The 139,577-nt window shown below is 51.6% G+C and overlaps 7 protein-coding genes across 13 annotated transcripts in view; 1 reads left to right on the top strand and 6 right to left on the bottom strand.

Annotated features, from left to right (window-relative positions):
• The window catches only part of AKT2 (AKT serine/threonine kinase 2), a 51,768-nt gene extending 9,872 nt beyond the window's left edge, over positions 1 to 41,896 (bottom strand). The window contains exons 1-4 of one of the 2 annotated variants that reach the window (XM_036408239.2): positions 41,721 to 41,896; positions 23,504 to 23,623; positions 12,166 to 12,294; positions 10,461 to 10,572 (exon numbers count right to left, since the gene is read on the bottom strand). In XM_036408239.2, coding sequence (XP_036264132.1) covers positions 10,461 to 10,572; positions 12,166 to 12,294; positions 23,504 to 23,549 — 287 coding nt within the window. In that variant the 5' untranslated portion in view covers positions 23,550 to 23,623; positions 41,721 to 41,896. Of the gene's footprint in view, positions 1 to 10,460; positions 10,573 to 12,165; positions 12,295 to 23,503; positions 23,624 to 26,746; positions 26,770 to 41,720 lie in introns of those variants that run through there. The other variant, XM_045570867.1, reaches the window with a different exon arrangement.
• Positions 41,897 to 63,158: 21,262 nt separating this feature from the next.
• On the bottom strand, positions 63,159 to 81,727 carry CUNH19orf47 (chromosome unknown C19orf47 homolog). 4 transcript variants are annotated; one of them, XM_036408242.1, is made up of 10 exons: positions 81,611 to 81,727; positions 79,816 to 79,917; positions 77,056 to 77,107; positions 74,035 to 74,122; positions 73,807 to 73,921; positions 72,139 to 72,220; positions 69,268 to 69,405; positions 67,675 to 67,827; positions 65,904 to 65,974; positions 63,159 to 64,428 (listed from the first exon to the last, which is right to left on the bottom strand). In XM_036408242.1, exons 3-10 carry the CDS (start codon positions 77,072 to 77,074, stop codon positions 63,955 to 63,957), a joined length of 1,140 nt encoding a protein of 379 aa, XP_036264135.1. In that variant the 5' UTR covers positions 77,075 to 77,107; positions 79,816 to 79,917; positions 81,611 to 81,727; the 3' UTR covers positions 63,159 to 63,954. The 4 variants fall into 4 exon arrangements, with proteins under 4 accessions (XP_036264135.1, XP_036264134.1, XP_036264133.1 ...); XM_036408241.2 differs by lacking the exon at positions 79,816 to 79,917 and having other exon boundaries at positions 63,159 to 63,441; positions 64,098 to 64,428; positions 81,611 to 81,684; XM_036408240.2 differs by lacking the exon at positions 79,816 to 79,917 and having other exon boundaries at positions 81,611 to 81,684.
• Positions 81,728 to 81,882: 155 nt separating this feature from the next.
• PLD3 (phospholipase D family member 3) lies at positions 81,883 to 102,105 on the top strand. Of its 3 annotated transcripts, XM_045570865.1 has the most exons (13): positions 81,883 to 81,996; positions 86,963 to 87,066; positions 92,854 to 92,942; positions 93,035 to 93,109; positions 93,192 to 93,331; positions 93,757 to 93,940; positions 95,723 to 95,843; positions 95,933 to 96,060; positions 97,781 to 97,981; positions 99,895 to 100,034; positions 100,610 to 100,775; positions 101,445 to 101,544; positions 101,626 to 102,105. In XM_045570865.1, exons 3-13 carry the CDS (start codon positions 92,916 to 92,918, stop codon positions 101,805 to 101,807), a joined length of 1,464 nt encoding a protein of 487 aa, XP_045426821.1. In that variant the 5' UTR covers positions 81,883 to 81,996; positions 86,963 to 87,066; positions 92,854 to 92,915; the 3' UTR covers positions 101,808 to 102,105. The 3 variants fall into 3 exon arrangements, with proteins under 3 accessions (XP_045426821.1, XP_045426822.1, XP_045426820.1); XM_045570866.1 differs by lacking the exons at positions 81,883 to 81,996; positions 86,963 to 87,066 and adding an exon at positions 82,040 to 82,057; XM_045570864.1 differs by lacking the exons at positions 81,883 to 81,996; positions 86,963 to 87,066 and adding an exon at positions 92,202 to 92,353.
• Positions 102,106 to 102,309: 204 nt separating this feature from the next.
• On the bottom strand, positions 102,310 to 109,229 carry HIPK4 (homeodomain interacting protein kinase 4). The gene is made up of 4 exons (XM_036408237.2): positions 108,137 to 109,229; positions 106,042 to 106,398; positions 103,937 to 104,752; positions 102,310 to 103,428 (listed from the first exon to the last, which is right to left on the bottom strand). Exons 1-4 carry the CDS (start codon positions 108,599 to 108,601, stop codon positions 103,249 to 103,251), a joined length of 1,818 nt encoding a protein of 605 aa, XP_036264130.1. The 5' UTR covers positions 108,602 to 109,229; the 3' UTR covers positions 102,310 to 103,248.
• Positions 109,230 to 111,116: 1,887 nt separating this feature from the next.
• Positions 111,117 to 115,382, bottom strand: LOC118702379 (periaxin-like). The gene is made up of 4 exons (XM_045570862.1): positions 114,115 to 115,382; positions 113,644 to 114,084; positions 113,506 to 113,574; positions 111,117 to 113,442 (listed from the first exon to the last, which is right to left on the bottom strand). The coding sequence occupies exons 1-4, from the start codon at positions 115,093 to 115,095 to the stop codon at positions 111,265 to 111,267; spliced, it is 3,669 nt and encodes a 1,222-aa protein (XP_045426818.1). The 5' UTR covers positions 115,096 to 115,382; the 3' UTR covers positions 111,117 to 111,264.
• Positions 115,383 to 115,609: 227 nt separating this feature from the next.
• LOC118702387 (periaxin) lies at positions 115,610 to 123,112 on the bottom strand. The gene is made up of 3 exons (XM_036408245.2): positions 122,987 to 123,112; positions 120,482 to 120,638; positions 115,610 to 115,945 (listed from the first exon to the last, which is right to left on the bottom strand). The coding sequence occupies exons 1-3, from the start codon at positions 123,011 to 123,013 to the stop codon at positions 115,686 to 115,688; spliced, it is 444 nt and encodes a 147-aa protein (XP_036264138.1). The 5' UTR covers positions 123,014 to 123,112; the 3' UTR covers positions 115,610 to 115,685.
• A 13,167-nt stretch (positions 123,113 to 136,279) lies between these two features.
• On the bottom strand, positions 136,280 to 139,331 carry SERTAD1 (SERTA domain containing 1). Its single transcript, XM_036408231.2, has 2 exons — positions 139,169 to 139,331; positions 136,280 to 137,322 (listed from the first exon to the last, which is right to left on the bottom strand). Exon 2 carries the CDS (start codon positions 137,317 to 137,319, stop codon positions 136,603 to 136,605), a length of 717 nt encoding a protein of 238 aa, XP_036264124.1. The 5' UTR covers positions 137,320 to 137,322; positions 139,169 to 139,331; the 3' UTR covers positions 136,280 to 136,602.
• Positions 139,332 to 139,577: the final 246 nt, after the last annotated feature.

The following is a 139,577-nucleotide window of genomic DNA, read 5'->3' as shown; positions in this document are numbered from 1 at the left end:
TGCAAAATCCTCAAATTATCCAACAAGAGCTTGCGACAACTTTAAATTGTTCACAAAAAACAATTTCCAATCAATTGCGTGCACTTGGCAAAGTCCAAAAGTTTGGAAAATGGGTTCCTCAAGAGTTGACCGACAACAACCGTAATCAAAGAGTCACAATTTGCAGTTCGCTCTTCTCTCGTCAAAACCGTTTGCCGTTTTTAGAGCAAATTGTTACCGGAGATGAAAAATGGGTGCTGTATGTTAATTTGAAAAGGCGGCCTCAATGGTTGGACAAAAATGAGGCTCCGCAGCCCACGCCAAAACCTGACTTGCATGCGAAAAAAGTGATGTTGTGTGTTTGGTGGAATTTTAAAGGAATTCTTCATTATGAACTTTTACCATCTAACCAAACCATTACAAGTGCAGTGTATAGTGCCCAGTTGGAAAGGTTAGCCCAAGCTTTAAGAGAAAAAGAACCCGCGCTGATTAATCGGAAGGGCGTAATTCTTCACCACGATAACGCACGTCCGCATACTGCAAGAATCACTGCTGAAAAACTGTGCCAGTTGGAATGGGAAGTTCTCCCTCAACCTGCATATTCTCCTGATATTGCCCCTTCCGATTACCATTTGTTTCGTTCTTTGCAAAACTTTCTTCTTGGAAAAAATTTAATAATGAAGAATGCCTCAAAAATGCATTGACCGGACTGAAAGGTCCCAGGTTCGATTCCGGTCAAGGGCATGTACATTGGTTGCGGGCGCATCCCCGGTGGGGGGTGTGCAAGAGGCAGCTAGTCGATGCTTCTCTCTCATCGACGTTTCTAGCTCTCTATCTCTCTCCCTTCCTCCTCTCTGTGAAATATCAATAAAATATATCAAAAAAAAAAAAAAAAAATGCATTGACCGAGTTTTTTGCATCAAAATCACAAGAATTTTACAACAGAGGGATTAAAATGCTTCCTGAGCGTTGGGCACAAGTAGTAGAAAACAACGGCAACTATATTTTTGATTAAATTTTGTTGTATTGTTTAAATAAATTCGATTTTAAAAAGTATTAGAAAACGACATTAATTATTACTAGACCTAATATATGTAGTAATCATTATATTCTTACAATATAGTAAACTAGAGAGAAGAAAATCATAGAGAATCTTGGCAACAGTACTGAGCTCACAGGGCTCTGTAAGGTGGAGAGGGAACATCCTGCAGCTGAAGGAATGAGGCAGATCTATTTGTAGACTTGGAATGACCTAAGATATCTTAAGTGAAAAAAGGGAAGGTGTGGACAGAGCACAGTATCATGCTATTGGAGTTAGAAACAAAACAAAAGGAATTTATGCACACATGCTCACATAAGCGCAAGCACTTCATAAGCACTAACACCTCTGAAAATAATGGTCTTCATACAGAGCCCTGGCTGCCTCTGGGGAGAGTACTCACCCTTTCTCCTGCATTACACATGGGAAGCACACCAAGGCCCAGCACACAATCAGAGGGAGTACACTGAGGCCCGTGCACATCCCTATGAAGCTCACTGAGGCCCGTGCACATCCCGATGGAGCTCACTGAGGCCCGTGCACATCCCGATGGAGCACACCGAGGCCCATGCGCATCCCGATGGAGCACACCGAGGCCCATGCACATCCCTATGGAGCACACCGAGGCCCAGTACACAATCAGAGGGAGGGCACTGAGGCCCGTGCACATCCCGATGGAGCTCCCTGAGGCCCATGCACATCCCTATGGAGCTCACTGAGGCCCATGCACATCCCTATGGAGCACACTGAAGCCCGTGCACATCCCTATGGAGCACACTAAGGTCCATGCACATCCCTATGGAGCACACCGAGGCCCATGCACATCCCGATGGAGCACACCGAGGCCCATGCGCATCCTGATGGAGCACACGGAGGCCCAGGGCACAATGCCTCAGGCAGGCATTTCTCAACTTGTTTCACCCTGGGCCTCTTTGGAACCAATTACAACATAAATTCCCGTGCCTACATTAATATTTTTGTATTTTGAAAAATAATTTACTTTATCAGATAATAACTGTTTTCTTGGAAAATTAACAATGGGTTTTAAAAAAATCACCAATCTCCTAAGAGAGATGTTAATACATATTTTTTAAATGTATATATCTCATACTCAGAGACTGTCACATGAAGAGCAGCAAGTTGCCAACCAAGATGCATAGCTCACGCCTGTCTTTGTTTATAAGGGAGAACACTGACGGCCCTCAACAGCAGCCTGAGCAAACACACCCCTGCTCCGCAGGAGCTCTGGGCTGCCGAGTTGCTGATCAGGAGAATGGGATCCGGGGCCACTCAGGTTGGGCTCAAATGGTAACTGCCACCAGGCAAGCTCATGCCTCCCAGTCCGCCCCTCTGTGCAGTAGGCTGGGGACACTGCGATACTGGTGAGCTGTGTGTGCAAAGCACCACATACACAGAAAGTGCTCAGCTCAAGAAATGTTAACTACCGTATTTTTCGGACCATAAGACGCTCCGGACCATAAGACGCACCAGATTTTAGAGAAGGGAAATGAAGAAAAAAAGATTCTGAAACAAATAGTGTCCTAAAATATTTTATGTGCATTAAAACCCAACATCACAGTCATAAACACATGTAATCAACCCTGTAAAGTAAATAGCAGCATTTAGAACCATTTTAGAGCCGGGCAAGCACACAGAGACCACACAGAGCCGGGCAAGTAAAAAAACTTTTTTTTTTTAAGTATATGTGTAGGCTATATTTGGACCATAAGACGCAGGGACTTTCCCCCCCCACTTCTGGGGGGGAAAAGAGCGTCTTATGGTCCGAAAAATACGGTACCTCCACCTTGACTCAGCTGCCCAGCCCACAGGGATCCTAGGAACCCTCAGGGATAAGGAAGGTTGGACGAGGGTAACTAGGGCTCTCCCAACGCCTGACAAGCTCCCCATCCTGTTCCAAGTGGACTGAGGTTGCAAGGTTGCAGCACTCAGAATTCAGAGAAAAAGCAAGGGCCTTGGTTCAGGATATTCCTCAAGGGTTTGCAACATGGTGTCTGGGGCAGAGGGGAGCTCCCACCCAGAGTTGGAGCTGATGTGCCTTCTACGCCTCCAAAGCTCCCAGGGGAACCAACCTCCTTCCCGCCAAGAGACATGAGAACAGGAATATTAATAGCTCCACAGAAACCACCTCGTTCCGTCTCTCTTAAGAGCAGTGAGGAATGGGCATGTTTCTGATGTGAAAACTGAGGTGCACGGTCCTATCAGAGGGCACACGGCCAGGCTGTGTAGAGCCACCTGGCACCACACCACTGCTCCCTGATGAAAGCTGCGCTCCCAGGAGAGGCCCAGGGAATGAAGCGGGCTCTCTCCCACCGCAGGCGCAGGGACTGAGAACACTGTGTAACAGAACTCAGGAGCCAAGGGGAGGGAGCCACGCCTTGGGACTTGACCTTTTCGAGAGGGACTCGCCCCCTTGGCAGCAACACAAAGGCCTTCCACGCACACAGGTGCATTCTATTTCTTTAATCCATTCTCTAAGATACATGGGTTTGTTTTTTTCTGGCCTGAAATTCACCAAGCCATGTGTTTTTTTGTTTGTTGTTGTTGTTTTTTAGAGAGAGTAAGGGAGAAGGAGAGAAACATCAATGTGAGAGCACAACATCGAATGGCTGCCTCCTGCATGCCCCTGACGGGGATCAAACCAGCACAGTGCAATGTTCAACCAACTGGCCACACCGGCCAGGGCAAGATATGCTTTTATTTATTTTATTTTATCCCAGAGAGACAGAAAGGGGAAGGGAGAAGGAGAGGGAGAGAGACAGTGAGAGGGAGAGAGAGAAACATCATCAGCTGCCTCCCTTACACACCTAAACCAGAGGTCAAATCCACAATCTGAGTGTGTGCCCTAACTGGGAATCGAACCTGCCAACTTTCAATGTACAAGCCAATCAACTGGGGCTTCACTGTTTCTTTAATCCATGGGCATACACATATAGTGAGCACTTTAAAATTTGTAAAAGGACACTTTACCGGAGGTAACCCCGTGAGTCCTCCTGACACCCCTCTGAAATAGGAATGACGAACCTCCTTCTATGACTGAGGAGCCGAGACACACACGGGCTGACATGCCCAGTAGACAGCCAGCAAGCAGAGGCCCAGGGACCCAGGGGGCCCTACCACCCCAAAAGCACTTCTCCCCTCAGATGCACTATCAGGAGCCTGCCTATCCCTCACTTGAGCTCTGAGGCCAGGAAGACACCTTTGGTGGATCCAAGCTCCCCCAGGCAGCACCGGCTGTGTGCAGCACAGACTCAGAAGCCGGCAGCCAGAGCCTGAAGCTCAGCTCTGCTGCGAACCAGCGTGAAGGGGGCTGAGAAGCCTACCTTCTCCAGCCTCTGTCTGCCTCCCACATATACTGGGCACCACACAGCGGCTGAGCACGCGAACTCTGGAGCCCCCAGAGACGGGAAGCATGGCATGATCTTAGCTCTGTCCCTCCCAGGGGCAACACTGGGTAGGTGCTTTAACTTTCCTGTGCCTCAGCTGCTGCCCCGTACAGCAGGGACCAGAGGGCTGTGTAAAGGTGCAATGCCACTAGACAGAAAGCATTAGGGCAGTGCCTAGCACAGCAAGTACCTCAAGGAGTGGTTGTAAGAATTGGCCCAGCCAGCCAGCAATACTTCCTGCCTTCTGGGCGCCAGCCTGGTTCTGGGCACTGAGGCTGCAGCCCCATGGAGCTCCGAGCCTGATGGAGGAGATAAGTGTATCAGGTTTCCAAGACAGCGGCTAGAACAGGAAGCTCCTTCTGAGAGGGTGGTCTGGGAAGGCCTCTCTGAGGTGGTGTGTCTAAGCCAGGGCTTGGAAGAAGTTCCTGGAACATGGGCAATCCCAGCACCAAGAAGAGGCACTGGGCACCTGGCTATGAAATGAAACGGAGGGAAGGAGGCAGCCATGCAAAGTGAAGGAGGGAAAGAAGCCGCCTGCCGTGTGGCCCTGTGCAGGAGGAAGCCTGGGTGTGTGCAGGAGCCCAGCAGGCGTACCAGAGCTGACAGAGAGGGGATGGAGCAGATGAGCATAGGAGGGAGGACAGGCCCAGATCCTAATGGGCTGCATGTGCCACTGTTAAGATTTACATCTTGCCTAAACTGGTTTGGCTCAGGGATAGAGCGTTAGTCTGAGGTTTGAAAGGTCCCAGGTTCGATTCCAGTCAAGGGCATGTACCTTGGTTGCAGGAGGCAGCTGATTGATGTTTCTCTCTCATTGATGTTTCTAGCTCTCTATCTCCCTCCCTTCCTCTCTGTAAAAAATCAGTACAATATATTTAAAAAAAAAAAAAAAGATTTACATCTTACTATCATGAGAAGTCACTGAAGGTTTACTAGGGATGACAGAACCCGATTTCTGTTTTAAACAGCAGCTGCTGTGTGGGGTAAGATTGGAGGCAGTGAGAGGGCATGAGTAGACTACAGCAGTTCTCCGGGCAGAGACGGAGGAGAGAATAAGTGCCAACAAGCAGGATTCCATGGGGCAGCCCCAGGCAGGCGCTTTCACATTTACTTCCTTTGTTCTTCATGACAGTCAGGGAACTGAGCCCCACTGAGAAAGCAGCACAGTGCTGGTCTGACTCCAGAGCCTGGGCCCCAACCCGGAGATACCCAGCTGAGCACGATTAAGTGCACACCAGAGGGAAGCCCAGTAAACCGGAAGTGGCAGGTCTATACTCAGCACACAGGCCTGTCCTCTTCACAGCTTCAGGAGTTAACAACTCACTGCTGGTCTGATGATGGATGGGGGCCTCTCTCCCTGGTCTTTACAGCTGGAGGATATCTGAAGTCCTCTGTTCACAGACACCCCCAGATGGCTGAGTTGGTTGATCCAGACCCAGCTATGCCTGGTGAGGAAAACCCAGGGCCTTCAGATCTTTAGCTTATTCTATAATTCCCTGTGCCTCCATTTCACTATCATTATCCCTGTTTAACAGGTGAGCAACTGCCTCCTAGTAATGTCCTGAGGATGAGTTAATATGTATAAAGATCTTAAAACAGGGTGTGGGCCAACAGAGAATTAGTTTTAGTTATCCTCATTCATTCCACAAGCATTTACTGAACACCTCTTCATGCTCCCCGCACATATAAATATACAGGTGCGATGGAGGAGGAAGAGCAGGGTAAAGGGAACAGAGACATGGGGCCAAGGCAGAACTCTGAGACAGTGACATTTGAGCAGAGACCTCATGGAGTCAAGAAGAGAAGCATAATGATACCTGGGAGAAGAAGACTCCAAGCAAAGGGAACAAGTGCAAAGGTCCTTAGGCGGAAAGTGCGTTTGGCCTACTCAAGGAACAGTGAGGAGACTGGTGTGGCTAGTGAGAACATGAGTGGTAGGAAATGATTCTGGAGAGGGGGCCAGACCATGAAGGACTTTGTAGAATATAGTACTGACTTTATAGCTTATTCCAAGTGGAACTAAAAGCCACTCAGCTTTCTAAGAAGAGAAATTACATGATTAAATTTACATTTTAAAGATCACACTAATGTAATACACTATTAAGCATAGCTGCCAAGACCAGGGGTCTACGAACTTCTGTAAATCGCCAGAGAGTAAATATTTTAGGCTTTGCAGACCACATGGTCTCTATCACAACTATTCAATTATACCACAGTAGGGAAAAAGCAGCCATGGGCATGGTCATGTTCCAATAAAACTTTATTTACAAAACAGGAGGCTAAGCTATAGTTTAGCTTACCCTGCTCCAGACTTTAATTCCTGGTACAGAAGGCCAAAGTAAACAGTGCCAAAAGTCAGTAAGAGACCATGTCCATAGTGTGGCATTCTATAAGACAACTAGCCTGGTTTACCTAAAAATAAAATAAAATAAAATAAAATAATAAAATAAAATAAAATAAAATAATAAATAAAATAAAATAATAAAATAAAATAAATAAAATAAAATAAAACAAAATAAATCAATATCATGTGGGGGATTGCCCAGGACCAAACCAGAGAGGGTCAGGCTTGTGTTACCACCATTTGTCCACCATCCAGAACTGAAATATCATTGCTGACATGTACACATAAGGAACTGTTTGACATTGAAATTGGGTCTCAAAAGAACTGTTGGCCCAGAAAGAAACTCACTACAGACTGATTCATTTGCCTTTCAGCATAGCCATTATTGCTTGTCTCATTTTCGGTTCTTATAAGTGTATTTCCAGTAGGACATGATCTCACTCATCTAGGGGAAATGATGAACAACACAGACTGATGAACAAGAACAGACCCAGAGACAAGGAGGCATGGATCAGACTGTCAGACCTCAGAGGGAGGGTGGGAATAAAGGGGAGAGATCATCCAAAGGACTTGTGTGCATACATAAGAGACTAACCAGTGGTCAAGGACAACAGGGGGGTGGGAGCATACGTGGGGAGGGGGTGGGATGGGAACGGGGGGATGCGGATAAATATGTGATACCTTAATAAAGAAATTAAAAAATATATATCATGTGGGGGGAAAGAGAAAAATTTGAACTACATTAAAATAGGCCAACGAGAGAGCATGTACCTTGAATAAATCCTGGTTTACAAAACATTTTGAGGACAACTGGGGAAATCCAAGTATGGCACGGCTATGGGGAGGATGTTACTAGATGTCCTATAAAATAAAAGGCTAATATGCCCATCAACTGAATGGCAGAACGAACAGTCGCTATGATGTGCACTGACCAACAGGAGGGCAGACGCTCAAAGCAGGAGTGCCGCTCAGCCAGAGCCCGCCTCCACAACAGTCAGACACCCCCGAGGGCTCCTGGATTGTGAGAGGGCACAAGCCGGGCTGAGGGACGCCCCCCACCTCCCAGGAGTGAATGACTTTTGTGCACCTGGCTACTAGTATATTATAAAGAACCACCTCAGGCATGATAATGGTACCATGATTCTGTAGGAGAATGTCCTTATTCTTAGAAGATGCCTACTGATGTATTAAGGAGGTAAGTGTCATAATATGAACAGAAGTTCAAGATTCAGCATGAGGCAAACATGGCAAATGCTGAGTTGCTGATTCAGGGCACAGGAATCTGAACATTCTTTTTTTTTTTTTTTTAATCTTCATTGTTGAAAATATTACATATGTCCCCCTTTTTCTCCCTGGACCTTCATTTATTATACTAAATGTGCACTAGAATCCCTCAGGGAATCCCTCTAGCTGACCAGGAGAGCCAACTGGAGAGCAGGAGAGGCTACCCGGAGTCAACAGGCCACTGCAGCATCTAGCAAGGACCAGCCACCAGTGTGACCCCTGTCGGCTCTCTGCCGCCACCCCCACCTCTCTCCAGGCTCGGGCCTACGTGGCTGGGGCAGAGGACAGCCCATAGCAGAGCAGGCTCCTTTCACTGGGTTTCTGGCTCACGCCTCCCTGGGATGAAGGTCAGGAAGCTGTGGTCTGTTTTCAGAGCAGCCCCAGCCCCACACCCTATCCCCCCATCTTAAGAAAGGGACTTCCCCACACTGAAGAGCATGGTATCTTATTAAAATAAAACCAGAGCAGGTCTCTTGCCTAAGAAAACACTTCGCCAGCTCCCACTGCCCCTTTCCATACTGTGTGCCAGGTACCGCTGAACCAAGGGCTTCCTGTTTGTCAGCCCCTTTTAGCGACCTGTGACAAACCCCAACTACGTCACCACCTGCCAAGCCCCCTGGGGATCTCCACCTGGAGTCCAGGCCCTGGCTGAACTCACCAGCTTCAGGATTCTCCCCTCCTCCCCTCGAAACCTCTGGTGCTTGATTCTTTGGTGACACAAAACCCCCGATGTCCCTGGAATGACAAGGTGTCCCTCCTCCGGCCTCTACACGTGCTGGTTCCTCTTCCTGGAGCCACCTCCTCCTTCCTATCTCTATGGCCAACGCCTTCATTCCTATCTATACTCCAAAACTCAGCCAACCCTCAGGTCCCATGTATTTATTGGTCTTTATCAGCTTTACTGACAGTCTGTTTTGGTTCCCAGTTTTCAGCTGAGTAACCTCAGCTGGCCTAAGATGGATATTCTGTTCCCCTTGAAGGGGCGAATATATTTTTGATCTTGGGAAGGTATGCAACAATAATTACAGTATAGCTTGTGGTATATGTCTTGTGATATTATTTGGTGTATGCTCCAGAAATGCAGTCTAAGCGTATAGCCACTAATCATATGTGGCTATTTTAAAAATTTTAAACTTAAATTAATTAAATAAAATAAAGAATTTTATTCCTCAGTTGCACCAACCATGTTTCAAATGCACCATAGGCATCCACTTGGGCACTGCAAGTACAGAACATTTCTATCATGCAGAAAGTCCTCTTGGATGGCACTGTTTTAGGGTTCTCCGGAGGGTCAGCTGAATGCTCACCCCAGAGACAAGTTAAGAGAGTATTTCTCAAAGAGAGGCTCAAAGGGACAGAGTGGCAGGAATATTTGCCACTCATTACAAAGGGGTAAGCTTCCTAAAGCATAAAGAGCTTTCAGAAATAAATAAGAAAAAGACTACCCAACAGAAAAATAGGCGAAGGATATGAACAGGAAGTTCAGAAAGAGGAATTCACAGGGCCCTTGAATATATGAAAGGAACTCTAATCCAAAAGCAAAGGCCAATGAAAACCACCCTCAGCTGCCATTTCCCACTGATCAGATTGGTGAAAATCCAAACATCTGAAAAACACAAAGCTGTGGATTCTTAGACATAGCCTAATAGAGTCATTTCTCAACATTACAAATACATATCCCCTATAACCCAGCAAGCCTCCATCTAAGAAGTCATCTTACAAATTTAGCAGCACATATGCAAACAAGACAAACACAGGTACTGCACCGTGGCGTTGCTTGTAATGAGCCAAAGGTTGGAAACAAGCCCAGTCACCACCCATAAAGAATTGCTCTACAAACCTGGGAGCACACAAGTGCAGCTGTTTAAGAAAACAAAAATGTAGCAGCAGCTCACTATAGACTGAAGCAGGAACATTCCCCAAGACAAATTAAGTAAAAGAGCTCAAGTGCGTGTACAATGCTACCTTTTGTGTAACAAGGCGAAACCAGGGACTTGGCATGAAAAGCCCTATCGGAGTGAGCGAGCCCGTGCCCCTGGAAGAAGCTCTCGGAGGGCACGTAAGAAGAGCAGTTAACCTGGGGGTGGGGTGGGGGTGGGGGTGGGGGTGGGGCGGGACAAAAGGGAGAGGGAAGCTGGACAGATTCCTTATACTGTGTGATTTTTAAACTAGGTAAACCGGTATCATCTCTTCTGATTGAGTCTCTGACCGCCTGCCTCAAAAGCACGGGAGATGCGCATTAGCAATGTAGCTCCCTGACCCTCCACCCATCTCCAGATAATCAGAGGCCCTGATGTGGCCCGAGCTCCACCTGTTAAAAACCGGGGTACAAGGGAGTCTGTCCACCTGTACCCCTTCCCCTCATCAGGCCTGCCACTCTCAATGGGCAGCCACAGAGGCTCAGACTCGCCTCTCATCTGGAGAGTCTACATGGAAGGTCCTCTCGATGACTGTGGTCCACTGCAAGCAGCGTATGACAAACGTGTTGGGCCGCGGTCTCTCAGTCTTCATCAGCTGGCATTCTGTAGGCAGAGGAAGGACAAAGACAGGAGGGTAAGGGGACAGCCCTGCTGGCCTGCAGCCCACATCCCCGAAGCCACCTTCTGTGTGCTTAGATGGTGTTAAGGACACCTTAGTGACAGAGATAGCTCTGGACTTGCCCCCATGGGGCACAAGACGGTGTGTGTGTGTGTGTGTGTGTGGCTACTAGACAATGACGGCTCAGTGGTCAGAACTGTGATGGGGGCATATTCTGGAGGAAGGGGCATTCCTACACTGAACCTGGAAGGAAGAGGGAACATGGTCAGTCAGACAGAAGGGTACGTCATGCAGAGACCGGAGGTGCCGAGGGCCCAGCATACTTAGGGAATAGCGAATTCTGCTCATGGTGTGAGGAGCAGGCAAGTGAGACTGGCTGGAGAGGTGGGGTAGGGGCCCGCCTGCAGGGCTCAGGAGAATGGTGAGAATCTGGACTTTGTCCTGAGAGCAATAGGGGCTATGGAAGGCTTAAATAGGGAATGGGCACAGATAGATTTAAACAGATCCCTCTAGCTGCCACGTAGGGGATGAGAGAGGATGGAGGCTGGGAGCCCAGGGAGAAGGCTGGGGCTACAGAGTGGAGCCATGGAGAGGGGAGGAAAAGGCAGATAGACAGGCTAGAGGGAGGCAGAGACAGGCACCTAGGATGAGGCCAAGGCCTGTGGCCTGAGGACTAGGAGACAATAGGGCCCTCCCTGAAAGGAGATAGGGAGTGGGAGGAAGGGAAGACTAGATGGCCAATGTGGGACATGGTGGAGCATGTCCACCCAGGGACACCCAGGAAGAAATGAGGAGGAAGCTGCTCAAGACAGGCTGGCAGTTCAGGTGAGAAGCCAGGCCTGGCAGTAGCCATGTCAGAGTCACCAGCATACGGGGAAAGCACCCAGGACAAGGCTTAAGCAGGACAGAGGGGACCAGGACTGGGTTCCAGAGACAGAGGGTAGGGTGAGACTTGACAAGAGGCTGGAGCAGGACTAGGTGGGGAAGAGTGGTGGACTGTGCTAAGGAGTGACAGTGGAGGGGGGTGTCTTTGAAAAGTGCTTAGGATGTGGTAACCAATCAGGTCAACAGGGAATGAAGGAAGCGGGGGGAGGCTGAGAGATGGAGGCAGGACTGTGGTTCTGCAAGATCCAGGCAAGGGCTTTGGGCCTGCCAAGCTTCCACTGGCCAGGGTCCAGCTGGCAGGCATCACTTCAGATACCACAGAGGAGATGGAGGATGCGGGGTTAGCCCTGCGATCAGCTGAAAGGGCGGCCATGAATGCCTCTAGTTTAGAGGGACAGAGAAACAGGCTGTTACCAGAATGCAGAGGCTCATGATACCAGCCAGACCTCAGGGCCTGGCCAGCAGCAGCTAGAACCACAGAGGCAGTGCTGCCTAGGGAGAGGCTGGGGAAAATGTCTGCCTTCTTCCCTCTTCCCACTTTACCTCACCCAACTGACACATAGGTGGAGCAGGGGAAGGGTAAGAAATAGGGCAAACAGTCCAAGAAGAGCCGATCCCCATGTGCCTGCAAGACCAGCCAGTCATCCTTGGAGCACTCAAACTTTGGCCCACCCACCTGCCCTAAGACGTACCCGCAACGGAGAAGTTGTTTAAAGGGGGCAGGGTCTGGTCAGGGGCCTCAGGCCGCTCCTTATAGCCAATGAAGGAGCCATCACTCTTCAGCAGGAAGTACCGGGGCCTCCACGTCTTGATGTATTCACCTGAACAAAGGTAGAGGAGAGGGAGAGGTCAGGCAGAGTGCCTCACCAGGGGCACCTGGGTGGGAGGAGGGTGGAGGAGGGTAGGCAGGAGAGTACCTCTCCAAGAGAAACCCTTGGGGTACCCCTGCTGATGAAGGCTGGGGCCGGGCTGGGCCCAGTGATTAAGAGGTCATGCCTGGCAGGCAGGGGCCTGCTGCAATGGCCCAGGGCACCAGCTGTCTCAGCATGTGGCCAGCAGCAAGCCATCCTTGCCAGCACGTGGCCCAATCCCAGGAGAGGCCCAAACTTCCAAACACACATGCCCTGTGACCCTGTAAGGCCAAATCCCATGGGCTGGTATTCATCAGTACAGCATGCAGATGGATCAAATGTCAAAACACTGTGCCAGGCCGGGTATAACTGTCGCTGTGCCCTCCAAGTGTCCCTTGGCCTCTTCTATTTGTTCTAACTGTGAATATCCAAGCACCCTGTGTACATATGTGTCCACGTGTGTGATCAAGAACCCACTCCTCACAAGTCTGCAGAAGAAAACGAGATGGGCTGCGAAATGGATGAAGGAAATTAAGAGGCACAAACTTCCAGTTATAAAATAAATAAATCATGGGGATATAAAGTATAGCATAGGAGATACAGTCAATAAATATTATAATTACTTTGTAAGGTGACAGATGGTAACTAAACTTATCATGGGGATCATTTCATAATGTAAATATCAAATCCCTGATGTACAACTGAAATAGGACAGTGTAAGTCAATTATATGTCAATAAAATAAATAAAAAGTTTTCAATAAAATAAAATGTTATTTAAGTCCTCAAAAGATAAGAGATGGTGAAACAAAACTTGTACATAAATGTTCATAACAACATTATTCACAATAGTAAAAAGTGAAAACAACCCAAAAGTCCATCAACTAATGAATGGATAAACAAAACAAGGCATACCAACATACTATAATACTGTTCAATCATAAAAAGAAACAAAATATGAACACATGCTACAACACAGATGAACATGAACCGAACTAAAAGAACAGATTAGATCAGTATATTTACATAAAATGTCCAGATTAGGCAAATCCACAGACATGAACAGCAGGGTGTGACAGTACCTCACAAGAGGCATGTGGGTGGGAGGAGGGAGGACAGGAAAGCAGGCAGGAGCACAGTAATAAAATGTGTTAATATTAATTGTGGAGATGGCTGCACACTCTGAATACTAAAAGCCACTGAACTGTACAGTTTAAAAGGCTGAATTGCACCCAGCTGGCGTGGCTCAGTGGTTGAACATCAACCTACGTATGAACCAGGAGGTCACGGTTCAATTCCTGGGCAGAGCACGTTCCCAGGTTGTGGGCTAGATCCCCAGTGTGCAGAAGGCAGCAGATCAATGATTCTCTCTCATTACTGATGTTTCTCTCTCTCTTACTTTCTGAAATCAATGCAAACATATTTTTAAATAAAAGGCTGAATTGTATAGTATGTAAATTATATCTGAAACTGTTAAAAACTATGCAGTCATCAGCATAAAACCCCAGCTTAGGGCTCAGCACACACCGCAGGCACTCAATCAATGCTCTGATCATCAGCCCACTTTGCAAAGAGTGCCAAGCCCTCAACGCACATGGCACATGTAAATAGGATGGCAGGGTGGGGGTCTGGGCTATATTTGCTGTGTGGCTGCCAGTTAAGTCACTTCACTTCTGAATCGTTGTTTCCTCTTAAGGAGCTATCCAGTAAATGATACTGATGATGATGATGATGATGATGATGATATAAACATTATAGTGGTACTTCGTGCCACATACTGTCCTAAGTATATCTTACAGGTTTTAACTTACTAAATTCTTTCAAATTTAGATACTAAGTTATTTTATATATATAAAGTTCAAAAACTAGCAAAACCCCAAGTTTAACAATAAATTAAAAGGATTACACACCACGACTAAGTGAGTTTTATCCTAGATATCAAGGGTGGTTCAATATATGAAAATCAATCAATTTAATACACATTAATAGAATGAAGGAAAACAATACATGATCATTTCAATTGAGGCAGAGATAGCATTTAACAAAATCCTACAACCTTTCATGATAAAAATACTCAGCAAACTAGGAATGGAAGGGAAGTTCCTCCACATGACAGAGGGGATCTGTGAAACACCCACAGCTAACATCATACTCAGTGATGAAAGCTTCCCCTAAGAACAGGAGCAAGACAAGGATGTCCACTTTCACCAAATGTTATTGGACGTTTTAGTCAAGAGAAGAATAAAAACAATGAAGGGCATCCAATGTGAAAGAACAAATATAACTATCTTTATTTGAAGACTAGAGGCCTGGTGCACCAGTGGGGTCCCTCAGTCTGGCATGTGGGATCGAGCTCTCCAACATCCCCTGAGGGGTCCTGGATTGCAAGAGGGTGCAGGCCAGGCCTAGGGACACCACCAGAGCATGATTGGGGCCAAGGAGGGATGCAGAACATTGGCCTGCTGGGGAGGGACTGCAGGAGGGCCCCAGGGCATGTCTGTCCTGTCTCACTCAGTCCTGATCAGCCAGACCCCAGCAGCAAGCTAACCTAACAATCAGAGCATCTGCCCCCTGGCGGTCAATGCACGACATAGCAACTGGTAGATTGGTCCACTGTCTGCCCCCTGGTGGTCAGGGCATGTCAATTTGGTCAACCAGTTAACCAAATACTTAGCATAATAGGCTTTTATTATATAGGATTAGTGGCCTGGTGTGCAAAATTCATGCACGGGGATGGGGGGAGGGGGGGAGAGTGTCCCTCAGCCTGGCCTGTATCCTCTCCAATCTGGGACCCCTAGGGGGATGTCCAACTGCTGGTTTAGGCCCAATCCCACCCTCTCACAATCTGAGACCACTGGCTCCTAACCGCTCATGTGCCTGCCTGCCTGATCGCCCCTAACCACTTTGCCTTGCCAGCCTGTTTGCCCCCAACTTCCTCCCTGCACTGGCCCGCTAGTCCCCCAACTGGCCCCCCACCGGCCTGTTCACCCCCAACTGCCCGCGCCCTCCCCCCACCCGCCTGATCACCCCCAACTGCCATCTGCTCCTGGCCTGATCGCCCCTAACTGCCTCTGCCCCACCACCATGGCTTTGTCTGAAAGGCCATCCGGAAGGTCTCCTGGTCTAATTAGCAATATCCTTTTATTAGTATAGATGACATGATCCTATATATTTAGAAAATCGCAAAGAATCCACAAAACAATTACTAGAGCTAATAAACAAATTCAGCAAAAGAACAGGCTAATCAATTGTGGTTCTATACACCAGCTGTAAACAACCCAAAAGATTAAGAAAACAATCCCATTTATAATAGCATAAGAAGGTAAAAGATTGATGCATTAAAAACTATAAAACATTGCTGAAAAAAATGATATACATAAATAATTCAAACACATCGTGTTCACAGATTGAAAGATTTTATATATTTAAAATGAAAACACTACCAAAGTGATCTAGAGTCAGCACATTCCCTAAAAAAATTCCAACATCCTTTGTTGCAGAAATTGAAAGGCCAATCCTCAAATTTACAGGGAATTCAAATTCACATGGCAAAGGACCCCAAACAGCCAAACAATACTGAAAAAGAACAACAAAGTAAAAGTACTCATACTTCCTGATTTCACTACAAAGCCACAGTAATTGAATCAATGTAATATAAAGATTGACATATAGACCAATGGAATAGAATTGTCAAAAATAAACAACAATAAAAAACAAGTATGGTCAATTGATTTTTAACAAGAGTCTTAAGACCACTGAATAAATGGTACTGGGACAACTGAATATTCACATGCAAAAAAATAAAAAACAAAACTAGAGTTGGATGCTTACCTCACACGATATCACAGATACAAAAATTAACTCAAAAGGATCTACTTAAATATAAGAACTAAAACTATAAATTCTTAGAAGAATACATTGGGGTAGATCTTTGTGACCTTGGACCTGGCTGGGTAGCTATGTGGGTAAGAGCGTTGTCCTGATACGCCAAAGTTGAGGGTTTGTTTTCCAGTCAGGGCACATACAAGAATCAACCAATGAAGGCATCAGTAAATGGAACAAGTCAATGTTTCTCTCTCCCTTCAATCTCTCTCTCTCTTTGGTTCTTCCTTAAAAAAAAAAAAAAAAAAAAAATCATTTTTTTTTTTTAATTTTCACCTGAGGATATGTTCTTCATTGATTCTAGAGAGGAAGGGAGAGCGGGAAAGGGCAGGGGAAGGAGAAACATCAATGTGAAAAGATCCATCAGTTGTCTAGTTGCCTCCCCTACCAGGGATGAACCCACCCCACCCACAAGCTGGGTATCAAATCTGTGACCCTTTGCTTCATGGGACAACTCTACAAACTGAGCCACACTTGCAGAGCTATAAAAAAAAATTTTTTTTTTCTCTTCTTGACCTAGGATTTGACAATCGATTTTTAGATATGACACCCAAAATGCAAGCAACCACAGAAAAAATAAAGTAGACTCACTGAAATTAAAAACTTTTATGCAAAGAACAATATCAAGAAACTAAAAGAACAAAAAATGGGCAAAAATATTTGCAAATCATACATCTGATAAGAGTTTAGTATCTATAATACAGAATTGTTATAACTCAACAACAAAAAAGACAAATAGCCTGATTATACAATTGGCAAAGAACTTGACTAGACAGTTCTCCAGAGATAAAAATGAGCAACAAGCACATGAAAAGATGCTCAACATCATTAGTCATTAGGGAAATGCAAATTAAAACCATGAGCTAACACTTCACACCCACTAGAATGGCTGCAATTAAAAAAAGAAAAGAAAAAGAACAATGTTGGTGAAGATGTGGAGAAACTCAAACCTGGTGGAAATGTAAAATGGTGCAGCCATATGGAAAAGTTTGGCACTTCTTCTAAAAGTTAAGTATAGAATACACTGAAGATTATAAATATACTAGTGGCCCAGTGCATGAAATTAATGCAAGGGGGAGGGGGAGGGAAGGTGTCCCTCACCTCAGCCTACACCTTCTCCAATCTTGGACCCCTCGGTGGACATCCTCACAATCTGAGTCTGCTGACTCCTAACCGCTCACTCGCCTGATTGTTCCTAACCACTCTGTCTACTGTCCTGCTCACCTCCAACTGCCCACCCTTGCTGGGCTGATTGTCGCCAACTGCACCCCCTGCTGGTCTGGTCACCCCCAACTACCCCCCCCATGCCAGCTTGATTGCCCCCCACTGCCCCCCACTGCTGGCCTGCTCAACCCCAACTGCCTTCTCCTGCCAGCCTGCTTGCCCCAACTACCTGTCCCTGCTGGCCTGATCACACCCAGCTGCTCTCCCATCCTGGCCTGATCACCCCTAACCGCCTCTGCCTCGGCTCTGCCACCATGGCTTTGTCTGGAAGAACATCCAGGTCTCCCAGGTGGTCTCCTGGTCTAATTAGCATATTACCCTTTTGTTAGCTAGCGTATTACCCTTTATTACCCTTTTATTAGTGTAGATAAAGGCCTGGTGCACAGGTGGGGCCAGCTGGTCTGCCCTGAAGGGAGACCTGGATTAGGGTGGAGGTCCCTTTGTGAAGTGGGGGTGAAGGGCCTAGAGCGGTTTTTAGGCTGGCCAGCCCCCATCAGGGTAGGGGGTTCCTACTGGGGGGCGTGGCCAGGATGGGTAAGGAGCTGAGGGCTTTTTTTCAGGCTGGCCACACCCCCTTTGGGGGGGGGTTCCCACTGGGGGGCGTGGCCAACCTGGGCGAGGGGCTGATGGCCGTTTATAGGTTGGCCATAACCCATTGGGTGGAGTGGGCTTTGGCAAAGGGCAGATGACCCTTTGCAGGCTAGGGTGAGGGTCCCTGCTAGGGGCGGGGTGGGCCTGGGCAAAGGCTGAGGGCCATTTGGGGTGGTTTGTTGGCTGGCCAACCCCCCTGGCTTTGTCCTGAAGGACGTCTGGAAGGTCTCCAGGCGGCCTCTGGTCTGACTACTCTTTTCTTAGTATAGATAATATATAACCCAGATTATTTACATCTACATGTTATCTAATTATGTAGACTTTTAGTATATAAATATAGGATATTTTATCTAATTTGTGTAATTTGCATAAATATGGATTATAAATATAGAATATATGACCCAGCAATTCCACTCCTAGGTGTATACCCCAAAGTACTCAAATACTTAAAACAAGTACTCAAATACTTATACACAAATATTCACTGCAGTACTATAGCCAAAAGATAGAAATAACTCAAATGTCCATCAACAGACATATGGATAAACAAAATGTTGTATATTTGTACAATAGAATATTATTTGGACATAAAAAGGAATGAAATACTGATCCATGCTACAGAATGGATGAACCTCAAAAACAAAACGCCAGACAAAAAAGGCCACCAATTGTATGATTCATTTATATGAAATATCCAGAATAAGTAAATCCATAAAGACAGAAAACAAACTGGTGGCTGCCAGGGGTAGGAGGGGGGATGGGACTGAGTGCTTAATGAGTACAGGGCTTTCTTTTAGGGTGATGAAAATGTTTTGGAACTAGACAGAGGTAGCTGTTACACAACACTGCGAATGTACTAAAGGCCACTGAATTGTACACTTTAAAATAGTTAATTTTGTGTTATGTAAATTTCACCTCAATTTAAAAAAATAAAACGAAACTCGAAAACCTCACTTATGCTATTGGAAATTAGCAGAGTTACTGCTTGGGAGTGGCAGGGGGCTTCTGGAGACTGTCTTGTCTATTTCTTGATCTGAAACTATTAGATCTAGTAATAATTAATGTCGTTTTCTAATACTTTTTAAAATCGAATTTATTTAAACAATACAACAAAATTTAATCAAAAATATAGTTGCCGTTGTTTTCTACTACTTGTGCCCAACGCTCAGGAAGCATTTTAATCCCTCTGTTGTAAAATTCTTGTGATTTTGATGCAAAAAACTCGGTCAATGCATTTTTGAGGCATTCTTCATTATTAAATTTTTTTCCAAGAAGAAAGTTTTGCAAAGAACGAAACAAATGGTAATCGGAAGGGGCAATATCAGGAGAATATGCAGGTTCAGGGAGAACTTCCCATTCCAACTGGCACAGTTTTTCAGCAGTGATTCTTGCAGTATGCGGACGTGCGTTATCGTGGTGAAGAATTACGCCCTTCCGATTAATCAGCGCGGGTTCTTTTTCTCTTAAAGCTTGGGCTAACCTTTCCAATTGGGCACTATACACTGCACTTGTAATGGTTTGGTTAGATGGTAAAAGTTCATAATGAAGAATTCCTTTAAAATTCCACCAAACACACAACATCACTTTTTTCGCATGCAAGTCAGGTTTTGGCGTGGGCTGCGGAGCCTCATTTTTGTCCAACCATTGAGGCCGCCTTTTCAAATTAACATACAGCACCCATTTTTCATCTCCGGTAACAATTTGCTCTAAAAACGGCAAACGGTTTTGACGAGAAAAGAGCGAACTGCAAATTGTGACTCTTTGATTACGGTTGTTGTCGGTCAACTCATGAGGAACCCATTTTCCAAACTTTTGGACTTTGCCAAGTGCACGCAATTGATTGGAAATTGTTTTTTGTGAACAATTTAAAGTTGTCGCAAGCTCTTGTTGGATAATTTGAGGATTTTGCACCAAAAGAGCTTGAAGAGCTTCTTGATCAAAATTGGACACACAGCCTCGACCACTCTTGTCATCTAACGAAAAATTTCCCTCGCGAAATTTCTCAAACCAACGCTGGCATTTTCTGGCGCTAACTGCATCTTGACCAAGAGCACTACAGATGTTTTTTGCAGCCTCACTTGCTTTTCTTCCTAATTGGAACTCGTAAAGCATGCAGTGCCGAATATGCTCTTCATCCGCCATCTTCTTAGCCCTAGTTTTGCAACAAAAACCAAACCAAACACAAACTTTTTCAAGCAAAACTTGTTAATTGCACTTCACACGTTCTGTAGATACCACGTGTTTGAAGGTTATGTCAATACAAGTCAAGCCAAGCAAGATTTTAAACGAATGTTTAAAAACGACATTAATTATTACTAGACCCGATAGTTTGGGGGTGAGCTTATGATCCAGGCACTTACCTATAGTGTTTTATGCTAAGAACAAGCTAAAAAGACAAAAGAAACCTAGAAGGAAAGAAAAAAACATTCCCACAACAATCCCAGTTTACAAATGAGGAAACTGAGGCACAGAGAGGTTCCATTACTTGCCCAAGGCTCATAGCCGCTGACCAGAATAGCTAGGATGGAGCAGGGTTTGCTTTGTCCATGCTCTTAACCACCACACTGTCTGCCTCTACACAGGCAGACAGGACCAGGTCCGGTGGAAAGGGGACCAGCACAAAGCATGAGTCACTCCAGTAACAGTGCTCACTTCACCCGTTCCTTGAACAGACCTTGCTAGGCAAGAAGCAGCCTGTGGGCCAGGCCTTGAAAGCACCGGTTCGAAGGCAGAGGACGCAGCACTGCCACCTTCTCAATGGAACCTCCAGTCAGTCTTCCTGCTTAGCCTCAGCGTCCTGGTAAGACACCTGCCTCACAAGGCAGCTAAGAAAATGCAACAAATCAAGCTTGCCCACAGCACAGCCCATGCCTGGCACAGAATGGGCACAAATTAAACTGGGACTGCTATTATTGTAACCACCAGGGGTGCGATGGTACAGGTGCCAAAACAGTTGCAGTTAGCAAAAGCCACCTTGCCTTGCACATCTCTGCCAGCTGCTGCTCAGAACAATGGGCACTGAGAAGCACAGGAGTGAAACAATCATATGAGTGTGGTGCAAACCCTCAAGGCAAGTGTGTCCCAGGGAGGCCATCTCAACAGCTCATCTGGCCGCTCTGCAGCACAAACGAAGACAGTGAAGGCCTGAGAGGAGCTGAGGTCCACTTACTGCTACCAGCAGACCTCGACTAGAGACAACCCTTACCCCCGCCACAGTCCTCCAGCCACCACAAGGGCGCCCACACTCCAGCCCACACCCCAGCCCACACCCATGGGCCTCGGGAAAATCAGGAGCCTGAGACTGTGGCCCACAGACCACCCTCAGTAACTGATTGTTGAGATTGTGTGAGACCACACCCCAACCCACCCCCAACCCCCCACACACAATCTCAACAATCAGTTACTGAGCACCTACTTTTCTAGGCACTGGGGCTACCGCAGCAAACAAGCTGGATCAAACCCCTGCCCTCAAGGAGCTCGCAGCGTCAGAGGCCTGCATTGTTAACCCATCTTACAAATGTGCAGCCAAGGCTCAGAGAGGTGACAGCTTACTCACAGTCACACCAAGAGGAAGTGGCAGGGCCAGCGTTAGAATCTTGACATCTGCCCAGGTTCAGAAAGTTCCATCGATGGCCCCAAACACAAGGCCCAATCTGAGAGGTAGATTGACATGTCCTGAATGACACCCCTGTCTTTTGAGGGCAACAGGAATAGCTCTCCCCCGCTCAGTCTGCTGGGGAAGGCTGGCCCTGGGGAACTGCCTCTGCCCCTCATCACTGTGTCTGCAGCCTGGGATAGGGCGGGATGGGTGGGCATTACTCCCTAGTCACTAAAGGCCAGCCCCATCAGCCTCCCTGCCCTCTTCAAACATGCCGGTCCACTCCCCTCTCCAGACTCATGGGCTCATGCTCTTGCCTCAGTCAGCCATGGGATTCACTCCCTTGCCTCCCTTAGAGCGTTATTCAAAGGCCCACTCTCAGCGAGGCTCTCTGAGAGCCTATTTATGACAGTGTTCACAGCTCCTCCTTTACATGTTGCTTGGTTTTTCTCCATAGCACTTACCACCAGTGGACACAGATGCCTACACCAGTGCCACTGCCCTCGCCATTAAATGTAAGGCGTGAACATGAAGACGGGATTTGCCTGTTTGGTTCACTGTTATATACCCAGTGCCTAAGCATGGCAGCTGCTCAGTAACTGTCTGCTGAATGAATGAAAGTACACACAGAACAGCATCAGCAGGCCTGAAACCCTCCCTCCCTAGAGGAAGATCCAGGAAGGGAGGACAGCCTGCCTTCTTCCTCCTCAGTCTGGACAAGCCAGCTCTCAGCACAAGCTTCTTCCCAGCTGCACGCAGTAGCAGAGCTGATAAGTGCCACAGCTTAGTGGCCAGACAGCCTGGGATCGAGGGGTCTCTTAGTCTTTACCCAGTAAACAACTTCAGTTCTCTGGCTGCTCACTGGTACAACCAGATTAGGTCACACCACGATTCACAACCTCCTCGGCTTCCAATCACCTAGAGTTCCATTGTGCCATTTCCTCCTGCTCTCCCTCCCTCACTCTCTGCTCCACCTTTGTCCTTGCTGTCACCCTTACCCCGCTCCCTTACCTGCTCCAGCCTCTGTTCATCTCAGAACGACTTCCCCAGACCACCCATCTCTCTCCAGCCCCTTCCCTCTCAGAGTTCCTATTTTCACAACAGTACTTATCACTACTACTATCACATGTCTGCATATTTGTTTGTCTCCACCTCCCAATGGAATGGAAACTCCCTAAGGCCACCACACTGTCCCCAGAGCCTGGAACACCTGGCATACCCACATTCAATGAGTATTTGCTGAATGAGTGTGCTACTTCAATTAAGTGACTTCCCTTCTCTGAGCCTCAGTTTCTTTGCCTATAAAATGGGGCTACGAATGAAGTCACTAGTGCAGAAGCAGAGCTCAAGGCTTGGCCTGTGGCCTCATGCAGAGTATCTAGGTAGGCCTGGAGACTTGGCCCAGGCAGAGCCACAGCTCCCCTGCCCAGACTGCTGCTGAAGGATTTCATGAAATGGATGGTAAAGAGCTACTGGCTGTGCCGAAACCGGTTTGGCTCAGTGGATAGAGCGTTGGCCTGTGGACTAAAGGGTCCCAGGCTCGATTCCTATCAAGGGCATGTACCTTGGTTGCGGGCACATCCCCAGTAGGGGGTGTGCAAGAGGCAGCTGATCAATGATTCTCCCTCATCGATGTTTCTAGCTCTCTATCCCTCTCTCTTCCTCTCTGTAAAAAATCAATAAAATATATTTAAAAAAAAAAAAAAAAAGAGCTACTGGCTGGGATGCTGGCTCTGGGGGGCTGTGAAGACCCTGCATCTCTGCTTCTCGCAACATCAGCTGCCAGGAAGAGAGGGAGATGGAGAGGAAGAGGGAGATGGAGATTGGAGGGGGGGAAGAGGGGAGGGGGGAGATGCACAATCCCACAGGAATAGGCAACCCCTTACCACGCTTGTGGAGCCAGCCTTCTTTGATGACAGACACCTCGTTCATGGTGGCAGCGTGACACGCTGTCACCGAGCTCAGGACAGTTCAGGGCAGCAGGACATGCAGGAACAGAGCACAATCTGCAAGACAAGAGAGGAACTCATCAGAGTTGGGGGGAGACTGGGCCCCAGCCCCTTCCCTGGGGACCTCCAGGCTCTGAGGCCCCTGTGGAAGCTGTTTGTTCTGCACGTGGTGAAGCCAGTGAGAGCAGCAGAGCCCTGCTCCTGGGACCCAGTGGATGGGAGTGGGGGGATATGGCTGTGTCCCCAGGGAACCCCAATGGGGGGTGGGGGGGCAGGAAGGACGCAACCCTGGCCACAGAGAGCTCCCTGCCCATGAGCAGGCCAGACCCTGTGCTCAACACCCACACTGAGCAGAGGCAGCCCATCCACCCACCCTCACTCCAGGCTGGGATGGTGGTAAGGGAGCTATGGCCCCGCCCCCAGCACCCCTCCCATGCCTCAACAGTGAGGTAAGCTGGATGAATCAGACAGCCCTGGGCACCTGAAGGAGTGCTCAAAACCAGAAGCATCTGCCTGCCACCCCCAGCACACACACACAGTCTCACTCTCTCTCCTTTCCAAACCAGGCCAACAACCTGCCATCTTTAGCAAACCAAGTACTCCCACTCTCCTGCGACAGGCCACCCCATGTCTCACTCAGCCTCAGGTCCCTCCTTGTCCCTATTTAAAAAAAAAAAAAAAAGAGGGCCTCAGGTATTCCAGGAAAGCAACCTACTGTGCAGACACTTGTCTGGGGCCCAGAAGCCAGTCCTGGGGTCTTGATCAAGGCCCTGGTCCCTTCCCCAAGACCTCCCTTTCTGTCCTCAGGGACCAGCAGCTGATAGACTGACAGACGCCAAGGCTGCTGGTTCTGTCTCAGGTTCCCAGGCGGGCGGGTGGAGGGGAGAGGGGCGGGAGGCAACCACCAGCTGGGCCCCTACCTGGAGCCGCAGGCCTGGATAGGAGCCATGAGCCCAAGGCGCCTTTTCGCCTTTCCTGGCCTAGGGTTATTTGCGGACAGCAGGTCAGGAGCTCTGGTGGCCCCCAGAGAAGTGGCAGCTGGCTCTAGGGACACTGCGGGCATCAGCTTTCTCCCGTGCCCCAGGGGAGCTGGTGGGCGGGACACACTACTGCCTGGCATGTGACCGTGGCAGCCTGCCGGGCCGGCAGAGGGAAGACGGTAAGCGGCAGGAAGCGGGGGAAAGACAAGATGAACAGTGACGGGGAAGTAAACAGCGGGCTGAGAAATCATGTTCTGAACTCCAACCTGCAAAGGCAGGGCCAGAAACAGCAACACGGGCTCCCCTCAGCAGCAGGCATGATAGGCACCCCAAAGGACTCACACCCCATGAGCCCAATACCCAGGACTGTCAGACCTTCAATCCTAAACATCCCACCAGTTTGTTTCAATCACGAATGTGACCAGTTTCTCCATCCAGCCCTCCCGGAGTCTGGCTCAGGTCCAGCGCCATCCTTTCCCAGCATGGTCCCGCTATACCTGCTCCCTAGACTCCCCTGCTTCTACCTGTCCCCCATTCCACAACTAGGACCACCCTCAATCTAGTACTCAAAACCCTCCCACTGGCCTTGGGAAAGAGACAAGTTCCTAAGCTTGGGATTCAGGACCCTTCAGGACCCGGCCTCTACCAGCCTGTAATCCACTGTCTCCTACGCTGCTGACCAGGGCGGTCCCCACTGCTCAGCCCCCAGCTTCCTAACCACGTCTCCCACTGGGCCCCACCTTCCCCCCCTCCCCCTTCCTTCACCTCCCCTCCCCTTCTCTCCTTTCCTCTCCTCTCTCCTCCCCTCCTCTCCCCTACCAGCCTTCTCCCTGGCTTCTCAACCCCTGCACTCAGCCCCTTCATTCCGTCTAATCTACCCTGTGAGCCTAGAAAGCCTTCATAAAGGCTAATGACCATGACAATGAATACAGCTGGCAACACCTCTCCAATCCCTCTTCCCCATCCTACTCCCTGCCTGCTTGTCACTTAGGCCCTTCCCTCTGGCTTCCATCCCCCACACCTTGGTGAGTTCTCCCTCCTCGAGGTCTCAGCTGAACCAATTCCTCCTCCAAAAAGCCTTCCTGACCCCAGAAGCTTCACTGGGTGCTCTCTGTGCACTTCCTCAACCAATCTCCCCACGCCTATTCGCCTAACCGTGCTCACACAGCGAGCCAGCACAACACCTGGCAACCACTGAGTACACAACGAATAAATCCAGTCTCCCCAGGAGACCCCCTCCCCCAGCCCCGACCAGACACAGCCACAGTAATACTTCCCCAGTCTAACCTGCCACCAATTTTTGTGAGGGTGTCCTAAGCTCTACGGACTATCCTGGGTGCCAGACAGAGCATCACTAAGACAGAGCCCCTGCCTCCATAAAGCTCACACTGCAGTGGGGGATGCAGACACATGTCAATGACAGGTGGTGGGGACCCCGCAGAGAATAAAAATAAAGCAGGAGAGAGGATGCAGGGAAAGGTGCTATGTTAGCCACATGCTGTGGGGGACATTTGAGCAGGATGGGAGTCCTGATACGCAGGGAAAAGAATGTCGGGCAGGGGAACAGCAAGTGCAAAGCCCCTGATGCAGGGAGGAGCTTGGTGTGCATGGAGAACTGCCAAGGGGTCCACGTGGCCACGGGGTCGGAAGCCGGAGAGGTGCGTGGGAGGAGACTTAGGGCCTGGCTGTGTGGTGGGAACTTAGGGACTTCTTCCCCAACACAGGGGCCAGTACTGCACTTTCGCAGGAAGGAGTTCAGTTTGGAAGAGTTCCCAAAGGGCTGGGGCTGGGATGGACCCAGAGTCCAAAGGAAGGGTGATGTGGAAGGAAAGGACAGGGCCTGGTGTCCAATCTCAGCACTCCTCTCCCCTCCCCTTCCCAGCCCAGCAACTGCACCTCAAGGAGCCTCCATGATTCAGCATGGACGCACCCAGTATACACAAAGGTTCAGCCCGCACGCAGCCTAGCCCCCAAGAACCCCGAACCCATGGCTGCCATGATCGGAAAGAGAGAAGTGAAGGCAGCCACGTGTGACCTAGAGTGGTCAGGGTTGCAGAGTCCGGGAGTCACTGCCAGCTGCGTGGCTGTGAGCAGGGTGACAGCGTTCCCCTTTAGTCTCTTAAATGCTCCCAACCACCCCCCAGAGCCGCAGCGACCACACCTCGGGTAGGCAGAGGCACAGAGAGGGAAAGCCGGTTACCTGGGGTCTCCCAGCTAAGCAGTGGTGGAGGCCCTGGCCCATGCTCGGCACACCAGAGTCACTTTTTACTTTCTCATTTCAGCGTCTAAGAGCCAGCAGTAGCTTGGGCTAGGGCAGGGGGAGGAACTGGAAGATCCCTAGTCGTCCCGCCTGGATCCTGCCCTGTCCTCCCACTGAGGGTGGCGCCTCGCTGAGGTGTTTGTGACGCAGTCCTGTGATGGTGAAACACCAGGCACCTCAGCCAAGAGGATGGCCTGCTCCCCGGGGAGCTGCGATGGAGGTCAGCGACCAGCCTCCGGAGGCCAAGTGTCCGCACACAGGGGCCTGCCCTGGCCAATGGCTTGAAAGCAGCCTGCCCCCCCCCCGGGGGGGGGGAGTACCTGCACGGCCCCATCCCCACTCCCTGCTGCTCCCCAGGCTGTCCGGATCCGAGTCTGCTGACGCGTGGGCCAGAGCAGAGCTGTCAGCTGAGAACCACCTGGGTGAGGAGAACAAGGGCACCCCACAGGAAAGGACACAGTCGAGGAACGCTCCCTCTCATTAGTTACAGGGAAATGCAAGTTAAGCCCACTCACCAGGAGGGCTGGCAGGCCAGTGCTGGCAACCATGTTAAGGAATAGCTGCTGGTCTGAGTATCAAATCGTCAGCCACTATGGAAAACTGCTTTGCAGTAAGAACTAAAACTCAACATATGCCTACACCTTAACCCAGCAATTCTCAGCCCCCAATAGAGAAGAGTGTATTTGTTTACCAAAAACCTGCACTAGAATGTTCCTAGCAGCATACAGTGACCCCAAAACTGGGAACAGATTGGGTGTCCACCACAAAAGAATGGATAAACAAACCGAAGTAAATTCTTAAAACAATAAAAAGGACCAAACTACTGACACATACAACAAGGATGAAGTGTAAGACTGATGCTGAATGACAGAAGCCAGACATAAAATAACACAGCAAGTAAGGGTTCATTCATGCAAGTGCAGAACAGGCAACGTGACACTTTATTTAGGGATGCTTTTCCAGCTTGTAAACTAGGCAGGAAGAAAATCAAGAACGAATATCCAGAAGTCAGGAGAGCAGTGAGACTTGGGAGTAACTGAGAGGGGGCGCTATTTCTGGGAGCTGACAATGTTTTGTGGTGATCACACCAGGCTCTGCTTTGCAGTTACTTGTTATATCATACTGGATAAAATGCATTTAACATAAAACTATATTTCCTTGGGGATCCAGAAGATACAGGGGAGCCAGAAGTGGGCCTCCTGGCTTCCAGGACTCCCCTGACTCCAAGGCTGGTCTGCCTGGATTTTCCCCTCAAGAAGGCTGGATCAGAGGAGGAATCTGGAGTTAGGGTCTTGCGTTGAGCCTCTGCCTCCTGGTGGTCAGTGTGTGTCACAGCGACCAGTCATTCAGCTGATTTGCATATTAGCCTTTTATTATATCAGTTTATTGTCGACCTCTCCCCACTGTGATGTCAGCATGGTAAGGGCAGGAGCTCCGGTTATCTTGGGCAGCACTGGCTCTCAAAGCCTTGCTCAGTACAGTGCAGGGTACACAGTGACCACTTAATATATATTTGTGGAATGAATGTGTACCAAGTAAAGCTCTGTGCCCAGAACAGGCTCAAAATAAGTTAAATTCATTTCTTTTCCATTTGTCAGATCCTATTTCTCTCGCCTCCTCTTCCTGACCTGTTTTCTACACCAGACAGGACAGATGGGATGAGGGAGGCAGAAGAGGAGGCTGAGGCTCTGTCTCCAGGCACTTACGAGTGTAGGGTGAGAGCTCCTTCCTGGCGCTGGGATACCCTCCGGGAGCTCTTTCACCTGCCTCTAATCTGCGCCTCACCTGCAGCTTCCAGAGGACTTGCTCAGGAAATAAGTTGAGGACCAGCATCTGCTTGAGGGAAGGGGGAGGAAAGGCACAAGGTGGGCAGAGGGAACGACTCCCTCACTCTCCATCCGCAGCTCTGCAAACTGCTACTGTGTTTATAAGAGCACTTTAGCAAAACTGATCATGTGAAAACACACATGTCCTTGGAGAAACTTCTGCAGAAAATGTTTATGACAGAGCACAGAGGTGTTTCTCAACCCCAGCAATAATACTGTTTGGAACGGAGTAATTCTGGCTGCGGGACTGCTCTGTGCACAGCAGGAGGTTTAGCAGCATCCTGGGTCTCTGCTTGCTAAAGACAACAACACACCCTCCCGTGAATTGGGACCATCAAAAACGTCTTCAGACAATACCCCCCGGGTCAAGCCACCTCCCCCCACCCCCCACCACCCCCCACCACCCCCACCCCCACCCCCCACCCCCACCCCCGGGCCAAGCCACCCCTTTGGAGAACTGCTCTTCTAAGAGTATTCTTGCTGGACTTGTAAAACCCTGGAAGCAACCTAATGTCCACAACAGGGGTCTAGTATTGTCATAATGGTTCATGTGATGTTACTATTATACTAAAAGAGGGAATGCCTATATAGCATTTACCACAAGCCTCCTCCAAAGGCTCATTCATGGAAATTGCTCAGCACAGTACCAGCCCTCAATGAGGGGCCAACTGACAGAACACAACATAGCATCTCACACACAAGAACCACTTGATGGGCTGACACTGACCGTCAGCATTCAGTGTGCTCACAAAGCAACAGAATATCCAACCTGACCCCTTTTCTGAAACAAATGTCGCCTCAACTCTGACGCACTTAATTTTTCACCTGCTGACATTACTGAGATTGACATGCATCTGACAATTCATGTATTAATTTCACCTAAAACATCCTTTTCGGAAAAGCAGTTATATGATCAACAATGGAACTTATGGGAAACAGTATCACAGACTGGGGGGCAAGAACTGTCACATGCATAGAAGGAATTGTGCCAGAGCCAATAGAGGAAGAGTAATAGTGCAGCAGTCAGGGTGGCCTCGGGAACCAAATGCATTTCAACCTCAGTTATGAGGTTGGGCTGTGTGACTTTGGACAAAATCACTTCCCCTTTCTCTGCCTTAGTTTCCTCATCTGTATATTAGATGTAATAATAGTACACACTGCCAAGGCTGTTGTGAGGATTAAATGAGTTAATTCACATAAGTTCTTCAAACAGAAGCCAATACAGCAACTGCTCAACACCTTTCCAGTATATCTATTTCCTCTGATGGGTGGGAACCTAGGGACCTTCACTTCCTATATTACACATTTCGGTAATATGTGAATTTTTTACCTATTCCATCTTGGTAAGAAGGCAGCATTAAAGATACTTTTTTTCCTCTTGTTAAACACCACACACTCCCCCCAGCTGCCCATCTGTTTACTTGGAGCAGGTAGGCCTGGAGGCAGACTGAAGATGTGGGTGGGTGGCAAATGATACCGGGACAAGAATAAGCACCAGAGCAGATTTCTTCCCTTCCCTGCCACCCGCCCCGACACCTACCCCCTCACCCTGCCACCCGAGAAATTGTGTCCATTATTTGAGTCTAAACATGCTGAGAGCACCACAACACAGCCAGAGGGGCCCTCCGGACTCTGACCCTGCCCTCCCCTGCTCAGGGGTCACATCCCAGGCGTCTCTGGAGGCCACAAAAGTCCATCTGCAAGTGGCCCTGCCTGTTCTCCAGCCTCATGCACCATTGTGCTTCCCACACACACACTTTACCCTCCCAGTCCCTTGAACACTCCTTGCTCTTGCCCACCTGAGGGCCTTTACACATACTAGTCCATCCTCTCCGACACACTGCTCACTCATCTTCACCTGCCAAACCCTCCTTTCCTCAGGGAAGCTTCCCAACAGCCCCCTGGCCTACAGCGATTCAGCCTTCCTGTCCCTCACAGCACTCACCTCTACTGTGCTGTCACATGTATGAGCTTCTGAGGATCGGTTCCCCTGCCCCCTATCCCCCTCAATGGAGTGAGAGCTCCACAAAGTAGGGACAAGGTCTGTCTTGGTCCCCACTGGGTCCCTAGTCACACCTAGCACAGGGCCAGACCCAGAGCGTTCATTCATGCAAGGTAAGGGTGGCAAACAGAACCACAGCTTTTGAGCTCAGTGAAGGTGAAACAAAAAAGCCTGCATTCATTTATTTTACAAATAGGGCGCCCATGCTGTGTCAACACTGCGCTGGTCACCAGGGAGGCAGCAGTGACCAAAAAACAGAACTCTGCCTGGGGGAGCTTACAGTACAGGGGTGGCGATGGGGATGGGGACGGAGGGTGGACAGGCATTAAAATAAATAAGTAGGCTAATTATACAGCATATAAGAAGTTGACAAATGCTGTGGAGAAAAGCAGCATATGGAGGAATAGGGGTTGGGAAGGGGATGAGGGTTTCTGATTTGTACACAGTTATCAGGGAAGTCTCATGGAGGCGGTGAAATCTGAGCAGAAACCTGAAAGAGACTGGGCCATGTGGAGATCTGGGGAAGAGTGTGCCAGGCCCAGGAAGAGCAGTGCCAAGGTGCGGCCGGCGTGAGACGGGCAGGCGGTGGTGTAGGGTAGTGAGGCACATATGGCTACAGAGGAAGCTGGGGCCCTGGCGGGGCAGGAACTGGGAAGCCACCATAAGGGCTGTGGCTATTTCTGGTAGAGGGATGGGGAACTGTTGGCTTGAGGAGGAGCAGCAATGGAATCCCCTGACCCCAAGGAGGCAGGGGCTGTACCACAGCCTTCTTCTTAGGAGTTGACCCCAAAAGAAGCCCTGTGCACTGGCCTGACACTCCCACCACCTGGCTCACCTGGGGACCATGAGGCCGTACTCTCTATAGAGGGGGAAACTGAGGCTGGGAAGGATTCAGTGAGTACCCAAGGCCAGGCAGCCAGGACACAACCAAGAAGATTGGATCACACTGTCCTAGCTGAGACTCCTCTGCCTCCCTCTGCTCTCACTCCCAATACACCAAGCCCTCCCACCTCCTAGCCAGCCCGCCCTTACCATGCCTGCAGACCTGGGCTGTCCCTGACAAACACATGTACATACGTACTTACACATGTGTACACACACACACACACACACACACACACACAGCGCCCCCAGCCTGGCTGAGGGGTTCCTCCCTCACAGGCACTGTGCCACAGCGTCACCTGCTGCCTCCCTGGCCAGGAGCTCTGAGGCAGGGTCTGGTGGCCTGCATCCCATCCATCAGCAGGACACCCGGAAGCAAACAAGCAGGGTTCCATCCACAGCTGGCCTTTCCTGAGTACTCACAACATGCCTGGTCTGGACTAATACCAACCTCAGAGCAACCCTGAGAGGGAGATGCTATTACTATCCCCATTCTTGAGAAAAGGAAACTGAGACCCAAATCACATGCCCAAGATCACAGACGAGTGCAGGAGATGGCTGATTTAGCCAACAGAACTTCCTGTAATAATGAAAATGTGGCTGCTTTGGAGATTTTTGTGGATGACCCGCTGCTCTCCCATACTGCCATTGGAATGAACACACACACACACACACACACACACACATATATTTTAATGTGGGTGCTATGGCTAGTACAAAGAAAGAACTGAATTTTCACTTTTTAAAAAAAATATATTTTATTGCCAAAGCCAGTTTGGCTCAATGGATAGAGCGTCGGTCTATGGACTGAAAGGTCCCAGGTTCGATTCTGGTCAAGGGCATGTACCTTGGTTGCAGGCACATCCCCAGTGGGGGCGTGCAGGAGGCAGCTGGTTGAAGTTTCTCTCTCATTGACGTTTCTAGCTCTCTATCCCTCTCCCTTCCTCTCTGCGGAAAATCAATAAAATAAAATAAAAAAGGGTATAAAAAAATAAAAATAAAAATATATTTATTGATTTTTTACAGAGAGGAAGGGAGAGGGATAGAGAGCTAGAAACATCGATGAGAGAAAAACATCGACCAGCTGCCTCCTGCACATGCCCCACTGGGTATGTGCCCGCAACCAATGTATATGCCCTTGACCGGAATCGAACCTGGGACCCAATGAGTCATGCTTCACCCACAGCTGGGGAGGAGGGCAGCACTTTGGAAAACAGACAGCAATTACACAAAGGCAACTCCAAAGTCAAGGGACCACCTAAGCCTCAGTTAGTTAGAGCTTTGAAGTGGCAGCTCTGTGAATACTGTCACTAGCTGACTAAAAGAAGTTATCCAGATGATTTACAACATGCCTATATTGCCAACATCAACAAATCAACAAACGACAAGTATTGGCGAGGTTTCAGAGAAAAAGGAACCCTCGTGCACTGCTGGTAGGAATGCAGACTGGTGCAACCACTGTGAAGAACAGTATGGAGCTTCCTCAAAAAACTGAAAATGGAACTCCCATTTGACCCAGTAATCCCACTCCTAGGATTATATCCAAAAAAACTAGAAACACCAATCAGAAAGGATATGTGCACCCCTATGTTCATAGCAGCACAATCTACAATAGCTAGGATTTGGAAACAGCCTAGGTGCCCATCAGCAGATGACTGATCCAAAAACTATGGTATATCTACACAATGGAATACTATGCTGCCATTAAAAAGAAGGAATTCTCATCATTTGCAGCAACCTGGATGGAATTGGATAACATCATGCTGAGTGAAATAAGCCAGTCAATGAAAGAGAAACACCACATGACCTCACTCATTTATGGATAATAAAGAACATTATAAACTGATGAACCAAAGATAGATATAGAGACAGTAAAGCAACAAGCAGACTGTCAAATTACAGTGGGGAGGGGAGGGAGATCTGGGGGAGATAATAGATAAACCCAAGGACTTGTATACATGTATATAAGTACAACCAATGGACACAAAACTCTGGGGAGGGAGGGTATGTATGGTGGGGGGGGGGCAATGGTAAGATATGTACACAGATAATTTAATTAAAAAAAATAAGGGAAATAAATAAATAAACAAAAAAATGCTTATATTAACTTTTTGAAAATATCCTCTAAATGAAAATACAGTTTAAAAAGTACACAACCTGCAAACACATGCTCAGCACCTGCGCGGCCACCCCCGGGTCTTTAGAAACCAGTTTGAGAAGCATGGGCCTAGGGCCCCCAGACTGCACGCAGGACGGGGCCCTGCCGCCTCCTCTCCCCTGCCCCAGCCACAGGAGCCCATCCAAGTGTTACGGCCGCCTCCAGGCCCCTTTCCCATGCTGTGGCCTTGCCTGGCCCACCCTCTGTGCTTTCGTGTTCAGGCCTGATGCCTCCCCTCAGGAGCTTTCTCCAAGCTCCCCTCCTGCCACCTAGGCCACCTAGATGGCTCTCTGTCCCCTTCCTCAGCCACACCCACACTGAGCACTCCAAAGGCAAATGCTACTTCTCTGCCTCTTCCACTAGACTGTGTGCCACTCCCTGGCATCCAAAACTACACCGGGCACATAACAGGGACTCAACTATTTGGTGAGGAAATGGAATATACATATGACCAAAAACAGCCAAGGGCTGACACCAGAGGCCATTCAGGAACCAGACACCAAGGGCAGAAGGTGGAGAGTGCCTCCCACCCTCACTCTTTCCGCCTGGCTCTAGGGAAGGAAGAGGCTGGCCAAGGCCAGGGCTCCATGAGGGGGGAGTGGAGAGAGGCAGCCGCATCCATTAAGCAAGCATCAAATGGAGCAAATTCAGTCATTTCTGGGACAACTGAGGCCTACTTTGTGCCAGCTCTACCTAGGAGAAAAGAAAGCAAAACGATCACTAAAAATGACAGAAACAACCCCAGAAACAGTGATCATGACATTGGCAAGAGGCAGAAAAGAGTCCATCTGACCCCAGACAGACAGAGTTGGGTTCAAATTTTATGTCTGTCACCTCTGAGCACTTAGGGCAAATTCAACCACCTCCTGGGCCTTCATGTCCTTGCGGGTGAAATGCAGAGAACAGTCGTGCTGGGTGAAACACCACATAAAACCTCGGAGCAGTGCCTGGCCTAGAGTATGGAGTTTTCTGTGCCACAGATTCCTATCTACAAAATGGAAGTGACTACTACCCACCTCACAGGCTACTGTGCGTCTGAGCTAACATGCACAAAGTGCTTGGAGCCATGTCTGGCTGAGCAGGGCTCAGCAATGACTAATTTTTCTGAATGGAGTCCTCCCCAGCAGGGAACCTCAGCTAACTGGCCTGCCATCCCCGCCCAAGGCTCTAAGCACAAACCCGCTCTGCCCACCAGCAAGCCCAGGCTGGTGCATCCCCAGCCCCTTCCTCTCACAGGCGCCCAGCCTACAACCTCCACCAGCAGAGGCAGCAGCAGCTCGGCTCCCTCGCACGCGCACGTCTCAGGAGGCCCACGCCGCACTAACACCTTAGCTCCGATTCCTCCCTACAGCCCTGGCAGGAAGGGTCCCATTTCAGCTGAGCAAAATACACCTTAGAGCAGTGGTTCCCAACCTTTTGTTGGCCATGCCCCATCTAAGCATCTCTAAAGTCCTGATGCCTACTGTGGCACACAATTCTTATTCAAAAAGTGAACTCCTAATCATGTGGAGGAAGCCTAAAAGGCCATTAACTAGGTCTAAACAAGCTTCCAAAGAACATGGCATCCATGAGAGAGAAAAATAAAAATAAAAAAAGGATTGTTAAAGTACTGAGGAAGAAATCACTAAGAAATTGTTTAAAAAAAAAAAAAAAAAAAAAAAAAAAGAGCCAAAACCGGTTTGGCTCAGCGGTAGAGCGTCGGCCTGCGGACTGGAGGGTCCCAGGTTCGATTCCGGTCAAGGGCATGTACATTGGTTGCGGGCACATCCCCGGTGGGGGGTGTGCAGGAGGCGGCTGGTCGATGTTTCTCTCTCATCGACGTTTCTAGCTCTCTATCTCTCTCCCTTCCTCTCTGTAGGAAATCAATAAAATGTATTTTTACTAAAAAAAAAAAAAAAAGAATATGAAGTGATATGAAAAATAGCAAGTAAAGTTTCAAAACATATAATAGAAAACTGAAATGCATAAATATGCCACAATATATATTTATATACTGTATATGAAGCCTCTAGAACCATAAGAAATGCAAAAAGTTCAGTTAATAACTCATTCTCCAATTGCCCCCCTTAAAAGTCAAATTGCCACCCTGGGGGGTATCCCACGTTGGGAACTACTGCCTCAGAGATGAAATAATGTCCCCAGGGATCCCCGTCAACCAAGGAGGAGCCAGGAGTAGAGTGCACACCCAGGCTGGCTGCCCCCAGCCCAGACCACTGCACAAGGAGCCACCAGATGCAGACGACCTGAAACCAGGCTGGCAGGGGTTGAGGAGGGGGCAAGGGAGTGGCAGCCACGCGTCCATTCGGAACGGGCCCATGAGGTGACAGACCAAGGCAGGCTTAGAGTTCTGGCCTCACCCTTAGAACATCTGTGGACGAGCTTCCTGGGCCGAACAGCTTCCCGCAGGGACCTCTGACATGTCGCCTCCCCTCAGCCAGCCCTGGCTCGCTGTTCCCTGCTCCACGAGCCCAGCACAGTTGGGCCTTGCTGTGGGTGCCAAGTTGGCAGTGGGTCCTGCCCCAAAGGGGGCCAGGCTGAGATCCCACCCCACCGCCCTCCCACGCCCATTCCCTCTCTCCCTCCCTCCTGGTCCTGCTCCCAGGGCTGTCTCCCCAAGCTGGGCCTCTCACTGCTTGGCTGGTTGTCCAGAAGAGCCTGCCACGGAACCACCCCAGCGTGCAGCCCAGAGGCCTGGTGGTTGGGAAGTCAGAGAGAGGCCCAGGAAGGGGTGTCCCTGGATCCCCCAGAGGCTTGGAGATCAACTGCAAAGGACATACTTTCTCCATCCTCCCAATCCAAGGAAATTCTGAGACTCCAAGCATGTGCTCTGAGGGGCTCTACTCCTTCCGGGAAGACACACCAGAACGAGCCTGGGGAAATAACAGCAGGCTCTTGCTCTCTGTGCTAAACCTCAAGGCTGAGGCTCCGGTGCAGAATTAGCAGCTCTCTTCACCCACCGTTACACCAAGAGCTTCCTGGGCGGGGGGCACACTGGCAAATTCAGAGCTTGGTCCCAATATTGCCAGGTTGGGGGACCCAGCACAAGTTACCGAGACCTCCCGGCCTCCGTTCTCACCACTACTGTAAAGGAAGAATCATAGCTAATTCTTCTTTGATCTGAGGGGTCCTCATTTAAGTCCTCCCATGGCTCCTTCACCACACAACAGTCCCTACCTACACGTCACCTCCTCCGGGAGGCCATCCTTGATCATCCCAGCTAAAACATACTATCAAAGAATAACAAAGGAAAAATTAAAAATGAAATCAATAAATAAAACATACCCATTCTCTCCTTCCCTGACCCCATTCTTTTTGCTTTCCTAACACTGATTGCGACTCAATGTCCTATCACAGATCTGTTTGCTGGGCACCTGTCTCCACTAGAAGACAGGCCCACAGGCCTGGTCTTCCTAGTTCTAGAGCAGCACCAGGAATAGTGCAGGCCCTGGAGCACACGCTGAGTGGAAGGCAGGATCAGCAGGTATGGTTTTTATCAGGTATTACGATTGTTTTGCATTGTTACTTGATATTAGCCCAGCTATCTGGGTTGGGGAGGGGTGGGCAGCAAATCAGCCCATTGACCCCCCCCCCCCCCCCATCTGTGCCTAAAGAGAACAGCCATGGGCCCTGGGGAACACAGTGTGAAAACCACAGAGGGAGGTGACCATCAGGCCTTCAGCATTTCTAAGGCAATGATTCTACTCAAGGGGGAAGTAGGAGGCATGTGAAACTCCCTGACTGGCTCTAAAATCTATCCCTGCCTCAGCCAGAAGCCTGAGAACCTCTCTTATGGCAAAAGACACCTGATCACTCTCTAAATCTGACCACTTTGCTCCTCAGGGTGGGCATCAAGGCTCTGGATGACCCAGCCCCTGGCCTCCCCTCCCATTCCCTCCCCCACTCACCCTGCCCTTGCCCCTCACCAAGCTTGACCACCCTGGGTCTGTTGCACTGTTGTCTCCCCGCCCCATAACCCAAGGCTATTCCTTCTCCTGTCTGCTTGTCAATCTCAGAGGTCTTCCTGACAGCCCATCTAAAGCACCAGTCACACCTGATTTTAATTCACTGCCTAGCCCCTCTCTTGACCCTGCCCCTTGTTTATTCACCAAGGGTCTGTCTCCTCTCACTCCATGGGGGTAGGGCCTTTGTCAAGTACACCCTGTATCTCCACCTGAAGCGAATGCTACTCCTCAGCTCCACAATGGCTTCAGGATCAGATCCATGCTTCTCCACTAGACCTACCAGGCTCTACGAAGCCTGGCCCAAATCCATGAACACTTCCAACTCTCCCTGCCCAACCTTCCACCTTACAGCCCTCAAAAAGCCTATTCTTCATCTGGGCCAAGGCCTGATGAAGAATACCCCTGGTGGCTGTGGTGAAGACTCAATAAAAAACACATGTAAGAAGGAAGAGGAGTTAGCAGAGGCCGACATCTGGAAAGGAGCTAGAGTTTTTACTTCGAAGGGGCCCTGGGCAGCAACTATGTGGAAGATAGATGGGCCCAGGGCACTGCCTTTGCCACTTTTTATTTGATTATATGGCCCTCCCACTCCCAACCCTCATCTTGAAACCGGAGATGCTCATTTTGGCCAAGTCTTCCTCCTGATGTTATCGGACAAGGCTCTGTAACCTGAAAAGGGCCTTCAAGATTCCAGCAGAAACAATGAGACTTACAATTGCTAAGCTATCCTAGGGCTCACCATGTGTCATAGACTCTTCTTCAATATGTTACTTGTTATGCCTTCCCAATTATGAATGCTTTCCACAAATTAGTCCATTAAATCTTCACAACAACCTATCAGGAACAGTTATCATCTTATGACACAGATGATGATGAAAAGGGGTCAGAAGAGTTGAGGAACCCACTCAAAGTCACACAACCAGCAAGTGAAAGGGCTAAATTTGAACCCTGTGTCTGATTCACTTCAATGCAGCTCTTTATAGAGGTTACAGATCAGGACACCAGATTCTTGGATCCTCACTGGGCCAAGCTGAAAGGCTGGATAGCAGGGTGCCAGAAAGAGCTGAGAATAGGGGTGTGTGTGTGGGGGTGGGGGGGGTGTTCGATGCCCTCAGTACTGCTGACTAAGCATTTACACAGTGCCAGGCACTCTTGGAGGAACTTCTCATGAATGAACTTCTTTAACCCTCACAACAGCTCGAGGTGGTTGCCGTTCGAGCCCACTGCACAGAGATGGTCACTGTGGCCCAAAGTCACAAAGTCAGACATGGAAGTGCCAGAACTTGCATACATGCCCACTACACCACCCTTGTGTAGAGACCTCTAACAAGGGTCACCCCTGCATATCACTGTCTTTCCCCAGTTCCCAGCACACAGCCTGCCCTGGGTTAATAAATGCCCTGGCTCAAACCTGAAGATGGACAAGCCAGGAGTGCGGGACTGGCTGCCAACAGAGGTGCTCACAGTAGCCCTAGGCTCTGCAGATGAGAGGAGGGAAACACCCTCAGGTGCAGCTGGCAGGGGCCAAGGCAGGAGCTTTGAGGTGACAGAGACCCACTCCAGCTTGGGACCCAGTGAGCTAGGAGTACATGACACCAAGGACAAGCCGACGGGCATTCAAACCCCGGCTTGACCCCCTAAGTCTGAAGGACCTAGGGCAAGGTAATTCCACCTCTAAGCCCCAATTTCTGACTCTGTGAAATGGACAGAAACACCATATTCACTCCTGGGTACAAATAAACCAATGCCCCAGTTACTTGTTGACAAGAGGCCAAACAGGGCCAGGGATTCACATCCCAACTCTACCACTCTGGCTGAGACCTGCGGCAAATCATTTCACTTCTCAGCAACTGTTTCCTCGCCTGTAAAACAGGTATCACACTTCTCCTTTTCTCATAGGGACCTATAAAATGGACACAACCAATACCCAGCCACAGAAGTATTCTGAGATTTAAATTATATCATGTGTGTAAAAGGCTTGCCACATGCCTGACATATGGTGAATAGTCAATAAACACTGGCTATTCACTAGCTCTGGAAACTATCTGCCTCTCTGGGCCTCAGTTTCCCCTTCTAAAATGGATCTTAACAACAGTACCTATGTTCTAGAATCTAGGGTGTGAGTGTTCAGCCAGTTAATCCATTGAAGCATTCTGAAGAGCATGTGGCACACAGAATGCTCTCCATAAATGTCTGCCATCAGTCCCATGGTCAGTGTTTTTATTGCTGCTGTTACCCCATCAGGCAATCCCTCTAAAATTAGCAGGAAACCAGAGAAACTAACTGCTAGAGAAGAAAAATTCTACAGAGCCCCCAGGGCTTCAAGGCCTAGAACAGAATCAGCAACAGTCCTCTCCCCAGAAACCACAATCCGGAAAGCCCACCAGTTTGGAAGCTGATGCTGTGGACCAGAAGCAACCGCCTGTCCCTCTGACCACATCACCAGCTCACAGTTGCTGGGTCACTCAGGGACTGCAGCCTGCCTTCAGGAACTCCAGACCCAACTGCAAAGATTACCAGGCAAGCCAAGGTCACAAGCTGGCCTGGAGAGAAGGGGCAGCGGCCTCCCATCTGGAGTTGGCTGCTCCAAGCACCCACCCAGCAGCCACAGTGAGAAAGCAGAGCCATGGGGAATTTGGCCGTCCCGAGTCCTTCCCGGCTCAGGCAGGGCCAGGGCACCCCCAACACAAGTCGCCTTGGCTATGCAAAGAGGAACAGCTGGGAACACAGTGCTCAGCCTCATTGCTGCCTAATGGTGAGGCCAACTGTTATCACCTGGTAGCGAGCGTAACCACGATGGGCGCCTGGAATGCTAACCAGGGAGACAGCCTCACTGAGGACAGAGGGGCCCGCTGAGTGGTTCCTTCAAATCCACGTCAACCAAGGTCAGGCCTTGACTAAACTCCCCATGCTTGTCTGAGGCAGGAAAAGGGGGTAAGATTGAATGGCAGCCCATGGAGGGCCTAAGTACTCCGGTCCCCGCCTCCTGCTGAGCCCAAGTGGCCTCCACATTAGAGGAAGGGGGTCCTCAGAATCCCAAGGAGCAAGATGTCCCCAGCCACCATGCCCTGGAAAAGGGGTGTCCCACCAAACATTCCTTCCTCCAAAGTCTTAGGCAAGCCCAGGAGCACAGCTCCTTAAGTCCAAGCTCAAGACCCCTTCTGCTCCCTAAATGAAGCCAAAAGCTCAGAAAACTTCCAACAGTGGCTTCTAAGACATCTCCCACAACCCATAAAAAGATCGAACCTGACACAGAGGTGTCTGTCCCAAACACCTTACCAGTAAATAGTGTGATAATACGAAAGGGTTCTGGGGTAGACAGCAGTTGTGTCCATCCAGTTCCCCACAAAAGTTAAGTTCAATAAGGGATGATCCTCCTCCAGCTCAGTGTGAACCCCAAGCCCCACCCACCAAACAGAGGGAGAAGCCCCTCCTGATCACTAGCGTTACTACCCTCCCCAAACACTGCCCTGACACCCGCTGGAGCCTGCCCTGTCCCTCACTTAGACTCCACACATCACAGTCCTTCTTAGATGCACGGCTGCGTTCTAAGGCCGGCTCCCCCGCAGCACCAATGGTATAACCCAGACGGCTCTACCAGGACCACACTCGGTACAGCTCCTCCCAAAACCCCCACCTCTCCCAACACGTAACTGGAACTGTTCCCCAGTCTCCGAGTAGGTACGGCCTCCTACGCTGGGGGAGGCGCGCCCCTACAATGGCTTTAGCGCTCGCCCACCAGGCACGCTCACACTTCACACCCCACGAGTTCAACCCGGAGCCCACACATGCTAGGGCGCGCGTCCCTAGCCCTTCAGTGGTTCGGTCCTCGCACTTGGATAGGCGGCCCCCCCCCGCCGCCGCTCCAGTGGTACGCCCCGCCGCCCCCGCCTCTGGCCCCTCAGGGCTGGAACTACCGCCCCCGCGCAGCCGCCCACTAGGTCCCGGAAGGGGGTGGGGGGGCTCAAGGGCCCGATCCCCGCCCGACAGGCACTGGTGGTACGGCCCAACGCGGCGCTGAGGGGGGGACCGGACGAGACCACCGGGGGGGGGGGCGTTCGGGGACACGCACTGGCGCACTCACCTGTCACCGGCAGCCGCCCAGCCTCTCCGGCGGGGCTCTACTCCCGCCCATCGCCGCGCTGCGCTGGGTCCCGCGCCTGTGTTTCCTGCCGGCGGTGGCGGCTGCGGCAGCAGCAACGCCTTCTCCGAGCCAGACCCAACGGCTCGCGCGGCGCGGCCCCCCCGCCCCCTCCCCCGAGCCCCCGCTTACCGCCCCGTCCCACCCTCTGGCCGGAAATACCGCCTCCTCCCGCCACAACAGGAACTGACGTAAAAGCCACGCCTAGACTCAGAGAGCGCTAGAGCGCAAGCGCAGGGAAAGGGAAGAGGCGGGCTCAGAGCCGAGCGCCTTCGCACAATAGGCGAATTGGGGCCGGTGTGCGTGGGGGATGTGCCTCGCGCAGGCGCCGGACGGAAAGAACGAACGGGAATGAGCAGGCGCTGATGCTGACTGACGCCGCTTTCCCCAGAGGCTAGCCACAGTGCTGTTTCCCGGCAGCCCCTGTTCCTTATTTGCATAGGCTTTGATCTCGTTTTACGCAGCGCTCGCTTTTCTTCCTGGGTTCAAGGCTCTTAAAGAGCCCTGGACTTGGAGTCAGGAGAGGTTTCCTTTTCAGTTTGTCCTTCATGGTTGAGCTCAGGCTCTGAAACCACACAAACCCAGCTTTGCATTTTCTTGCTCGGCAGAAGACTGGACTATTTTTTTCTGTGCCTCAATATCCTCATCTGCAAAATGGGCTATTGGACTATTTTATGTAAACAGAATAGTTGGTCAATTATCGGTAGATATTCTAGGACTCCAAAATATTACCTGCTCAATCACAGATGCAATTAAATATGGGATATCACTTTTTTTATGGGGTAACTTGGAACTACAAAGGCCTTAAAACCACCCTGCAAGAGGAGAGTTGCACAAAATTCTAACCCACTAGAGGTCCGGTGCATGAAATTCGTGCACAAGGTGGGGTGGAGTGCCCCTCAGCCCAGCCTGCACCCTCTCCAATCTGGGATCCCCAACCGCTTGCCTGCCTGCCTGCCTGATTGACCCTAACCACTTCTGCCTGCCAGGCTGATCACCCCCGAACCACTCCCCTGCCAGCCTGATCAATGCCTAACTGCTCCAGTGCCAGCCTGGTCACCCCTAACTGCCCTCCCCTGCAGGCCTGGTCCCCCCCAACTGCCCTGCCCTGCAGATCTGGTCACCCCTTACTGCCCTCCCTTGCAGGCCTGGTTCCTCCAAACTGCCCTCCCTTTTAGGCCTAGTCCTCCCAAACTATGCTCCCCTGCAGGCCTGGTCCTCCCCCTCTTCCCCAAATGCCCTCCCCTGCAGGCCTGATTGCCCCCAACTGCCCTCCCTTGCAGGCCTGGTCCCTCCCAACTGCCCTCCCCTACCGGCCATCTTATAGCAGCCATCTTGTGTCCACATGGGGGAGGCCATCTTGTGTGTTGGAGTGATGGTCAATTTGCATATTATTTCTTTTATTAGATAGGATGTACCAGACAGCTGTGAGACATCTGACTCTAGACCCTTCTCTTGTACAGTTAAATGGAGCATGTTAGATTGTGAATTTGTGTTCTAGTATACCACACAGCTTGGCAAGTATACATTGGTTAGTGCATACTTCCCCTAGAAGGCCTGGTTGGGATTGAAGAATCCTGGGTTCACCTAAGTGTGAGAGTGTCTTGCACAAATCCTGCTCAGGGGTGAGCTTTAGATAAACCTAATGCTGGAACTAGCCCTTAACTACGGGTTTCCAGGTTGGAACTCACTGCCCTGTATTCCTAATTCATGGTATTGCCCCATCACAGTGTTAACTCTGACCAATGCTTACGCCACCACAGCCCTAACCATTTCATCTACTATGTGGTGACAGGTTTCTCTCCTTCACTACAGAGTCCCAAGACTGAAAAGACCAGGGCAGTCTCAGCCATCACTGTGTACTTAGCAAAGGGCCTGGCACAGAGTGGGCCCTTAGGGAATATTTGTTTCAAGAATTAGCCCTTCTGCTCCAATCTAGACTCAAGGTTACTGTGGCCTACCCTCTTTGCTCCTCTGCATGCGGAATGGCTCACAGCCCATTCCCCTACCTCTGTCTTCTTGGGCAATGCAAGTCCCAGACCCTCCTCGGGCACAAGATGGATTACTTCACTGAAAGCCCAGGGCACTTGTGTATAAACCGTTGGGAGTCCTAGTAGTTATGACTTTCAAACTATTTTAAAGCCTATTTTAATATAGATATATGTGTACTTACAGTATAATGAAACAAAAGTCACCAAATACTATTTACCCTTATGAATGATGCTCTCTAATATTTTTTCCAGTGCTGTTTGAGACCCTGTTGAACTGATTTTCTGACCCACTATTGGGTCATACTTTGAAGTTTGTAAAACCACTAGTTTAAAGGTGAACAGTTCACGGGCTTTGGAGATGGACAGATCCTAGTTCTCCTCCTGCCTTTCTTTTTTTTTTCTTTTCTCTTTTAATATATCTTATTGATTTTGTACAGAGAGGAAGGGAGAGAGATAGAGAGTTAGAAACATCGATGAGAGTCATCGATCAGCTGCCTCTTGCACACCCCCTACTGGGGATGTGTCCGCAACCAAGGTACATGCCCTTGACCGGAATCGAACCCGGGACCCTTCAGTCCCCAAGCCGACACTCTATCCACTGAGCCAAACCGGTCCCGGCTCCTCATGCCTTTCTTATGTCCTTGTCAAAATAACTTCACTTCTCTGGCCCGGTCAGCGAGCTCAGTGGATAGAGCGCCAGCCTTCAATTCCTGGTCGGGGCACATGCCCAGGTTGCGGCTCGATCCCCACTTGGGGGAGTGCGGGAGGCAGCCGATCAAAGATTCTCTCTCATCATTGCTGTTTCTATCTATCTCTTCCTCCCTTCCTCTCTGAAATCAATAAAAAGTATATATTTTAAAATACACATTTAAAAAAATCACTTCTCTGAGCCTACCTTTCCTCATTGCAAAATATCAATAGAATTTATTTAGCAGTTGTTATGGGGCAGGTTCTGTTCTTAACAGAGTCCTGCTGGTGCTATCCTGTTGCTCTCAACATAATCTTAGAGTTCGTGCAGCAGTACCCGTCCCAGGACCAGTTAGGGGTAGAGGTGGGATTTGAACCTGACAGTCTGATATAAGAACCTGTGCTTTGCCGGAACCGATTTGGCTCAGTGGATAGAGCGTCAGCCTGTGGACTGGAAGGTCCCGGATTTGATTCCGGTCAAGGACATGTACCTTAGTTGCGGGCACATCTCTGGTGGGGGCTGTGCAGGAGGCAACTGGTCGATGTTTCTCTCTCATTGATGTTTCTAGCTCTCTATCCCTCTCCCTTCCTCTCTGTAAAAAAATCAATAAAATATATTTAAAAAAAACACACAAAAAAAAACACAAACCTGTGCTTTGCATTTATATCATGCAGAACAATGGGAAGTATTGGCCTTACTCTTGTCCCCTGTGTTGCTTTGGGAAACCACTTAATTATCATACTCAGCCTCACTCTCTCAATTTCCACATCAAGGGTGATTGAGGAGAAAATTCCCTAAAAACACAAATTGTTCTCTACTCTCTAATCTGTTCTGTGAACTTCCCTCCCATAATTATAAATATGGGCTGCCTGGGCATTTTTCTGGGGAGAAGGATTGGTTAACTTCTCATCTGAAGTCTACTCAAAGGCCTCTTAATTCAGAAAAAAATGACTTAAGGGTCCTGCCTTGAGGTATGAAGAAGGCATCTCTTCAAAGCCCCTTTATGTCCCAGGGAGCAGGCCTCAGCCCCTGGAATCCAGTTCAGCCCTTCTCACAAGAGATTGGGCTCCCAGTGGAGACTGGGCAAGCTGCACGGACCAGACCAGCTCTTCGGATCCCCAAGTGGGGAGGCTCCTACTCCATTCCCAGGAGGTCTGGGGGCCTATCCCCGGCGGTGGTGGAGGTGGCCATGAGGCGGGAACCCTCCCGGACATGTGGACATGCAGGAGATGAAAGCAAGAGGAATGAGAAGTCTCCTTTTCTTCCTCTTACATAGAGCTTTTTCAGGGGAGAAATCCCATAGTATTGATCAAATTCTCAAAATCTGGCACTGTTAAGAAAAGGTTTTTATTTAAAAGCATTTCCTGCATCATACAGAAATGCTGAAATATCTTTGACTCCCCAGCCAGAAGTTACTAAGTTCCACCCTAGATGCTACTCTTTGGGGAAGATCCTTTAAAGTCATTTTAAGTGTTTGGCAGAAGTACAGATAAGGCTCAGGGGTTCTGTAAATGTTGGTTCCAATTTTCTTTTTATGAAATATGGTTCTATTTCAAAAATTGTAATAAAAGACACCATGCACATTCAATTTTTTAACACACAGTAGATTCCAGGACATTTTGGTGGTTGTGCTATGTTAATGCACTTGGGGCAGACCTTAGAATAAAACTCTTTCTCCCCTTATTAAGACTGAACACCTGTGGATCTGCTCAAAGTCATAGATGGCTTCCCATCCCAGGTGGGATACGAGCTAAAGACTTCACCAGGGCCTTCGGGCTCCTGTGATCTGCTCCTGCCTATCTTTCTTAACTTCATCTTAGGCTTCTCTTGCCCTTGATCACTATGTTCTAGGCACACTGGCCCCTCCTATGCCCCTCTAAGAAGACAAGTTTATTCTCACCTCAGGGCCTTTGCACTTACTGTTCCTTTTGCATGACTGGCTCCTCCTTGTTTTTCAGTACTCAGTTCAAATCTCATCTCTCTGGGCTTGCCCTAGCCATCCCAAATCCAAAGAGCCAGGCTGTCACTCTCTCTTTAGACTTTCTAAATCCCCTACCTAGCATTTAACACTAAATAATTATTATTTTTGGACAAAACCGGTTTGGCTCAGTGGATAGAGCGTCAGCCTGCGGACTGAAAGGTCCCGGATTCGATTCCAGTCAAGGGCATGTACCTTAGTTGCGGGCACATCCCCAGGAGGGGGTGTGCAAGAGGCAGCTGATCGATGACTCTCTCATCGATGTTCCTAACTCTCTATCCCTCTCTCTTCCTCTCGGTAAAAAAATCAATAAAATATATTTAAATAATTATTTTTTAAAACTATTTTGTAATTGTCTTCCCCCCAAACCGAATATAAATTTTCCCAGGAGGACAAAGACCTTATCTTGGGCACCACTGTCTTCCCACTCCTAGAAAATGCCCAGCACACAGTTAAGAATTGGGATCCAGAAATATCTGTTGACTGACTGTGGTTTTTATTAGGAAGGTTAAAGTTCTGAACTGGGGTGATTTTTACTTCAGGTCTGAACTTGTCTACTCACAAAAAGTTGAACACATAGTAATAATCTCTTAACCTTCATTGAAGAACCCCTGCACCTCAGGCGGAATGCTGGGAACTATTTGTAACCTTGTTAAATGTTCTGCAGGTAGATGTCTCTGTAAAGCCTATTTTGCAGAAGTAAATTCAGGCCCAGGGAAGCCAAGTATTACACAACCAGTATACTGTGGCCCCTCAATCCACTCCCAAAGATGTTCCAGGCCAAGCCCACACTTTAACCCCCAGCACTGGGCTTAGCCTGCGTGGGTCCAGAGCTGTGAGATACAGTAAAGTCACTTTACAGTAAGCAAAAGTATGTGGATTTGAAACAGCAAAGTACTTAAAACACAGTTTCCCAATTTACGAAGAAAAATTGAGACCCCAAAAATCTCTTTTTTGGGTCATCAGGAAGAGCATCATCGTCATTTTGTTGGAGCATCATCCTCATACCCCAAGACTGCCAGTTTGATCCCTGGCCAGAGTACATACAAAAGTCAACCAGTGAATGCATAAGTAAGTAGAACAACAAAACAATGTCTCTCACCCCCCCCCCAACTTCCTCTCTCTCTCTCTCTCTCCCCCTCTCTCTCTCTCTCTCTCCCTCCCCCTCTCTCTCTCTCTCTCTCTCTCTCTCTCTCTCTCTCTCTCTCTCTCTCTCAAATCAATTTAATAAAAATAATGCCCAGCAGGGGGTTGAGCATCGACCTATGAATCAGGTCACAGTTCAATTCTGGTCAGTGCTGTCAATGATTCTCGTATCATTAATGTTTCTATCTCTCTCCCCTCTTCCTTCCTCTCTGAAATCAATACAAATATATTTAAACAAACAAACAAATAAGATTATTTCAGTGGCTCTACGAGGTGATATTTGAGCTGTTGCCACAAGAGGGCACCACATGCATTAGTCATCCTGGCTGGAACCGTTGCTGAGCTGTAAGTAGGTTGGCGTCTGCAGCAAGATGAGAGGCTTTTGCACTGTTATTGAACATTCACTCTTTAAAAGTAAACTGAAACCACTCTTACAAGCACCACCACCACGTTTTGTTGGCAGTTTCTTTTGCTGTGCAGAAGCTGTTGGTACCATTCATTTATTTTTGCCTTTATTTCCATTGCCTTTGGAGTCAAGTTTATAAAATCTCTAAGACCAAGGTCCATAAGTTTAGTTCCTATGTTTTCTTCCATGTAATTTATTGTTTCAGATCTTATATTTATGTCTTTGATCCATTTTGAATTAGTTTTCGTACATGGAGACAAATTATAGTCTAGTTCCATCCTCTTACATGTGGCTTTTCAACTTCCCAGAACCATTTATTGAAGAGGCTTTCTTTTCTCCATTGTATGCTTTTGGACTCTTTGTCAAAAATTATCTACAGTATACATGTGTTTTAGAGGTTTTTGTTGTTGTTGTTAATCTTCACCTGAGGATATCTTTCCATTGATTTTTTTAATTTAAAATTTTTTCCATTGATATTTTTAAAGAGAGGGGAGAGACACAAGCTGATGCTCTATCCACTGAGCCAAACCGTTGGTCTGTATGTGTGTGTTTTCTGTCAATATCATGCTTTTTTATTACCGTTGCTCTGTAGTATAATTTGAAGCCAGTTAGTGTGGTACCTTTGGCTTCGTTCTTTTTTCTCAGGATTGTTTTTTGGCTATTTGGAGTCTTTTGTGGTTTCATACAAATCTGATGACTTTTTATTCTATTTCTTTAAAAAACGTCATTGGGATTTTGATGGGATTGAATTAAATCTGTATATTGCTTTAGGTAACATGAACATTTTAACTATGTTGATTCTTGCACCCATAAACACTGAAACAAAATGGCAACCAACCGAATAGGAGAAGTATTTGCAAACAATAGCTCCAACAAGGGGTTAATACCCAAAACATGTAAAGAACTCGTATCACTCAGTATCAATGGGCAGAGAAAAAATGGGCAGAGGACCTGAAGAGATACTTCTTCCAAGTAGACATACAAATGGCCAATAGATACACGCTCAACTTCACTGGCTATTAGGGAAATGCAAGTCCAAATCACAATGAGATACCACATCACACCTACTAGAATGGCTATCATCAATAAGGCAAGTAATAACAAGTGTTGGAGAGATCCTGGAGAAAAAGGAACCTTCATTCACTGCTGATGGGAATGTAAACTGGAATAACCACTACGGAAAACAGTATGCAGGCCCCTCAAAAAATTAATAGAGTTACCTTATGACCCAGCAATCCCTCTTCTGGGTATCTATCTGAAATTTTTGAAAACATTTATACACAAAGATATATGTACCCTATGTTCATTGCAGCATTATTCACAGTGGCCAAGACATAAAAACAATCCAAATGTCCTTCAATAGAAGATTGGATAAGAAGATGTGGTACATCGCTTCTCGGCCTTTTGGCTAAGATCAAGTGTAAGAAGATGTGGTACATATACACCATGGTATACTATTCAGCCATAGAAAAGATGAAATATTGCCATCTGTAACAACATGGGTGAACTCTGGACATATTATGCTAAGTGAAATAAGTCAGTTGGAAAAAACTAAGACCCATAATTTCAGTCATATATGGGATATAAAACTGAAACTCATAGACAAACACAGCAGTATGGTGGTTACCAGAGGGAAGCGGGTGAAGGGGTAGTAAAGGGTAAAGTGGACAAATATATGGTGACAGACGATTTGACTTTGGCTGGTGAGCACACGAAGCAATATACAGGTCATATATCATAAAAATGTACACTTGACACCTATATAATTTTTTAAAACAATATCACCCAATAAATTTCATTTAAAAATTAAAAATAACCAAAAAGAGCAACATGTGATTGCAATCAGATTCTGAGCCAGAGGGGAAAATGGCAATAAGGAACATTATTGGGACAATTAATGAATCTGGGGTTTAGATAATTTTATCCACCCTAGCCAGTTTGGCTCAGTAGATAGAGTGTCGGCCTGCGACCTGAAAGATCCCAGGTTCAATTCCAGTCTAGGGCACATTCCTGGGTTGTGGGTTCCATCCCCAGTGGGGGACTTGCAGGAGGCAGCCTATCCATGATTCTCTCTCATCATGGATGTTTCTCTCTCTCCCTCTTCCTTCCTCTCTGAAATCAACAAAAATATATTTAAAAAAATATTTTATCCATGTTAAATTTATTTTGATAGTTGTACTGTATTTATGAAAGAGTATGTCCTTGTTCTTAGGAAATATGCACTGAAGTATTCTGAGGTAAAAGGGCAGGATATTTTGCGACCTAACTCTGAAAAGGCTCAAAAACACAACATATGTATATGTTCCTATGTATGTATACATACTTACAGAGAGGAGGAGGGGAGGGAAGGGAATAAGGCAAATGAGCAAACAACTGGCAAATCTGAATAGAAAGTAGATAGAAAACACTTGTATTATTATTGCTACTTTTCTGTAAGTTTATAATTATCAATAGCAAATTGACCAAATGGCGAAATGACCTGGTCAAGCAGGTGGTACCAGGCCAGCCAAGGTAAGTGCCAGCAGGCAGAGGGAGGGGACAGCAATGGTGGCGTGGCGATGGAGGGTGGGCTAGCCACTCACTCAGAGGGAGGTCAGACTGCATCTTAGGCTGGCTCCCTATGGAGAACAGGCCTAAGCTGTCAGTTGGACATCCCCTAAGGGCTCCCAGAATGCGAGAGGGCACAGGCCAGGCTGAGGGACCCCCCTGAGTGCATGAATTTTTATGCTCCCGGCCTCTAGTATAAAAATAAAGAGTTACCCAGCCCTGGCTGGGTAGCTAAGTTGTTTAGAGCTGAGGTTATGGGTTCAATCCCTGATCAGAGCACACACAAGAAGCAAAAATGAATGCATAAATTGGTGGAGCAACAGGTCGATGTTTCTCTCTCCCTCTCTCTCAAATCAATCAATCAATAGAATAAAATAAATGTTTCCTAAAATGCTCTTTTTTTTTTTTTTTTTTGTAGCCCATGAGAATGTCATAAAAGGGTCTCTTAGGTGGTGGTGCTAATTATTGCTGGTGCTAAATATCTTCCCTGAAAATCGACAATTTCAGAGATAAAATTAGAGAACACTTTCCAGGCACTGTTTTAAGCCCTTCAGGGGAACTGACTCATGAAACTTCACAATCACCCTGGGACATAGACACTACTACTGTATTACTCCATCTTAGTGAAGCGGAAACTGAAGCAAAGATTACACAACTGCAGAGGTTAAGCTCTTAATCCTAAAAGATCATCAAGGCCACACGATCTTCAGGACATCTATGCTGATCACTTAGGAGCAAGCCCTGTGCCATTAAATGAGGAGCAGAAAGGCAGCTTTAGGGAATGGTTTTGGAACAATGAATTAGATTTATTTGTTCTTAATCCTGCCTCAACCTGACATCAAGTCTATGCAAAAGTAACCAAAACAAAATAAAGAAATAAAGTGGCCGCTGATTCTGATGTTACTGAACCTGCTAGATGTTAACACTAGAAGGAAAATTAGAATGTCCTTCAAACAATTCTGGTTATTCTCAATATTTTAAGTACACAAATAGCATAAATTCAAACTTTTAAAACACAGGTACTCCCTTTTACCCTACACTTTAACTCCTAGGTATTTACCCTATAGATATGTTTACACATGAGTAAAATGTGGTATACACGAGAGGAATTGTTTGTCTTAGAAAAAGACTTGGAAACTACGTGTCCACAAAAAAGGTACTGGTTTGATACATCAAGGTACATACACTCAAGGGAACATTATACAATTACTTTAAAAGTCAGCTCTTTCCAAAAAGCACAGTAAAATAAGTTTATCATGGCCCACCCTGTGTGACTCAGTGGTTGAGCACTGACCCATGAATCAAGAGGTCACTGGTTTGATTCCCAATCAGGGCACATGCCTGGGTTTCAGGCTCAATCCCCAGTAGAGGGCATGAAGAAGGCAGACAATTGATGATGTTTCTCTCTCATTTGATGTTTTTATCTCCTTTCCTTCTCCCTTCCTCTCTCTCTAAAAATCAATTTTAAAAACATATTTAAACAGAAACCAAGATGGAGGCATAAGTAAACACCTAAATTGTAGCCTCGCACAACAATTTCAAAAATACAACTAAAAGACAAAACGAACATCATCCAAACCACAGGAAAGCTGACTGACTGGATATTCTACAACTAGAAGAAAAGAGAAAACCACAAGGAAAATCAAAGGAGCTGTAACAGCCTGAGGTACAGAGACACAGGTGCGTGTGTGCGGAGAGAACAGAGCCAGAGAGCACGAGGCAGCTGAGTGCCTAGCTGGCGTTTTCCAGTGGGAAGGAGATAAAAGCTGCAGACTGTGCTGAATCCCGATTCTGGGCAAGACCCTGGGCACCCAGGCTAATACGGGGGGACAGGAAGGAGGGGAGAGAGGAGAGAATCTGGGCTGTAAGGCGGAAACTCAGGGGAGGGGTGAAAGGCAGACTCCGGAGGCATGCACGTGAATTCGAGCAGAGGACGGACTGTTGACTGTGCCGCAGGATTGCCCTAGTGGGAAGAAGACAAAAACTTCAGACTGTGCTAAACCCCAGTTCCAACTGCATGAACCCAGTTCCTGGTGAGAATCTGAGAATCCAGATTCATTGGGGGAGGGACTAGACTGTTTGGCAGCAGGGGAAACTAGAGGGCACATTTCTCTCAGAGGTGCTTGCAGAGAATACTGAGGGACACTGAGACCCAGGAACCTCATAGGGCGGGGCTGATGGGAAGCCAAGGGTGTAGGCTCCACCCTGAAACTCTGCCCCATCCAAGGTGAGCACAGAGGCTTTTGCAATTTTGCAAGTCTAGTGGAATAAGGCTGTCTCCAGGCATAGACACAGCTGATCCTCACAGCCAATTGGCCTGGAGGTCAACACCTCCCACTGTTACCAACAACAATCAAGACTTAACTACAACAAGGCTGTACACACAGTCCATAAAGGGGTACACCAGGAGTGTCCACCTCAAGTAACTGGTGAGGCCAAGCCACTGGCCCATATAGGACACCTAGCACACAAAGCTACCTTACCAACTCAGGGAAGCAGTGAAAACATGGAGACAAAGAAACAAATTACAAACGAAAGAAATAGAGGAAAACAAACTGGAGACTGAAGATAGAGTTCAAAATCACAGTTATAAGGTTTTTCAAGAATTTCCTTAAAAAGGCCAATAAATTTAGCAAGGATATGAGACCCTCGACGATATGGAAAAGGACCAACTAGAAATTAAACATACACTGACTGAAATAAAAAATATTATCCAGACAGTAAACAAGGGGAATGCAAGAATCAAGTAAAAGATTTGAAATACAAAGAAGCAAAAATTACTCAACCAGAAAAGCTGTAAGAAAAAAGAATCCAAAAATTTGAAGATAGTGTAAGAAGCCTCTGAGACAACTTTAAGAGTACTAACATCAGAATTATGGGGGTGCCAGAAGAAGAGAGAGAGAGAGCAAGATACTGAAAACCTATTTGAAGAAATAATGACTGAAAACTTCCTCCACCTGGTGAAAGAAATAGACATACAAGTCCAAGAAGCGCACAGAACCCCAAACAAAAGGACTCCAAAGAGGACTACACCGAGACACATCAGAATTAAAATGCCAAGAGCAAAAGACAAAGAGAGAATATTAAAAGCAGCAAGAGAAAAACAGTTAATTACCTACAAGGGAGCACCCAATGATTGTCAGCTGATTTCTCAACAGAAACTATGCAGGCCAGAAGAGAGTGGCAAGAAATATTCAAACTGATGAATAGCAAGAACCTACAACCAAGATTACTCTACCCAGCAAAGCTATCATTCAGAATGGAAGGTCAGATAAGAGCTTCACAGATCAGAAAAAGCTAAAGGAGTTCATCAACACAAAACCAGTATTATATGAAATGCTGAAAGGTATTCTCTAAGAAGAGGAAGAAGAAAAAGGTAAAGATAAAAATTATGAACAACAAATACATAACTATCAACAAGTGAATCTAAAAATAAAATGAATTAAAAATCTGATGTACAGAATAAACTGGTGAATATAATAGAATCAGGGGCATAGAAAGGGAGTGGACTGACAACTCTCAGGGGGAAAGGGGTGTGAGGGGTGCAGGAAGTGACTGGACAAAAATCGTACACCTATGGCCGAAACCAGTTTGGCTCAGTGGTAGAGCGTCGGTCTGCGGACTGAAAGGTCCCGGGTTCAATTCGGGTCAGGGGCATGTACGTTGGTTGCGGGCACATCCCCAGTAGGGGGTGTGCAAAAGGCAGCTGGTCGATGTTTCTCTCTCATCGACGTTTCTAGCTCTCTATCTCTTTCCTTTCCTCTCTGTAAAAAATCAATAAAATATATATTTTTTAAAAAAATCGTACACCTATGGATGAGGACAGTGCAGGAGAGGTAAGGAAACAGGGTGGGATGGGAACCAGGTGGAGGGGAACTATGGGGGGGAGAAAGAGGAACAATTGTAATAATCTGAACAATATTTATTGTTTTAAAAAAATAAAAAAACTTATTTAAAAGATGTTTAACATCATTAGCCATCAGGGAATTGCAAATCAAAACCATAATGATGCAATATTATAATATTTCACATCAACTAGGATGGCAGTAATAAAAAAGACAGGTGGCAAGAATATGGAGAATTCAGAACCCTCATGCACTGCTGGTGGGAATGTAAAATGGTGCAAACACTTTGGAAAACTGTTCGACAGTTCTTCAAATAATTAAAAATAGAATTAACATATGACCCAACAACTGGACTTATATAGACCCAAAAGAATTGAAAATATGTCCACACAAAAGTTCATAGCGGCATCTCACCTAATAGACAAACATTAAAGTGACCATTCCTCCGCTATGCCCACAGCCAATCAGAGTATGCAAATTAACCCAACAAAGATGGAGGTTAATTTGCATACGTACCTGGGTCCAGGGAACATCCTCAGCACCCAGGACACTCCCAGCCGGCCATTGGAGGGGCGGGGACAGGGGAATAGGGTTCTTGCCCAAGCCTTAAGCCTGGGTGGCTCGAACTGGAGATCCGAGTGGCACGGGGAAGGGGGGGGAGAAGAGAGGGGAGAGGGGAAATGGTAGGGGTAGAGGGGGGGGAGGGGCACACTCCCTCTTGGGCAGGAGCCGAGCCTGCAATTGGAAGGAAGGCAAAAAAAAAAAAAAAAAATTCAACGTAAATATATCCTCAGGTGAGGATAAAAAAAGAAAGAAATGTCATGCCAAAACCGGTTTGGCTCAGTCGACAGAATGTCGGTCTACAGACTGAAAGGTCCCAGGTTCGATTCCAGTCAAGGGCATGTACATTGGTTGTGGGCACATCCCCAGTAGGGGGTGTGCAGGAGGCAGCTGGTTGATGTTTCTCTCTCATTGATGTTTCTAGCTATCTCTCGCCCTTCCTCTCTATAAAAAATCAATTAAAAATATATTTTTTAAAAAAGGTCATATCCTATGAAAGATATATCTCGAAAATGCCTAAAGAAAGTTATCATTTTTTCATGGTGAAGGGACTGGAGTCTGTGTTGATGAAAATAACTTAGCGGCTACAGTGACTGGCAGTGGCTGCAGCAGTGGGGTGATGTGGCTGGCGCCTTCCCCTGATCAGCCCGGTTGCCAAAGCCATCAGTAGGACATCCCTTGAGGGCTCCAGTATGTGAGAGGGGGAAGGCTGGGCTGAGGGACCCCTCCCCAATGAACAAATTTCATGCACCGAGCCCCTAGTTATTCATAGTAGCCCCAAAGTGGAACCAACCCAAATATCCATCAATAAAATAAACAAACTATAATCTATCCACACAATGCATTATTATTCATCAATAAAAGTAAATGAAGTACTGACACATGCTACAACATGAACCTTTAAAACATGCTAAGTGAGAGAAGCCAGACACAAAAGGCCACATATTATATGACTCAATTTAGAGGAAACATCTCTAAGAGGAAAATCTATAGAGACAGAAGATTCATGGTTGCCAAGGGCTTGAAGTGGGGGGCAGAGTATGGGAAGACTTGAGAAATAATGGTTAAGGAATGCGGGGTTTCTTTTTGGGGTAAAAACATGTTCTAAAATATAGTGATGAATGCACAATTCTGTGAATTGTGTCCTTTAAGTGGGTGAATATTCTGGTATGTGAACTATATCTCAAGAAACGGGGCTTTTTATGGTGGGTTTTTTGGTGTGTTTTTTTGTTAATCCTCATCTGAGAATATTTTTCCACTGATTTTGAGAGAGTGGAAGGGAGGGGAGAAACAGGGAGAAACATCAATGTGAGAGACACATGGATTGGTTGCCTCCCACCTGAACCCCAACCAGGGTTTGGAATCGATCCTGCAACTTAGTAAGTGCCTTTGACTAGAATCCTTTCAGGTTGCAGGCCAATGCTCTAACTTCTAACCACTGGAGAACCTTTCTGCCCTAGCTGGTTTTTCTCAGTGGGTAGAGTGTTGGCCTGTAGATTGGAGGACCCCAGACTCGATTCCGGTCAGGGGCACATGCTCAGTTTTCAGGCTCCATCTCCAGAAAGGGCAGGCAGGAGGCAGCCAGTCAATGATTCTCTCTCATCATTGATGTTTCTATCTCTCTCTTCCTCTCCCTTCCTCTCTGAAATCAATAAAAATATACTAAAATTTTTTAAAAGCTCTTTATGTGATACCAACTGACATTTCTACAGCAGTGTACATACTCCCATTCCTCCACATCTTCCCCAACACTGAGGCTTGGAATATCTTGCCAGTCTACTGGGCACAGAGAATAGTCTAATTATATATATCCTTTTGTACCTTTGAATTTTGTACTGTTTGCATGAATTAATTTAAAAAGCATTTAAATGCTAATAAATTATTGTTTTGTTTTGTTTTTGCTTTTCTGTTTTAAACATACTTCCTATAATGGGTTTCTATATTAAATCTCATCCATAGATCTTGGTTTCTAATACTATTATACAATAAAAGGCATTAATGCTCCTTGTAGAAATGGCTCACTCTAGGACCAGGCCAGGAAACATATAAGATGAGCCTGGAGCCGATACCAGTTTGGCTCAGTGGATAAAGCGTCGGCCTGCGGACTGAAGGGTCCCAGGTTCGATTCCGGTCAAGGGCATGTGCCTTGGTTGCAGGCACATCCCCAGTGGGGGCTGTGCAGGAGGCAGCTGATCGATGATTCTCTCTCATCGATGTTTCTGACTCTCTGTCCCTCTCTCTTCTCCTCTGTAAAAAATCAATTTAAAAAATATATTAAAAAAAAAAAAAAAAAAAAGATGAGCCTGGAGTACCTATAGTGCCAGAAAGTAAAGAAGTGCCAGAAAACAACCTCCCCCACAAAAATACCCAGTACACAATGATGGAGGTATGTCAAAGGGACACAGGAGTGAACTGAAAGAACTCCCAATGGCCACAGCTGGAATAATGTAAACAATGGAATAAATAAGGTAGCACTGGGTTATACCCAAAGTCTAAAACAGGGGTCTTCAAACTTCTCTCATTATGAGAATCACCTGGTGGAATTGTTAAAACACAGATTCCCGGATCCCAACTATAAGAAGTGCTATCAGGAATCTGTGTTTTAACACCTCCACCAGGTGATTCTCATAATGAGAGAAGTTTGAAGACCCCTGGTCTAAAATAAACATCCATAAGTCCATACTGATGAAAAAATAAAAGATTGAATAATTAACACATAGGAAGAAGAGACAAGTCTCCCTGGAAGAATTCCAGATAATTCATGGGGGGTTTTCCTTCAAGGAAGTAGAGCATGAGCCCCCCAACTTCTACGTGAGGGCTGTGCAGACGGACTTCCTTCCACAGAGTCCACATGGAAAGAAAGAACAACTTTATAGTGTAGAAATAAGACAAATAAACGGCTGGTAATCAAGCCAGGTGATCAAGGTTAATAAAAACAGGGATAAATCATGCTGACAGTATGCACCCCAGACATGAGGTGACAAACTGGCACTTTACCTCTGAGTTCTTCCTCTGAACATGTAACCCCACTATAGTCAGAAGAAAAAATTCCATATTAAGAGCCATCCTATAATATACCTGGCCAGTATTCTTCAAAATGTCAAGGTCATACAAATAACAAAAAATAATAATAAAGCAAGAAAAGATTAAAAAAACAAAAAACTAAATGTCAAGATCATAAAAAAAAAATCTGAGAAACTTCCACAACCAGGAGGAGACTGAGACACAACACCTCGTTTGTCAACATAAATGTAACACGGTATCCCAGAACACAAAACGGTGTTAAAACTAGGGAAATCTGAATAACTATGGACTTCAGTTAATATTAAGGTATCCAGATTGCTTCATTAATTATAACAAATACATCATACTAGTGTAAGGTATCACTAATAGGGGAAATCGGATGTTGTGTACATGGGAACTTTGTACTGAATGTACTCTATTTTTCTGTAATTCTACTAAAACTTTTCTAAAAAAATAAAGTCTGCTCCTGTTTGATGAAGTTTGCAAAGGCCTGGCTTGGAGTTCACAAATTAGATCAAGTTCAGGTCAGGCATTCAAAGTCAGGTCTATCGGAGCAGAGCTCACCAAACTGTCAGCTGAGATCCCAAAGGTCACTGTGACCCAACGCCTTGCACATCTCCCCAAACCAGGCTCAGGCACTGGAGGAAGGGTGTGGGATCTGGCCAAGACCTTGCCGCTGCCGCAGCACTGCAGATTCCCATCTTGCTTTGCATCCACTGGTGGGAGCTGCCAGAAGAGGTAATGTGTCCAGAGGTAACCTTATCCAAAGACCACATTCAAAGACAATCACCCGCCTGCACTGGCTCAGATCTAGTTTGTGATCTAGCCAGAGCCATGGGCTCATTGCCCCTCCACTTCCATGTCTGTATAAAAGCAGGAGAATATGAAGTCCCTGACCTTCTCGGTGATCCCCTGGCCCTGAGGAGTCAACAAGTCCATCAACTTAGCAAAGCATGTTAGTACTTCCTGGCAGAAGTCAATGTTAGCTCTTAACATCTCCTGCCCCGCTTCCTCCAGCACTCTCCAATTAAATGAGTCCAACTGTTCTTAAGTCCTTTGGGAATGGGGTGATAATGTATAAGTAAATCATTTGAAGAATGCCAGCCGAAACTGGTTTGGTTCAGTGGATAGAGAGTCGGCCTGCAGACTGAAAGGTCCCGGTTCGATTCCGGTCAAGGGCATGTACCTTGGTTGCAGGCACATCGCCAGTAGGGGGTGTGCAAGAGGCAGCTGATCGATGACTCTCTCTCATCTGTGTTTCTAACTCTCTATCCCTCTCTCTTCCTCTCTGTAAAAAATCAATAAAAAATATATTATAAAAAAAAAAAGAATGCCAATAGTCTTGGGGGAGAGCCTAGTTCAGATATGCTATTGATCCAATAGAATGTTTGCACTGAATTGCTAACATTAGAACTCTTCAATTTCACCACTGAAGAGACTCCACATGAGAACACGGTTATTCCTGCAGGATTTCACATAGTAATAGCAAGAGACTGGGCGCAACTTTAATTCCCTTCCTGAAAGAACTGGTTAAGTAAAGTAGGCCATTAAGATGTGAGTGCTTAGCCTGGCTGGTGTGTCTCAGTGGTTGAACATTGACCTATGAACCAGGAGGTCACAGTTCAATTCCCAGTCAGAGCACATGCCTGGGTTGAGAGGCTTGAACCTGGTTGGAGGCATGCAGGAGGCAGCCAATCAATGATTCTCTCTCATCATTGATGTTTCTATTTCTCTCTACCTCTCTTCCTCTCTGAAACCAATAAAAATATATACTTTAAAAAATATGTGCATATGTTCCTGTGTGTGTGTGTGTGTGTGCTGATACACACATACACACATCTCTGACTGGAAGAATTACCAATACGTTGGTGACAGTGATGGCCTCTGAGGAGAGGACTTGAGGGCCAGGAGACTCAAGAAGAAACTTTTCACTGTAAAAGCCTTATGTATCTTTTGCATTTTGAACCATGTGTATTACTTATGCTCAAAAATATTTCAGAGAACCAGGGGGAAAGCGATGCATCACTGTGGGTCACAGCTGTTGGGCTGGTTTGGGAGTAATCACCAAATGAAATGAGTGGGACACTGGGGCTCTAGAGAAGCTGGCAGCAGAGGAGGTCCAGCTTGGGTCCCTCCGGCCGAGGGTGGCAGGCTGGGGTGACTCTCCTGGCATACCAGAGCTGCAAATGCTTGAGGGCAAGTTGATCAGGCAGGGACCATAGATAACTCTAGAAAATCCAAACCACTCTCCTAGGGCCACCCTTACCCTTTCCGAAAGGATCCCATTTCAAATCTGTACCTGAGGCAGCACAGGGTAGGGGATATGGGGTCAGGATCCTGGTCAGCTCCCTGACGTCTGGCCCAGGCCTGTCCCTCTGGCTGGCTGAGGCCTCCAGTCTACGTCCCTCTGAGCCTCTGTGCAGAGCAGTGACATGACTGACCCCCGCAGGCAAACTGCTCATGGTCAATGAGCTATACGTTTGTTTACAGCATCGTAGTTCCTACTACACATCATTACCATGCTCTTAAATTTAGTAACTAAAACACTTCCAGTTAACCTTGGCAGTTGATAAAATTATCCATGAAGTGGGGTGGGGGGCAGAGGGATGAAGAGCAGCAGGGCAAGTGTGTGTGTGTGAGAACAAGAGGGAGAGCGAGAGGGAGAGCGAGAGCGAGAGAGAAAGAGAGAGAGAGCGAGAGCGCTCTGCCTTATGGCTCGGGCATGAGAGGGAGGACTTTGCAACCCCAGCATCACCACCACTTGCTGTCCCTCTAAGGTCCAACTTCAGTCCCATGAGGGGCAAGCCTGGGCCCTCATCAGGACAGGGGTCTATGCTGCTCTCTCTACCACTGTCCCTCGTACTGAAATCCAGCCCTTCACACCCAGGCCCAGTGCTTGGGACACTGCCTGACACACAGTAGCTTCCCAGACACACAGTAGCTTCCCAATATGACATTACACCCCAAGAACTAAAAATAAGTGGGTTATGGATTTGGGCAAACAAAAATAGATCTGGAGATGGATGGTGGTGGTTATACAACAATGTGAATGTGCTGTACACCAATGGACAGTATATTTAAAAGTGGTTCTGGCCGGTTTCTCAGGGATTAGGCATGGCCTGTGGACAGAAGGATCGCAGGTTTGATTCCCAGTCAAGGGCATGTATCTCAGTTGCAGGTTCCCCAGCTCCAGTAGGGGTGCTGGAGGGAGGCAACCAATCGATGTGTCTCTCTCACCTCAATGTTTCTCTTACTCCTCCTCCCTTCCACTCTCTCTAGTAATCAATTGCGGGGGGGAGGGGGTAATATCCTTGGGTGAGGATTTTATTTAAAAAAAAAAAAAAAGTTAAAATGGTAATTTAAAATATATATATTCTTACTAATTTCAAAGAGGAAGGGAGAGGAAGATAGACATAAACATCAATGAGAGAGAATCATTGATCGGCTGCCTCCCACACATCCCACACTGGGGATCAGCCCAAAACTTGGGCATGTGCTCGAACTGGAAACAAACCGTGGCCCCCTAGTTCACAGATCAACGCTCAACCACTGAGCCATGCTAGCTGGGCTAACATGGTAAATTTTATGTTATGTATATTTTACCACAATTAAAAAAATGAATAAGGTCTAATCTCATCTTCACCTGCTCTACGTTCTCTTCCAAACTCACCACCACTCTGGTCACCCACTATCAGATCTGTTCTCTAAATGGAAAAAGGGCCCCCATGCTCCTTCTGGGTCCTCCCCTCTCTTATGCTCCTTTTCAGCTGGTGTCGTCGAGCCCTTGGCTTTGAACACAACAGTCCCCTCAGAATTCCCCGAAGCTGCTGACCTCCAGCCCAGGTGGCCCTGCTCAACCATCAAGGTGAAAGTCGAAAAGCCAAGTGCCCTCCCACCCAACCCGCTCCGCCTTCCCTGGCCTCCCGGCCTCACAGAGTACCTTCCTCTAGGAGCTCCAGTCTCCCATCCAGGAGTGATCCCTGCTTACCTCCCCCCTACCCCAACGCCCAGTCTCTCAGAGCACCCTGCTGCTCCTCTGAAGCACACTGAGGCCATCCATTTCTGTCCTCCCCACCAACCTTCCTTTCTCCAGCTACTGCCTCCCTGCTCCACCCTACCCTCCAGCAACTTATCCTCCTAGGGCCACAGCCAGCTTCATAGAAGGCAACTCAGGTCATTACTGCCTGCCTCAAACCTCCCCACTCCTCAGTGCTCTGGGGGTGATGTCCAAATTCCTCCTGCAGAGTTGTAAAGCCTCAGTAGGACCCCCCACCCCCCACCTGTGCTGAAGGGCAGGCCCTCACTCCTTGGCGGCCACACGGGCCTCTCTGCGCTCCTTGTCCAAGGCAGGCCTCTGCGCAGCCGTGTCTTCTGCCTGAACACTCCTCTTGAACTTTATGTAGCTGCTTTCTCATTCCCAGCTCAGCCTGGCACCTCCCCCAAAAGGTCTTCCTACCCCCAACACCTGAAGAGGCCCTGGTCTGCCCCAGCTGGTTTAGAGCGTCCGCCTGCAGACTGAGAGGTGCTGGTTTGATTCTGGTCAAGGGCACATGCCCAGGTGGCAGCATGATCCTCAGTAGGGGCGGGCAGGAAGCAACTAATCAATGATTCTCTCTCATCATTGATGTTTCTATCTCTCTATCCCACTCCCTTCCTCTCTGAAATCAATAAAATATATTTTAAAAAATAAAATAAATTAGTAAAGAGGCCCCGGCCACTTTCACTCATCCCTCAGTCCGTGGTCACTTCAATGCCCATCTCCCTGGCTGGAGCAGTCAGCACCCATGGGCAGGGCTTGTCTGTCTTGCTCACAGAGGTCCCAGCTCCTAGAGCACAGAGTAGGGGCTGTACAGCGGCGAACAAGTGGAAATCAAACCCACATGAATCCCTCACCTTCAAATGGAGCCTGCAACTTGGAAGCCACCAACAGAGAGAGAGACAGAAACAGGTGAACCTAGGAAGGGGGAGGCAGAGGGACAGAACCGAGGCAGCATTCTGGTGAGGGGAGGAGGCCCAGCTGCACGCTGACCGCGGCCAGTGCTCCCCTGGACTTGGCCTGCAGCAGACATGGCCCACATGTGTGCAGGGAGCCTGACATTCAGAGACATAGCCCAACTCTTCACTGCAACCCCTCCATCACATGCTTTGTGTGAAACGCAATCCTGTGACTCACCTTAAAGGAGGGGAGGAAAACATTTGAAAGTCAAAAATATATTAAAACAGCTATTTTCTTCTCTCGGCACCGGCCTCCCTTCCCAGTGCCCCTTGCCCACCACCCGCCACTGCCTTTCAGAGAAAAGACGCCCAGGGCAGGAAGACGGAGGTGCCCCTGCTGCAGCCCAGGGTCTGGGGAGGTCCCTCCAGCCTGGGAGTGAGGCTGCTAACAGTCTCAACAGGCTCGACGCCACTGTCGACGAGGGGGCCGCTGGGAGGCCGGAGGTGCAGGAGGGTCAGGCAGGATGCAGCGGACAGTCGGGCCTTACCACATGGACAGAAAACAGAAGATAAATGAATAGAATGAAGAATAGGGAGAAAAAAAGAAGTTAAAGTTGGGGGGTGGGGGCCGGAAGAGTGATGGGAGGGAAGTCAGGAAGTGGCAGGGTGGGGGAATAAGGGAGACCCCCGGGCAACACCTGCTCCTGGGGACCAAGAGGCCGAGAAGCTGGGGTTTGAGGCAGTGGAGGCTGCTGAGAGGGAGGGCGGGCATATAGGAGGGATAAAGGGCACTTGGCACTCGGGAGAGGTAGAAAGGAGGGCCCTGCCAAGGCCACAGTCGGAAAGGACGGAACAGAGGACACGAGAGAAGGGAAAGTCCCAGAGTGGCCAGCCAGGCCACAACGACCATCTCGGACTCAGTAAACGGGATGCATCCCCACACAGCTTGGGCCGGGCTGGATGCCTGAGGGAGACCGCAGTGCCATCCAAGGCTGGGCCTGGCTGGAGACTGATGGAGTCAAGAGCCTGGAGAGGGGCCTGGGCCCCACCTGTGGGCTAGAAGGTCCTGCGGCCCAGTCTTTTGAACACGCTCACAGTGCCTGCATGGTCCATCTGGGCACCCAGGCCCTCGCTGGAGCTGCTCCCCCGGGGCCCCAGAGTCCTCTTAATGGTGACCTTGACCTCGGCTGATGACTTACTCTTGGTGCTCGTGACCTGGCTGTCCTGGGCCTCGGGCACAGGGGCAGCCTTGCCCAGTCTCTGGATGATGCTGACTTTGGACAGGGACCCTGGGCGGGAGGGAAGGGCCAGGCGCCGCAATGTAGGGGTGCTGGCCGTCATCGCTGAGCTTGTGGCCTTGGCTTTGACAGTCAGCACCGGCTGGGGACTGGCCTTGGTTGGGCCCGGGCCTAGCTTCTTCAGGACCCCGGCGTACTGTAGGACAGAGCTGCTGCTGTCGGTGTCGCTGTCCCAGGCCAGATCCTCATCCATCTCTGGGGTAGCCCCCAGTCGGCTGAAGACTCCCGTGGGCTGTGGAGTCAGAGACAGGACAAGTGAGTCATTCAGCATGTGTTCATGGACAGCTGCCACATGTGCCTGCTGGCCTCTGAGATCCAAGTTGAGAGGAACACCCATTGGTGACAAATAGACACTGGCAGGAGCCATGGCCGGGAGGTCCAGGGAACTGGGGGAGCCCAGAGGAGGCTCCTGATTTGGGTGGAGGTAAGGAAAGGCTCCCTGAGGAAGGGACATCTGAGATGAGACCTGAGAGTTGACCGGGACTAGAGAGGAAAAAGCACATGCCACAAAGTGGTAAGACCACAGCTAAGGTTTACAGATGAACAGGAGAGAAGATAAATTCGGTCATGACTGGACAGGCATTTTCTGAGTCCTGACTCTGTACCTGGCCCTGTGCTGGGTGGTGCTGGGGACACAGAGGTGCCCAAGACAGGCCTGGCCCTGACCTCAGGGGACTCAGAGTCCAGAGGGGAAGACAGACCTGGTACTGGAAGTGACAAGTAATTCTCTAATTACTAGTGATATATTCTGTGGAGGGGAGGAGGGTGCTGGAGAGCGGGAAATAGGGAAGACACCAGCATTTAAGCCCTCAGACCTCAGACTGAATCAGCAGCAAAAGGAGCAGCTGAGCCCCCAAGGCCGGAGTGAGAATCACTGCCGCACTCTTGACGTGGCTCCATCTTCAAGCCACATGATCCTGAGTGCCATTACCACGCTCATGCCAAGATTCTAGGAAGTGAGAAGAGGCCAGAGCGGGTAAGGCCTGGTGGGTGAGCGGCTGAGGCAGGAAATGCAGCTGGTGACATTGAAGGGTGCTTACCACGCCCCAGACCCCATAGCACCATGCAGGTACCTCTCACTTAATTCTCACGATCACCCGATGAGGTCGCTACTATACAGGAAACCAAGGTGGGAAGGGCATAAGTGCCATGGCCAAGGCCATGCAGCTAGGGGGTGACAGATTCACCCTGTGCAGGGGGCCAGGTGGGGTGCTCCTAGGCACCATGCCCAGGGCATGTTACTGCAGGGCCAAGGGGAGAAGAGAGGGCTTGCAGGGGGCGGGAGCGGCTGTCCTGTGGCAGCACCCACTGCTGCTGGGGGAGAAGGGCTGCAGGGTGAGCAGTTCGGAGGCCACTGCCCTATGCAGACAGGGAGAGGCGGCAGAGCAGGCAAGACAGATGGCGCCATCCGTCTGGTGACTGCCTAGAATGAGGACCTTGGGGCGTCCCCTGAGGCAGGGCCCAGGAGAGGGGTTGCTTTGGGGATGATGCTGAAGGTGGCAGCATCCAGGAGTCAGCCAGACCCCAGGACTGGATGTCGGGACAGGTCAGGGCAGAAGATGGGAATCAAAGAAGGGAACTGAGGCTAGAAAGGAAGGTGGGATGGGCCCAGGGTGTGCCAGGGGTGAGATGTGGGAGTGTCAGGAACAACACCCAGGGAGGACAAGAATTTGAGAGCCCTGAGTGGCTCCCCAACCTCCAACTTACTTTATTGCCCGTCGTGGTGTCTGCCTTGGTCTCGGCACCGAGGCGGTCGAACACAGACGTCCTGTGGAGACCTGGAGGAAGCAAGCCCATCGTTCAGCACCTGCTGAGTGGCCCCGTGGCCCAGACCCGGGTGAACTTGTGCAGACAAGGGAGGGGACAGCACGGCAGGTTGGATCCCAAGCAGCGCTGGTACAATAGGCACAGGCTGGGCCCAGTTAGGCTTTGTCTACACTTTTTGGTTAACACTGACCTTAACCCACCGGCTGCTGGCTGGTGTCAGCTGTGGGAAGGATGAGCTAAAATTGACATATGGTCCTTGTACCTCGTACAAGTTCATCAAATGTGTGTGCAGAAGAGTTCTTGATCACTACTCGGGCCTCTCACACTTTTTGGGGTCATAGACCTCTGAGAAAATCTGATGAATGGTAACAAGTTCTCTCTATAAATAACAACCTAACAGTCACCAACAGAATGCTTGATACGATACACAAATACTGTGGAAATATTAAACAATCATTAGCAAGAATGAACATAGCCGTTCCAGTACCCCATGAATACCAAAATCCGAGAAGTTCAAGTCCCTCATATAAAATGGCACAGTATGTGCAGATCATCTCTATTTTCATGGTGTTAAAGCAGGGTACACCTACTTATCACTCTGTCATTGACAGGCATCAAGGGTAGCACTCAGCACATGGCAAATTCAAGTTTTGCTTTTTTGAAATTTCTGGGCTTTTTTCCCCCTTTGAATAATTTTCTTCTTTTTTTTTTTCTTCTTTTTTCCTTTTTCTGTTAATCCTCACCAGAGGATATTTTTTCCCATTGATTTTTAGAAAGAGAGGGGTAATGGGGAAGGAGGAAGAGAGAGAGAAACATTGATGTGAGAGAGAGACATCGGTCGGTTGCCTCCCACATGCACCCTGATTGGGGTGGGGATCAAACCTGCAACCCAGGTACATGCCCTTGACCAGGAATCAAACCCCCAAACCCTTTGATGCACTGGCCAGTGCTCTAACCTCTGCAAACACCAGCCAGGGCTTCTCTGAATATTTTCAATCTGCAGTTAGTTGGGTCCACGGATGCAAAACTCATGGATACGGAGGATGGACTGTAGATGTACATACACTAAAGTGAAAAGATCTCAATAGAAGAGTAACAGAATAATACCTACAGGATGATGCTACACATTTAGAAGGAAAAAACACCCATGTGTGTGGACATGTATACAGATGCAAGTGAGTTCATGGATGTTAGCCTGGAAAAGTTAGCGACAGGCAGGGAGATGGGAGGGAGGGAAGCAGTCTGTTTTTACTGTACGTGCTTCCGCATCATCTGAACGTTCCCCCATGAGAACACAGACTATATTCTGAGTCCACAGAGCGCCATCTCCACGCACCAAATACAAGCTGCAGCGCTGGACTGAATCTCAACCAGACCCCTCGGGCTCATCATGGCAATTCCCACTTCTTGGACACCTGCCCTCAGCCAGACACAGCACAGCTTCAGAGGCAGCCATCACCAAATCCACGCCCCGAACCCTCCCCACCCTCACCCGTGAAGAGGCCCAGGCTGAGGGACTAAGCAGACCTGCAACGCTAACCTCAGGGCACAGGGCACAGGTGGTGCCTACCCCCTCTTCTATGGCTCCATTGCTGTTCCCTTGGTCCAAGGTCCCCTGGGTCCCTTTACAGCCTGCTTCCAGCCAACGCCAGCGGGATGAGAGCAAAAGAGAAACAGCCTATGCCAGCGTGCACCCCTGCCAGCCCGGTACCTTTCGCCGCCTGCTGTTGCTCAAGGATCTTGCGGGTCCGGGGGGTGGTGCCCTTGGGCATGTTGATGATGTATTTCCCCTCCATCTCAGCAGTGACCCTGCGGCGCTTGCTGGGAACAGTCAGGCTCTCCTCTTCCCGGCGGGCCAGGGCAGCTGGGGAAGAGGGTGTGGCTGAGCGCCTTCTAGGATAGGATGTTCTTCCAGGATAGGGACCAAATGCCCTGCAAAGGGCACATATGTGCCCTTCATCTCCATGCATTCGCATGGCTGGAACCCCTTATGTTCCCAACCACCCCTATTACCACGGCCTCTGAACCACCGAGAAACTCAGATGAGAAACTCAGAGGTCTGAGCCAGACGGGCAGAAGGTACTCGGAAACCCCAGGCTGCAGTGGGCCTCCCGTTCTCTGTGGCTGTCCACCCAAGCAGGCTCCCCTCCCAGCCCAGTCTCCCCTCAGACATGGTTGGGAGGGGAGGTTACAGGGCCCCACCAGATAGTGGTTTCACAGGTGTGCTCACCTTTCAAAAATGAATAAAGTCCTAAACTTACAATCTGTATGTAACTAAATTTTAACTCCATTTTTACAAAAAAGAATTCCCTCCAATGTGTGGAGGGGGAAGAGTGCCAGTCCCTCCCAGGCTAACTTTTCAATACTTTAGACAGTAATTGTAACTTTCCTTCTCATGGCATGCAAATCACAAGGCCAGAAGGGGGGTGAGGCACTCCCAAGCGCCCTCAGCAAAAAGGGAGCACGCAGGGTGCCAAAGAGTGGGCAGGGCATGATGGGGCTGGGGTCAGATTACGAAGCCCCCTCCCCGGGCCTCAGGTTCCACTTGTGCCAACATCATGTTGTGGGATGGGTCCAACAAAGGGGGAAAGTGGCAACACAGAGAGGGCTTGACAGCCCTAAGGCCAGAGTCCCAATCCCAGCTTTCAAGCTGAGACCTAGAAGAGCAAGGCCAGCCTCGGAGTCTGCAAAGGAAGCTCGCTGCAGAGAAGGGACCCGGGGCAAAGGCCCCACGGGGAGGATCCTGGAAGGGCCAGAGGCAGCCAGCAGGAGAAAGGGACACAAGAGAGGCATCCACTTAGGACTGGGTTTTATTGTTGGAATAATGGGAAGCCCTGGAGAGTTCTAGACAAAGGAGTGAAAGATCTGGTTGAGGGTTCTGGAAGATCCCTCTGCCTGCTGAGAGGAACAGTAGCTTCTTTGCCATGTGGGGCTCAGTGAACATCTGTTAAAAAAGACTGAACCACCTCTAGTCAACAGTACTGCTGTGTACACTTAAAACTTTGTTAAGAGGGTAGACCTCATGTTAAGTGTTCAGACCCCAATAAAATAAAATTAAAAAGACCGAAGTGCACCTGTGCTTACACACACCATCTCAGGTGCTTCTGACTGTCCTCTGGTAGGGCGCCCCCAGCCCCATTCTATAGGCGTGGAAAGCGAGGCCCCCAGAGGTGCGGTGACTTGATCAATGACAAACCCTTTGAACCTGGTGGCCTTCAGGCACTCACAACGCTGGGAACATGACCCCCATCTGCCAGCCCACATTCACCTCCAGCCCCTCGCACCAGCTGCCCCAGGCCCTCACCAGCGGCCTTGGCACTCTTTGCTGCCATCTTATTGGACACGGTGACAGAGATCTTAGAGGTACTGGTGTCTGGCCGCCTCGGGGGAGTTCCAGGTGGGGAGTCTCGGTTCAAGCTGTTGGCGATCATTCGGGAGGCGGCTGCAGGGAGGAAAGGGAAGAGTCAGTGCAGGGGGCAGAGCCAGCCTTGGGACTGAACGGGGAAGGAGCAGCCAGAGTTCCTTCGTGGCGGTGCGGTCCTCCTGTGGGGATGCCTGGGGTTGGGTGGGCCAGTCTTTCCAGGAGCTAGCCTACCCCTTCCTGCCCTGAGGGTCTTTCCTGAGACCCAAGACCAGGCTGGCCCCTACCATACTTCACCCATCAGTTAGTGATGCACCCCTTGCCCCTCCTCTCCACGCTGCACTTCAGCCAAGCTGTTCCCTTGGCGGGGCACGCAGTTCCCGGGTTCCACAGGTCTGCTCGGCCTCTTCACGCAGGTCTCCTCTCACATGGTCTCCTCAGAGAACGCTTCCTGGACCACCCCACCAACCTGCCCTGCTCTACACTTTCTCTTCCTTCAGAGTCCTTGTTGCTGCTCAACACTAAGCTGCATTATTTGTTCACTGGTGGATTCTCCCAGAGCACGCAAGCTCTCTGAGGAGCCTGCCTGTTCACTGCTGTATCCCAGTGCCCATATTTCTGACACTTCACAGCCCTCAATCAGCATCTACTGAAAAGATGAACACTACCACCAAACCCCCCACATCTGTGCTAGACAGACCCTACTGATAACCAACTATACAGACAGGGAGCTGGGATTCCGAGTGGGGTCACTCAGCCAGGCCTGGGAATGTGGGTCTGGCTCCACTGGGGAAAGAAAAGCGGTGACCTCCCTCTGGGCGTGGGGGACAGTCTCTGATGGACCCTGTTTTCTACAGAGCAGGAGAGTGATGCCCTAGACTTGTGGTCGGCAAACTTTGCGCTCATGAGCCATATGCGGCTCTTTGGCCCCTTTAGTGTGGCTCTTCCACAAAATACCACGGCCAGGGCGAGTCTATTTTGAAGAAATGGCATTAAAAGAAGTTTAAAAAATTTGGCTCTCACCGAAACCTGTTTGCCTCAATATATAGAGCGTCGGTCTGCAGACTGAAAGGTCCCAGGTTCGATTCCGGCCAAGGGCATGTACATTGGTTGTGAGCACATCCCCAGTGGGGGTTGTGCAGGAGGCAGCTGGTCAATGTTTCTCTCATCATCAATGTTTCTAGCTCTCTTTCCCTCTTCCTTCCTCTCTGTAAAAAATCAATAAAAATATATATATTTTTTAAATTGGCTCTCAAAAGAAATTTCAATTGTTGTACTGTTGATATTTGGCTCTGTTGACTGATGAGTTTGCCGACCACTGCCCTAGGGTATAAGGTGAGAACTGTAGCATGTAAGGCTGAGCAGCAGAGGCCAATCCCAGCATGGGAGGGAGACATATAATCATGGTAAGTTAGCACCATTTAGGCAAAGGGAAAACAACTGTCTGTCTCTCCTGAATGTCAGCATCAGGTGCTTTGTGCTCTGACATCATGACTGTTGCTCACATCGTGTACCGTCTGTGAGGTCATTCAGCTGTACTGTTGTGATCTGAACCCTTTTCTGCATGTAAGTTGTAGGAGATGTTTACAGAAACAAACCCCCAATTTGTTCAGCCTCCCTTGACCATGCCTTTGCGTAGGCCCTGCCTACAATGACTCTGGGTTGAGCCATGTGACTGGTTCTGGCCAATGGGACAAGAGCAAATGTTATACAAGCAGAGGCTTAGAGGTGATCTGAAAAATGGGGGCTGCCTTCCTGTGCTGCTTTTGGGAGTCCTGCACCCACCCTTGTATGGAAGAGGCTGAGCTAGCTGCTAGGAAATAAGAGGCTCGTGCCCAATGGCCCCGTTGACATCCAGCCAACCATCAGATGTGTGCTGAGATCTCCTGGATCACCGGGACCAGCTGAGCGGGCCCGGAGCAGAAATGACCAACCAAGTCATAAAGCCATGGGAAAGAAATGTCGGTGTTTTAAACCAGTTTTGGGGTGGCTTGCTAAGTAGCAAAGGCTAACAAATATGCATGTTATATTTTTTAGGTGTTTTTTTATGTTTATTTTTTTTTAATGTATCATAATAATAAAGAAACAAAAGTATAACTAGAGCCGGTTCTCACCATTCACTGATTCCATATTTTCAAATTCACCTCTTCACTAAAATTTACTTGTAGCCCCCAAAACGAACACTCATAGTGCCTCTGTGGTCATTCACAGACATGCCTAGAAAGGAGAAAAACCTGAGTCGCCCAACACCCACACTGCCAACTGAGGTCGAACAAGCCACGCGCTGTGTTCTTGTTTCAGCTCTCATACCGTGAACAAGTGGTCTATGACCGTGCTGATTAAAACGACCCCCTAAGCACAGCACTGAAGTGCTGTCTGTGTTCCTGAGTGCAAGGAGGCACTGATGTATGTGCCTTATGGAAAAAATACTTGTGTGAGATTAGCTCCGTTCAGGAATGAGTTATAGTGTTATTGATCACAGTTCAATGTTAATGAATCAACAATATACAGTAAATAAAGTGTCTTTAAATGGAAACTCACATAAAAGAAGGTTCAGTATTGATCAGCTAAGGAAGAATGTGGTGATCAGAGGTTTGCAGAAACCTAACCTCGTATTGCCTATTGGAGCGAGATTCAGTGTTCACTAATTCGATGTTCGCAGTGACTACAGGACAGAACTACCATCAGCCCCTCATCACCCAGTGTATTTTTCCCTTAGAGAAGAGGGCCTCAGATGCCTTTGCTGCCACCTCTGCAGACTCCAGGTGTGTTTCCTTCACTGCAGGAGGGTAAGAATGAGCAGATGGGACTCACCACTAGGGGTGCCTCGGCGAATCTCGCCTGGGAGGGGGCTAGGGCTGCAGGGCACCGACTCAGTAGCAGCTTTGCACATGTCCTGTAAAAAAATAAAATAAAAATAAAAAGTGCCTGGGTTACCAGGGGGATGGGGCATCAGGTGAGGGAACATGGGACTCAGAAATCTAAACCAAACTAGGGGTATCAGAGCTGCTAGAAAAAAAAAATTTAACTCCTAACCAGGAGAAAACAGACAAACCCTGAGGGACAGTCTACAAAACATCTGACCAGTGCTCTACAAAACTGTCAAGGTCATGTCAAATCACTATATTGATACCTGAAACGAATATCATATTGTGTGTCAATTGTAATTGAAAATAAATTTAGCCCTGGCCATGGAGCTTAGTTGGTTAGAGCCTTGTCCCAATAAGCTAAGGCTGTGGGTTTGATCCCCAGTTAGGGCACATCCAGGAAGCAACCAATGGATGCATGAATAGTGGAACAACAAATCAATGTTTCTCTCCCTCCCTCTAAAAAATTTTTAAAGAGAGAGACAAAGAAGATATCAGTCAATGCAGTGAGGCATCCTGGAATAGGAAAAGGGTATCAGTGGAAAAGGAATGAAATCCCAAAAGCCTGTGGTTTAGTTAATGCTAGCATACTACGGTACATTTCTTAGTTTTGACAAATGTTCCACCACTATGTAAGATGTTAACATTCGGAGAAGCTGAGTGAAGGACACACAGAAACTTTCTGTACTACTGTTGGAACATTTCTAGAAGTCAAAAATTTTTCCCAGATTTAAAAGTTGAAAGAAAAAGAAGTGTTGCTCTGTGACCATCTCCGTGGTAACGCAGAGAACGCCCTGGCTGGAGAAAGCCCTCGCTGAGGGGCCTGTTGTGGATGGGAACTGTGAGGACCACCTCCGGGACAGAGGGAGCTACTGGGTATGAGAGTAACGCAGCAGCCACTCCGTGGCAGAGTAGAGTGCTGGAGTGCAGCTCTGAAGCAAGTTTCCTTCTTGGTCAAGTGTAGGGAGGAGCAAATGAGTTAATAAGTATAAGGGCAGAGACAGCCTGGCCGGCATGGCAAGCACATGGTAAGTGTTAGCAATTGTAACTTCACAAGCACTCCTTGCCACATACACTATTTGGTAGATGGCCAAAGCCACCCTAAGCAGCAGGGTGTGTGAAAAGCCTGTTTCCGAGAGACTCAGGAAGGTGACATCATTAGTCTAAGGACACTGTAACCAGAGGGGCCAACCAGCAGGGCCAGTAATGAATGGAACCACTATTCTGTTGGCCAAGTCACCAACTAGACTCCACATAGGAAGCTTCTGTCCCGGGGACAGAGAAGAATCCTGGTCATGATAATTATATTAGTAAGATGACAACTAGTAATAATAATACAGAGAGCTTTTACTGAAGCCCTACTGTTTATACTGTACTAGGCTTTATAATGTAATATTTACAATCATCCTGCAAAATAGGTTTGCCTATGTGCAAACTACAGATGGACAAAGGCTCAGAGAGGTTAGGCAATGTGCCCAATGTCACACAGCAAATGCAGAACCAGCCTGGGATCCCAGGTCTGCCTGCCTTTGCTTTTAAGCCTCCTGTCAGCTCTGCCACTGCCCCTCCCCCCAACCCTAAACCCAGGAACAGAGAGATGGCACAGAGCACCCACCTGGCGGTGTACCACCTTGGCATGCTTCAGGATGGCAATGATGTCGCCCACCACAGTCACGCCCAGCTCATTCATGATTTCCTTGTTAAGATCCAGCAGCATGCTCTTCTGGATCCTGTAGGGGAGGGTCAGCAGTGAGGCCACGGTGGCCCAGGGCAGAGGGCCAGCCAGCTCCCTGGCTCCTCCCCCCTCTCCCCGAGTTTAGCTCATCCCCTCAGCGCTCCTTACCTATTATCCACAAACATCACGGCGTAATTGACAGCAGGTCCCGGAGGAATGCCGGCTTCCTTAAAGAACTGGATCCACTCAGAAGTGGCTGGTGGGTGGACAGGATCATTACTCACATTATCCTCTTTAGAGAGCAGCCACAGCAAAACCACAACAGCAACGGCTCCCACAAATTAAATGCTTACCGAACACCAGGCCCAGGGCTGAGTGCTCACACAGGCGATGGGATTTCACCTGCCTGGCAACCTGTGGCTAAGCAGCACTGACTCCCCCACTTGGCCAATGAGGTGCAGGCAGGGGAGGGGGCACCTCGCCCCTGGCTTAGTGTTTCTAAATTCCTTCTTGTTTTCTTCGGTGTGACCTACAAATTGACCCTCCTCTGTTAGGCCAGGCGATAGGTAAGATCACTGATTTCAAGTAAAATCTTTCTTTTTTTTTTTTAGTATCTCTGAAACCAGGATTTATCTCACAATCGATGGTGTGCCATAATTGTCTTTTGTGGGGTTTTTAAAAATATATTTTTATTGATTTCATAGAGAAAAGGAGAGGGAGAGAGAGAGAGAGGCATCAAGCATCAGTGATGAGAGAATCATTGATCGGCTGCCTCCTGCATGCCCCTACTGGGGATCAAGCCCCCATCCTCGGCATGTGCCCTGACAGACCTGACGGGGAATCAAATTGTGACCTCCTAATTCATAGGTCGATGCTCAACAACGAAGCCGAGCTGCCAGTTTAATTGACAACATTCTTTTTCTTTCTCATGATACATAATATTACATCCAACATTCCCTGCTACTTTGTTTATTTTAATCCTCACTCAAGGATATGCTTAGCGAAAGGAAGGGAGAGGAAGGGAGCAAGGGGGGAGAGAGAAAAATATCAAATCCAACTTGAAACCCTTCAGTGCATAGGCCGACACTCCAACCAACTGAGCCAGGCTGGCTGGGGGTTGGGCAATGAGATTAGAAAAAATTTGGTATTGCTGTGCTCATTTTGCTTGAGACAACTGAGGCTCATTCGCTTGAGACACACTCCAGGTCAGATGTTTTATAGGTGGCAATGCGGGGCTCGGCACAAACCCACAGCCACACCTCACCCAAGGAGGGCCCTGCCCACCAGGTCACAGGCCTGCATCTCTTATTGAGAAAGGTGGGCTCCTGCCCAGAAGAAACGGTACCTTCTATTCTGCATGGGCTCTAGGCACCTGCGTAGCCAGGGTACCCTGGGTTCCATCAGCCAAAAGCAGGCAATTTTGTCTAAGTATTGAAAAGCACCACATAGCCGAAACCAGTTTGGCTCAGTGGTAGAGCATCAGTCTGGGGACTGAAGGGCCCCAGGTTTGATTCCGGTCAAGGGCATGTACATTGGTTGCGGGCACATCCCAGGTAGGAGGTGTGCAGGAGGCAGCTGATCAATGTTTCTCTCTCATCGACGTTTCTAGCTATCTCTCTCCCTTCCTCTCTGTAAAAAACTAATAAAATATATTAAAAAGAAAAAGAAAAGCACCACATAATGATTCCATTTATGTGAAACTAGAGGCCTGGTGCATGAAATTTGTGCACGATATGTGGGGGGGGGGGTGTCCCTCAACCCGGCCTGCACCTTCTCCAATCCAGAGCCCCTCAGGGAATGTCCGACTGCCGGTTTAGGCCCAATCCTCAGTCAGACATCCCTCTCACAATCTGGGACCACTGGCTCCTAACTGCTCACCTGCCTGCCTGCCTGATCGCCCCTAACTGCCCCCCCCCTGCCAGCCTGATCACCCCTAACTGCCTCTGCCTGTTGGCCTTGTTGCCCCCAACTGCCCTCCCTTTGCCCCCAACCATCCCCTTCTACTGGCCTGGTTGCCCCTAACTAGCGGCCCCTTTCCCCCCCCTTCCCCAGCTGGCCTGGTCGCCAACTGCCCCCTCTGCCAGCCTGGTTGCCCCCAACTACCCCCTTGCTGGCCTGGTCACCCCTCACAGCCTGCTGTCTAGTTGTTTGGTCATCCCTCACTAACCCCCCTGCAGGCCTATTGCCCCATGCAGTATGTCAACCTGCTGTTTAGTTGTTACTGTTACTGTGACAGCATCCCAGACAATTTGCATATTCCTCTATTATTAGTATAGATGTCCAGAACAGGTAAATCTAGAGATCCATAGAGATAGAAAGTGAATTTGTGAATTAGTGGTTTGAGGGTCCGGGGGTGGAGGGAGTGACTGCTAATGGACATTGGGTTTTTGGGGGAGATGAAAATGTTTTGAAAGAAATTGATTGTGGTGATGGTTGCACAAATCTGTGAATAGAAAAAAATATATAGCCCTAGCCAGTTTGGCTCAGTGGATAATTAGCCTGTGGACTCAAGGGTCCTGGGGTCGATTCCACTCAAGGGCACATGATTCCAGGTTGTGGGCTCGATCCCCAGTTGGGGGTGTACAGGAGACAGCCAATCAATGATTCTCTTCATCACTGATGTTCTATCTCTCTCTCCCACTCTGATATCAATAAAAATGTATTTTGAAAAAAGAAGAAAAGAAAGATATGTATAAAAACTTCTGAATTGTAGCCTTTAAACAAGTCATTGTAAAAATATGAACTGTATGTCAATCAAGCTCTTAAGGGGGGAAAAAGTACCACATAGGTTGGGAGTAGCTAGCTGCCTAAAGCAAAATGAACTGCAAAAAAAACTATGCCCAGAATCTTACATGCAATAACCTCCTTAATCCTCATTACACCCCAGGTTGTAGGAAGTATTAGTATCTCCAGTCTACAAGTGAGAAAACGGAGACTCTGAGAGGCCATGTGGGGGATCTGCTGGACTTCAATACCTAAGTCCTTTATGGCTAACGAGGCTGCAGGAGGCAAAGACACAGAGAGGAAGCGGGTAGGCCTTGAGCAGGCCTGGCTCCACCTCCATGGTCCTCACAGCACAGCTGTTCCTGTCTGTGACTGGCCCTCCCTCCCCCACATCTTCACCGGCAAGGTCATACCTCAAAGAGGTCAGTGGGGAGGGGGGCCCCAGAGAGAATTCCACAGACTCACCCATTGTCACTGAGACCATTGTCGCCCTGGCCCCCACGCAGCTCCCTGGAGCCTGGAAGAGAGAACAAGGGGAGAGGGCGTTGCGTTGCCACCGGCTGTGAGGCTTGTCCCTCTCGAGCTGCCTGCCTGCCGCCAGAGGAGAGTTCCTGGACCGGGGGCTCAGAGCCCAGGAATAGCCTGGAGCAGCTGGCAGGAAGTCAGCCTGGGACAGAGCTGCCACCACAACTATCACTTTGCCTGGGACAGCAAATGTCCACAGCTCTATTCCACACACCTCAAAAGTTTCTAGCTAGAAAAAGAGAGGAAGGAAAAAGAGAGGGAAAAAAGACAGCCCCTACCCAAGACTTTAACCATACTTCATTCATTCGTTCATTCATTCATTCAAAACTGTATGCTTCACACCTGTTGTGAAGCACTGTTCTAGGAGCTAGGGATGCTTAGCTGAACAAAAAATGAAATCTGGCATCTAGGTAAGGAAAGAGGGAAGGGAAACAGAGAGAGGAAACAAGCAGAACAGTTAAGATGTGGTGTGTCAGCCAGGCCAGTGTTGCTCAGTGGTTGAGCATCAATTTATGACCAGGAGGTCACGGTTCGATTTCCAGTTAGGGCACATGCCTGGGCTATAGGCCTGATGTCCAAAAGGGGGCATGCAGGAGGCAACCAGTCAATGTTTTGCCATTTTATTCTCACATTGACGTTTCTCTCTGTGTGTCCCCCACCATCCATTCCCTTCCTCTCTCTCTAAAAATCAATAAAAATATTTTTTTAAAGGAAAAAAAAGGTGTGATGTGTCAGAAAGCCTTTAGTGTCATGGAGAAACAAGGAGGGCCTGGGAAGAAAGAGGCTGCAATACTAAAGAGGGTGATCAGGGAAAAACACTCTAAAGTGGCATTCAGAGACCCAACCGTGGTGGAGGAGTGAGCAGTGTGGTTTTACAGAAGAGTTTTCCGGGAGAAAGTAAGTCCGATGCCTGAGCCAGGAGCCCGTCTGACATGTTGGAGGGGCAGCAGCAGCTGGCCTGGCTGCGTGGAGGGAGCAGGAGAGTGAGAGGAGACAAGGGCAGACAGGTGGGGCACCAAATCATGAGGGGCCTCAGAGAAGAAATGAAAAGCCAATTTTCACCTAAGAGATTAGCAGGTGCTAGAAAGGTGTTAGAGACATATTAGCACCAATGAAAACTTCCTCCTGGACATTAATAGCAGCTCTGAACAGAAACTAACAGAAGTAACTTTCTCTCCTGATGATTCAATGCTATCTGACTCAAGGAACACCCGTCCCAAACTTCCCACTTAGCCCTCATCCTCTTCTCTGACCCTGCCATATCCTCCAGTTCCCCTCCTTCATCCTTCACGCTGCTCCCTGCCACCCACCCCAGCCCCCAACTCTGATCCTTTGCCCTCACCCCCGTCCACCTCCTCTATGGGTGCAGAAAGCCCTCTGTCCAGCGCACTCCGTCTGTTGACCCCACACCCCCCCATTCTGATGGCCTAACAAGCAGTAAAAAATTAAAGACTCTGTAACCAGCCTGCAGGGTTCAAATCGGGCTCTACCACTTACTAGCTGTGTGGTCTGGGCAAATTACTTTACCAGTCGAGCTTCAGCGTCCACATCTGTAAACTGGGAAGATACAAACGTTCCTTACCTTAGCCCAGTGGTCGGCAAACTCATTAGTCAACAGATCCAAATAGCAACAGGACAATGACTGAAATTTCTTTTGAGGGCCAAATTTTTTAAACTTAAACTTCTTCTAACGCCACTTCTTCAAATTAGACTCGCCCAGGACGTGGTATTTTGTGGAAGAGCCACACTCAAGGGGCCAAAGAGCTGCATGTGGCTCGCGAGCCGCAGTTTGCCGACCACAGCCTTAGACAAATGCCGGGAGGGCACATGAGCTTCCATGTGTGAGGCACCTGAGATGCTGTCTAATGCTCTCCAGGCGTGGCTATTCTTAACGCCCAGGCTTCCCACCTAGCTGTCCCTAACACTCAGGGGCTTTGCCCACCTCCCAGTTCTCACACACAATGGCACTTGTGCGTGGAATGTTATCTTTTCCTGTTCTCCGGGCAAGCCCCTCTCCACTCTGCCTTGCTGCTGCTTTCTTTGTGAAGCTTCCCTACACATGAGATTCCCCCAGCAAGGATTCATCCTGCCTTTCCCTGGCTCCTACTGCATCCTTCACTGATGAACATGATCACCGACATCATTCCACCCTGTACTTGACTCTCTAACACCCACTTCCCTTCCTGGGTTTTACTACTGGACAAGAATAACTTAACTGCATCTCTCAAAGAGGCTTCCATAGTCAGGCAGAAAAACATCTGATACACCAGGACCTGAGCCAGGCACATGCTGATGCCTCACAACCTCCCCATGAGTGAGGACTAGCATCAGACCCATTTTAATCAATGAAAGAAACCAACTCATTGAGCTGCAGTCATTTGCCAAATGCCACGTCTAGCAAATGGCTTTACTGGAATTCAAAAAGAAGTTCTCCCCGATTCCAGTGCCCATGCAGTAGCTTCCACTGAATGTTCGCATGCCAGGGACTGAGTATATACATCTCAACCACAGGGGAAGAAAGTAAAAATGATCCCCATGTTACAGATGAGAATGGCAGCTCCAAGGTCACACAGTAAGTAACTACAGGGCCTGGACTTGAACCTAAGCCAGTCCAATGGCTGTGATTGATAATGTTGGCCAAGGGCTTACTATGAATCAGGCACTATGACCTGTCTTTGCAAGGTTTCAGTTAAAGCTTACCAGAAGCCTTTAAGTACTGGTATCCTCCGACAGCTGCAGAATTCCCTGCTGGACTCAGTTTCCTCTCTCCACCATTAAAAGCCCATCTCCAGCGCCGGTTCTCTGAATGGTGAGAATTATAACATTAATAATAATGAAAAAAATGACCATGCCCAAAACTCAAGTAATTACCATAAACCAGATAACCTGTGCTGAGCCCTTAAAAGGCATGGATACAAATCTTAATTTACCACTTCCTAACCCTGACTCTGGGGTAAATGGCTTAACCTTTCTTGCTTTTTTTAAAAATTGGTTTCAGAGAGGAAGGGAAAGGGAGAGAGAGAAACATCAGTGATAAGTGCAGCCAGCATCCCTCAAGAAGTCACAGTTCGAATCCTGGTCAGAGTATATGCCCAGGTTGTTGCTCTCTCTCGCCCTCTCTTCCTCTCTGAAATCAATAAAAACATATTTTAAAAAAAAATCAATAAGAGAGAATCATTAATCAGCTGCCTCCCGCACACCCTACACTGGAGGTCAAGCCCACAACCCAGGCATGTGCCCTGACCAGGAATTGAACTGTGACTTCCTGGTTCATAGTAGTTGATGCTCAACCACTGACACACGCGGGAGCCGGAGCCATGCAGGCAGGGCAACCTTTCTGGATTTCACATCCCTCGGTTACAAAATAAGAATGATAAGAGTAAATATATTCTTAAAGGAATAAATGAGTTCAATAAATGAGTTCAAAACACCAAGCACTTGGAATAATGCTCAACAGGTGATATGTGTATGAGTTCATAAACACCAAGCATGATTTCTTAAACACAGTGCTCAGCAGGTGATATGTGTGCAATAAATAAAATAAATCTTCAGTGAGCTAGGAAAAGGAAAAGACAGTCACTGACTTATACCAGTCCTATGCAAAATGTGAGCTGGGAACAGAGTATTAGGTAACTTGATGAGTTCTATGTACCTGACAATGTGGAATCACACTCAATTTAATGGATTGTTCTGCTTCCATTGTATTTCAGGTTAAGAGTTCCTTCTCATGGCCAGCCAGGCCAGTTTTCATTAGGACAGCAAAAAACTTTTCCTTCTCAAGTTAACTGACTGGAGGGGGATGCATCAGTAGTTTTAAAGAAAAAGAAAAATCATGGGATTTGGAAATTTGTAAGTGACAGGATGTCGATTTCCCTGGCTCCAGATTCCAAGTTGTTCCTGTTGCTGTCTTTGAGCTTCCTCCCTCCTTTCACTTCCTGGGAAGTCCCAGCTACAACAATGACTCTCAAATCATTATTATGAGTCTACTGAGTTTTACTCAATACGGTCCCAGGCCCTGTGCTAGGAGCCGTACACGCACATTTCATCAGCATCCTAAGAAGGACCCGATGATGTTCGGACTGTTCGCCCTCACTACATGAATAAGGTTCAGAGAGGTGAAGGCACAGGCCCGCTGCTACAACGTGGTGCTGAGACTTGAACTGAAATCTGCTGCTTCCAAGTCCAACAATCTTTCACGTTCCCACATCCAGATCTTTCCCGCCAAGCACAAGCATCATCATCAAAACTAACAATAACAATATATTAACGAGTGACCACTGTGCCAGGCGCGGAGCGAGCGGCTCCGACAAGCGCGAGCTGACTTCTCATTCCAAACCAGACACAGTCAGATACGGGCCCCCACTCTACAGAGGAGGAAACTGAGGTTCAGAGAAAGGTCTTTCATCCAGGACCGCATCGCAGCGCCCGTGGGCCCGGATGCCATCCATCCCCACCGTTTCCGGCCCAATCCCACCTCTCCCGGCCCACGCCTCACCTGGCCCTCGGGGCCCGCGCCCACTCGCGCCGCCCGCCCGCCCCTCCGGGAGGAACCAACTGTCAGACTCCCCCCGCCCCTGGCCCGGAGGTCCATCCCGAAAGCACAGCCGCTGCCGCCGGAAGCCGGGTTGACCCGCCCGCGGCCGCTCTAGCCACCAGGGCCACCACCAACGAGAGTGAGGCGGCAGCCGTCACGTGGTCACTCACGGTCTCCCCGGCACTTCCCTCGGCTGCACTGAAGAGGGGCGCGTCCAATCAGAAACGCGCGGGCGAGGCCGCATTCCAGCCAGAGTGCGCCTGCGCACAGCGGGGGAGGTGGGGCCCAGCTCCAACACCGCGGGTTCGTGCCCGGCTGGGCCCTGGCGTGGAAGCCGGGCAGTGCAGGTACTGTGCGATCTGGGGGCGCGGCGCCTCCGCTGCCCTCCTTGTGTTGTCACCTCTGTCGGTAATGCGTCTCTACTTATGTTGTTCTCGGTCCCTCTATATCGCCATCCTCCCGCTTAAATGGTCACCATTCCGCCTCTGTCGCTGTCACCTTCCTTCTGTCGCTGTTGTCCCCTTTAAGCGCCCATTGCCACCAGAGCTCACAATTGCCCCTTGTAGTCGCCATTGGCGTCTTGTGTCACTGGCACTATTGATAAGAAATCCTCATTTCTCATAAACTCATATTCCCGTGTCACCTGCGCACGCCTTCTGTCACCCTCACTTTAAATCTTGTTCATGTTATGCTCGCCCCTGTGTCACCATCTCTCCCATGTCACGTTTGCTCCTCCAGCTGTCACCGTCCATGCCTCATGCTTCTGATTTTCCCCCTAAGGAGCTGCCCGCCTTACAGGGTTCCTTTCAAACCCGTCTCCAGCATTTGCCCACGTCACACACTCACCACCATTCGGGGGAGAGCCAGAATCCAGCTCCACCACCAAACTTCTGGGGAACCTTGGCTACCAATCACACAAGCTTCCTCGTCCATGAAATGCACACAGGACACCTACATCAGGGTGATTGGGAGGATTCTGCCAGTTCATTCTTGTGTTATGTCCAGTTTGACATGGCAATTTGGGCTAATATTGTTAGTAACCATATCACTCTCGCCCTGGTCCAATCACCTTCACCTCCTCATTGTTGCTCTCTCCCTGCCCCCACTTCTTCATTGCTCTGGCGTCAGTCACACACCCTATACCATGCATGATACCATCTACCATGGCAGCCACCCACATCACAATTTCTACATGGTCCTCACATCCGCCAAGCACCACACTTGAGGGGGTGGCCCATCAGACATCACGAATCTTGCTCAGGTATATAGTTAATCCTTATCTCTTTACCTTGTTGGATTGAGTGATCTGTACCCCCAAAAATTCGAGCATTTAGCTGGTACAGTGGTATGAGTTGAGGAGGGCGTGGTGGGGGGAGACTATAGGTAGCTCAGACCTAGACCTCCCTTGACTTCTAGAATTGAGGGACAGAGAGTTGAGGCAGGTCGCACCACACCTCAGTCAAGCGTCAGCAACAGAGTCCCCAGGTGGAATGGTAAGGATTTTATTCAGTCAGCGGGCCTGCGTGAGGCAGTGGAGGACAGTGGCCACAGTGTGTCCCTGGGTCTGAAACACTTGATTACAATCTTCATTCTAGCATTTATTTTTTATTTTTTAAAATATATTTTATTGATTTTTTACAGAGAGGAAAGGAGAGGGATAGAGAATTAGAAACATCCATGAGAGAGAAACATCGATCAGCTGCCTCCTGCACACCCCCTACCGGGGATGTGCCTGCAACCAAGGTACATGCCCTTGTCTGGAATCGAAACTGGGACCCTTCAGTCTGCAGGCCAACTCTATATCCCCTGAGCCAAACCAGTCAGGGATATATATATATAAAATATTACATATTATATAATTTATTTATTTTTAGAGAGGAAGGGAGAGGGAAAGAGAGATAGAAACATCAGTGGTGAGGGAGAATCATTGATCTGCTGCCTCTTCTATGCCCCCCACTGAGGATTGAGCCCCAAACCTAGGGCATGTGCCCTGACCGGGAATCAAATTGTGAGACCTCCTGGTTCATAGGTTGGCGCTCCACCACTAAGCCATGCCAGTCAGGCGAGTCTAGCATTTCATACTTAAATAATTGCACGATCTGGGCAGAAAGCTTAATGTGCTGTGCCTCAGTTTCATTCCTGAAACACGGGAATGAAAACACAAGTTATTCACTCAGCAACTATCTAGAAAGCATGTTCTAATGGCCAGCCCTGGCCTAGGCACTGGGCACACATCAGTGAACGAACCCAGAGATCTCTGCCCCATGGAGTGTACAATCTAGCAGGGAAAAGAGACAATCAGACAACAGGTAAGGAGGTTGTACGGTGTTTTAGGAGGGGGTGGAACTGCACGATAGAGGCTGTAGTTTTATTTTTTTATTTTTTATTATTTTTTTAATATATATATTTTATTGATTTTTTTAAGAGAGGAAGGGAGAGAGATAGAAAGCTAGAAACGTTGATGAGAGAGAAACATCGACCAGCTGCCTCTTGCAAACCTCCTACCGGGGATGTGCCCGCAACCAGTGTACATGCCCTTGACCGGAATCGAACCTGGGACCTTTCAGTCCGCAGACTGACGCTCTACCGCTGAGCCAAACCGGCTTCGGCAAGGCTGTAGTTTTAAATAAAGTGGTGAGAAAAGGTTTTCTGATGTGGTGATGTTTGAACAAAGACCCGAATTAAGGGAGAGTGGCGTGGCTGTCCTTTCAGACAGAGAGAACAGCAAACACCAAGGCCCTGAGGGGAGAACATGGAGTATTTAAGGGGTAGCAAGGAGGCCAGTGAGGGAGGCGAGGGCTGGAGGATGAGGTCAGTGGAGCGCTGAGGGCCATCAGTATGGCTCTGAGTGAGGTGGCGGGGGCCACTGGAGGATTTGGCGGAGGAGAGGGACACCATTGATGTGACATGATGTGACCCAAAGCAGCAGCCAAGTACCAGGATGGATTGGCAAGATCAGCCTGGTTGGAAGGAGCGCCAGAGTCCTCTTCTTAAAGCTGCACTCATAGCAGCATGCCTTTCGAATGGAAGAAGCTTCTCAAGGTCCTCTCAAGGATCGGAAGGGGGAGGGATATTGGTAGTTTTTGAAGGGCCAAAGCCACCTCTGGGTTCATTTGCTGTTGGGGAGAGAGGAGGGACAGGCATCTACTGAACTGCAGGTCATCAACAGCAGGAGAGGCACCTGTCAGCCCCATGGGCCTGAGGCAGACTGAGTTCAAATCCTGGCTCCACTGTCTCCTGGTTGTGTCCCTTCTAGTCCCACATCCTGCACTTTCACAGGCGCAGGCCTCCCTCCCAGGCGCCCTGTTTCTCTGTGCCTGAGGCGGTCTCGCAGTGTATCCTGGAGCAGAACTGAGCTCTGTTCAAATTCGGCCAGCAAGCTGACACTGCAGCGTAGGGAGTAATTTCCCTGAGCCTTCCCCGCATCTGAAAAACAGGGATAATAATGCTTTTCACCAGACATGTTGTGTTATTTTTGAATTCAGATACCCACCATTTTCTGTTGTAATGCCACCATTCTCCTCCCTGCTTTCTTTTTCTTCAAGACACGTTTTATGTGTCACTCACTGACCTTTGTCTCACTCCCCGCTGCCCCCAAATGCCATCTTTACCAGGGATTTTGTTTCTCTTCTATGCTGCATCTTCAATTTCCAGGCAGGGCTTGTCAGCAGGTAGTCACTGAATAAATACAAGTTGAATACCTAGATCAGTGGTCGGCAAACTGTGACTCGGGAGCCACATGTGGCTCTTTGGCCCCTTGAGTGTGGCTCGGTGGTAGAACCACTTCAACAAAGACTTGCCCCGGCCGAAAACCAAATTCTGCACTTGGGCCTCGAAGTTTCAGTCGCACTGTATGTGCACTCCCACACGTGGTATTTTGTGGAAGAGCCACCCTCAAGGGGCCAAAGAGCCGCATGTGGCTGGGGAGCCACGGTTTGCTGACCACTGACCTAGATGAGAACTGGCCACTGAGCACCTGCCATGTACTGTCCCTGTGTTGGGTGGTCATGGGCACACAGACGTGACTGAGACAGCCTCGCTCTGCCCTCATCTGTGTCACAGTCCAATGGGAGAACAGCTCCGACACCAGGCAGTGGCAGCCCAGAGGGTCAGGGCTAGGATGGAGAACCTCGGGGGACTGTCAGAGCCCAAAAGGGGTACCTGAACCCACTAGGGGTGAGGGAGGGCTTCCTGGCTAGATGGTACTGGAGTTGATAGGAGTGAGCAAGATGAAAGGAGAAGCTGTGGGAGGGTTGGTGGTAAACGTGGTTTCAGTTCAAGGAACCGAAAGACATTAAAAGTGGCTGGGTCACCAAGGATGGCGAGGGTAAGTTAGAGGGAAGATCGTTCGGACTCGGGTCCACAGTGAGGACACTGGGGGCCCACGGAGAGCTTTTGAGCGGGGATGGAAGACAAGTCAAACTCGGAGGGGTGTTAGAAGGGTTGAGTGAAGGCTGGAAAGGTGGCCAGGTTGAAGCCATGGGAGAGAAAAGGGGGAGGGGGTGGGAGAGACCCTCAGAAGGCCACGTGGACACATTGGGGGAGGGGGGGGTGGCGTTTAGGATGAAGCCAGGACTCCCCAGAGTCAGGGAGGGGTTTCTGGAGAAGCTGGCACACAGGCTGAGACCTGAAGGGTGGGTAGGACGGCTGTCCTTAGAATGGGGACCCGGAGAAGGAGCAGGTTTGGGAGATGCTAAGAGGAGTTGGAGACAGTGGGTCTAAGGGGGCTGGGGACACCTTGAGGGAGGTGTCTAGAAGGCATGAGACTTGCAGAGCTGAGTTCAGGGAAGAGGTGAGAGTTGGAGCTGGCTTTGGTGTCAGAAAGGGGACTGGAATCTGCAATGGTGGGGTCCCTAGAGGACATGGCACTTTGTCCTGAAGGCAGTGGGGCCCACAGAGGGGTTTTGAGCAGGGATGGGACAGCTTAGATTTTTGAGTTCCAAATCAGAAGTACTCACCATTCAAGATGGGTTTTATTTTCACCTATTTCATTGTTTTTCAGACCGGGTACCTTCTAGGGAGGAGTCTTTGGAAATAAAAGTTCTGCTAAAACTAAAACAAAAAAGTTTACAAAACCAGTACTCTGTTTTGTTTTCTGTAGACTTAATCACAGACAATTGATTGTTCAGGCCAAAGATCAAGGGAAAATTGGCTCCTTTAAACCCGAGAACATTTCCATTTGAGCCACATGGAGGGGCCACGGGTTTGTGGGTGCTTCCTGGGGTGTGGCCTGTCCGGGGCCTCAGCAGCGACGTGGCCCCCGCCCTCCTTTGCACTCAGACGACTTGAATCAACCTTGAATTCTACTGTCAGGTTGAGATGCCGTGACCTGCTCCTACTCCGTCGGTTCCGGGCTGAGAACACAAGCTGATTATCATTGTGTGTCAAACACGGGTCACTGGACTCTAGAGGGACAGGTAAGAAAACTCTTCTCAGAGATGTCCATTCTGTTCCATTTCTCCTGTACGTATGCTGGCACTGCAGGGGGTAGGGCAGATGAACAAACCAGGCCCAGTCTTGGTGTTTCGGGGGACACACAGATTATCTGTGATCAAGTAGGAGAGGGGACATACAGATCTCACAGCCGCTGTGTCTGGAGGTTCTGTGATGCCTGCCTGCCGCGGATGGATCCATTGACTTCCCAGCAAATGTGAGGTTGGTATCCAAGTCGCCCGCTGTCTGGGAATGAAAGTGAGGCTCAGAGAAGGGAGCTGAGGCCTGGATGCCAGGCTCTGGGACGTGAGATCCACCAGCCACTGTACTCCAGACAGTGTCTAAACTGTGAGATGATCCCATTTTATAGATGAGGCCAGCAGGGCTCAGAAAAGGAAAGTCCCATGCCTGAGGTGACTCCTGAAGAAAGTGACCGTGCGGGATTTGAACCCTGGACTCTCCAATCCAAAGCTGTGGAGGAGGGGTCAGATCTCTTTCCCCAGCCCACCCAGTGGAGTGTTCTCAGAGCTGGACTAACGCTTCTCAAAAGCCTTGTGCGTTCTGCTTCCTCCTTTCCTGCGGTGGTGTCACAAGCAGGGAGGACACAGGTCAGGGGACAGGATATCCCATGGGCTGGAGGGGGGACGCTTGCTGGCAGAGGTGCAAGGAAGGGGAGCATAAGGACCAGCCTGGTCATTGCACTGGAGCCCCCCACCCCACCCCCTGTGGGGGCTTTAGGAACCTGGGGCCACAGGAGACCGGCTGAGGACAACGCTGGCACCTGCCAGCCTGGCTCCGTGGCTCTGCTGCTCCAGCCCTTCGGCTTCATCCTGCCTGTCCCCCTGGGTCTGGGGTGGGAGTGCCGGATACTTCTCCGACTGAACTCAGTCCTTTTCTGAAGACTAGAATGGGTGGGGGGGGGGGGGGGAGCTCCAGCTAGGAGCCTGAGCCTCATATTTTAATTTCCATAGACGTCCTATGTGCATTTCAAAAATTAAATAGCAACTGAACGGCAACCACCATGCTGGGGTTCGGGGTAGTAATGATGCCTTTTTTCTTTTCTTTTTGTGGCTGTTAGCCTTGACACGCCACATTTAATCAGAACCTCCTACATGCCCATTCTGTGCACTTGATATGTATTAGTCCTTTAGTTTGAAGGACCCACCTGGATAGATTTTTTTTAAATATATTTTTTATTGATTTCAGAGAGAGAGATAGAAACATCAATGATCAGAGAGAATCATTGATTGGCTGCCTTCTGTATGCCCCCCACTGGGGACTGAGCCCGCAACCGAGGCATGTGCCCTCGACTGGAATCGAACATGGGACCCTTCAGTCCGCAGGCTGATGCTCTGTCCACTGAGCCAAACCAGCTAGGGCCATTCATTTTTTCTTTATTCCTGCTTTTTTCCTCAAATTTGCTCCTCCTCAACCTTTCCTAGCTCAGCTCAAGCCTTAACCCCTGGAGCCATCCTCAACTCCATCCTTTACCTGGATTCTGCATCCAATTGGATTAGAGGTCCCATCAGCTCCACCTTTATACTATAGCCAGACTCCATCCAGTCTCCTCCCTGGGGCTGTCCCCATCCCATCTCCCTGTTCCAGCCCCTGTACCCCCTCCCCCAGTCTGTTCACCACACAGCCAGGGGGCACCTGCACACCACACCAGTTGCCATGGCTGTGGTTTAAAACGACAGAAGTTTCTTCTCACATTTCTGGAGGCTAGAACTCCAAGATGAAGGTGTTGGTGAAGGCATGCCGCCCTCCCCAGGCTCTGTTCCCTGGCTCTCCCAGAATCTGGGGGCTCAGGCATAGCTGGGTTTACGGCTGCGTCACTCCAAACTCGTCTGTCTCTGAGACACCTGTCCTTCGATTTAGGGCCTACCCAGATAATCCTTAATTAGATTAGCTCTGCAAAGACTTTTTTTTCTCTTTTAAGTTTTACTTTTCAATTAGTTTACATTTAGTATTATTTTGTATTAGTTTCAGGTGTACAACCATATTCTTCATCAAATGTTCCCCTAATATTCCCAGTACCCCCCTGGCATCATGCATAGTTATTACAATATTACTGACTGTGTTCCCTATGCTGTCCTTTACACCCCTGTGTCTATTCTGTTACTACCAATTTGTACTTCTTTTTGTTTGTTTGTTAATCCTCACTGGAGGACATTTCTCCCATTGATTTTTCTTTTTTTCTTTTTTTTATTGATTTTTACAGAGAGGAAGTTAGAGGGACAGAGAGCTAGAAACATCGATGAGAGAGAAACATCGACCAGCTGCCTCCTGCACACCCCCCACTGGGGATATGCTCGCAACCAAAGTACATGCCTCTGACCGGAATCGAACCCAGGACCCCTCAGTCTGCAGGCCGACGCTCTATTCACTGAGCCAAACCGGTTTCAGCTCTCCCATTGATTTTTAGAGAGTGGAAGGTAGGGAGAGGGAGAGAGAAACACCAATGTGAGAGAGACACTACTGTGCACAGGCTGACTCTAATCAGTTAGCCACATTGGCCAGAGCCCAATTTTAGAAAGAGAGATAGAAACATCATAATCCCTTCACCTTTTTCATCTCCCCTCTGGCACCCATCAGTCTGTTCTTTGTAAGGACCCTTTTTCTGAGTGTCACACTCACAAGTTCCAGGGGTAATGCCCACATCAGATAAATCTTTTTTGAGGCCACAGTTCAGCCTACCATATCACCAAAGGCAGAACCCGCCTCTGCCCAGGCCCTGTCCTTACCATGGTCCAGGTCACCCTGTATGATCAGCTCCTGTCACCTCCCAGGCCCATCCTCTCTGCCTCTCCTGCGCGCCTCCTGTGCTAAAGACGCACTGGCCTCCTTCTGCTTGGAACACTTCCCTAAGGAAGTCCAGGTAGCTCCTTCCCTCCCCTCCTTCAAGTTTTTTTCTTAGGTTACCCTTCCCTGAGAGGCCTCCCCTGACTTTAATTAAAATTTCAAACAACCCCAACCCCACCCTTACCCCTCTCACTCCTCCCTGATTCTCTATATACTTATTACTATAATTTACATGTAATTTACTTGCTTTGCTGTTTGTCTTTCCTCAGGTCTGTTTTGTTCACAGCATTATTCCCAGTGCCTAAAACAATACCAAGTACCCAGATACTCAATAAATATGTGTAAAATTCTTGAAGAACTTTATGAAAAGCAAATGCTATTGTTGCCATGCCCATTTTGCAGATGGAGAAACTAAGGCACAGTTGCATTGTCATTTTTCAAGGTCATACAGTCACATAAGTGTGGAGGCTCATGTATGAATCAGACACCTGGCCCTGGCACCCACCTCACCAGTACTAGTGTTTAGCTTTGATGAAAGTACAACAGAAGTTACCACTAAGCCCCTCATTCCAGTCCCTGTGATCACTATAGAATCTGAAAGCCAAAAGGTCGCTACCATTTCAGTGCACTCCCTCTGTTTTCTTCCCATTTGGGGTTTACTAGAGGCATCCCTAGGCTCAGTGTGTTCAGTCCTATCCCTCACTCTCCAAGCCTCACTGCTCCCTCAGTTTTGCTCTTGTTCACCTCACCTTTCCTAATTTCACATCTGCTGTTCCAACCCCTTAATCTTAATACAACATTTCTCACCAAGGCCTTTGCAAATAAATAAAAGGCAAGTCCTGGCTGGTGTGCTCAGTGGTTAGAGTGTCAGCTCACGGACCAAAGGGTCACGGGTTCAGGTTCAGGGTCAAGGGCACCTACCTGGTTGGTGAGTTTGCTTCCAGCCCTTGGTGGGGGCACATGCAAGAGGCAACCAGTCCATGTGTCTCTCACATCAACATTGCTCTCTCTTCCCACTCCCTCCTCCCTTCCACTCTCTCTGAAAAAACAATGGAAAAAATATCCTCAGGTGAGAGTTAACAAAAAAATAAAAGGCAAAAGTTGTTTCCTGCCCCATACCTCCTTCCCCACCCTGAAACTCGGCTACCAACCCTCTAAGACTGTTATCTCCTGTGCCCTCTGCTTCTGGTGATCCCAGATAACCTTGGCCTGTTGCCATTTCTTACATTTGTCTCCCTGCAGTGAGAGGATGTGTCTAGCTGAGCTTTACCTTCCCCAACCTGGGATCCTGAAAATAGAAACACACCAAAAACGCAGTTCTCGCCCACCCCCAAGTCCCACTCTCAAGGCAACCACTTCTGATGCTCTTCTCTCAAAAATATACTTTTCTACACTTATCTCTCAACTTCCTGCCTGCCTGGGGGAAGGGGGTCCTGCCCCCTTTCATTGACCGAAGTGGCTGGGGAAGGCTTCTCCAATTTATATCTGCATAAATCCTCTTTGGGAGATAAGGGACTGAGATTCAGAAACTATTTTTAAAAGAATCCCTATTAGTTGGCTTTTTTAAAAAAATGATAAATCAAGTAAAATAAACTCCAACAGAAAACCCACCCTGGTCTTCCCATCCAGAGCGTGGGCTGTTACCCCACTTTGACGTCTCCATTTTCTAAGTTTTTAAAACATTAACTTACGCCGGTTTGGCTCAGTGGATAGAGTGTCGGTCTGCGGACTGAAAGGTCCCAGGTTCGATTCCGGTCAGGGGCATGCACATTGGTTGCCAGCACATTCCCGGTGGGGGGTGTGCAAGAGGCAGCTGGTCAATGTTTCTCTCTCATCGACATTTCTAGCTCTCTATGTCTCTCCCTTCCTCTCTGTAAAAAATCAATAAAATATATTTTTTAAAAAATGTGTAAAACATTAACTTATGTGTTTATGTTTGATTAGGCAATGTATGCCTGTGGTACAAAACCTCACAAGGTCTGTACACGAGGAAAGATGGGGGGGTGGGGGGAGGTGTCTTTTTTTTTTTCTTTTTTAAATTCTCACCCGAGAGTATTTCTCATCGATTGTAGAGACAGGGGGAGAAGCATCCCTTGGATGCCTCCCCTCACCCCCCAGCAAACTGCCTGGCTGTAGGCAGGAGGCTGTGCCCAGCCCCGCTGCCCTGGGGGACCGGGGCCCCTTTACCTGTGGCTTCCCTACCTAGAACGGGGGCTCTGGGGTCGGGGGCTGCAAAGAGATCCCCCAGCTCCGTATTCTCTCCCCCACCCTCCATGCCCCCGCCGCCAGGCAGGCGGAACCATACCTGGGGCCGGCCCCCAGGCCCTGCGCAGACTCCCTGCTGCAGTGGGCGGAGCCTCCGCGGTCCCGCCCCGCCTTCCCTCGCCCCCGTTCAGCCAGTCGGGGCAGAAGCTGGGGCCCCGCGGAGTAAGCAGCTGCGGCTCGCAGACCAAAGCCGAGGCCCCTCGGGTAGGGGAGGGGAGGAGGGCTGGGGGTGGGCTGGGAGCTGGTGGGAGGCCCGGGATGGCCCTGGGCTCCCGGCCTGAGCGGGCTGGTGGGCACCTGAGGGTCAGAACCGAGGAGCCACCTGGAAGATGCTCCCGGGGCCGGAGAGCCAGGCATGAAGGTGTGGGGCTCCACCGAGCTGACCGCGTCCCAGGCTGTCTCTTTGGGAATGTGGAGATTAGAGCTCAGAGAAGGAGCTAGTGGGTTGCATAATGGACACTGAATGGGCGGCTGCCGCATATAGTTGGGAAGAAAGCTAGAGGCGTTAGAGCTTGAGAGATTTCGAAATCCCTGCTGACCAAAGGTCTGCTTCCTCCTTTTGGGCTGGCCGGCTTCATGCCAGTGACCCCCGTGATCATCGGCAGAAACCCAGTGGATCCCGTGACCCCCACAGTTATCAGCCTTCTGTGGTGTCTTCCAAAAGCCCAGGACACCCCTCACAGTGCCAGCTTTTGTTCCCACAGATTGGAGACCCTGCTACACCCCCTTTCCTACCGCACTCCGCGTGCCGCTGGCTGCCTGCAAGATGAAGCATAAAGTGATGTATCAGGAGGTAGGTGGATGGGGCCCCAGTGGGGAGGAACTGGGCACAGGGGAGAGTAGGGGCTCCCATGTCACCCCAAAACCGTCCTTGTTGTTCCCCAGCTGAAGTTCTTGGCTGAGGAGCCCGCCAGCGGGCTGCGACTGAATAAGTTCGAGGCATTGAAGGCTGCCGAGAAGGTAGGAGCCCACTGCCACCCTTGGTCTGTCTCAGGCGTGGGCTGGGCTGTGCCCTGGGCTGGCTGACCCCCTCTTCTCACAGAGAGCCCGCTGCGGCCTGGTGGTCCTCATCCTGGCGCTTGTGGGTTTCATCGCTGTGATGATTCAGCTCTTATGGGGATACGGCAACTTTCATCTCTTTGGAGGCAACCAGTCCCCAGAACCCTACCTTGACCACTGCGAGTAAGTGGGGAAACGGAGAGCCTGGGATGGTGCGGGGAGAGGCCCTGACAAGCCAGGGACACTCAGTCACACCAGGAAGGGCCGGTATCACCCAGTGCCGGTGACTGGGAGGTGATTGTAGACTCCCAAGTGCACCGTCACAGGTTCTTCCCTGCATGCCCACCCCATCCCCTGACACTGTTCCCATGGCAGCCACAGCATCATCTTCTGTCCAGGTGTGCGAAGAGACAGGCACACACAGACACACACTGCATCATCTGTCCACATACACACACACATCCACATCCACACCTTCCTTTCACACCTCTAGCCAGACAAATGCGTGCCTTCAGAGGATCGACTACAGGCACATCCTGTGCGGGCGGGCAGACGGGTGAGCAGGTGGTCAGCTATGCCTGATCCCAACCCCGCTCCCTGTCCCGCAGAGCAGTGCTGGTGGAGAGCATCCCGGAGGGCCTGGACTTCCCTGGGGCCTCCGTGAGCAACCCCTCCACCAGCCAGGCCTGGCTGGGCCTGCTCGCCCGGGCCCACAGCAGCCTGGACGTCGCCTCCTTCTACTGGACCCTCACCAGCAATGACACCCACACTTGGGAGCCCTCTGCCCAGCAGGTACCTGGCCACCCGCGCCCTGGTGGGAGGCGTTAGGAGTGGGGTGAAAGGGATTTCCCTGCAGCCCAGGACACAGGCAGGCATGTCTCATTCAACGGGTTGGACACGGGTGTTTGGAAGCGGCTGTCTTCACCTGGCCCTCTGGACCGGGGCGTTGGTCGCCTTTGAATGTCGGGTGTGGGTTTGTTACCAGGCATTAGGCTGGCAGATGTCACTTACTCACAGCTGCCCCGACCCTGTCACACCGAGAAATGGAAGAGCCGAGAGAGGAACAGCCCAGCCCCTAGCCGGTTGCCGCTTCCCTTGGGCAGGTCACCTCCGCTCTCGCTTCAGTTTCCCCATCTGTGGAATGGGGCCAGTGTGTAACGCCCACCCCTCAGGAGGATGCAACGGGCCAAGCCATGCAAACTATAGCGTGGTGCCGGACAAGTGAGCCCTTTATAAGCGTTTGTTGTTACTAGATTCTTGTTATGGTCTGCAGACAAACCTAAAAACCATAAAACTTCAAGGTCTGGGGAGGAACAGTCTAGGTGGGTCACCCCTTCATTGAAAAATGCAGACGTTTCCCCTTTTTTTCTCTTCCTGCCGCCTCTTTCTGTGAGGAATGGGCTTAAATGCATTTACACGGGGGGGGGGCACCCGAAAAAAATGACAAGCGTTAGAAACGATAGGTCCTCGCACTCACTCCTTGCTGCTCCCACTGGAGTGGTTCAGAGCACAAGCACAGGCCAAAGAGGCAGGCAGTCTGGGTTCAAGTCCCGCTTCTGCCCTGAGTCCGGCTCTTCCTCACGGGCACCGCGGGGATGTGACCCAGACTTGCCTCCTCGGCGAGAGAGGTGAGAATTCAGTGAGTTCCTCGTGAAGGGCTTAGAGCAGCCCCTCTCACAGTAGGAAGGAGGGAATCATGGGCTGTTACTGTTACTGCTATTGGCATCACCAAGCCTCACCTGTACCTTCCCAGACCCCCAGCCCAAGCCAAACCCTCAGTGTCTGAAGGTCCTGGTGGCACCAGGCATTGACACTTCCAAGGTGGGATCTTGGGAAGGTCCCTGGAATGGCACAGGAGAGGCAGGGAGGCCCTGACGAAGCTCAGAGTGGCCAGTTATTAAAACAGATAAAGATTTTACCATCTTAGCCGAAACCGGTTTGGCTCAGTGGATAGAGCATCCGCTTGGGGACTGAAAGGTCCCGGGTTCGATTCTGGTCAAGGGCATGTACACTGGTTGCGGGCACATCCCTATTGGGGGGTGTGCCGGAGGCAGCTGGTCAATGTTTCTCTTTCATCGATGTTTCTAGCTCTCTATTCCTCTCTCCCTTCCTCTCTGTAAAAAATCAATAAAATATATTTTTTTTTTAAAAGATTTACCATCTTAACCTGTAAAGCCATCCCTAGGTATACAGGCTAATAAAAGCCACTCACTCCTGATCTTATCTGGAAGCCCAGTATCAAAACAACCCATGGGCCCTAACCGGTTTGTCTCAGTGGATAGAGCGTCAGCCTGCAGACTCAAGGGTCCCAGGTTTGATTCTGGTCAAGGGCATGTGCCTTGGTTGTAGGCACATCCCCAGTGGGGGAGGGGGGTGCAGGAGGCAGCTGATTGATGTTTCTCTCTCATTGGTGTTTCTAACTCCATCCTTCTCCTTTCCTCTGTAAGAAAATCAGTAAAAATATTTTTTAAAAAACAAACAAAACCCCATGGGGGTGCTGTGTGGGGTTGGAGAGCTGGCTGGACCAGCCCCTCAGAGGCTCTCTCCCCACTGACCCTGTACCCCCTTCCCAAGGGTGAGGAGGTCCTCCGGCAGCTCCAGACCCTGGCACCCCGAGGTGTGAAGGTTCGCATTGCTGTGAGCAAGCCCAGCGCGGCCCAGCCTCAGGCGGACCTGCAGGCCCTGCAGCAGAGCGGTGAGCTGGGCAGCGGGGCTGGGCTGGGCTGGGCTGGGCTGGGCTGGGCTGTCCAATCGGCCCCTGACCGCCACCCCTGTCGGCTGCAGGTGCCCAGGTCCGCACTGTGGACATGCAGAAGCTGACCCACGGCGTCCTGCACACCAAGTTCTGGGTGGTGGACCAGACCCACTTCTACCTCGGCAGTGCCAACATGGACTGGCGCTCCCTCACCCAGGTCTGCCTGCTCCCTGCCCACCCCCTTTCCAGGCCACTCCCTGCTCCACAGGGGCCAGCCTCCAGCTACACCCCTCTTCAACCCCAGACTTCTCTCTTCAGTCCTCAATGGCTTCCTTCCCACTTTCTACCAGGAAAGCCCCCACATCCAGCCCTCTGCTGCCCTCCACTTGGCACGGAAGCTGGGGGCTTCCTCTGGTCCCAGTGACAGCGGCCAGGCCCTCTGCAGGGCATTCAAGGCCCAGGCCACCCCTCTGGGCTTCATCCATTCTCTGGGAGCCTCCTCTAGGCCCAGCTCTGTTCTGGGTAATGCCGGGAAAACGGAGGGAGCAGATGGACCTCTCCGAACGCCCAGCCCAGTCACCAGGCGGTGTCAGCCCAGAGGAGTCAAGGCTGGGGTGGGGGAAGCACAGGCAGAGAGGTCCGAGCCAGGAAGTTGGCCCCACGCTGGGGTATCAGAAAGGCTCTCAAAGGAGCAATAGCTAACTGATAACTGGAGGATCTGTAGGAACCAGCACAAGGCAGGATAGAGGGAATAGCTCAGAGATGATCATTTGCTCAGCCTCTGATCTCACCAACTCCTTGGGGAGATGCTGAACATAAAGCTGTGGCTGAGACATCCCTGCCGTCTTCCCTCCCAGTCCAATGGGAGATGGGTTTGCCACCAGGGAGAGTGATGAGGGAAACCCAAGGGACCGGGAGAGCCCAGAGGAATGCCTGAAGCCACCTGGGCAGTCAGGGGAGGCGTCCTGGAGGAGGAAACTAGCAGCTGAAACCTAGGAATAAGCAGGAACTCCCTCATCAGAGGGTGGAAGAAAACCTGGAGCTTTAGGAAGACATTGATTTTCATAAAAATTTGACTGAAGATATTAATCTTGAGTCAAGTTCATGCCCATTCCAGGCGGGCAGCACCATCCCGCCAACCTGGCCCCCGTCCTATGACACCCTCTACAATCAAAAGACACCGATGGATATCTGCCTCAACGGCACCCGTGCTCAGGCCTACCTGGCGGTGGAGATATGGGGGGGGGGGGGGAGCTGAGGGGCAAAAAGAAGGGAGAGAGCCCTCCCGGCATGGCTCAGTGGTTGACCTATGAACCAGGAGGTCACGGTTCGGTTCCCGGTCAGGGCATGTGCCAGGGTTGTGGGCTCAGTCCCTAGTGTGGGGCGTTCAGGAGGCAGCCAATCAATGATCCTCTCTCATCATTGGTGTTTCTGTCTCTCTCTCCCTCTCCCTTCCTCTCTGAAGTCAATTAAAAAATATATAGGCGGTCCTCGGGTTACATCAGACTCAATGTACGTCATTTTGTGGTTACATCAACCATCTTCCATTCATTTATTTTTAAAAAAGAATTCCATCATTTTGACGTCTGTACATATGGGCTTTATAGTTTTTTATTATTTATTTACCACAAGTAAGGGTCAGAAATCGTTATATTTCTTTCAAAAAATGTTTTTTTTTACTGATTCACTTCATTACTGCTGGGTATGTACTCCATGTGAGTGACGCAGGTGCTTATGTAGGTGGGTTCCAACTTACGGTGAAAATCACGTTATGTCGTGCCATGGCAACGGATCTCCAACAGAACCCGAGGACCTACTATATATTAGAGAGAAAAAAAAAAGAAGAAGGGAGAGAGAGGATTTTGAGGGGCATGGGAAGGAAGAGGCTGCTGTGGACATGAAACCACTGCCCCTGACCCAGCACTCCCCTCCCACAGGTCAAGGAGCTGGGCGTGGTCATGTACAACTGCAGCAGTCTGGCCAAAGACCTGACCAAGATCTTCGAGGCCTACTGGTACCTGGGCCAGGCGGGCAGCACCATCCCGCCAACCTGGCCCCCGTCCTATGACACCCTCTACAATCAAAAGACACCGATGGATATCTGCCTCAACGGCACCCGTGCTCAGGCCTACCTGGCGGTGAGTCTGAAGGAAGAGAGGCCTGTCACACCCTGGCCACGTGCGCTCACACAATCTCCATCCAGCCCTGCCCAGGGATGGTGGGGCGGGGGTCCATCCAGCCCTGCCCAGGGATGGTGGGGCGGGGGTCCATCCAGCCCTGCCCAGGGATGGTGGGGCGGGGGTCCGGACCACTGGCCCTCACTCCTGCTCGCTCTACTTGGTCAGGGGCCTGGGCTATTCCCAACCTCACGAGGCCTCAGTTTCATCTAGACCACATGTGTCAAACACAAGGCCCGCGGGCCAAATCCGTCCCTCCAGGCCTTGCAATGTGGCCCGCACCACGCTGTCATCACTGCACTCCGCGGCGTTTCCATCACAATGACAGTTTATGACTGTTCAGTAAACCATTCGGCCCGCGATTTAGGCTGGATTTTAGATTTTGGCCCCTTCTCTGATTGAGTTCGACACCCCTAATCTAGACAATGTTAACAACCTCTTAGGGCTTGCATGGGCCGGCTCTACCTCTCCATTAGCCCTAAATCCAGTTGAAAATTCCGTTCCTCAGTCACACTAGCCACAGTCCAACTGCTCAGCGACCACATGCAGCCAGCGGCTACCTGCAGGAAGTGCAGGTACAGAGACATTTCCAGCGCTGCCGAACGTTCTGCTGGACAGCGCCCGCTGTCGCTGTGGTGGATCCTGAGCGCTCTAGACAAGGCCTGCTATTGTGGGGTTTGTTTTGTTTTGGTAATTCTCATACAAGGATATTTTTCCATTGATTTTTTATTTTTATTTTTATTTAGAGAGAGTGGAAGGGAGAGGGAGAGACAGAGAAACATCGATGTGAGAGAGACACTGATTGGTTGCCTCCTGCACACTAGAGATTGAGCCTGCAACCAAGGTATGTGCCTTGAGCAGAATCAACCTGGGACCCTTCAGTGCATGAGATGATCTCCAACCAAGTGAGCTACACTGTCCAGGGCAAGGCACTGCTCTTTTTAGCTATTGATATTTTTACTAGTTGGGCTGGCCAACCTCGTCCCCTTTGGTCCCCCCAAACAAGTCACTTAGCCAAGCCCAGTCATTGTCGGGGGGCTCTACAAGGTGTATGGATGCTGGGGTCCTATACTCCAGTGGTCTCCCACAGGGGATTGAGGGTTCCCCCTCTCAGAACCTGAGTTTGCTCACCTGTCCTGAGGCTGGAGAGAGCTGGGTAACGGGCCTGGTGTGGCATGGGGCCTGTGAGTGAGTCAGGGATGAAAGCGGTTAGATCAGAGATCCTCACACCTGAGCGTGCATCAGAACCACGGGGAGTGCCCTAGCGGTTTGGTTCCGTGGATAGAGCATCAGCCTGCGAACTGAAGGGTCCCAGGTTCAGTTCAGATCAAGGGCACATGCCTGGGTTGGGCTCAATCCCCAGTAGGGGGCGTGCAGGAGGCAGCTGATCAATGATTCTCTCGCATCATTAATGTTTGTCTCTCTCTCCCTCTCCCTTCCTCTCTGAATCAATTGAGAGAGAGAGAGAGAGAGAGAGAGAGGAGAGAGAGAGAGAGAACACCACTGGGAGTGCTATTTCACCAGATTCCTGGGCTCCCCCTCAGCACCCTCATTCAGGATGCCATGTGTAGTGAGGCCCATAAATTTGCAGTTCTAACAAGTTCCCACCAGTTGATGCTGTTAGTGTGGATCGGGGACCTTTTGTCTTGAACCACTGGGTTAGAGCATAAATTCTGGAACCAGGCAGCTGGTTCAAATCCTTATCAGCTGTGTGACTCAGCCAAGTCTCAGTTTCCTCACCTGTGAAATGTCACAATCTTCCTTCCCCTTCACGGCGGCTGCGGAGTCAGCGAGACCGCAGGGCCTGGCTGGTGACAAGCTGGCTGTGATGGCACCCCTGACATGACACGTCTTACCTGTCCCCTCGCCCCCAGAGTGCGCCCCCACCGCTGTGTCCGAGTGGCCGCACCTCAGACCTGAATGCTTTGCTCGACGTGGTGGACAATGCTCGGAGCTTCATCTACATCGCAGTCATGAACTACCTGCCCACCATGGAGTTCTCCCACCCACGCAGGTACTGCTGGTGGGTGGGCAGGGAGCCAGGGAGTGGGAGAGGGAGTGAAGGGCCCAGAAAGCAGGCAGTGGCGCCGAGGCAAGGGGACAGAGGGAGGTGAGGCGATGGGAGAGGCAGAGGAGACAGAGGTAACGGGGAGAGGGGCCGGGTGCTCCAGACAAGGGCAGAGGGGCCAGAGAAAAGGATGAGAATATTGGGGGGAGCGGGATGAGATGGGGCCTGGAGGCCAAAGGCAGGGGGTATAGGATTTCTGGAGGAAGGAAGCAGGGAGCATGGCTGGGACAGATGAGGGCTGGGGAATGGGGCTAAGAGTTTTCGGGTGTGGGGCGGCAGGGTTGGGGAGCTCAGAGAAAGTAGTAGGAGCAGCAGACATGATGATGGAAAGCCTGGGTTTGGGGGGCAGGAAGGGGAGCCAGAATCGGGGTGTAAAGGATGTGGTATTTTAGGAGGCAGGCCCGGGAGTCAGAGACGAGTGGTCTTAGGGCTCAGGGGCGGTTCATCCACCAGCCTCGCTCCATGAAGCTGAGTGAGGCTGGTGGATGAGCCGCCCTCTGCACCCTGCGTCCCTCCCCCAGGTTCTGGCCGGCCATCGATGACGGGCTGCGGCGAGCTGCCTACGAGCGGGGCGTCAAGGTGCGCCTGCTGGTCAGCTGCTGGGGCCACTCGGACCCGTCCATGCTGGCCTTCCTGCTCTCCCTGGCCGCCCTGCGCAAGAACCACACCCACTTCGACATCCAGGTGGTAAGCACGGCCCAGCCCTCGCCGCAGCCCCGTGTGGGCGGCACTGGGCACAGGGTGCTTGTGGAGCTCACCGAACGGCCCAGGTGAACCTGCGGTGATGGGGAGACTGTGCGTGAAGCCCAGGTTTTTGGGGGAGAACGGGGGGCGGGTAGAGGGTGAGGGTGGGATGGGAGTGTCCAGAGGAAACAGCTGCCCAGCCTGAGGGGTCACGGAAGGCTGGCTGGACAGGGGGACATCTGAGGTGAGACCTAAGGGACCGTTCTAAGGAGCCCCCTAGGAGTCATGCTGGAGGCATGGGGGCAGGGGAAGCAGTTGGGCCCTCCCAGCCGGCGTTGCCCGAAAGCCACCCCTCCAGCCTGTTCTGGCCTGTGGGCTTCACGGAGTCCCCAGTCCTACAGACCTGCCCCCTCCCCACCCCCTGCTCCGGGGAACCTCTCCAGGGGTCTTCAAACTACGGCCCGCGGGCCACATGCGACCCGCAGAGGAGTCTGATCCGGCCCGCCAGGTTTTTTGGGCAGTGAGCGCAGCCAAGGTGTTATAGTAGGAATTAGTAGTTCATATAGTCCAGCCCTCCAGCTCTCTGAGGGACCATGATCTGGCCCCCACTTTAAAAAGTTTGAGGACCCCTGGCCACACACCCCACTGCTTCCATCCTCCCCTCTCCCCCAGAAACTCTTTGTGGTCCCTGCGGACAAGGCCCAGGCCCACATCCCATATGCCCGAGTCAACCACAACAAGTACATGGTGACCGAAAGTACCGCCTACATCGGTGAGTGTCCGAGCACCGCAGGGGGTGGGAGAGGGTCCCAGCACCACCGCCACAGGCCCTGACTCCGCCCCTGCCCTGTAGGAACCTCCAACTGGTCTGGCAGTTACTTCACCCAGACGGCGGGCACCTCACTGCTGGTGAGCGGGGAGAATGGCCTGCGGAGCCAGCTGGAGGCTGTTTTTCTGAGGGACTGGGACTCCTCTTACAGCCACGACCTCAACACCTCAGCTGACAGCATGAGCAACGCCTGTCGCCTGCTCTGAAACCGTCCCAGCAGACAGGCCCAGGCCTTCACGGCCCTCACAGACCCAGATGTCCTAGGTCATGGCCCTGTCCCCACAGCCCTGCTTCTGTCTGTCCCGTTGTGGCTCCACGGGCCCCCTTGCTCTCCCACCTCTACCTTCGCCCCCAGTGGCCTGATGCTGTGGCCCCAGATCCCAGCTGAACTGGGGAGGGAGCAGCCCCAGAAGTGGGGTTGCATCCTGGGCCAGTCTCCCGGCCTCCCCCTTCCCCAGGGCAAAGCAGGCCCAGGTTCTAAGAAGTAAATAACTTGTCTGTACAGTCTCTGCCTGACTGAGTGGTGTGAGGTGGGTGTTGGGATCGGGGACAGCCAGCATGGGCCTCTGGTGGGAACATGAGCATGTACACGAGCTCTTAGCATGTGCTGAAATGTACCTAGCACATAGCATGTGACTGGCATGTGCTGAGTCTTCAGCAGGTGGCCTGCCATTGCTGAGCATACAGCATGTGGCCCACTGGTTTAGCATGTGCTGAGCTCTCAGCATGTAACCACATAGGCTGGCATGTGTAACTGGCATGTGCTGAGTATGCTTGTACGACGACGTGGTTGGTGTATGCTGAGCATCCTGTAACCAACATGGGTTAGCGTGCTCACAGATGAACCATCGTCATATCCCAAGGGTGGACTCGAATGCCTGAACACGGGAGCATGCACCAAGTATGAATTTGCCCAGCCAAGTGCATGGCCAGCCTGTAATGTAATTACAGAGCTTCGGGGGGCAGGGGGGCGGGTGGGAACCTGGCCTTGGCTCCCTGCGTTAGCAACAGCATGCATTAGCAACAGCCAGTTCAGAGCCCAACACACACTGGCCCAACCTCAACATATGACAAGGCTCCGCACATGCTAACCCACAGATATCTGGCAAGCTTGGATCGGCCCCTGCTGAACACCATGTACTGAGGATGGTTCTCATGTGCTTGTGAGCCAAGCACTTCGCCATATTTAAGGAATGGGTCAGTGTGCCAAGCACAGCCTGTCCCAGTGTCACGGTAGCCCCGCCTCCAACCCGAGCCAATGGCCAACTGGGTGCAGCATCAGAGAGCAGGCCTGAGCACCAGCCTGAACACCCCCCTCCCCCCCAGCGCCGGGACAGGCAGGGGGACAGGCGTGAGGCAGGGCTGTGAACAGCTCTTTATTGAAATAGGCAGAGACACAGGGCCAAGACGTGCTCAGGGCCAGCAGAGTGCAGCACCATTCTGTGCCCCTCTGACTGAGGTGGCCACAGGCCAGACACCAAGCCCTCCTGTGTTTGGGGGTGTGTGCAGGCATGTACTGTGGGGGGGAGGGATGGGAGTTTCTGGATAGCTTTCTGTAAGAATTTGTGGGTTCAGGGGATGGCTCTGAGGAAGGGAGGCCAGCCCAGCTAGCTCAGCCACCAGTGATGGGTAGCGGTGCGGTCACCATCAATGCTGCCCGCCGACATGCTGCAGAAAGCTGGCGGCCCGGGGTGGGCCATGCGGGTGGGTATGACGGGTTGGGAGCCCCTGTGCCCGTGGGCCCCTGATGCCCTCCAGGGTCCAGTCTGGCTCGCTGAGCCATTCTCCAGGACAGGTGCTGGGGTCGAAGAGCTCGGGGCTCGGCCTCTGTGGGGTAGAAGAGAGGGCATCAGCCAAGAAGCCACCAGCCTGCCCCTCGTGGACACCCCCCTGTCCCACCCGAACCCTTGTCACTTCCTGAAGACCATTCTATACCGTTGCAACCCTCGTCACATCCTGGGCTTCGCTAGTGTGTGCTGAGGCCAGTGTGTGCTGGGGTGTGTGAGGTCTGCTGGGGCTTTGTCACCTCTTCCTGGGGGTGGGTGAGTGTGCTGGGCCTTCTCACTTCCTCCAGGTGGGTTACTGTGCCCTGCGTTTTCACACAGCCTGGCGGCACGTCAGTATGGGCAGAGCCGCGTCATCCTAATTTTATCCCGAGTTTTGGGTTAGCATGTGCGGAGCCTTGTCATATGTTGAGGTTGGGCCAGTGTGTGTTGGGCTCTGAACCGGCTGTTGCTAACACAGGGAGCCAAGGCCAGGTTCCCCGCGCCCCCCCGAAGCTCTGTGGGCACCCCTGGCCCCAGATCCCCCTGCACCCTCCGGCCCCCTGGCTCACCTCAGCATCCATGTCCTTGATGTCGGGCCCGTCCCCGTCCCGCTTGGGGATGGTGGGCGGCTTGGCGGAGGCTCCGCGGTGCTCGCCCTCGGCCCAGCCGCTGCCCCGGCAGGGCCCCTCGTCCTCGGGCGAGGCCTGGCTCAGCCGGATGAGGTTGCTGAAGTTGGAGTCGGACTTGGAGCCCGTGGGCGGCTTGCGGGCCTTGTGGCGGCCGACCAGACGGCTGCCGTAGAAGGCCAGGATGGGCTCGGGGCCCGCGTCCGGCACCCGCAGGCCGGCCACGGCCGCCTTGAGTGGGACCTCGCCCCACAGCCCGTGGCCCGCCTCCTGCAGGCTCAGGTCGTCCAGCTGGTCGATGGCCCTCTGCACGCCCGGGGCCTTCTCCTCGCGGAAGAAGGGCCCGCTGCCCGCCACGCCGCCCAGACCCACGGCCTCCTCCTCCTCGGCCAGGCGGTAGTAGGGGGGGGGCCCGTCCTCCGAGGCGGCCACCACGGGCGCGGGGGGCTTGCCCTCCACCTGCAGCGAGAGGCGGCAGCTGCGCAGCGACAGCTGGTAGTAGCGCGTGGCCTCGTGGGCGCTGCGCAGCTGCTGCATGGACACGAAGGGGTGGCGCAGGGCCGCGTTGGGGCTGATGCGCTCGTGCGACTCCCAGGTCAGCATGCGCTTGATCAGCTCCACCATGCTCTTGAGGTCGGCGTGCTCGGCCAGCGCCTCCCGGTCCTGGAAGGTTAGCCGCCCGGCCGCCCCGCCGCCGTTCACCGTCTCAATCTGGTCCAGCGACTTGAGCATGTACTTGCGGCGCTCCAGCGGGCGTACCTGGTGGGACACAGCGGGCAGGGGTTAGCCTCGGGCCCCAGTCACTCCTGTAACCCCCAGCAGGCCCTGCAGTCTGGCCCAGAGCTCTCCTGCTGCTATGAAGTCCACAGATCTGATTCCAGTCCTGCCTGTGATCTGACTGGAAGCCCTCCTGCTGCTGGAAGGGCCAAACCTGGTCCCTCTAGTCGAACCCAGAGCCCCGCTCCTGCTGGAAGCACACCTGCCTATTGTCATCTCACCCAGTTACCCTCACTCAAGTCTCACCCCTCGTCCCAGACCGCCAGTCCTCCCCTGAGCTGTGGGCCAGCCTCTTCCAGCGAGCAGCTAGCAGAGGAACTGCCCTGAGCCTCCAGTCCTCCTGGAATCAAACCCAGGCTCCCACACTCCGTCCCAGGCCTCCAGGCCTCCCAGTGGTTGAACCTCTTTGCCACACTAGCTTGACAACCGCCAGGCAAGGAGCCCTCAGAGGAGCTGCCACATCCTCTCAGTCTCGTCTTTGGCCGCACCCAGACCCCTCTTGTAGCTGGTCCTGCAGCTGACCCGGACTTCCACTCCTCTGCAGTCTCACCCAGACTCCGCACCGGTGCGCTGACAGCGGCCACAGTGGTGGCAGGCAGGCTGCCTTATAAGCCCAGTCCCACCTGGGCCTCATGTAGATCCCGCACACTGCATGGGTTTGCCTGACCCAGATCTGAGCTGCCCTTTCTGTCTCACTCCTGGCATAATCCAGATCCCTCTTGCTGCAGCAGCCCCCAGAGTGGCCCTCAAACTTCCAGTCCCACCGTTGTTCTCACCCAGATCTCTCTTATGACAATCCCCACAGCTGACCCAAGCTTCCAGACCTCCCTGAGGGCTAACCTAGACGAGGAAACCGGGGCACAGAGAGGTCAAAGACACTTGTCCCAAGTCACACACCTTGGAAGACAGAGCACAGAGCTCAGATTCAGACGCTTACTAAATACAGGCACTTTTTCTAAGTGCTTTAGATGTGTTAACTCTTTTTTTAAAAAATACATTTTTACTGATTTCAGAGAGGAAGGGAGAAGAAGAGAGAGATTGGAACATCAATGATGAAAGAGAATCATTGATCGGCTGCCTCCTGCATCAGCCCTACTGGGGACCGAGCTCAAAACCTGGGTATGTGCCCTGACAGCCCCGACCGGGAATCAAACCGTGACTTCCTGGTTCATAGGTCGATGCTCAACCACTGAGCCGTGCCGGCTGGGCCAGGTTTTCTTCTTTATGCAGCAGCCCCCCACACTGCTGCCCTCATTGCGCCTGCCCCCTACCTTGGTCTCAGCCAGGTAGTCAGCCGAAGACTTGAGCTGCCAGGGGTTGGCAGCATCAGGGTGGAGGTTGCGCTTGAAGAAGTGGTGGGCCTTGCGGGCGGCGTGCAGCAGGTGGGGCTTGGGCAGGCCCTGAGTCTCACAGATGTAGCGCACCTGGTCGTACTCGTTGTTGCCAGGGTAGAGCGGCCAGCCCAGGTGCAGCTCGGCCATGACACAACCCAGCGACCACACGTCCACTTTCTCACAAAAGGGCAGCCCCAGCAGGATCTCGGGGGCCCGATAGAAGCGCGACTGGATGTACGGCTCCTTCACGTAGCGCACCTCGCTGAAAATGCTGGCCGAGCCGAAGTCGATCACCTGTGTGGGAAGGGAGCCCGGTGGGCAAGGCATGGGGTGGGACCACCCATCCGGGCCTCGGTGGGCATCTCTCCACAGTATGTGTCTGCGTCTGCCATCTTAGTCTTACTCCTGTCTCCTCCAGCCTCTGTCTCTGCTTTGTGTGGGTGTGTTTCTGTTCTCTCCGCTAGAACGTATGTCTGTGGCATTAAAGCCCCTCTCCTGCTCTCTCACCCCACACCTTGTCCATCAGCAAATTTTGTTGGTTCCACCCTCTGAGCATCGAAGCCACAGCCCCACCTGATCCTGCCTCCATCACTTCCTGCCTCGACAGCTCTCCCTGCTCCCGCCCTCTGCCCCCCAGGCTGTTCCTCCCATGTGCTCTGAGAGATCCTGTGAACACGGCGTCAGGTCACGTACCTCCCCGCTCAGCATCCTCTGTGGCTTTACTACATCCTGTGATAAGAGCCAGAGTTCTCACCACAGGCCCGGGGCTCCTGCGATCTGCCCATCTCCTCTCTGCCCTCAGCTCCTCCCACTTCCCCTCACTCACCCTGCTCCCGGGTCCACAGGAGCTCTCACTCTTCCTGAATGAGCCGGATGGATATATTCCCAGCGAAGCCTGGGCCCCGGCTGTGTCTTCTGCCTGGAATGCTCTTCCCTTGGATGTCCACACAGCGCCCCTCCCTTCCTAGGTCTCTACTCCAGTCACCTTCTCAGTGAGGCCTCCCCCCAACCATCCTATCAAAAGCCAGCCCCCCTGCCCCTCCTCGCCCCCTTCCTGGCCCTCTGCTTTTCTCCACGGCTCTTACCACTATTTCACAAACCATATATTTTATATTTTTATTGAGTTCATTGCTTTTTTAACCAACTAGGATTTGAGTCCCATGAAGGCAGGATTTTGTCTGTTCACTGCTGAGTCCCTAGATGCCTTGAATAGCGACTGGCACAGAGCAGGAGCTCAGAATGAATGAATGAGTGAATGAGTGAATGAATGAATGAATGAGTGACTGAATTTTTAAAAAATCTCTCATTGTCTTTCTGTCTCCTTTGTATCTTTTGTTCTTTCTTTGCCACTTCATGGCTTGTCTGTCTCTCCTCCCTCAGCGTCTCTCGCCATGTGTCTCTAAATCACCCACTGGAAAGACACCTCCCGGCAGCCCACACCCTCCTCATTCCCAAGCACTGCTAACATCCACAAAGGCCTGCCATCCATCCAGCATTGATGCCACAGCAGTGCTGTGCTGGGAGGGGCCACGGGTACAGTGGTGACCAAAATTGCTGGGCTCTGCTCTCATGGCGCTCCTAGCTCCTATCATTAGGGGACAATAACAAACCCAGAAGGTCAGGGGTGGGATGGGGAGCCCAGACCCTTGCACCCAGCACAGGGTCAGGCCCAGAGCAGGCATTCAGAGAGTGTTTGTTGACAAGCAGACTCACTGTGACGAGGTATGGCACTGCCATCCTTCCAGTTGCTCAGGCCAACAGGCTTTGGTGGCCCCTCATGTCCTCTCTTCCACTTCATATGAGATCCACCAGCAAACCCCATTGTCACCAGTTCCAAAATCTATTCGGACCCACCCGTGCCCCTCCTCCCACTACCCCCCACAAGTCTAGTCCCGCCCAGCCACGCCTTCCACCTGGCCTGGTGCAGTCACCCCTCACTGTCTTCCTGCTCCTCACAACCAGAGCGTCCAGAGCTGGGGAAGGCCGGGAGGAGACAGAACAGGAGATGCTGCCACCCAGGGCAGCCACTTACCTTGACCCTAAAGGGGCAGCGCGTCTGGTCCACCAGCATGATGTTCTCAGGCTTGAGATCGGCATGGATGATGGCCAGTTCCTTGAGCCGGGCCAGGGCTCTGAGAACCTGCAGGGTGACCGTGCGGATGTGGCGGGCGGGAAGAGGCGCAAAGTTGTTCTCCTTCTGAAATTCAAAAAGGTTTTGCTCCAGCAGCTCAAACACCAGGTAGAACTTGAGGGCGTCGTGGAAGAACTCGAGGAAGCGGATGACGTGGGCCTCCTCGGGGTCCAGGCCCCGCATGCAGCGCAGCAGCTTCAGCTCGTTCTTGATGATGCGGCTGCGGTAGGCGTCGTTCTTGAGGATCTTGATGGCCACCATCTCGCCCGTGCTGCGCCGCCAGCCCTTGGCCACCTCCCCGAAGGTGCCCTTGCCCAGCACCTCGATGATGTCGTAACAGTCAGTCTCCGACTGGATGGTGGTCATGGTGCCCCGGCTGCCGGACACCACCCTGCCACCACCTCTGCCCCACCTCTGTCTTCGAGGCCTCCCGGCTCCCCCCTTTGCCTCTGTCCCCGACGTACCCCCAGCGGGGGAAAGAGAACCTCACTCGTGTCTACCCCTATGAAGTTTGCCCTCACCTCCTGGGCACCTTACAACCCCCTAGGCCACACAGGGAATATGCCAAGAGTTACACCCCTCCCCCAAAGCCCTCTTGGCTTGGGACGAGGGGCCCCAGGCCCCCCTAAATGCGTTCCAGCGTTGCTGAGTGGCTCCAGTTCTGTTGTTGGAGACCTGAACCCCTCGGTGGAATGGGGGGTGGGGTGGCAGGCCAAGCCCCCTCCCCCACCCAGTGGCGGAACCTTGAAGAGGTTGGACAGGTAGAGGATCCTTTGAGAGGGGAGTCTGATGGTGGACCTCAGGCAGAAGCAGGAGCACTCCCAGACCAAGGTGAGAAAAGGCAGGTTTTCCTAACGAAAGGGAAGTGTATGTGTGTTTTCAGAAAGTACCTGCCCAGCCTGGGCTGGCATGGGGGAAGGTGTGGCCGAAGCGGATGCAGGTTGAGTGCCAAGCTAAGAAGTTTGGACATTGTCCTGAGGGCACGGAGGAGTTACAGAGGGCTTTTAAGCATCAGAAAGCTACTTGTGTGAAGAAAGCTGAATTAGAGGGAGCAAGAGCAGAGGCCCTGAGCCTGGAGGAGCCCAGGTGGAAGAGGTTGGGGAGACAGGGAAGAGGCTTGTGGATGAGACGTGCAGGAGGCCAGGCCAAGGCACTGACACATTGGGGAGGAGGGCGGTGTCCCAGAAATGGGGGCATGGACAGAGCACTTCGGAGGAGAAGATGCTAAGGTCAGGTTAGGAAATTTAATATTGAGTGCTTTAGAAGCCTTACCCTTACAACACACATTTTATTTGTTTGTTTGTTTTGATTTATTTCAGAGAGGACGGGAGGGAGAGAGACAGAAACATGAATGATGAGATTCATTCATTGGCTGCTGCCTGCACAACCCCCACTGGGGATCGAGTCCTAAACCCAGGCATGTACCCTGACCAGAACTTGAACCATGACCTCCTGGTTCATGGGGCAGTGCTCAACCACCGAGCCACGCTGGCTAGGCACACCATACATTTTATCTTATTTTTACATTTTTTAATTAAATTATTATCTGTGTACATATTTTAACATTGCCCCTCCCTCCCAACACTATACATTTTAATAGCTCCATTTAATTGAAGAAAAAAGTTGGGTGCCAGAGACAGGCTTTGACCTTGAGAAGTGTGGCTCTAGAGCCAAGCTCTGAACCTTCACCTCACACATCCTCCTAGTGCCCTCGAGCACCCAGAAGAGGATTTGGGAACTGTCACCCAGAGGTGAGGAGCAGAAGCCTCTGGGAGGGTGACAGGCCTAGGATGGGTGTGGGAGGGATGAGGGCCTGGGAGGAGCCCAAAGGGCTCCAGGAAAGAGAGGGGAGTGTTCAGAACGGAGGAAGGGGCCTGAGAAGCCAGGGCAAAAGAGACAGAGGAAGCCCTCAGTGGGATCACCGGGAAGTCATTTCGGACACTGGACCGGGTAGCCACTGAGGGAGGAAACCCCACGGCTACGGAGCTGAGCTGGTCCAGGGGCGGGGGTGCCACGAGGGCAGGTAACTCCTGCACGTTTGGCGGAGACAAAGAGAAAGCACGAGACAGGGTAGTGGCCCGATGGGGCAGGCTTGGAGGGAGGAGTGGAGTAAGTGGGGGGTCTGTGACAATCAAGGGCACGGCCCTTCATCCTCTTGGATGGGAATAGTGTGGAGGGGTGGGTATGGGGCATCAGGGGGGGATTTGGAATGGGAAAGCATGTCTTCCTAGTAGTCTGGGGCATGGCAGAGAGATGGGGGGGGTGGGGGGGAGGGTGTCTGTAGGCCCTGGCAAGAGTTTAGGTGCATAAATCCGGAGTGAGGTGGGGGTCCCTGGGAGCCGAGCTTGAGCACCGAGGACCTAGTCCTACGAGGCAACTGTAAGTGGAGGCTCTGAACCCAGGAGCTTGGAGAGGGCCCGGAGAGGCTTCCTGGGTGGGGCCGGGTGGACCAGGCTGTCAAACCAGCCAGACGGAAAAGGAACAGCCAGGATGCAGAGGCGCGCTTGTTGGTGAAGTGGCCAGCAGAGGGCAGGTGGGTAGCAATCAGGCTGCTCTCAGCCCCTTGGGCTGTCCCGGCCTGTGTGGGGTTCCCCAGGGCAGGCGGAGTCCCCAGCAGAGGGGTCCTGCAGCGGGGAACTTCCCAGAGTCCTGCTCATGGCCCCTGGGGTTTCTGAAGGGCTAGGACAGGCTCCCTTCCACTAGGCCCCTCCCAAGGCCTCCCTGACTCTCCTCAGACCAGAGGCGGCCCGTGTCTCCCCACACAGGCTCCTTCAGGCCAGGATCATGGCCGCCGCTCCTTCCTTCTCTGGGATTCTTTTCTCTGCACCCTCCCTCACTCCCCACACCCTCCCAGTACACAGAGAAGACCAGACACTAGGCCACCTCTGGATTATTTATTCACATGACTTGGCAGGATACAGACACTCTTGCCAATGAGCCGGGCAGGAGACCTCGCACTCCTGCCCTCTGGGGGTTAGTGCTGGTTAACTCACACACAAAGGGGCGGGGTGGGCAGGCAGGAGGGGGCTTCAGATGACAGCAGTCTGAGTCCCCTCCATCCTGGCGGGGCCTGGAGCCCCAGTCTCCGAAAACCCCACGCTGGGCAGTCGGACCCGGAATCCACCCTCTTCGCGGTCCCTGCTCGCGCTCCGGGCCTTGGGGCTGAGGGAGACCCTGGGGAACCGGAACTTGGGGGACTTCTCCCCGCCAGGAGACTTGGAGGCTGCCTCGCCCTCCTGCCCCCGAGAGGCCTTGGAAGAAGTGGCCAGGCCCACACGAGGCAGGCGAACCCGTAGGCGGCCACGGCGACCAGAAGCCCCGTCCCTGCTGCCCTCCTCGTCCCCCTCCTCCTCCTCCCCCTCCTCCGGGCTGGGGGAGCCTTCCCCGGAAACAGCCTCGCTCTGGCCGAAGCCCACCCGGGGCAGCCTGAGCTTCGGGCTCTTGGCCTTCTCGCCCTCCTCACCCCCCTCCTTGGCCCGCACCAGGCCAAACCGGGGCAGCCGAACCTTGAGCTTGTGTCCGGCGTCTCCCTCACCCTCTACCACCTGGTACTCGGCGTGGCTGCTGATGGCAGGGGGCGAGAGCTCCAGGCTGGGCAGTGAAAGGTGGAAGGACCGGTCGACCCCTGGGGGCTGGTCTCCAGGTCCTCCGACCCCAGCCCCAGCTCTGGCCCCCAGTGTGGGCATCTTCAGCCTCAGCCCACCCTCATCTGTGGCCGCCTCGCCCACCTGCCCCTCTCGGCCCAGCCCCACATCCAGTTCCAGCTGGGGCACCGTCACCGTGGGCATCCTGAAGACGCCCTCTCCCACCAGCAGCTCGCCACCCTCCCCCTTGGCTTCCGGCAGAGACAGGGTCACCTGAGGCACCTGCACCCTGTAGCCTGCGGGGCCCTCAGCCTGCTGCGCGGCGGCTGCACCCAGGCCGGCCTCACTGAATCCCGTCAGCTCCACCTGAGGCAGGGAGATGCCCACGGGCACCCGTAGCACCCCCTCCTGGCCCTCGGCGCCTGCCTGGCTGGTTGTGGACACTTGCAGGCCTGACAGCCTTGCCCCACGGGCGGCCACCATCCCCTCCGCCCTCACTTCCTCCTGGGCCCCCAAAGTCACCAGCTCTACCTCAGGGATCTTAAGCTGTCCGGCCATCAACTCTGCCTTTTCTCCTGGGCTCACACGCCCACCCTGGATTTCTGCCTCCTTCCCCCGAGCCAGCCCAAAGGAGGGCATCTTCAGTTTGGGCATCTTCATCCTCCCATCCCAACTCCAGCCCTTGCCCTCCAGCTCAGACACCCCTGGCATGAGTTCTCCAGCCTCGGTGTCCCGAACTCTGACCCCAAACTTGGGCAGGGTAAACCTGGGGCCCTTGAGCTTGTAATCGGCCCCTGCCACCTCCACCTTGCCTGTGGGCAGATGGGCATCCAGGCTGAGCTGCGGGATGGACAGATCGAGAGCGGGCAGCAGGCCTGCGTCCCCGACCCCTTTAGCTTCAACCTCAGTTCCCACCCGAGCCTTGGGGAGTGAGATGGCGAACTTGGATGCCTTTGGCTTGGTGGCTTGTCCAGCCCCCTCAGCCTCTGCCTTGGCCGCCTTTGGCCCGGAGAGTCCAAACTTGGCCAGCGAGAACCTGGAGGTGGGTTTGACTTTCATCTCCGTCACCTCCACCTCTGCCCTCTCTTCCTCGACTTCCACGGTGGGCAGCTGTGGAGTGACAATCTCCACAGAGGGCATCCGGAAGGCCACTTCCCCAACCCCTGCTGCCGCCTTGCCTTCTGCCCATTCCACCTTGCCCTCTGCCTGTGCTGCCTTGCCTTCTGCTCGCTCCACCTTGCCCACTTCAGCCACTGGGACCTGTCCCTCCAGGCTGAGTGCTCTTGGCAGGTGCAGCTCCACTGAGGGCAGCGTGAGGGAGGGGACACCCCCACGAGCCTCGCTGTCCACCTCTGGCTGTAGGCGGGGAAGTGTCACCAGCTTCCCTGAGACTTCAGCCCCTGCCTCGCCTGCCTTGCTTCGTGACGGGGACCCTGCCCTCCCTAACCTGGGCAAGGTCATCTTAGGCATCTTGAAGCTGAATTCCACCCCCTCCACCTTCTCTGCCCTGGCAGCTTTGAGCTGCACCTCTGGAGCCTTGGGCAGCTTCACCTCGGGGGCCTTCTTCGGCAGCTGCACCTCTGGGAGTCGCATCTCGGGCACGGCCATCTCGGGCACCTTCAGCTCGGAGACTTTGGGAAGTGCCACCCCTGGGAGTCGAACCTCGGGCACGGCCATCTCGGGCACCTTCATCTCCGAGACTTTGGGAAGTGCCACCTCTGGGAGTCGCATCTCGGGCACCGCCATCTCGGGCACCTTCAGCTCGGAGACTTTGGGTAGTGCCACCCCTGGGAGTCGAACCTCGGGCACGGCCATCTCGGGCACCTTCGGCAGCTTCATCTCCGAGACTTTGGGAAGTGCCACCTCTGGGAGTCGAACCTCGGGCACGGCCATCTCGGGCAGCTTCATCTCTGAGACTTTGGGAAGTGCCACCCCTGGGAGACGCATCTCGGGCACGGCCATCTCGGGCACCTTCGGCAGCTTCATCTCGGAGACTTTGGGAAGTGCCACCCCTGGGAGACGCATCTCGGGCACGGCCATCTCGGGCACCTTCGGCAGCTTCATCTCCGAGACTTTGGGAAGTGCCACCTCTGGGAGTCGAACCTCGGGCACGGCCATCTCGGGCACCTTCATCTCTGAGACTTTGGGAAGTGCCACCCCTGGGAGACGCATCTCGGGCACCGCCATCTCGGGCACCTTCATCTCTGAGACTTTGGGTAGTGCCACCTCTGGGAGACGCATCTCGGGCACCGCCATCTCGGGCACCTTCATCTCTGAGACTTTGGGAAGTGCCACCTCTGGGAGCTGCACTTCTGGGAGGGCTGCCTCCGGCACTTTCGGGAGCTTGACCTCAGGGGCCTTGGGGAGCTTCACAGCCGGCCCCTTGACCTCAGGTGGCGAGACCCCAATGCCAAAGGAGGGCATCTTGATGGTAGGCAGCTTCAGCTTGCTCTCAACAGCGGCCTCAGGGGCGGTGGGCCGGGCCTCCAGGAGAGAAAGCCCGAAGGTGGGCATTCGAAGTCTGGGCCCCTTCACCTTGACCTCAGGGCTGCCTTTGGCCACCTTGACTTCAGCTGCTTCCTTTGCTCGGGCCCCAAAGCGGGGGAAACTGAGGCGGGGCATCTTCAGGGCCACCTCCGGCACCTCTTCTTGGGACTCCACCTCCGCACCCGGCAAAGCCAAGTCCACCCCCACAGTGGGTACCGCTACGTCCAGGGTGGGCACCGTCAGCGCTGCCGCGGCCCCTTCCCGGGTCTCCAGACAAGGCAGCGAGGGCAGACTGGGCAGCGAGGGCAAGGTGGGCAGCTCCACCTGGGGAACCTGAATCCCTACGGCCACAGGCTCCACAGCGGGTGCAGCCGGGGCTCCAAGCCCCAAGGTGGGCAGGTGCAGGCTAAAGCCAGTGGCTGCTTCTCCCGCGGGGGCCTCCTTCCCCAGGCCCTTCGGGGGGACGCCCACCTCTGTGCCTGGCAGCCCGGGCCCCACCAGCTCCAGCTGGGGCGCCGTGAAGCGGGCCCCGGCCGCCTCGGCCTCTGCTTTGGCTTTTCTGGGGGGAGGAGCGGCGGCAGCCAGCCGAGCGACCTGGGCCTCTTCGGCCACTTCCCGGACCCGCAGCTGCGGCAGCTGGAGGCGCCGGCGGGCTGGAGCAGGCGGGACGGGGCCCTTGACAGCCTCGGCTTTGAGGCCCCGACGCAGGCGGGAGAACTTGGGGAAGGAGAATTCGACGTCAACGGGGGCCAGATCTGCAGGGACCCCTAGGGCCCCGGGCACCACCATCTTCTTCTTCTTCACGGGGGACAGACTCTGGATGTTCTGGGGAGAGAGGAGAGAGGCGGGAGGCGGTGGGACAGGGAGGCCTGAGGTGGCCCGGGCGCCCAGCTGGCATTGTACCAGGCTAGGGATGAGACGGATTAAATGTTTTGTCCCCAAGACACCATCCCCACTTCCTGCCTGTCATTTCCCCGTCCTGCCCCTGGAGGAGAAGACATTCATTTAGCGTCTTACAGTGAGTCAACAGGAATGTAGAAACTGGGACCCGAGTCTTCCAGGTCCCTCATTCAGGATTTTCCAAATACCCTCATTCTAGAGGACACTCATGTCTATGGGGACACTGGCTACGAAAGAAAGGAAGCTTGTCCCGGCTCACTCAGCAGTAAGTGGGGAGCAGTCAGGCTGAACCCTGGAATCCTGCTGGAATCCCCTGGTTCAGGAGCTGAAAGTGAGGATGCCTCTCCGAAGCCGGTGAGGGCCCTGGTCTGAGCCGGTCCCCCTCCCAGGGAGGAGAACAGGAGGCAAAGGGTGGGGTTAGCATTGGGTTAGTGACAAGACAGAAGGCAAGGCTGGCCCGAGGTGTGTGGGAGCAGGGTTCATGGCGCGGAGACGAGATCGCCAGGACAGTCCAGCGCCGGGGCCGGGCTAAGCACGCGTACCAGCTTGGCCACCTTGGCCCGCGGACCCTTGATCTCGTAGCCAGACACGGTCCCGGGCCGCAGCGCCAGGTCCCCGGTGGGCACGGTGCGCTTCAAGCAGAAGGAGACCTTGTACGGCTCGGCGCATTGCAGCAGGCGGAGTGCGTCCTCGTACTTGAAGTTCTCAAAGAACACGCGGGCGCTCAGCAGCTGGTCCCCTGCGAGAGGCGAGCGGGACGTGGGCATCCCGCAGTTCCACCCGCGCCTGGCTCCTCCCACCCCCCCCTCACAACCAGCAAACGGAGAGGCCCCGCCCACAATTTTGGCTCCCACCTATCCCAGGCGCAAGACTGAGCAGCAAAGCAGCTCCTCCCTGTTTGGGGTGGTGGGGGGACGAGGATGAGTGAGGACACCTAAGAAGGAAGCCCCACGCCACAGCCTTAGCTCTGCCTCCCACTGAGCAAATCCACACCCATCAGGCCTGCCTGTGGCCTTTCCATTCCCCTTGCCTATCCTTACGTTTCAGACCCTTTTTAAACAGTTAAACTTTATAGTTACAATAGTCTCTTCATCTTTTGCCATGTCTAAAAATGAGTGCAGAGCCAGGCAGGTGTGCCTCCGTGGTTGAGTGTCGACCTATGAACCGGGAGGTCACAGTTCCATTCCCAGTCAGAGCACATGCCCGGGTTCCAGGCTGATCCCCAGTATGGGGTGTGCAGGTAGCAGCCTATCAGTGATTTTCTCCCATCATTGATTTTCTACTTCTCTCTCCCTCTCCCTTTCTCTCCGAAAGAAATCTATAAAACCCTAATATGCAAATAGGCTGAACAGTGGAACAACCAAACAACCAGTGGCTATGATCTGCACTGACCACCAGGGGGCACATGCAGAAAATGGCAGGCATCGACAACAGGCGGCAGAGTGCAGAACATGGCAGGCGTTGGCCATGGTGGGATGGTGGAGCAGGTGAGTGGAGTCGCCAGACCAAGGCAGAACTCTGGTCACTGTCATCAGGGCGAGCCTCTGTTGGTTACTGAAAATTCTTTGCTCCCCCACACTGAGGTCCTGCCTGGTGCTTGCACTTGTTTCCAGCACTGGCCCCGCTCACACCCACTGCTAACACCTGGCGCCGGCCCTGATAGTTCAGTGTTGTCAGCAGGTGTGAGCGCAGCTGCCAGCCCTGATTGCCCCTCAGGGCTTCTCCAACTCCTCCTGCCCCAACTCCTCAAACCCTTTGTTAGCACTGGCCCCACTTTCACCTACTACTGGTGCGGGCCCCAATAGCTCTGTGCTGTCAGCAGGTGAGAGCAGGGCTGCTAGCACACAGGGCTGGGGGCCATGGCGGGAGGGGCCAGGCCAGGGAGGAGGAGGGGGAGAATGGGCCAAGACCTGCCCCTGTTGCAGTCCACAGCTCCTTTCAAGGTGCATGAATTAATGCACTGTGTCCCTAGTCCTTTATAATAAAACCCTAATATGCAAATGAACCAAATGGCAGAATGCCTGATTGTTATGACTCACACTGACAACCAGAGGGTAGACACTCAATGCAGGTGCTGCCTCCTGATGATCAGGGTGCTCCCTCAGGGGAGTGTCACTCAGCCAGGAGCCAGGCTCATGGAAGCACTAAGGAGCACGGCAGGCAGAACGAGAGGTCCTGGATTGCAAGAGGGCCTAAGCCGGCAGGTGGACATCCCCCAAGAGGGTGCTGGCCAGGCTGAGACACCCCCCCCCCCCCAGTGCACAATTTTGGTGCACCAGGCCCCTAGTAAAAATATATTTAGGGGGGAAATGGCCGAAACCGGTTTGGCTCAGTGGATAGACCATCGGCCTGCGGACTGAAAGGTCCCAGGTTCAATTCCAGTCAAGGGCATGTACCTTGGTTGCAGGCACATCCCCAGTGGGGGGTGTGCAGGAGGCAGCTGATCGATGATTCTCTCTCATCGATGTTTCTAACTCTCTATCCCTCTGTCTTCCTCTCTGTAAAAAATCAATAAAATATATATATTTTTAAATGTGTAGAGCTATGAAGAGTGAAGAGATGGGATTTTCAGGGCAGTGTTCTGGGGAGAGGGCTGGGCACTGGAGTCCACAGATAAATCAAGAGGTCCCCCGCCTCTTTTCTGTGCCCTTATTTGGGGGACATCTGTCTACAGAGTTCAGGGCCCAGGGCCTGAGCATTTAGAGGGCACAACTGTCCGGAGAGGAAATACATCAAGCAGGAGGAGGAGAGGGGAAAGAATGAGGTTTCCATGCCCAGGCAGTGGGCTCAGTGGTTAACTGTTGACCTATGAACCAGGAGGTTTGAATCCAGGACACATGGCTGGGTTTCAGGCTCAATCCCCAGGTAGGGGGTGTGCAGGGGCAGCAAATTGATGATTCTCTCTCATCATTGATGTTTCTATCTCTCCCTTCCTCTCTGAAATTAATTTTAAAAATATATTTTTAAAAAGAATGAAGTTTCCATGGGTGGAGGTGGGGAAAGGGACAGTCAAGAGACAAAGTTCTGGGGAGCCAAGACCAGGAGTTTTGGATCTGGATGTCAGTGAAGTCAGCACCTCACCCCTACTCATAACACTCCTCCTGACATGGCTCTTCTCCCTAGAGGCTCAGGTTCCCTCTCTTCAGTCACCTTACACATGGCCTTTCAAATTCGTCCTGCTAGCGTCTGCCCAAGTCCTACCCCCACTGTCCTCTCCACCTGCCCCTCAGCACCGCTGACATCGCTCTCTCCCCAACCTGTGCCATGAAGCTTTCTCCCCTGCTCCCTCCGCTCCACCTGCCGCCTCTCCTTTCCCTCAGAGCTGGCAGAGGGGGCAGGACAAAGAAAGGGAATGAGCAACTGAGGGGAGAAGCTGTTCAGACTCAGAAAACAACTTCCAGAACCTTTCACCCCATTACTCACCCCGCCCCCCGCTCCTGTGGTGATTTACTCCACTCTCCACCTGTTCCTAGGAATGAACCATCCCACTCCGGGCTCAAGTCAATTCCTCCAGCAGTTCTCCCTCCTCCCCCACATCATTGTTTGTCCCTCTCTTCTACATTATTCCTATCAGCATGCCCGTGTTTCTTACACATGAACATCACTCCACCTGGAATTCTCGCCCATTTATCTCTCTATCTTAATGGCAAAATGCACTGGGCTGTCTATCTGCATCTTTGCCACTTCTCCAGTCACACTTGTGATACCTCATCCCACAACCCTGAACTGTTCCTCTCAAGGTCCCAGGCAGTGACTCTGAGTAGCCAAGTTCAATGGTCAAGTTCCAGCTTCCTAGGATGGTTCCTCCCCATCCTCCTGACCTCTTAAAGACACACTAACACCGAGTTCAGACCTTAGACCCTTAATCCACATGCTCTACTCACCCCTTTGGGAAGCTCATCCAGATTTAGGAGTTTTAAGGTCATAAATATGCTGACAACTCCCAAGTGTATGTCTCCGGCCCAGCACTCTTCCCTCTATCCTAGACTTACATATGCAACTGCCCTTCCATATCTCCCCCTTGATGCTCAAGAGGCATTTCTCCTTTAACAAATCCAGCCTGGTCTGGTCTTCCTCCCAAGCTCCAGCCCCAGGATTCCCCATTTGTAAGACTACCGTCTTCCTTGACCCTTCTCTTTCCATCACTCCCCATATCCAGTCGTGAAGGCTCCTGCTCCAAAATAAACCCAGCATCCAAACCCTTCTCCTCGCCTCCAATACTATCCCTTGGCCCCAAGCATCACCATCTCTTTCCTGGATGATCACAATAGCCTTTTGTTGGCCTCCCTACCTCTCACCCCGCTCCCCTATAGTCTCCTGCTAATATATTAGTTCAACACAGTCAATTTTCCACTCACAACCCTCCCAGATCAAAATCAAGAGTCTCACCATGGCCCATAAAGTCCTCTAAAAATATCACTCCCTCTCTCTTCTCTGGCCTCATCTCTTAATTCCTTCTTCACGGACTGTTTTGTCCACATGGGCTTCCTTTTTCTCCCTCCAACAAGCCAGGCACTTCCCCACGTGGGGGTGCTTGCACAGGAATGCTCCTCCAGACGGCCGCACAGCCTGCCGCCTTGCCTCCTGCCTTGCCTCTGCAGGTCTTTCTTGCCTTCCTGGCTCACCCTATGTAAAAATGCAGCTTCTTCCCTGGCATTTGTGGCACATATTGCCTCTAACTTACTATATACTTTACTTTTTTGTTTTGTTTTGTTTTGTTTAAATATGTCTCTCTCCGCTAGAATGAAAGCGCCCTGTTTTGTTCCCTCCAGTAACCCAAGCACCTAAAATAGTATATGGAAATAAAAGGCCCTTAAATAATAATTGCTGCATGACTTAAACCACATCGGTCTCATCCACATTACCTAAGACAGCCCTTACTCAGCTACCCTCTCCACCCTCCTCGTTGTTGACTCCACCTCTTTCTCCAGCCCAAACAACAAAAACAATAACCAGCACTTACATCGTGCTTGCTGTGTGCCACTTAGCTATGTGCTAAACGTTTTCAAATGCTGACTCACTTCATCTCCCTAATAACCCTATGAGGTAAGAACTAGAATTATTCCCAATTTAGAGATGAGAAAACCGAGGCACAAGATCAAAAACCTAATAAACAGCAGCTCTGAGACCAGGAATCTCCACAGCCCACTATGAGCAGCTGCAAAGCCAAAACACAAAGACCCGCCCGCGACCTTAGCCCCGCCCCTTGGCACCGCGTCACGCTCGGGCCCAGGGCGGATTCCTAGCCCCGCCCCCGCGAAGAGGCCCCGCCCACCTTCCTGCAGGCTCAGGCTCCGCGCGGCCGGCGAGTCCTCGCGCAGCTCGCGGATGTAGATTCCTTCCTTCCCGCCGCCCGCCACGTCGAAGCCGCTGACTCCCGTCTGCGCCTCGGTCTCCACGATGATCTCCACCAGCTCCGCCCGCCTCAGCTCCTGCGGGGGGCAGAGGGGTCGCCGTGGGGCCCAGACCTCGCCCGCAGCCCGCCCTCGCGCTTAGAAGCGTCTCTTAAACCGTTCCTCGGGGCACACGTCCCCCTGCGAGGACCAGGCTGGTCGGACGGGCCCACCCACGCTGGCATCTCCCCTTTGAGGAAACCCGAGGGGTCGCTCGTCCAGTGGGGCTCGCGGAAAGGCTCGCTGCTCCCCTGGAGTCCGTCCGGGCCGGGCGGGGGGCAGTGTGGGGGAGGCCAGAGAAAACCTGGAGGGCCTGGTGGAGGGAGGGCGTGGCCGGTCTGGGGGGTGGGCTCCGTTAGACCCCCTGCGGGTAGAGTCACCAGAGTGGAGGGGCCAAGTACAGGGGGGTGTGGCCACGGTGTGTGTGGTGGGGGTGGGGACCCACAGTCTCAGGAGCAATGGGGAGGGGCTTCAATCACAGCCGAACAGGGTTGGGCGTGAGGATGGGCTCCCAAATAATGGGCTGGACCCTCAAGTGGGGTGGGGGTGGGGCTGACCTCCTAGGAAACATGCACGTGCGTGAGACTGTGCCCTATTGTGGTCTCTCTGACCCCAAGACCTGCAGAACGCCCATGGGAGAAGGAATCCAGTGAAAGGGGGTGCGTGGGTAACGAGTGGTGGACAGGCAGACATGGTATTCTTGGTATTTACTGTCAGTGGTGCTGGCCTGGCCCCGGCCCAGCTGTGCACTGTGGGATTCACATCTGGACTTCCCCAGAACAGGCAGTGAGAGACCTTCCGTCCATGACTATCTGGAAACCCAATCTGCTGTCTGTCTCTGGGAGAGAACTTGGCCCTCTCTGGGCCGTGTCCCTCCTGGAAAATTGGGTAAGACAGGTGTACGAGAAGGAGTCTGTTGTGAGCTGAGAACTGAAGCAACAGGCATCCAAACGGATGCTCTTTGTTGGGCAAGGCGCCCAGGTTGGTGAAGACTGGAGGTGAGCCCAGGGCTAGAGAGGGGAAAGCAGGTCTGGACCAGGTGCCCCCAGCAGTGGCCCTGAGACTAGAGGTTGGGCAGAGAAGGGGTAAGAGGAGTGGTGGTGAAGGTAGCAGGGAGCAGGATAACCATCATTACCACTCTTAGGCCCTGGTCTGAGCATTTCCTGTGTGGGATCTCATTTCATCCTCCCCACAGCTTGGGCAGTCACAGAGGGGGCACAGCGGCTCAGAGAGGTGAAGTGACTTGCAGGTTAAGCCACTGGGCCTCAGCCTCAGGACTATGCCCTCAGAGCCATAGACTGTTCTGTGGCAGCACCCCCCAGCCTGCCGCCCTCAGCCAGCTTGGCTCCTGTAAAAGGGGACCCTCTCTGTGCCTGGACCTGGTAGGCTGCAGTCAGTGCCAGTGCTTTATCTACTTAACAGTGACAGCAGCTGAGAGGAAAGGAGGCTCCCTTGTGCAACGGCTATGTGAGTCGTCAGCACCCTCCGAGTGGGGGGACCACGCCCCGTTTCACAAATGTGAACACAGGGTTAGGGGGACCAGGTCACCTGCTCAGGCTGCACAATTGAAGTGGTAGGGTAGGAATTTAAACTCATGGGCCCAGCCCTGTCCAGTTTGGCTCAGTGGATAGAGTGTAGGCCTGTGGACTGAGGGGTCCTGGGTTCAGTTCTGGTCAGGGGCATGTGCCCCAGGCGGGGGTGTGCAGGAGGCAGCGGATCAATGATTCTCTCATCATTGATGTTTCTGTCTCTCCCTCTCCCTTTCTCTCTGAAATCAATAAAAATATATATTCATTAAAAATAAATAAATAAACTCATCGCTGAAACCGGTTTGGTTCAGTGGATAGAGCATCAGCTTGTGGACTGAAGGGTCCCAGGTTCAATTCCGGTCAAGGGCATGTACCTTAGTTGCGGGCGCATCCCCAGTGGGAGGGTGTGCAGGAGGCAGCTGATCAATGTTTCTCTCATCAATGTTTCTAGCTCTCTATCCCTCTCCCTTCCTCTCTGTAAAAAGTCAATAAAATGTGAAAAAAGAGATCAGAAAAAAATAAAAATAAACTCATGTGTCCAAACCCTGTGTCCTTAACCCTTGCACCATCCTGCTACTTTTGATGAAGGGTTTCTGCTGCATCTTCTTTAGCTTATGATTGATATAATTCCATCCTGCTCCAATGAGTTGGCTGATTTGAATCTTAGTCTGTGCCAGGCACTGTGCTAAGCACTTTACAGATGTTAATTTTTTCCTCAGTGACCCATAAAATCGGCCCTGTTGCTATTTCCATTTCACAGATAGGGAGACTGAGAAGTCTCCTTGCCGTTTCCTTGCCGGCCTAGTCTGTGCCCTTCACCAGGCCCACAGGTGCCCCGTGGAGGACGAGGGCGCTCACCTCAGCACTCCGGCTCCTGACCTCCATGGCGCTGCTCGGAGTCACCTGGGCCCCAGGCTCCTGCGTCCTCTCTTCCTTCCTCTGCAGGACCCGCTTCAGTTCTGCATGGAGCAGCTGCCTCTGAGCCTGCGGGGGGCAGAGGTGGAGGTTGGAGGCCAGGGGAGGGTGAGGAGAAGAGGCCGGGCGTAGAGGGGGAGGTCAAGGGGAGAAGGGCCCCCCACTGTCCTCTCACCGCCGCCTGGGCACAGGCGCCCCCTCCTAGCAGGAGCCCCGCCTGACGTGCCGCACTGTCGTCTGTGGGACTCGCACCCTCTCTCTGGGATCTGGCTGCCTGCCAAGGAGAGACAAAGGCATGAAACGGGGGGGGGGCCTTGGGGGGAGGCATGAGGGTCAGCGAGTGCTCACCTCAGGGTCACGTGGGGTTTCCTGGGTCCTGGGCTCTAAGAAGAAAAACATAAGCATTACTGTCAGCCAACGCCACGGACCGCTTCCCGAGGGCCTGGCCCTTCCTCCCCTCTGTCAGTGCTCTATCTCCAGAGCACAGGTGGGGAAACTGAGCCGCAGGAGCCCTTACCCAAGACAATGCCATTGGCCAGCAAACAGTAAAGCCAGAACTGGCTCCTAGGCCTTTCTGACAGCAGAACTCCTGAGGCCAAACCCTCAATGGGCCAAGGGGGCCAGATGCACTATAAAGTGATTGTTGCCATCCCATCGCCCCCGGGGCAAATCCCCACACCTCCCGGTGCCGCAGTCTTCTCATCGGTAAAATGGCAACACTGAGAGTACCTCCAATGAGTTGCTAACCATAAAGTGTCAGGCACCTGGAAGTCACTGCATAAGCACTTGCTGTTATTACTAAGAACTTCCTGTGGTCCTGATCTCGTGTCAAATGTTCCACAGTGATTACTGCATGTGGCCCTCAGAACTCCCAAAGGAGTTCAGTGCACTATGAGCCCACTACAGAGAAGACACCCGAGGCTGGGAGAAGGGAAGCCACCTGCCCTGGTCAGACTTGAACTTGTCTGAAAGCTCCAGGCCCGGATTCTGATAATAATTAATGGCACTGTGTGCTCACTCTGCCGGTCCTGTGCTAAGACCTCTACTTCCCACCTCAGCCCGAGAGCCTTGCTCCCGATCACACAGAGCTGGGTCAGTCTGTGGCCTGCCTTAAGCCCTTCTGGGGGAAGGGGATTGGATAGTATGTTCCCCTGGTCTCCCCCCAGCTCGGGTCTTGTCTCCCCAGCCCCCACCGAGCATGCCAACACGCCAACCCCCACTCCCAAGGGAAAGGTCAGGCCTCACGCGGCACATTCCCTCAAACAATGGCCCATCTTCTGTGCCCAGGACATTCCACCCCTGCCCACCCACCCAGCCACACAATGGCCCTTCATAGCCCACCACCAGCGGCCAGGAGGGAAGATGCAGGGACCCCTTCAATGTTCCAGCTATGACCACTCCATTGGCTGCCCCCCCCCCCAAGTCAGAGAGCTCCTCTCTGGCTCTGTCAGGGGTCTGGGTCTCCATGTCCTCTCCTGGCCTCTCCTCTGAGCCCCGAGTCCCTCCAAGCAGGATTAGCTTCCATCTGGGCATTTCCTCCAAACTGGGCCCTGTGTTGGCACCCATAGACCTTATAATCACCCTGGATATGGTGGCTGTTTTAGGATTGGAAACAGGCTCAGAGAGGGGAAGTGACCTGTCTGGGGTCACACAGCCTGCATGTGTGGGCCCTTGACCCCAACCCTGCACCTTAACTGTCATTGGTGGCCCTGAGCACTGTAGAGGGCCAAGGAGCAAAACAGCTGGGGCAGGAAGAGAGGGTTGTGAAGGTGCCAGAAACAGGCACTTTTAGAGGGACCTCCATGGTGCCAACAGAGCTGGGCAGGCACTTTATAGACACAGCCTCATGGTACCCCATTTTACTGATGAGTAAATAGGGCTGAGAGGGTATCCCAGTGACAGAGCCGGGACTTGAGCCGGGTCTAAGAAGCTAACTGTGAGTCCCTGATGCACTATAGCATCCTGGGCGGGGGGTGGGAGCAGCTGGTCCTTGTAGGAAGTAGTGGGGATGGAGGAAAGGATCTCCTGGACCACAAGCTCCCTGCTGCAGGCAGGGCATCGAGGGTCATGCCCAGAGGCTGGCACAGGAAGCTCAGCAGGGGTGGGGGCACGAGAGTGCTCTGCTCCCTCATCCCTGCCCAGGACAGCCTCCAGTCCAGGTTATATTTAGCCCCAACTGTGCCCTTCCTGAGCCACGTACCCAGCCCCCGGAAGGAAGCCCACCCCACCCAGGGCACTCTGTTCCCAGCTCTGCCCATCCTACTAGGCAAGGGAAGAAGCGTGGGGAGGTTCCTTGGGGCACCCCTGGCTTGTGTTAGAGGAAGATCTAATGGGGCTCCCAGGTGAATCAAGGCAAGGCAGGACCCTCCTGATGCCAGGGCCACCTCCGGAGCAGTCTTCTGGTGCGATGCTGGTACATGGCTAAGCTTGCAGAATTCCCAGTCCCCATTTCTTGAGCAAAGATCCTTCCCTGGATCATTAGATTCTCACAACACCTCCCTGGAAAAGGTACAGCCTAGATGGCCATTTAAAATGCCCCTCATGCCGTAACCGGTTTGGCTCAGTGGTAGAGCGTCAGTCTGCAGACTGAAAGGTCCCAGGTTCGGTTCCGGTCAAGGGCATATACATTGGTTGCGGGCACATCCCCGTTGGGGGTGTGCAAGAGGCAGCTGGTGGATGTTTCTCTCTCATCCATGTTTCTAGCTCTCTATCTCTCTCCCTTTCTCTCTGTAAAAAATCAATAAAACATATTTAAAAAAAAATAAAATAAAATGCCCCTCATGCCCCTCAGAGGGCTGGGGTGAGAGGCGCTGGGCCCTTTAGCGGAGCGGCTGCTGAGTGGGGCTGGATCAAAGGGCAAAGAGATCCAGCTTTGCCCGTGACACCCTCTGATCCCTACGGCTGAAGACAGCCTCATTCTCCCCGCTTGGAGCCTCAGCTTCCCTAGCTACCAGCCATCTGGTGCCCTCGGCAACAGGATGGGGATGTTGACCTGACCTATCCAGGACGCGAGACATAACCTGAGGCCATCTAGTGAGGCTGAGGGGCGGCATGGCCTGCGCCTGCCTCGGTCAATCCCTGCTCCAGCACTTCTGAGGGTGGAACACAGGGGCAGGGCACCTCACCTCTCAGGGCCTCGTTTTTCTCGTCTGTCAAATGCAGCCAATAAGAATGGCTTTGGAAATCGGTAAGATAATTGCAGGTGCTCAGAATATAGTAGGTGCTCGTGTCAAATAAACTAGTCTCTGACAGCAAGCGAGAGTCCGGGCTGTGTTTCGAGTATCTCACATCCAGCCTTTGCCCCCGGTGGCTCCGCACTCTGTCCCACCAAAGGGGAGCTTTGGGTGAGGAACAAAACCCAGTTGGGGCTGACCTCCCACCCGGATCAGTGCTGCCTCCCAGCACACTCTTCCAGGGACCACATGCTGCTCTACCCCAAGCATTCTTGCCCTGCAAGCAGCACCTTCTCTCCCTCCCCTGTGAGGTGGCCTTCGGCAGCCCGGCTGGAGAAGTAAAGTGGAGGTACAAAGGGTCAAGTGTCTTGTCCGGGGCTGCACAGCCAGAAAGAGAGAACGTTGGGATTGGAAGCCAGGGTCTGGCTTTAAAGTCTGTACCTTCAACTCCTACAACATGCTGCTTCCTGAGCACCAGGCGCCCTCCCAGCTCCTCCCAGGACCCTGGGTCCCCTTCCCGAGGCTTCGCAGCCTGGCCAGGAAGGGAACTGGCCGGCTGATCTCTTACCACTGGGCCTCCAGACACCTCCAGAGCAGCTCCCGACCTCAACTTCGTCTGCTCAGCCCCAGCCCCAGGCTGGGGGGGAAAAGGAATGGGGAGGGGAGAAGGGGTGACCCCTGCCATTGGCTGCCCAGGCATGACATCACCAGGGGTGGGAGTAGGGAAACAAACATCCCCCCCTTCCCAGCTGCATTCACTTGCCTGGGGGTGGGGAGCCACAGGCAGCGGTGCTCCCTGGCCTGGGGAGACTGCCACCGGGAGCCCCTGCTCTTGGGATTGCCAGCTACCACCCCTTGGAGACTGAGCACCCCACCAGCACGAGTTCCTGGCTTTCAGAAACAAGCGCGGCCCCACGGTTCCCGGGGCCTCTAAAATAAACTTCCACTCCCTCTCCCAGCACAGCCGCAGCCTGGCTCCGGGACCTTCCGCAAGCCCCAGGGTCTCTCCAGGCCTTGGTTTCTAAGACAGAGTAAAAGTGCTCACCCTCAGGGGTTTGTTGTAAAGATGAGATGAGTTAAAAGAGGCTAAAATCCTTTTAAAGAACCTGGCGTAGAATGAATGCTACTTATATTTTGCATTCTTATCCTTACAAATCAGGGGGCCAGCTAACCTTATCAGGGGGGTTTGGCCTGAGTGAGACCAGGCACAGGGGAGTCCCGCCGCTCTGCCCAATGGAGTTGCCATTTGGGGGGGACACCTGTCTTGTGCTAAATACTGCGCTGGGCATCCAAAGCTCTGCTCCTGGAATCAAGGGTGCACGGTGGGTAAGATACCCACTGTTTAGCTATCCAGCCAGGAGTGGTGGGTCTGGGGTCCAGCTCCATTTCTGCTGGACCCAAAGATGCTGCAACACTCTCCTGTCCCCTCGTATGACAGACAAACAGGCTCTGAGGGGACACCCATGGCCACCCACAGCGGGTTGTTGGTAGCACTAGAATTCGAACCCAGACCTGACCAACTCCCAAACCAAGGCCTCACCTGGATACCCCGGCCCCGGCCCCCAGCCCCTGGCCCCCGGCCCCTGGCCCCTGGCCTGCCCTGACTCACCAGGCCCTGGGGGGCGGCATAGGAAGCACAAGTACCCCCACATGCCCCTCGCACCCACCCGGCTGCTGCCTCGGATGTTCACAGCTCTCTGAGCCCAGGCCCAAGGATGGAGCTGCTATGAGGCCGGGGATTACCCCCAAAACACACATCAGCAGCTTCTGCCCCATTGTCCAGCCAGGCGAGGCCACCAGGCCCTTTGCTCAGTCAGCAGCCCCCACCCTCACCCCAGCACAGTGGGCCCTCTGAGGACCTGTCCCCTGACTATACCGCACATCGGGGCATAGGGACTGGATTGGCAGGACCCCACAGAACAGGTTGGCAAGATCCCAGAATGCTCGGGGCCTCCTCTCTTCTCTCCAAAATGCCCCCTGCCCACTCTCAGCCACCGGAGAAGGCAGGAATGTGCTGAGCTCTGGGAAAAGCTATCCAGGCCTGGCAGCCAGCAAGGGTTGGGTGTGGCCGAAACCCAGCCAGAACCCTCCTCCCGGGAGGGGTGGAAGGGATAGTGTGATCAGGGCTGCTGATGGGCCTGAGGAGACCCTCAACCATTGCAATCTCTGCCCCCTCCACCCCTCATACCCCTCGCTTTCATTGATTTATTCATCTGCTCATGTATTCGTTCAAAAAACATTTGCTGAGCCCTAACCAGTTTGGCTCAATGAATGGAGCTTCGGCCTATGAACTCAAGGATCCCAGGTTCGATTCTGATCAAGGGGTTGCCAGCACATACCTAGTGAGGAGTGTGAGGGAGGCAGCTGATTGATGTTTCTCTCTCATCAATGTTTCTAACTCTCTCTCCCTCTCCCTTCCTCTCTGTAAAAAAATCAATAAAATATATATTATTTTTAATGCTGGGCCCTAGAGACACTGACACACCTATATCCACTCCAGGGTTGGGGGAGACTCAGAAAAGGACTCCTGGAGGAGGAAACATCTAAAGTCAAGCTGAAGGGTTGAGACAAGGGTGGCAGGTAAAAAGGTGGGCAGATGCTGGAAGCCGATCATTGATGTGCTGGAAGGCTGGTCAACCTTAATTGCTCTGAAAGGTCGGAGCAATTGTTTAATTGAGACATTGGTAGTTGAAGCAGCCTCCACCTGTTACTCTTATGTAATTTTTTTTCATTTTTTATTAATGTATTATATGTGTACATATCTTACCAATTCTCCCATCTTATGTAATTTCTTGCTGATTGGCTATTATTGGCATTTCCTGCCTAAAGATATGGTGTATTTCATAACCTTAATGAAAGGGAAAGGCCAAAGCAAGGCAGCAGTCCTCCCCCTAGAGGTGGACTCCCGCCTGGCCCCCCATTTCCCAAATTAATACTTTTCTAGTCTCTTCATTTGTGTGCGGCCTTCTCCAGATCCCGAACCCTGAACAGGAACCCTGAACCCCTCGGGTTGTGAAAGGGGCTCTTACCTCTGGTGCCTGACCGCGGGACATCTGGAGAAGATGATATTTTTCGTCTAGAGCGAAGGAAGAGAAATACACAGGGAAAAGGGTGGAAAACTCATCGAAAAAAGGTGAGGGAAATTCACCACACTCAAAGCCCACGGACTAACTGCAGACTCGCGATCTGTAAGTAGGGTGAGAACGTCTTTTTCAGCCAGGCTAATGGGGAAGAATTAGATTATAAAATAATGTGGTTTCTTGTTCAAATTAAAATCTTAATTGATATTTGGAATTTAAAATCTGTAATAAGAAGTGAAACCCCCTTCTGAAACTGCCTCTGATGCAGAGAAATTCAAAGATGGCAGGGCAGCAGAGCGCAGGGCTATCTGCTCTCCCGCAATGAGATTACTTAAGGTTTCATTTTAAAATTATAAATGAAGCCGAAACCGGTGTGGCTCAGTGGATAGAGTGTTGGCCTGCGGACTGAGGGGTCCCGGGTTCAATTCCGGTCAAGGGCATGTGCCTTGGTTGCGAGCACATCCCAGTGGGGGTGTGCAGGAAGCAGCTGATCGATTACTCTCATTGATGTTTCTGACTCTCTACCTCTATTCCTTCCTCTCTGTGAAAAATCAATAAAATATATATTTTTTAAAAATTATAAATGAAGAGAAATTCAAATCTTGACCAAATTGGGTGTTAGTTATTGCTTCAGAAAGCAAAAAAGAAAAGAAAGAATTTGAGATTCTTTATCTTTTTAAAAAATATATATTTTATTGATTTTTTTACAGAGAGGAAGGGAGAGGGATAGAGAGCCAGAAACATTGATGGGAGAGAAACATTGACCAGCTGCCTCCTGCACACCCACCACTGGGGATGTGCCTGCAACTAAGGTACATGCCCTTGACCAGAATTGAACCTGGGACCTTTCAGTCCACAGGCCTATATCCACTGAGCCAAACCAGTTTTGGCAATTCTCTCTTCTTATTATTTTTTTGAAGGAAATATTCTTAAAACAGATCTAATATACTTGAAATTGTATGGAAAGCCTTATCAAATAAAAATTAATAAATGTATTTTAAATGTTATGAATGTTTTGGCAAAATGAAGTAACTAAATATTTCTCCAGTTTGAAATTGAATTGCCATGGCCTTGAGCAAAGAATATCCTTACATGATAATATTCTACAATGTCATTATAATTTTTGATATTTTACAACAGCATATTGTACATTTATCCCAAACAAACTTACAAACTAATTCTTTGAATGTTTGGCAGCAATTTTAAAAAGGCCATGAAAGGGTTTACTCCCTTCCAGAAGGAATTAAGGCACTGGGAAGGCACTTAAGCATTCTATATTGGCCCCTCTTGCCCTTTTTGCCAAGAGGGACCCTCTTCTCACAATCCAGTTGCCCACAGCTGTTGCCTGTGCTCTCTGTTCATGCTGAGGTTGAAGCCTCATGGTGGCTGGTACCATGGACCTTACTCGCCCAATGGCGTGAGCTGGGCCCTCCCTGGAGAAAAAACCTGGGCTCCCCAAGATATGTGATCATTGCCAGGCCCCCTGCCAGCAGGCGAGAGGATCCCAAGGCAGGTGTTGGCCTTGGAGGCCACGGGGGCGTAGACAGAACTGAACCTCACATCACCCTGAGAGCTGTGTCCTTGCTCATAGCTGCCCCAGGACCAAACATGCCCTTCTTTAGCACCTCCGCCTCAGTTATACTTTCACCAGTTACTAGCAGACACCTTCTCTGTATCTATCCCTGGGCTGGGCAGCTGGAGACACAGTAGTGACAGTGACTGCCCTCAAGAACTCACAGTTGCCCTAACCGGTTTGGCTCAGTGGATGGAGCGTTGGCCTGCGGACTGAAAGGTCCCAGGTTCGATCCCAGTCAAGGGCATGTACCTTGGTTGCGGGCACATCCCCAGTAGAAGGTGTGCAGGAGGCAGCTGAATCTGTGTCTCTCTCATCAATGTTTCTAACTCTCTATCCCTCTCCCTTCCTCTCTGTAAAAAATCAATAAAATATATTAAACAAACAAACAAACATACAAGGACTCCAAGTGATGAAAACAAACAAACAAACAAACAAACAAACAAAAAAAACACCTAAAATCTCACAGTTGAGCCGAAACTGGTTTGGCTCAGTAGATAGAGCATCAGCCTGTGGACTGAAAGGTCCCAGGTTCAATTTCCGATCAAGGGCATGTACCTTGGTTGCGGGCACATCCCCAGTTCAGGAGGCAGCTGACCAATTTTCTCATTGATGTTTCTAACTATCTCTCCCTTCCTCTCTTAAAAAATCAATAAATCATTTTAAAAATAAACTCACAGTTGAAAGGGGAAAGACATTAAAAAAGTGATCAATAGAATGCATCTATTATCACACACCCACTTAAGTGATATGAAAGATGGATCTAGGTTTATATGAAGGCCTGGCATTTTGGTACTATCAGAATGATCAGAGAGGGCTTCCTGGAGGAAGTGACATTGGAACTGGTACCTGAAGGATCTGTTGGGGAGCACAAGAGACTTGGTTGAAAAGTTGTAAGGAGGACATTCTGATAAAAGGGAAGTGTGTGGAAGACCGCTTTCCCAGTTTATCAGAATTTCGACTTAGGGGAGTGTCGAAGGCTGCGCCCCCTAATTATTCCTTGTCCTTTTCAAACAAGCCGATGCATATGCAGACCCCCAGGTGTTTACTGAAATCCTTACCCTTAATCCCTGGATGCCCTTGCCTAAGGACAGTAAACATGCGTCCTCCCAAGATTACTCACCCTACTGATTGTATCTAAAGATAAAAATTCCAGCCCTAACTGGTTTGGCTCAGTGGATAAAGCCTTGGCCTGTGGTTCCAGGTTTGATTCCGGTCGAAGGCATATACCTTGGTTGTGGGCACATCCCCAGTAAGAGGTGTGCAGGAGGCAGCTGATCAGTGTTTCTCTCATTGATGTTTCTAACTCTCTATACCTTCCCCTTCCTCTTTGTAAAAATAAATAAATAAATAAATAAATATATTTTTTAATATGTGATATCTTAATAAAGGAATGTGATCAATAAAGAAATTAAAAATCTATTTTTTAAAAAAGATAAAAATTCTAATAAAGGCAGGCAATAGAGGTGGCTCTGGCTACTAAAGCCAGCCCTCCCCCGCTGCACAGTCAAACTGTGTCTGAGTAATCTGTTCATCTGTAGTTCAGGAGCTGCTGGGCAGCCCCCACCAGGACCCATAGGCATTCCTGCAGAGCTGTGAGTGGTAGATAAAAGAGAGTGGGCTTCAGGTAGGCGGATAGCCTGCGTGCAAAGAGCTCCTTGGAGAAACTGGAGAGTGTGAGGGAAAGCTGAGGAAAGGTCGTCAGGGTCATGAGGAGGGGCTGAAGCTTTGTTCTGAGCTCCCCGGGGACCTGCCGGAGGGACTGTAAGAGCTGAGTTTTAGTTAAGGGTGGAGTCAGACTAATGGCTGACGAGAGCGGGGAAGAAAATCCACCCTGTCTGCTCAGGGTCGGACAGACTCGTGAGTCTGCTGCCTGCTGTCCTGTTTCGCTCTATATCTCAGAGGGCAGAGACCCGGCTTGTTTCCGTCGAAGGTACCACACATCCAGGCTTTTGTCTCCAAGTGGGCTGTGAGCTGCCCTTTAGCAGGTGAAGGAAGCTCCCTGCCCTGGTCTGCAGTGCTGTTTGTCATAAATGGTATGTCTCACTGTGTGCTCCTGTGTCTCTGTTTCTCCCTTTGTCTCTCTTTTCATTTCTGAGCTCTGTATCTCTTTGTCTCATCATCTCTGTCTCTATTTTCTTCTCTGTGTCTCTGGCTTTCACTCACCCGAGAGGGTGTGGCCATGGGAAGTGGAGTTTAGAAGTTGGCACCAGTGTCCCGGTTCTGGCCAGGGCCACCTCAGTAAACACAGGACATCCTGTAGGGCAGGGGAAGGAGGTGGATGCTTCTGCTCGGGGACCACCCTCTCCCCACCCAATCTGAGCTGAGCAGGAGCCAGGTTTCCCAGGGCAGCCGAGGGAAACGAGCCTCTCCTCCGTCCTTCAAGCCTGCTCCTGCCCCCGGCCCTCTCAACTTTGACACACCGTGTCCTTCTCTGGCCTTGGTGTCAACTGCAGACCTGGCCCACTGTCCCCCGGTCTCCCAGCTAGACCCGAGGTCTCATCCTAAGCTCCTCCTCAATCACAGCTTATCAGTCCTCCACCTCTCCCCACACTGCTCCGGGCCTCCCCTCTGTCTCCTGGTCTCCAGTCTCATCTCATCACCACGACTGGCAGCCAGAGAGATCCCTTTACCCACTGCCCCTCCAGCCCCCTCACTGACCTTCTCACTCCCCCACCTCCTCCCAGCCAAGCCCAGCAGCCCACAGGCCCCTGAAGACGTGGTAAGGTCCCTCACCTCCTAACTCTTGCACTTGCTGTTCCCTCTTCCTAGAATACTTTCCTCAGAACAGCTGCTTGAGGTGGGTATGGTTCCAGCTTAGAGATGAGGACCCTGAAGCACAGAGAAGTAAAGTACTTTGCTTAAGGTCACAAGCCACAGAATGGCAGAGCTGAGGCTCAAACGCAGGTGGTCTGGCTCTCAACAAAGCCACTGCTCTACGGCTTATTGCGCCAACAGCCACTGACTCCGCATCATTCGGTGTCCATGCTGGGACCGCACATCCTGGGTGCTGTGCTCGGGGGTGGGAGGTGAGCCTGGGGAGGTGCAGGTGCAGCTCCAGGTCCCAGAGGACTGGGACCAACTCTGAGGGCCTGGAGCAGGGGAGAGATGTGGTCAGATTTTCCTTTTGGGTAGGGCCAGGCACATAGTGGGTACTCATAAATCTTTGCTGAAGGAGAGAAGGAAAGAAGGGAGGGAGGGGTGAAGGGAGCGAGGATGAAGAAGACCAAGTGCGTGTGTGATGGGGTCCCTGTGACCGGCCATGGAGGCCATGGCGGGGGGGGGGGGGGGGGGGGAGCTGTTGTGGGAACACACAGAGGCTCTTTGCGCTGCAGCGGCAGCGCCAGGGCTGGCAGCTCGGCCAGGAATGGTGTGGGCCCTGGAATCTGCTGGCTGAGGTAGCATGGCTCCCTGGGGGTGAGCCTGAGGACAGAAGCGCACCCCAGACAGCCAGGGAGCCTGTACAAACATCCAGAGGTCAGCCGTGGGGACCGTGGGGCAGGTCCCCAGCAGGAGCTGCTCATAACCCTGAGGGCACCAGAGGAACGGGGCCACGGCTGATCTAGCCCATATGGTACTTTTGTACAAAAGATGTCCCCCTTCCCCAAGGCACTGGACCTCCATCTGCTGGGAAACGCCATAATAAACATGTACGTGCACGGGGCCCACAGCGTTTGCAGGAGCCACTTAAACACGGAGTCTGGGTGCAGCGCACAACCTCTGTAGCCGAGGCTCCGGGGAGAGAGGGCATCGCTGGCCAAGGAGCTCAGGGGCAGATGGGGAGGGTGGTTGACAGATGGGCGGGCTGTCTGCACCAGTGGGTATTACGGAGCATCCCGCACTTTGGCGCTGGGAGACATCAGGAACAGGCCCCCCCAATTTTGTAAACGGGGTATTGCCGACCCCACACTGGGGGGGGGGGGGGGGTCCTGAACCCCTGGGCAGATCGGGAAATCTCAGGCAGCGGCGTCCAGACCCCCAGGCTGGCGCCAGGGGGCATGGCTGAGCGCGCCTGAAGTCCCCAGAACTGGGTCAGGGTCAAAACGGAGTCGGAGTCCCACTCCCCAGAGGCTGGAGTCGGGCACCCGGAAGACCTTCCGCCTCGGCACCAGCTCCTTTGGAGCCATCTCCCCTCCCCTCCCCTCCCAGGTCGCCGCATCCACCTCCAGAAAAGGGCACGACTTCCTCTGCCCCGCCAGGAAGCTCCGCTCCGCCCGCCCCGCCCGCCCCTCCCCTTCCCGCCCGCCTCCCCAGGCCCCTCCCAGCGGCAGCCTCGCCGGAGCCACTGGCGTCGGTGCTCCCGATCCCAGGGTCCCTTCGCCGGCCGGCGTCTCCCCGTCCAGGCCCAGCCCCGCGGTCACCGTCTGGCATCTGCTCCTCCCCCTGGCCCTCCACCCAGCCTCCCTGCCCGCACCCCGGGCACTGCCCTGCCCCCGCGGCCGCCAGGAAGGACGCCGCCCGCCCGGGCCCAGCCAGGCCTCCGGCCCCTCCCAGCGCGGCCAGGAATGCGGCCGGACCGCGGGGGCGGGCAGACACCGGCTCGGCCGCCAGCCTGTCCCGCGGGCGGCGGACGGGCGGGCGGGCGGGCAGGTGGCCTCAGCTCTGGGGCCTGAGTTTCCTCTGGAAGGAAAGCAGGGCGCCTGCCACTTCAGTCAGGCCTCCAAACCAGTGGCTTTATTTCCGAGCCACCTCTTGGCTGCCCAATTCAGATTTGAGACCTGGAATTTTTTCTTCTTTTTAATATATATATTTTATTTCAGAGAGGAAGGGAGAGGAAGAGATAGAAAGATCAATAAGAGAGAATCATTGATCGGCCGCCTCCTGTACACCTCCCACTGGGGATAAGAGCCCACAGTCCCGGCAGGTGCCCTGAACAGAATCTACCTGCGACCTCCTGGTTCATAGGTCAGCGCTCAACCACCGAGCCACGCCCGGACAGCTGGGCAGGAATTTTATTTTTTAAAAGTTGCCGGAGTCTCCCTTTCTGTCACCGTTTTCCTGGAGAGCTGCCTCTGGGCGCTCCTCGCAGAGGCTCCATCCAGCCTCCAGCTTTGTGCTTTTATTTCTGGCTCATTCTTTTGCCCCCACCCCCACCCCCCAAGACACACAGGGAAGGTCTAGACTTCATCATTGAAAGGTGGCCTGGGCACACCGGAGAAAGGGGAGTTCTCAGGCCAATGAAGAAAGCTCACAGCTTGAAACCCACCTCAAGTGCCGACTTCCCGGAGCCTGTCCTCAGCTGTGAAGTGGGGATAATAAAAATGCCCATCTTGTCATGAGGAATAAATGAGTTAACACATGTCAAGTGCTCGGATCCGTGCAGTACTCAGCCTAGAGTCAATAAAGTGAAAGGTTATTATTATATCACCCTTGCCTTAGCCCAGAAACAAAGAAATATACAGACTTGATATTTCCGAGGACTGGTTTTTAATTTCAAAAAACTGGTTGGGGTCTCTTTCCACATCAGGAAGAGCCATATTCCAGGCTATGACCTCAGGGGAGTCAGTCCAGCACTAGGCCTGGTCTAGCCACCAGGCCCTGCCATTCCATCACGAGGGCTGATCCCAGACTCCTCCCATCAGTCTAAGAGAAGGGGACCAAGGTGAAGCTGCCCATGACTGATTCTGTCTCTGAAGCCCCCATCTCTGTCCTAGGGGAGCCAGCCATGTCTTCCCAGGAGAGTTGGTTCAGCCACTCTCGGTTTAGTCACCAGACACCCTCCCAGCCCTGCGGTCAGCGCCCCGGCCCCGGTGGCCGCTCCAGTGCCTGTGTGCCCACCAGCACGTCCATGAGGTAGTCCAGCTCAGTCTCCTTCAGCTCCGGAGCGTCCTCGCCTGGCCCACCTTCAGGGCCAGGTTTGAGGCCCTCAGAGGCTGGCGCCCAAAGGTCACTGTCATACATGGAGGTGTCGATGTCCTCAAACAGGCCCTCAAGCCCATCGTCTAGCAGACAGCCAGTGGCTGGGTCCAGCAAGTCCAAGGACCCCAGGCTGGGTGGGGGTCCCCCAATGGGGCGGCCCTGTGGCCCCTCTTCTGCCAGGGGCTGGGGTGCCTGGCTCAAACCCTCAATATGGCTGAGGTCCTCCAGGAGGCTGGCCATGGATGCTGAGAGGGCGGCGTCTGAGCTGGCCAGCAGGTTGTCAGCCATGCCAGGGGCTGCAGGCAGGCTGGGCACAGGCGGCAGGACCGCCGTGGGCACCATGGACGCCTGGATGCGCCGCAGAGTGTTCACCACCAGCACAAGGTGCCGCAGGTCGGGCTCACTCTGCCGCAGGCTGTGGTGGAGCTTGAGCACTGACAGGTCAAAGAGAGAACTGGAGGCCACGGCCGGAGGTGCCGGTGCCACGGCTGGGTGGTCAGAATCCAGCCACCAGGTATCCACTGCCAGGGCTTCCTCCTCCTGCTGCTCCTCCTCCTCCTCCCGCTTGCGCTTCAAGCCCTTGCTCAGCATCCTCTGTGAGGAGGGAAGAGTCACGGAGTTATGGAAAGCCAATGTTAAATTCAAATCCTGGCTCTGGCGAATGCTGTGAGATCTTGGGCAAGTCACTTAACCTCTCTGAACCTAGGTTTTCTGAAGGAATCTTTAAGATAGGAATATTAATATCTACTTCCTAGAACAAAAACACTATGCCCTGGCTGGTGTGACTCAATCGGTTGGAGAGATGTCTCGAACACCAAAAGGTTTCGGGTTTGATCCTGGGTTAGGGCATGTACTGAAAACAATTGATTGATGTTTTGTTTTGTTTTTTTCTCTCTCCCTTCCTCTCTCTCTGAAATCAATGGAAACAAATCCTCAGGTGATGATTAAAAACAACAACACTACAACAGTGCCTGGTGTATAGCAGTTTCTCATGTTAATAAGTACTATTATTAATAACTATTATAATTTATTTCTTCAATGAACTGTATGAAGTGTTCAATATTCAACTTTTTTCTTCTTCTTTTTTACTTACAAAAGGGGCTGTTTCACATAGTTTAATCTAATATGTATTGAGTACCATGCATTAGACAATAAACTAACAAACAGGAAATGTACAGATGGTGCGAGGAAGTTCTGGGGAGAGGTCAAGAAAGGCTCCTCTGAGGTGGCCCTCAAGCATACGACTCCCGAGAGATAACCAGGGGGAAGACCTGGGAGGAGAGAACAACAGCAGAGGCAAAGAAAGACCCTGCCTGAGGCAGGATGAGCTTCAACTGGGGGGGTTGGGGGGGGGGGGAGAAGACCAGTGTGGTCAGTACACAGAAGTGACAAGAGCAGGAGTGGGGCGGGGCGGTGGGGGCGGGGCGGGGCGGTGGGGGCGGGGAGGTGGGCGGCAGAGACCAGAAGTTGGGATTTTATGGCGAGGGAGGTGGGAAGTCACTGAGGGGTGAGCAGGGGGAGTGGTGGTGTGAATTGATTAGGTTTCCAGAAGCTCCCCTTGGCTGCTTCAAGGAAGATGGGGGTGTGGAGAGAAGGGGGAGGCTACTGCACTCTCCGGGAGGAGAGAGGACGGTGATCTGGAGTAGAAGATGGTGATGATATGGAAGGAAGGTGGTCGGTTCAGGATTTATTTGGGAGGCAGAGTGGACAGAGCTTGCCAGGAAGTCCTGATGGGCACAGGGATCCCGGGAGCAGTAAGAGGACTTACACTCCCTCTCCCCCGGGTGTGTGTGGGGGGGTGGGGGGGTGGGGGGGGGGGAGGATCCCCGGAGTTCTAGAGCCCGGGCCCAAGCTGCGCTGTGGAGCGGGCAGCCGGAGGGTCCAGTCCCCAGGCCCTTGCCCAGCAGAATCGTAACCGCTCACACTACCCAGAACTGAGTCCGTAGACCTGCGAGTCCAAACCGCAGGAATTTAGCCCCCTACCCGACTCCGCCCCCGGTCCCCGCGCCCCCTAGCGGCACCAGGCGGGCCTTCCTCGGGGATTCCGGCCCCTCAGACCCAGGGACCCTCCGTATCCCCGCGTCCCGGCAGTCGCTCTGCCGGCCGCGGGGGGCCGCGCAGGCCGGGGTTCCGGGCGGGCTGTTCGGCGCCCTCGGCCTCTCTCGCTACCGGAAGACAGTGGAGGCGGCTCCTCCTGAAGTGGCGGCGGAGGCGGGTGAGTCACGCAGCCGGAGCCAGGGAGCCGGCTCCTCCGCCCCCTTCTGGGGCTGCGGCGTGATTCACCCGGCCCGGCCGAGGCGGACGGCGCTCAGAGTCCAGCATGTTTCCCTCCCGGCAGCCCCGGCGCACACCTGCCGGGCCCGGGGATCGAACCTGCCAAACGGCCCGCTCCCGATACCCCTTCTTTCCCTACTCAGACCCCTTCCCTTCATTTACATACCCAACTCAGCCGCTGCCAATCAGAAGGAAAAGGGAGCCACCCGCAGCCAATCAGGAAGCAGCGGCGGCACCATCGTTCGCCAGCTCTCCTCCTGCGACCGGCGCCCGGGTCGGGAGACGCAGTTCTGACTCCGGCGCAGGACTCCCGGCGCCTGACTACTTCAGTGCCCGCCCCCTCCCGCGCGGCCCCGCCCTCCGCCCGGGATTGGCCCTGGGCGGCTGTGGGCGGAGCCTGGGGCAGGTTTCAGGGAGCGGAGGCTGGCTTCAGGGAAGTCGGCTTCAGGGCGCATGCCTGGCGGCTGCGAGAGGGAAAGAGCAATGGGAGGGCTACTTGCCTTGGCGGTGACAGGGAGGGCTTTTTAGCCTTCCAAGGTGCGGATCCCTCACACCTACCATGCACCTGCCAAACC

This window comes from Pipistrellus kuhlii, unplaced genomic scaffold (genome assembly GCF_014108245.1).
Source record: "Pipistrellus kuhlii isolate mPipKuh1 unplaced genomic scaffold, mPipKuh1.p scaffold_m20_p_38, whole genome shotgun sequence".
In the NCBI taxonomy this organism is placed as follows: domain Eukaryota; kingdom Metazoa; phylum Chordata; class Mammalia; order Chiroptera; family Vespertilionidae; genus Pipistrellus; species Pipistrellus kuhlii.
The sequence above is the reverse complement of the archived record's forward strand: the minus strand, read 5'-3'. Positions and strand labels throughout refer to the sequence as shown.

Bases quoted from the DNA above. Each gene is read 5' to 3' on its own strand.
- LOC118702379 (XM_045570862.1), bottom strand. From the start codon at position 115,095: ATGGTGGTGCCCGGGGCCCTAGGGGTCCCTGCAGATCTGGCCCCCGTT. The intron at 113,575-113,643 runs GTGCCCGAGATG...TCCGAGCTGAAG, and splicing joins CGGAGATGAAGCTGCCGAAG to GTGCCCGAGATGGCGGTGCC. The intron at 113,443-113,505 runs GTGCCCGAGATG...AAAGTCTCCGAG, and splicing joins CCAAAGTCTCGGAGATGAAG to CTGAAGGTGCCCGAGATGGC.
- CUNH19orf47 (XM_036408242.1), bottom strand. The intron at 73,922-74,034 runs GTAAGGAGCGCT...CCTCCCCTACAG, and splicing joins GTGATGTTTGTGGATAATAG to GATCCAGAAGAGCATGCTGC. The intron at 65,975-67,674 runs GTACCGGGCTGG...TGCTTCCTCCAG, and splicing joins GCAACAGCAGGCGGCGAAAG to GTCTCCACAGGACGTCTGTG.
- LOC118702387 (XM_036408245.2), bottom strand. From the start codon at position 123,013: ATGGAGGTCAGGAGCCGGAGTGCTGAG. The intron at 120,639-122,986 runs GTGAGCGCCCTC...TGCCCCCCGCAG, and splicing joins TCAGGAGCCGGAGTGCTGAG to GAGCTGAGGCGGGCGGAGCT. The intron at 115,946-120,481 runs GTGGGCGGGGCC...CGCCTCTCGCAG, and splicing joins GAGCCTGAGCCTGCAGGAAG to GGGACCAGCTGCTGAGCGCC.
- HIPK4 (XM_036408237.2), bottom strand. From the start codon at position 108,601: ATGACCACCATCCAGTCGGAGACTGACTGTTACGACATCATCGAGGTG. The intron at 106,399-108,136 runs GTAAGTGGCTGC...CTTCCCACACAG, and splicing joins GCTGCCCCTTTAGGGTCAAG to GTGATCGACTTCGGCTCGGC. The intron at 104,753-106,041 runs GTAGGGGGCAGG...GTGTCCCACCAG, and splicing joins ACTACCTGGCTGAGACCAAG to GTACGCCCGCTGGAGCGCCG.
- PLD3 (XM_045570865.1), top strand. From the start codon at position 92,916: ATGAAGCATAAAGTGATGTATCAGGAG. The intron at 93,941-95,722 runs GTACCTGGCCAC...CCCCTTCCCAAG, and splicing joins GGGAGCCCTCTGCCCAGCAG to GGTGAGGAGGTCCTCCGGCA. The intron at 100,035-100,609 runs GTACTGCTGGTG...TCCCTCCCCCAG, and splicing joins GAGTTCTCCCACCCACGCAG to GTTCTGGCCGGCCATCGATG.
- SERTAD1 (XM_036408231.2), bottom strand. From the start codon at position 137,319: ATGCTGAGCAAGGGCTTGAAGCGCAAGCGGGAGGAGGAGGAGGAGCAG.